The sequence below is a fragment of the Colletotrichum costaricense genome, assembly GCF_030867565.1.
Source record: "Colletotrichum costaricense strain IMI 309622 chromosome Unknown Scaffold_30.1, whole genome shotgun sequence".
NCBI classification, from domain to species: Eukaryota; Fungi; Ascomycota; class Sordariomycetes; order Glomerellales; family Glomerellaceae; genus Colletotrichum; species Colletotrichum costaricense.
In genome coordinates this window covers 1-143,611 of record NW_026848259.1, presented here as the reverse complement: position 1 = coordinate 143,611, position 143,611 = coordinate 1, and the positions used below count along the sequence as shown (strand labels likewise).

Below are 143,611 nucleotides of genomic sequence, written 5' to 3'. Positions count from 1 at the left end.
AATTTAAAACTTAAAAAGAGGTATATTAATATAGCTATTACTTTAATTAATACTCAGTTTATATAATCTAATAACTTTAAAATACTTAATTAATTTTAAAATATTATTAATATTTTAAAAATATGATATAAAAATAAAATAAAAAGAACTAAAAGGGATATTTTAAAATTATTAAATAGGGCGGAAAATAAGGGGTAGTTTTTAACTATTTAGAGAGTAATTAATATATTATAATAGTAGGGTTATTAATAATATCTTAAGTTTAGTTAGTATTAATAATTAATAATAGCTACGGCCGGCTATAGTTAGTTATAAAGTTTTATTAAAATACGTAATAAAAATACTTAATATTAACCTTAATAAACTAGCTTATTTAAAAAGGTAAAGATAGCCCTTAATAAGGCGGACCGGACCCCAAAGGGTTAAGAAGTTTTATATATATTAAAATAAATAAAGCTCGCCTTATAAATAGGTAGTAGAAGGTTAGGAGCTATTTAAGTTAGTAATTAAATATAGAGCGTATTATACTTAGTTTCTTTTAATACGTAATATATAGTACGGCCCCGGCGGATTACTCCGTTAGGGGGATTTATAAGTCTATATAGTTCTTATTTTATTAAATTCTAATTAATTAGTTATAATTAATTATTTTACTTATAAAAAAAAAAAAAAGCTACGTTTTTTAAAAAGAGCTACGGAGTTATAAAAAAAGGCTAAGGGTTATTAATAAGCTTAAATTAAATTAAATAAGTCGTTATTTAAATTAAAACGTCTTTATTTTTAAAAATAAATAATATTTAAAAAGAGTCGAATTATATTGAAAGAGTTTTTTTTAAAGATTTTCAAAATACTTTTTTAGTAACTTAGGAAATATAAATCAATAATATTTTTAAAACTATGAATTAGGACGTTATAATAACTAAGAGTTTAATTTTAATTTTAATTTTAATCTTAATTTTAATCTTAATTTTAATCTTAATTTTAATCTTAATTTTAATCTTAATTTTAATCTTAATTTTAATCTTGATTTTAACACTTTTTAAGAAATTATTAAGAGTTTTAAAAGTTCGTAATAGGTTTTTATATATTTATTTTATATTTATCATTTTTCTATTTAATAAGGAATTCCCCTATTTTATTTTTAACTTTATAATTAATACTTTATTTAATTTCGTATTTTAGTTAGTTTAGTTTAATAATAATATAGCTTTTTATATATAAACTTTTTAACATAAGCTCGAGTAATAAAATAAAAAAAATAGGATATTATAATATTATATTTAATAATTTTAGTTCGTAATCAATTACTAAAACCTTTTTCAATAATCTTAAAAGGTTTAAGCTTTTTATAATTTAATTTATTATTTAGTTATTTTATTTTAGTATTATAATAAAAAAATACTATTGCTCTTTTTTAAAAATAGCTTTTTAATTCTTAATTTATTTACTTTTTTATTTTATATTATTATATAAACTCGAGGTTTATTATTATTAGTTTATAAATTATTTTAACCCCCTGACGGAGCAATTTGCCGGGGCCGTACTATATATTACGTATTAAAGAAAACTAGGTATATTACGCTCTATACCTAATTATTAATTAAAATAGCTCCCAACCTTCCCCTACTTCTAACTATCTAGAGGGCGAGCTATACTTACTCTAACGTATATAAAACTTCTTAATACTAGCTTATATAAGTAGCTAGATCCTATATTATATACTCCTTTTTATTAGAAATTAGGGGGCCCCTTATATATTTTTTTATATTTATAATATAGCCTATATTAAAAGGATTTCTAGCTCTATAAAATATAATTTTTAAATTAATATTAATAAATTAGATTTTAATATTTATATTAACCTAGTTATTTATAATATTAATATTTTTATTTAGCTAAATACCGTATTATTAAAAAGTATTTTACTAATCCTTAGGTATATTTATATTAATTATAATAGTTATAGCGTTAAGCTAGCTAAAGAGGGTACTTAGCCCGAGAGGGGTAGACTTATTAATAAGTATTTTTAGAGAGTTCTAGCTTATTAATTACTAACTATATATTAAAAATAGAGTAAGTTCTTATTAAAGTAATAGTTTATATACTAATAAGTTTATTTAATAAATTTATTTAATAGATTTAGTTAGTTTAAATAGAGAGTAGTTTTAAGTAATATTAAAAGTAATAAGTATAAAAAGAATTTTTATAAGCTTTAAATAATAAATATTAACTTATTTAGCCCTTTTTCTAAAAACCTCTATATTATTATTAAAGTTTAGAACCTTTATAGTTAAGGAAGGCTATTTTTAACTATTATAACTAACTATTATAACTAATTATTATAGCTAACTTTTATTATTCACCTTTCTAACCGGCGCTGCTATAGTAGCTTACTTATCCTAAATTATATAGCGGTTTTTATATTAAAATTATTATATTACGTGAAGTACGTACTTAGGGTATATTATGCGTATTATATAATTAAAAAGTATACTATATTATATAATTTTTTTTAAAAGCGTAATCCTATTAAGGTCGATCTTTTATACTTATAAAGCTAAAAAAAGAACTACTATATAACTAATTATTATAACTAACTTCTATTATTAACTTTTATAGCTAGCGCCGCTATAAAATAGCTTACTTATTTTAAATTATATAGTAGTTTTTATATTAAAATTATTATATTATATTAAGTACGTTCTTAGGGTATATTATACGTATTATATAGTTAAAAAGTATACCGTATTATATAATTTCTTTTAAAAACGTAATCCCGTTAAGGTCGATCTTTTGTACTTATAAAGCTAGAAAAAAAACTACTATATAAAAAGCACTTTTATATTTACTTATATTATAAGTAGGTTTATAATATAGCTTTAATCAGGTCGGGGTCTTTTTTATTTTATAAAACGCAGTAATAGAGGCCGCGGGCTTAAATATTATAAAAGACTACCTAGGTAGGGGTCTTATTAATAAGGTAATTAAGGCGCTATTTTTATTACTTATTATAGACGTTCTTCTATTTAAAATACGACGGTACGTTTATATAGTTACGGATTATTATAGAGATCTTACGAAGTTTAATAATATTATATTTTAATAAGCTATTAATAAGAGTAGTTTAGTTAGAAAAAAGCTAATAATAAGTAAGGTAGACTTATAAGTATAAAAACGGGCCGTAGTTATAATTCCTTATTTTACTTCTAAACGTTAATTTCTTTTTATTTTAAATATAAGTAGTAGCTATACCTTACTAAGGGTAGCTGACTTTTTACGTTTTTAATTAGTAAAGACTAATACTTTTAATTTAACGGACTAAGTCTTAGTTATATTATAAAATATAGTACGTAGCCTAGTTATTAACGTAATTAGAACTATTATAATGAACGATTATAAAGCTATAGTTATAAGTAAAGGCCTAGAGGGTAACTATAAGGGTATTAATTAAATTAGTAAGTGCGCTATTTATAAGAGGGTTTTTAATATATAGAAAAAGAATAGTATTATTATAAGGGCTTATTAAATTAACCTCTAGTATTAAAAATTATAATAAATCTATTATTAATTAATTACGTAATAGTAACGACGTAGTAATAGAAGTTAGAAATAGAAGTAGTTAAGTAAAAATAAAAGTAAGTAAGTAGAAGTATAATTAGAAGTATACGTATTAAGTAGTAGTAGAAGTACGTATTTAAAAAATAAAGATTTTAAGCTTAAGCTCGTAATAAATACGGGAAGTAGATTAGAAAAGGTATACTAAAAATTTCCTAGCCTCTAATTAGCTACACGGGCTATATTAAAGTAGAGTACTGCTTAGTTAGCTAAATAGTACTGCCCGGATAGTAAAACTTATAATTAATATTAAAAACCGCCTAAGTAGCTAGTAAAAGTAAAATATAAAAATAAATAATAATAATAAAGTCTATTAAGATAGTAGGGGTATCTATTAATACTATATATTAATACTATATAATTAATATTAAGAACCGCCCGAGTAGCTAGTAAAGGTAGAATATAAAAATAAATAGTCTTATTAGAAAAACTTTTTAATGAAAATAGCTAAAAGTTATTATAAAGTTTAATATTAAATTAATTATTAAATAAGCTATAAGAAGTTTATCTTAGAGCTTAGCTTAACTTTATATTATATATAACTCTCGTCCCCCCTAATAGAGCAATCTGCCGGGGCCGTATTATATATTACCTATTAAAAAAAACTAGGTATAATACGCTCTATACCTAACTACTAACTAAAATAGCTCCTAACTTTTTACTACTTACCTATAGGATAAGCTTTATTTACTCTAATATATATAAAACTTCTTAATACTAGCTTATATAAGTAGCTAAGTCTAGTATAATCTCTTTATTTATATAAGTATTATTATTACTTAAGGGGTTTTATAAGAGCTATTTAAAGTACTAGTTTATTATTTTAACCTTATATACCTCTAGCCCGTTTATTATAACTATTATAATTAGGTTAGTATTAATATATTAGATTTTAATATTTATATTAACCTGGCTATTTATAATATTTATAATATTACTTAGCTAAGTTCTATATTATTAAAAAGTACTTTACTACTCTTTAGGTATATTTACGTTAGTTATAATAGCTATAGCGTCGAGCTAGCTAAGGGTACTTAGCCTGAGAAGGGTAGAGCTATTAATAAGTATTTTTAGCCTATTAATTACTAACTCAATACTAAGAAAGTAGTAGTTTATATATTAATAAGTTTATCTAGTAAATTTATTAAGTGAATTTATTTAGTAAATTTATTTAGTGAATTTATTTAGTTTAAATAGAGAGTAGCTTTAGGTAATATTAAAAGCGATAAGGATAAAAAGAATTTTTATAAGCTTTAATATAATAAAAGAGTAGTAAATATTAGCTTATTTAGCCCTTTTTTAAAAAACCTTTACGTTATTATTAAAGTTTAGAACCTTTATAGTTAAAAAAGGCCGCTTTTAATTATAACGGCTAATTATTATAGCTAATTATTACGGCCGACCTTTATTATTAACCTTTTTAATTAGCACTACCGTAGAGTAGCTTACTTATTCTAAATTATATAGTAGTTTTTATATTGAAATTATTATATTACGTTAAGTATATACTTAGGGTATATTGTGCGTATTATATAGTTAAAAAGTGTATTATACTATGTGATTTTTTTTAAAAGCATAATCACGTTAAGGTTAATCTTTTGGGCTTATAAAGCTGGAAAAAAAACTACTATATATATTAATATAGTTATTACTTTAATAAGTACTTAGCTTATATAGTACGGGCTCGAAATACTTAATTAACTTTAAAGTATTATTAATATTTTAAAAACGTAGCGTAAGAGTAGGTTAAGAAAGATTAAAAAAGATATTTTAGAGTTATTAAATAAGGTAAAAAGTAGGGGTTAGTTTTTAGTTATTCAAAGGGTAATTAATATATTATAATAATAGGATTATTAGTATTTAGTAACGGTTATAGCCGGCTATAATTAATTACAAAGTTTTATTAAAGTACGTAATAAAAACTTAATATTAACCTTAATAGACTAGCTTGCCCGTGAAGGCGAAGATGGCCCCTAAAAAGGCGGACCGGACCCTAAAGGGAATATTAATATATTAAATCTTAATATCCGTATTAACCCGGCTATTTATAACGTTTATATTATTACTTAACTAAATTTTATATTATTAAAAAGTATTATACTACTCCTTGAGTATATTTATATTAATTATAATAATTTGGGCGTTAACGGGGCTTAAGAATTTATTAAGCCTTAGAGGGGGTAACTTATCAAGGGGTATTTTTAAAATAGGTTCTTAACGAGGTAGTATTTTAACTAGCTAATTTCTTAACTAAGTATTTAACTAATTATCTAAGTAGTAGTTTATATATTAATAAGTTTGTTTAATAAGTTTATTTAGTAAATTTATTTAGTTTAAATAGAGAGTATTTTTAAATAATATTAGAAGTAATAAAGATAAAAAGAATTTTTATAAGCTTTAGTATTTATTTATTTTTGTGTTCTGCCTTTACTAGCTACTCGGGCGATTCTTAGTATCGTTTATATAATATTAATATATAGTATTAGTATATACTCTTACTATCTTAATAAACTATTTTTTAGATTTTCTACCTTTTTAACTTTCCCTCTTATAAAGTTTAAAATTATTAACGGCAATACTAAGCGCCCAACGCTACTACTTTATAAGCCTACTACGCACTTAGCTAAGTTTACTACCTCTCTAAGTAATAATAGCTTATAATAATATAGTATTAGAGATACCCTTATTACCGTAATTATAAATAAAACTAATTTTACTAATATTTACCCTAACGCTTTTAACTTTATTCGTATATATATATATTCGTTACCTCGTTTCCTTTATTAAAATCGAAAAACGCTTCCCTCGCCGTTTATTATTATTACTATCGAACCGTCTACTTTGAATAAATACTATTAAAATACTAAAACGCTAACTCGTTAACCCATAGGGATACCTTAGGGGCTAGTAATTCGATCTTATTAGTATTATACTTAACGATCCTAATTTATAAAAAGATTGTTTAAAAGAGTATAAACTAACTACTATTAACTTAAAGACTTAAAAAGATATATATACCCTTATAAATACTACTATTATTAGCGCCTAGCTTATATAAGAAATTTAAAAAGATTAAAAAGAGAAATTTAGAGTTATTAAAAAAAGTAAAAAGTAAAAAGTAATTTTTAGCTATTTAAAAAGAAATTAATATATTATAACGGGGTAATTAGCGTTTATAATTAGCTATTATTATTTATAAAGTTTATTACGTAATAAAAACTTAGTATTAACGTTAATAAGACTAGCTTATTTATAGGGTAAAAATAGCCCCTAATAAGGCGGGCCGTACCCTAAAGGGTTATTAATATTATATATTAATATTATATAACCGATATTAAAAATTACCCAAGTAATTAGTAAAAGTAAAAATAAAAATATAAATATATCTTCTTAACTTATAAAAAAAACTATTTAAAAGCTTATTTATTTTTCTATTCTACCTTTATTAGCTACTCGGGCGGTTCTTAATATTGATTATATAGTATTAATATATAATATTAGTAAATACTTTTATTATTTTAATTAACTATTTTTTTTTTAAATTTCCTTCTTCCCTTTTAACTTTCCTTCTTATAAAGTTTATAACTACGGATTATTAATAATAATAAATACCTGACGCTACTACTTTATAAGCCCGCGTACTTAGTTAAGTTAACTACCCTTTTAAGTATAATAGCTTATAATAATAATATTAAAAATACCCTCGTTACTATTATTAAATAATATCGACCTCTATAAACATAATATTTATCTTAATATTTTTAATTTTGACTCGTATATATATATATATATATATATTTATTACCTCGTTTCTTTTATTAAAGTTAAAAACGCTACTTCTTTTATTATTACTATTACTATTACTATTTAACTATCTACTTTAAGTATACTTTATCGAAATACTAAGACGTTAATAGCTCGTTAACCCTTAGGGCTTTTTTAATAACTAGAAGTTATTTAATTTTATAAGTATTATACTAAACGACCCCGAGCTATATAAAGACTACTTTAATAAATACTATATCTATAATATTAACTTATAAAAAGTAAATAAATATATTATAATAAGTATTACCTTTATTAGCGCCCTTTTAATATAATAAAAAATATAAATAAGCTTAGATTTAATAATATAATTAGGAACTTAGAAAGAGTATAGGCGAGTATATTAAATAGGAATATTAATAAAGAGAGGTTATTATTAAATAAGATAAAAAAAAGTAAGGGGTAGTATTCGGTTATTGAAAGGGTAATTAATATATTACGGTAGGATCGTTCTACTTAGTAACGGCTACGGCTAGCTATAGTTAGTTATAAAGTTTTATAAAGTATATAATAAAAATACTTAATATTAACCCTAATACACTAGCTTGCTTATAAAGGCGAAGATGGCCCCTAATAAGGCAGACCGGACCCTAAAGGGAATTATAAAATATTATTAAGGTTTTTTATAAAACCTCGTACTTTTTTTTTAAAATATAATTTCTTTTTCCCTTTAGGGTACGGCCCGCTTTATTAGGGGCAATCTTCGCCCTATAAATAAGCTAGTCTTATTAAAATTAATACTAAGTTTTTATTATATAATAAACTTTATAATTAATAATAACTAGCTATAGACTTAAAATGCTAATTACCCCATTATAATATATTAATTTCTTTTTAAATAACTAAAAGCTACTTTCTACTCTTTACCTCTTTTAATAACTCTAAATTTCTCTTTTTAATCTTTCTAAACTTCTTATTTTATTATTATAATACTTAAATATTAATTATATTTTAAAGTTAACTAGGTATTTTAGGGCTATATTAATATTATATAAGTTCGGTATTAATAATAATAATTTTTATAAAAGTATTATTATTTTAGATTTTTAAATTAATAATAACTAGTTTATACTCCTCTAAGTAATTTTTTTATAAACCGGGATCGTTAAGTATAATATTAATAAAATTAAAATACTAGCCTTTAAAGTATCCTTATAGGTTGTTAAGTTATTAACGTCTAAGTATTTTAAGTATTTTTAAAATAGATAGTTTAATAATAATAATAATAATAATAATAATAATAATAATAATGATAATAATAATAATAATAATAATAATAATAATAATAATAATAATAATAATAGTAATAGTAATAGTAATAGTAATAATAATAAATAGCGAGATAAGTAGCGTTTTTAATTTTAATAAAGGAAATGAGGTAACGAATATATATATATATATATATATATATATATACGAAGTAAAGTTAAAAGTACGGTAGTATTATTCTTAATAATAGTAATAAGGGCATTTTTAATACTACCATTATAAGGCTATTACTTAGAAGGGCTGCGAACTTAGCTAAGTACGTAGTAGGCTTATAAAGTAGTAGTATCCTATACTTAATATTATTATTAATCCGTATTTATAAACTTTTTAAGAGGGAAAGTTTAAAAAATAAAAAGAAATTAAAAAAATAGTCTAACGAGATAGTATAAATACTCATTATTACTATATATTAATATTATATAATTAATATTTAGAATCGCCCGAGTAATTAGTAAAGGTAGAATAGTAAAATAAATAATATTCTTTTTAAAAGATTTTTTTAAGGTTTATAAATTACTTCGTATTAGCCGCTATACTTTTAGTATTTATATACGATCTCTGCGTTATTACGTATTATTAATAACTTTAAGTCATTTAATTTTTTTATTAACTAATTAGTACCGAATTTTATATTAATAACGGCGACGAGCTATAGATCGAAATAGGTCGAATTATTAATTACTATATTTATAGTATTATATTTTACCTCTATATATCCTTTTATAATAATAAATCATTATTAATAATTATAAAAAAGAAATCTAGGTCGTTTACTTTTTCTTAAATTTATTAAAGCGATTATACGTTTTATTAACTTATACTTAGTTTTATAATACAAATTCCTCTTTTATAATCGTTATTATTAGAATCTTATATAGTTTTTTATAATTATAATTATATTAATAATACCCCTCGCTTATAAAAAGATTTATTAATTATTTTTATAATTCTTAGGCTTATACTTATAAACTATTTATTTAGTTAGTAATTAAGGTTATTTACGATTTTATAAAATAGGGGCTAGCCTTATAGCCCCTTTTTTTTATAACCCTTAGTTAAATAGATTAATACTACGTTAATTTACTTACCGTTAGGCTAATTTACGATTCTATATATTTATGTCCCCTAATAATCCGGGTTAATATTTATTTACTTATAAAGGATTAGGATTCTATTTAAGATCGGGTTTCTTTTTTTTTTTTACCCTAACTTACTAAGGGTTATACTTTAGCTTATACCCGTATTAATAATTATTAATATATTTAATTTTAATAAAAATATATTTAATTCGCGTACTAACTATAATAAACCCGTATTTTTATTACTTAACGAATTTATTAAGGTTTAAGTAATTCCTACTTCTTTTTATTATCTCGCTACTACTCTTATTTTTATTATTTTTAGCAATTATTATTACTTTTTTAAATTACTAACTATTATACTTACTAAGATCCTCTTTTTTATTTAATAAAAAAGAGTAGGTTTTTAGTGATTCTTTTTTTAATAATAATAATAGACTTTTATATTATTACAAGAAAATAAAGTAATTAGTCTTAGGATTTTTACTAATTACTAATTTTTACTATTTTATATATTCCTAACTTCTTAAGCCTCGTACTCTACGTAATTTTTTAAAACATTTTTTAATTTACTTTTTTTAGGGCGGTATTTTATAAAAATAATTAAAAATAGATATTAAATAGCTTATAAAGGAGCCGAATAAGCTTTTAGGAACTAAATAGGCTAGTAAGTACGGTTAGTAAAGTTAAGCCCGCTTTTTTATAAAATTACGGATTTTAAAAACTTATTAAAAATATTACTCATTACTTATACTTAATAAAGTTAAATACTTTAAAAATCCTTTCTTTTATAGCTTCTTAGTACCCTATTTTATATTTTTTTAAATAATCTTTTTTATAACTTAATTATAGTTAGGTAATTGTTACTTATTAATAATCCCTTTTATTACTTAGTTAATTTTTTAAAATTAATAATCTCGTACTAGGAGTTAGTAATATAAAAAAGAGCTCTTTATTAGCCTTTTTAAGGACTTTTTCTTTTTTCTTTAAAGCTATGTTTTTGAGCCTTTTTTTAAACTAATTTTAACTTTAATAAGAAGTTATAAAACGTCTTTAAAGTAGTTACTTTTTTCTTAAGTTAGTTAATCTCTAATACTCGTAATACCCGTATTTTAATATTATTAAGACCTCTAAATCCCCTCCTCCCTTATTAGACTATCCCCTATACTATATTCCTAAGTAATACCCGGGGAGTAATTAAAGGGGCTATAAAGAGATTATTTAGATTATAGGCTTTAAAATCGTATTTATAAAATCCTTATAATAGTAGGCTTTTTAATATATTATAAATTTCTTAACTTTATAATTCTTATATAGGTTCTTTTTATATTAAATAAGAATATTTATAGTCTATTGGGATAGTAAGAGTATGTACTAATACTATGTATTAATATTATATAAACGATAATGAGAATCGCCCGAGCAGCTAGCAAAGGCAGAATACAAAAATAAAATAAATAAGAATATTTACGTTTAGAGATCCCTTTTTTAGATTACGTAGTACTTTTTTATATTATATTATTAAGCTTATTCGTTATACTAATTAATTAGGTAAGTAGTCGTTACGTAAGTATTTCTTTTTATTAATTTAATTAATTAATTTCTAATTACGGGCCGGTTATAAAAAAGTTATTTAATAAAAAAGCTACCTAAAGCGATAGCGAAATATTAGTTACTTAAGCAGTTCTATTAATTAGTATAGTTTAATATAGTAAACGTTAACCTCTCGTAAGTAATAAAAGTCTAGAATTACTTAATTCTATACGGTATTTAAAAATCGTTTTTTTTTTATTTATTTTTATAAAGTTAATTAATATAAATCTCCTATTTTATACGGTATTAAAAGGTCGTCTTTTTTATATAATAAGATACTTTACTAACTTATAATAGTAAAATTTTATTACTAATTAGTATTAATATCCCTATTATAAGGTAATTAGTTTAAACCCTAGGTTAATAAAAAGATTAATTAAATTATATAAATTTCTACGTAAGTAAAAAAAGGAGGTTCTAACTATAAGCTAAGCTAGCTACGATAATTATAAATAGGGCCCCTTATTAGCCCCTACGCAAACGGCTATATATTACGGTCGAATTAGACTTCTAATCCGATATAAAAAGAGAAAGTAAGGGGTAGTATTTAGCTATTAAAAAGGTAATTAATATATTACGGTAGCGAGGTTATTAGTATTTTAAGTTTAGTTAATATTAATAGCTACTTAGTAACGGCTACGGCCGGCTATAGTTAGTTATAAAGTCTTATTAAAGTACGTAATAAAAACTCGATATTAACCCTAATAACCTAGCTTATTTATAAAAGTAAAAATAGCCCCTAATGAGGCGGACCGGACCCTAAAGGGATTTAAAAGCTTATAAATAATAAAAAGGTTACTTAGCTTTTTAATTAAATTTAAAAAGACGTTTATAATATTATACTAATGAATTTCTAAATTAAATAAAATAGTAATAATTATAATTATTATAAATATCTTAATTATTAACGTCGCTATATACGCCTTTTTTAAGGGGTATTATTTTTAAAAGTCTCCCCTAATATAAATTCTCCTTTATAATAATTAAAGTAATTATCATTATCGAGTTTATAATTAAATACTTATTTGAAAAGTATTAGTTTAAATATAAGTAACGTCTTATTAACTACTTTCTAAGTATACATTTTTTAGTTTTTAAATTTTTGATTATATTATTTCTATAAATTAGCTTTTGAAAGTTTTTATATTTTAAGAATATTATTTTATTTTTCTAAAGAAAATAATCGATTAATTTATATAAATCTAGTTAGATTAAACCGTAATTAATAGAATGTATTCTGTTTTGATAATTATGATATAAACGTAATAATATAACGTTTAATACCCCTAAGTTACCTTATTAACTACTTTTTATTAATTAAATATATATATATATATATATATATATTAAGAAAGAGTCCTAGTCCCTTTTTATTTAAATATAAAAAAATACTATTTAAGTCGCTCTTCTTAACTTAAGTTTTAAATAAATACTTTTGACAATTAGTTTTTTAATTCCTAACCTTACTTAATATATTTCTTATCTTTTAAACTATATATAGTAATGAATCTAGAATTATTAACTAAGTTATTTATTACTCTTATTTTTCAATATAAGCTCGCTTATTAAAGGGGTTCGTTAAGGTTTAATTAAATAAAAATGTCCTTTTTCTAAACATTCTAAAAAGTCTCTATTTTTATTTATATATATATTATATCTTTTATCCTTTATATAAAAAACTTAACTTCTTCTATAGCCTCGCTTACTAGCTTAATTAAGTAAGTAAAATTCGTATTTGATTTTAAGTTTTTAAAATTTAGAAATAAATCAGGGCTAAGTAACTACTTACTTCGTTTATTTAAGAATAAACCAAGCTTTTTTAAAGACTTATTTACTTTTTATAAATTTAAAAATAAGTTATAATCATTACTCTTTATTATTAATTAATATTTATTTTAATATTCTACCTTTGCTAGCTGCTCGGGCGGTTCTTGATATTATTTACACGGTATTAATACATAGTATTAATAAATACTCCCACTATCTCGTTAGACTTTATTAATTAATACAATCTCTTTTTTATTTATAATTCTAAATAATTAAAGCTTAGGTTTAATTATTATAAATAGTTATTAACCCCCCGACGGAGCAATCTACCGGGGCCGTACTATATACTACGTATTAAAAAAAACTAAGTATGTTACGCTCTATACTTAATTACTAATTAAAATAGCTCCTAACCTTCCCCCGTTTCTAACTATTTAAAAGGTAAATTATATTTATTTTAATATATATAAAACCTCTTAATATTAACTTACGTAAATAGCTAGATCTTATATTATATACTCCTTTTTATTAAGGATTAAGGGGCCCCTTAAATATTCTTTTATATTTATAATATAACCTATATTAAAAAGATTTTTAGCTCTATAAAATATAATTCTTAAATTAATATTAATATATTAAATTTTAATATTTATATTAGCCCGGCTATTTATAATATTCGTACTATTACTTAGCTAAATTTTATATTATTAAAAAGTATTTTATTATTTTTTAAATATACTTATATTAACTACGATTAGTCTAATAAGATAGTGGGAGTATCTATTAATACTATATGTTAATACTGTATAAACGATATTGAAAACCGCCCGAGCAGCTAGTAAAAGCAAAATATTAAAATAAATATTAACTACGATAGCTATAGTATTAAGCTAGTTAAAAAGGGCGCCTAGCCTAAGAAGGGTAAACTTATTAACGGGTAATTTTAAGTTCTTATTAAAGTAGTATTTTAACTAATTAACCTCTTAACTAGTTATTTAATTAGCTATTTAAGTAGTAGTTTATATATTAATAGGTTTATTTATTAAATTTATTTAGTAAATTTATTTAGTTTAAATAAAAAGTAGCTTTAAGTAATATTAAAAGCGATAAGGATAAAAAGAATTTTTATAAGCTTTAGTACGAAGAGTAATAAATATTAGCCTATTTAGCCCTTTTTTTTTTTAAAAAGTTTTTATATTATTATTAAAGTTTAGAACCTCTATAGTTAAAAGCCGCTTTTAATTATTATAGCTAACTATTATAGCTAATTATTATAACTAACTATTATAACCGACCTTTATTATTAACCTTTTTAACTAGTACTACTATATAAGGTAGCTTACTTATCCTAAATTATATAGCGGCTTTTATATTAAAATTATTATATTACGTTAAGTATATACTTAGGGCATATTACGTATATTATATAATTAAAAAGTCCCCCCGACGGAGCAATCTACCGGGGCCGTACCGTATATTACGTATTAGGGAAAACTAGGTATAATACGCTCTATACCTAATTACTAACCAAAACAATAGTTAACCGACTCGACTATTGTCTCCCTTTTATTAATAGCTCCTAACCTTCTGCCGCTTCTAGCCGCTTATAGGGCGAGCTTTACCTACTTTAATACGCACAGGACCTCTTAGTACTAGCCCGCGTAAGTAGCTAGGTCTAATATAATCTATTCTTTTATATAGGTATTATTATTACCTAGGGGGTCTTATAAGAGCTATTTAAAGTACTAGCTTATTATCCTAACCTTATATACCTCTAGCCCGTCTATTGTAACTATTATAACTAAACTAATATTAATATATTAGATTTTAATATTTATACCGGCCTAACTATTTATAGTACTTATAATATTACTTAGCTAAATTCCGTATTACTAAAAGGTACTTTACTACTTCTTAAGCATACTTACGTTAGCTACGATAGCTATAGTATTAAGCTAGCTAAGGGCGCCTAGCCCGAGAGGGGTAAACTTATTAATAAATATCTTTAGCTTACTAATTACTAACTATATACTAGGAGTAAAATAGTAGTTTATATATTAATAAGTTTATTTAGTAGATTTATTTAGTAGATTTATTTAGTAAATTTATTTAGTAGATTTATTTAGTTTAAATAGAGAGTAGCTTTAGGTAATATTAGAAGCGATAAGGATAAAAAGAATCTTTATAAGCTTTAAAAAGTAATAAATATTAACCTATTTAGCCCTTTCTCTAGAAACCTCTATATTACTATTAAAGTTTAGAACCTTTATAGTTAAAGAAGGCCGCCTCTAACTATTACGGCCGACTATTATAGCTAACTATTATAGCTAATTATTATAACTAACCTCTACCGTTAACCTTTTTAGTTAGTGCCGCTACGTAATAAAAAGGGTAGCTTATTTATCCCGAATTAAATAGCGGTTTTTATATTAAAATTACTATATTACGTTAAGCGCATACTTAGGATATATTATATATATTATTTATTTTTGTGTTCTGCCTTTGCTGGTTGCTCGGGCGGTTCTCGATATCGATTACACAGTATTAATACACAGTATCAATGGATACTCCCACTATCTCGATAGACTATTATATATATTATATAATTAAAAAGTATACTATATCGTATAATTTCTTTTAAAAGCGTAATCCCGTTAAGGTCGATCTTTTATACCTATAAAGCTAGAAAAAAAACTACTATATATAATTAAAAAGTATACCGTATTATATAATTTTTCTCAAAAATATAATCTTATTAAAGTCAATCTTTTATACTTATAAAACTAAAAAAACACTACTATATAAATAGCTATTAAATTTTATTTATTATAGCCCTTAATTTAAATAAATAAATTATAATTTTGATATTTATTTAAATAGAAAGCTATTATATGAAATATTATATTTTAGGTAATAATAACTTTCAAAAACGAGGGGATCTAGATTTTAAATAAGTTATAAGCGTTCGTTACGTAACTTATAAAATACTTAATATATTCTTTTTATTTTATTTTAAAACGTCTCTTATTATTCTTTTTTTATAATCTCTTTTAAAAGAAATACGCGCTATATTTATATATACGTCTATTTTTAATAAGAATATAAATTACAAATAAGCTTTAGTATATTTATTAATTATTACTACTTAAAATAATACGTAAACTAGATTTTCTTAGTTCAAATTAATAATAACTAATTAATATATTACTTAAAGTTAATATTATATAAATAAATTATAACTAATATAGCTTTTACTTAGAGTTTATTTAATAAGCTAGCTATTAATATTGTACCAATCGCTTTATGAATAATTTCTTAACTAGCTCGTTTCCCGTTTTTATTTTTTTTTTTTATATATTAAAGAGTAGGTTCTAAGTTTATTCTTAGCTCTTATTCATTTTTATATTTCATTTTTATTAGCTACTTAGGTAGTTCTTAATATACTTCATATAATATTAATATATAATATTAATAAATACTCTTACTATTCTAATAAACTACTTTGTTTTTATATTCTACCTTTACTAGCTACTCGGGCGGTCCTTAATATTATGTTTATAATATTAATATATAGTATTAGTAAATACTTATATTATCTTAGTAAACTATTAGTTTTTAAATTTTTTACTCTTCTAACTTTCTTTTTTATAAAGTTTATAATTATAGATTATTAATAATAATATTAAGTACTTTACGCTACTACTTTATAAGCTTATAATATACCTAACTAAGTTCGCTACTTATTTAAATAATAATCCCTCCGACGGAGTAATCCGCCGGGGCCGTATTATATATTACGTATTAAAAAAAACTAAGTATATTACGCTCTATACTTAACTACTAATTAAAACTCCTAACCTTCTACTACGTAACTATTTAAAAAGTAAGCTATACTTATTTTAATATATATAAGACTTTTTAATATTAACTTACGTAAGTAACTAGATCTTATATTATATACTCCTTTTTTTTAAAAGTTAAAAACCCCCTTATATATTCTCTTATTTTTATAATATAGCTCGTATTAAAATATTTTTTAACTTTATAAAGTATAATTTTTAAATTAATATTAATATATTAAATTTTAATATTCGTATTAGCCCGGCTATTTATAATATTTGTACTATTACCTAGTTAAATTCTATTTTATTAAAAAGTACTATACTACTTTTTAAGTATATTTATATTAGTTATAATAACTAGGGCGTCGAGGGGGCCTAATCTATCGAGCTTTAGAGGGGGGGACTTATTAAGGGGTATTTTTAAAAAGTCCTAGCCCGCTAGTTACTAACTATATACTAAAAAAGTAGGTTTTTAACGAAGTAGTAATAGTTTATATATTAATAAGTTCGTTTAATAAGTTTATTTAATAAATTTATTTAGTTTAAATAAAGCTTTAAATAATAATGAAAATAATAAGAATAAAAAGAATTTTTATAAGCTTCAATATAAAGAGTAGTTAAATATTAGCCTTTTTAGCTTTTTTTTTTAAAAACCTCTACGTCGTTATTAAAGTTTAAAACCTCTATAGTTAAGGACTACCTTTAACCTTTATAACTAACCTTTATTATTAACTTTTTTTATTAATACCGCTATAGGGTAACTTACTTATCCCGAATTATATAATAGTTTTTATATTAAAATTACTATATTATATTAAGCGCATACTTAGGGTATATTATACGTATTATATAATTATAAAGTATACTATATTATATAATTTCTTTTGAAAACGTAATTTTATTAAGGTCGATCTTGTATACTTATAAAGCTAGAAAAAAAACTACTATATAAACTTTATAAAAAGGAAAGTTAAAGAAAATTTTAAAAAAATAGTTTATTAAGATAGTAGGATTATTCATTAATACTATATATTAATATTATATAATTAATACTTAGAACCGCCCGAGTAGTTAGTAAAAGTAGAATATATAAATAAATATTATTATAAGCTATTATTATTTAAATAATAGTGAACTTAGCTAAGTATATCGGCTTATAAAGCCCTTTAGGGTCCGGCCCGCCTTATTAGGGGCCAACTTTACCCTTATAAATAAGCTAGTTTACTAAGGTTAATACCGAGTTTTTATTATATAATAAACTTTATAATTAATAATAGCTAGCCGTAGTTATTAATATAGCTTATTCCGTTATTAATAACGTAATATATTAATAGTTTTATAAATAACTAAAGCCTACTTCCTATTTTTTAACTTATTTAATAACTTTAAAATATCCTTTTTAATCTCTTTAAACCTCTTATTTTATTATTATAATACTAAGATATTAATTATATTTTATAGTTAATTAAGTATTTTATTAAGACTATATTATATTAGTTAAGTATTAATAAGAGTAATACCTATATTAATATATATATTTCGGATTTCTAAATTAATAGTATTTAAGCTGTATTTTTTAAAACGATTTTATTATAGTTCGGGGTTTTTTAATATAATATTAATAAGATTAAACTACTAAGTATATTTTTTAAAATATCCTTATAAGTTAACGAGTTATTAACGTCTTAGTATTTTAATAGTATATATTTAAGAATAAATAAATAATTCGATAGTAATAGTAATAATAGTAATAATAATAATATATAGTGGTTTTTTTCTAGCTTTATAAGCACAAAAGATCGACCTTAACGGGATTACGCTTTTAGAAGAAATTATATAATACGGTATACTTTTTAATTATATAATACGTATAATATACCCTAAGTACGCGCTTAACATAATATAATAATTTTAATATAAAAACTATTATATAATTTAAAATAAGTAAGCTACCCTTTACGTAATAGCGCCGGTTAAAAAGGTTAATAATAGAGGTTAGTTATAATAATTAGTTATAATAGTCGGCCGTAATAGTTAGAAATAGCCCTTAACTATAGAGGTTCTAAACTTTAATAGCGACGTAGAGGTTTTTAAAAAAAGGGCTAAATAGGCTAATATCTACTACTCTTTTATTATACTAGAGCTCGTAAAGATTCTTTTTATTCTTATTACTTCTAATATTACTTAAAGCTCTATTTAAACTAAATAAATTTACTAAATAAATCTACTAAATAAACTTATTAATATATAAACTACTACTTTACTCTTAGTATATAGTTAGTAATTAGTAAGCTAGAACTTTTTAAAAATACCCGTTAATAAGTCTACCCCTCTTAAGCTAAGTACCCTCTTTAGCTAGCTTAATACTATAGCTATTATAATTAATATAAGTACGCCCGAGGATTAGTAAAGTACTTTTTAATAATACGGAATTTGGCTAAGTAATAGTATAAATACTGTAAATAGCCGGGCTAATACGGACGTTAAGATTTAGTATATCGACGCTAACTTAAAAATTATATTTTATAAAATTAAAAATCTTTTTAATATAGGCTATATTATAAATATAAGGGAATATATAAGGGGCCCCCTAATTCTTAATAAGAAGGAGTATATAATATAAAATTTAACTACTTACGCGGGCTAATATTAAGAGGTCTTATATATATTAAAATAAGTATAACTCGCCCTCTAAATAGCTAAAACTTAGAAGACTTTACGTAAGGGAAGGTTAGGAGCTATTTTAATTAGTAATTAAGTATAGAGCGTAATATACTTAGTTTTCCTTAATACGTAATATATAGTACGGCCCTAGCGGATTACTCTATCGGGGGGAATAATAATAATATAATAAGAATATATAATAAGAGAAGTAGCGTTTTTTAATTTTAATAAAAGAACGAAATAATAAATATATATATATAAATAAAGTTAAAATAGGGTAAATATAAGGTTAGTACTAGTTATTCTTAATAATAATAAGAATAGTATTTTTAATATTATTATTATAAGTTACTATTACTTAGAGGGCTATAAACTTAGCTAAGTAAACGGCTTATAAAATAATAATATTATACCTAATATCGCTATTAATCTATAATTATAAACTTTATAAAAAGGAAAGTTTAAAAAAGTAAAAGAATATTTTTAAAAAAATAGTCTAACGAGATAATAAGAGTCTTTACTAATACTATATATTAATATTATATAACTAATATTAAGAATCGCCTAAGTAGCTAGTAAAAATAGAAATAAAAAATAAATAATAACGGGGTTATTAATATTTTAAAATTAATTAATATTAATGATTAATAATAACTATAACTAGTTATAACTAGTTATTATTAATTATAAAATCTTATTAAAGTATATAATAAAAATATTTAATATTAACTTTAATCAACTAGCTATTTATAAAAGTAAATATAGCCCTTAATAAGGTAGGTTAGACCCTAAAGGGTATAATACTTTTTATAATAAAATATATAATATATAAGGCTTTTTAACCCCCTAACGGAGCAATCCGCTAGGGCCGTACTATATATTACGTATTAGAGAAAACTAAGTATATTATGCTCTATACCTAACTACTAATTAAAATAATAGTTAACTAACTCGACTATTATTTTTTTTTATTAACTCCCGACCTTTCCCCGCCCGTTTAAAGAGTAAGCTATATTTACTCTAATATATATAAAGCCTTTTAATACTAACCTATATAAGTAGCTAGATTTTATATTATATATATTTTTTTATTAAGAGTTAGGGGGCCCCTTATATATTCCTTTATATTTATAATATAACCCGTATTAAAAGGATTTCTAGCTCTATAAAATATAATTTCTAAGCTAATATTAATATATTAAATCTTAACGTCCGTATTAGCTTAGTTATTTATAATATTTATATTATTACTTAGTTAAAATCCGTATTATTAAAAAATAGTTAATTAATTTTTAGGTATATTTATATTAATTATAATAGCTATAGCGTCGAGCTAGCTAAAGGTACTTAGCTCGAGAGGGGTAGACTTATTAACGGGCATTTTTAGCTTATTAATTACTAATTAAACGCTAAGAATAAAGTAAGTTCTTATCGAAATAGTATTTTAACTAGCTAACTTCTTAATTAGTTATTTAACTAACTATTTAAGTAATAATTTATATATTAATAAGTTTATTTAATAAATTTATTTAATAAATTTATTTAGTTTAAATAAAAAGTAACTTTAAGTAATATTAAAAGCGATAAGAATAAAAAGAATGTTTATAAGCTCTAAATAATAAATATTAGCCTATTTAGCCCTTTTTTTTAAAAACCTTTATATTATTATTAAAGTTTAGAACCTCTATAATTAAGGGCCGCTTTTAACTATTATAACTAATTATTATAGCTAATTATTATAGCTAACCTCTATTATTAACTTTTTTAATTAGCGCCGCTATATAATAAAAAAAGTAGCTTACTTATCTTAAATTATATAGCGGTTTTTATATTAAAATTATTATATTATATTAAGTACGTATTTAACGTATATTATACGTATTATATAATTAAAAAGTATATAGTATTATATAATTTTTTTTAAAAGCGTAATCCCGTTAAGGTCGATCTTTTATACTTATAAAGCTAGAAAAAAACCACTATATATAAGGCTTTTTAACCCCTAACAAAGCAATCCGCCGGGGCCGTACTATATATTACGTATTAAGGAAAACTAGGTATATTAGGCTCTATACCTAACTACTAATTAAAATTAACTAACTTAACTGTTATTTTCTTTTTATTAATAGCTCCTAACCTTCCCTCGCCCGTCTAAAGGGCGAGCTATACTTATTTTAATATATATAAAACCTCTTAGTATTAGCTTATATAAATAACTAGATTCTATATTATATACTCCTTTTTATTAAAGGTTAGGGGGCCCCTTATATATTCCTTTATATTTATTATATAGCCTATATTAAAAAGATTTCTAACTCTATAAAATATAATTTCTAAATTAGTATTAATATATTAAATTTTAATATCTATATTAACCTAGCTATTTATAGCGTTCGTATTATTACTTAGCTAAATTCCGTATTATTAAAAAATACTTTACTAATTCTTAGGTATATTTATATTAGTTATAATAGCTATAATATCGAGCTAGCTAAAGAGGGTGCCTAGTTTAAGAGGGGTAAACTTATTAACGGGTATTTTTAGCTTATTAATTACTAATTATATACTAAGAGTAAAGTAAGTTCTTATCGAAGTAGTATTTTAACTAGCTAACTTCTTAACTAGTTATCTAACTAACTATTTAAATAGTAGTTTATATATTAATAAGTTTATTTAGTAAATTTATTTAGTAAATTTATTTAGTTTAAATAAAAAGTAGTTTTAAGTAATATTAAAAATAATAAGGATAAAAAGAATTTTTATAAGCTTTAAGTAATAAATATTAGTTTATTTAGCCCTTTTTTTTAAAAAACCTTTATATTATTATTAAAGTTTAGAACTTCTATAATTAAGGGCCGTTTTTAATTATTATAGCTAACTATTATAGCTAATTATTATAGCTAACCTCTATTATTAACTTTTCTAACTAGTATTATTACTAAAAAAGGTAGCTTACTTATCCCGAATTATATAGGGGTTTTTATATTAAAATTACTATATTACGTTAAGTACGTACTTAGGGTATATTATATATATTATATAATTAAAAAGTATACCGTATTATATAATTTTTTTTAAAAGCGTAATCCCGTTAAGGTCGATCTTTTATACTTATAAAGCTAAAAAAAAACCACTATATAAGGCTTTTTAAATAGTTTATTAAATAGTAAGAGTATTTATTAATACTATATATTAATACTATATAATTAATATTAAAAACTGCCTAAGTAGTTAATAAATATAAAATATAAAAATAAAAAAATTAAATATAAACTACTACTTTAACAAGAACTTACTCTCTTAGTATATAATTAATAATTAATAAATTAAAAATACTTATTAATAAGTCTACTCTTTTTAGACTAAGTACTCTTTTAGTTAGCTCGACGTTATGATTATTATAATTAATATAAATATATTTAAGAAGTAGCGAAGTTTTTTTTAATAAAACGGAATTTAGCTAAGTAATATTATAAGTATTATAAATAGCCGGGTTAATATAAATATTTAACATTTATATATTTAATAATTAATTATTAATAAATGCTTTATTCTTTAATAAATAAGGTCCTTAGAATATTAATAAAATAAATAACTTATAAAAATAGTTTATTTTAATTATTCTTCTTATTTAGCTGTTTTATTAAGATTAATATTCAAATAAGACTTACTTTATAATAAGCTCGTTACTTTAAATAAAATAGTATTAGGTAATTAATTTTAAACCATTCTAATCTCTTAATATTAATAACTTTTTACTAATAATTAAGTATTATTTTATTAATATTTTATTTATTTTTATAATTTATATTAATTTATATTAATTGTTTTATAAAAATAAAAGTTTTGAAATTATAAAAAGTTAAGTTATAAATACTTAATTAGCGAGATTATAATATAAATATAAATTTATTATATAGTAGTTTTCTTTTAGCTTTATAAGTATAAAAAATCGACCTTAATAGGATTACGTATTTAAAAAAAATTATATAATAAAGTATACTTTTTAATTATATAATTTATATAATATACCCTAAGTACGTGCTTAATATAATATAATAATTTTAATATAAAAACTACTATATAATTTAGAATAAGTAAGTAACCCTATTATTAATTAATAATAAGCTAAGTAATATATTTATATAGCGGCGCTAATTAAAAAAGTTAATTATAAAAGTTAGTTATAAAAGTTAGAAATAGCCCTTAATTATAGAAGTTTTAAACTTTAATAATAATATAGAGGTTTTTTTAAAAAAAAGTTAATAAAGCTAATATTTAACTATTTATATTTAAGCTTATAAAGATTATTTTTATTTTTTTTATTTTTAATATTATTTAAAACTACTCTTTATTTAAACTAAATAAATTTATTAAATAAACTTATTAAACGAACTTATTAATATATAAACTACTACCTTATTAAGAACCTACTTTACTAAAGATACTCCTTAATAGGTCCCCCCCTCTAGGGCTCGATAGATTAGGCCCCCTCGACGCCCTAGCTAATGTAGCTAATAAATTTATTATAAAATAAAACTTTATAAAGTTTTTTATATAAGCTCTATTTTATAAAAAGCTTTTTTAAAATATAATTTATATACTAGTTATTAACCCCCCCGACGGAGCAATCCGCCGGGGCCGTACTATATATTACGTAATAGGGAAAACTAAGTATATTACGCTTTATACCTAATTACTAATTAAAATAGCTCCTAACCTTCCCCCGCCCGTCTAAAGGGCGAGCTATACTTATTTTAATATATATAAGACCTTTTAATACTAGCCCACGTAAGTAGCTAGATTTTATATTATATACTCTTTTTTATTAAGGGTTAGGGGGCCCCTTATATATTCCCTTATGTTTATAATATAGCCCGTATTAAAAAGATTTCTAGTTTTATAAAGTATAATTACTAAGCTAGCGTTAATATACTAAATCTTAATATCTATATTAGCTTAGTTATTTATAGCGTTTATATTATTACTTAGCTAAATTCCGTATTATTAAAAAGTACTTTATTAATCCTTGGGCGTACTTATATTAGTTACGATAGCTATAGTATCGAGCTAGCTAAGGGCGCCTAGCCCGAGAGAGGTAGATTTATCGACGGGTATTTTTAGGTTCTTATTAAGGTAGTATTTTAACTAGCTAACCTCTTAACTAGTTATTTAACTAGCTATTTAAGTAGTAGTTTATATATTAATAGGTTTATTTAGTAGATTTATTTAATAGATTTATTTAATTTAAATAGAAAGTAGCTTTAGGTAATATTAGAAGCGATAAGGATAAAAAAAATCTTTACGAGTTCTAAAAAGTAGTAGATATTAGCCTATTTAGCCCTTTTTTTAAAAACCTCTACGTTATTATTAAAGTTTAGAACCTCTATAGTTAAAGGCTATTTCTAATTATTATAGCTAATTATTATAGCCGACCTTTATTATTAACCTTTTTAACCGGCACTACTATATAAAAGGTAGCTTACTTATTCTAAATTATATAGCGGTTTTTATATTAAAATTATTATATTATATTAAGCGCGTACTTAGGGTATATTGTGCGTATTATATAATTAAAAAGTATATTATATTATATAATTTCTTTTAAAAGCGTAATCTTATTAAGGTTGATTTTTTGCGCTTATAAAGCCGAAAAAAAACTACTATATACTAGTTATTAACTTATTAATAACTTATTATTAAGTATAAGTTAAATTTATTATAAGTAGTAGTTATAAAGCTATTACGGATACGGGCTCTAATAAAAAGAGGTAAAGAGTTTTTAATTATTAGAAATTTAGTAATAGGTTTATTTATTTACTAATAGTAGATATTAAGAAAAATTAGGCGAGAGGGAAGTTGTATTAAGGTATAGATATTACGAAAAGGTTAGACGGAGGCGGTGGTTTTGAGTATATAGATTTAGAGGGAAAATAATTTAATAATTTTAGCCCAAACTTTAAGAACTTTTATATTGTGAATTATTTTTTGTAGAGAGAGAATCTCGTATGTCGTTAGTAGAGTTTGACTTTGTGGGCACTGCGGCAAAAGTTCCCGTGCGCCCGGGCTCTATCCCACCGGATGCGGCTGCATTGCGATCTAGCATTGTTTATCTTATGAACCCCCTGAAACTTTTGCGGCCCGGAGAATTTGCTTGAACTTGAAAGCTACGGGTAAGGCGATCTATTTGTTACTTCAATCCTCTCAACGCCAGAGGATGTGCAACACTGCCGCTTTGTGAATCAGATCCTACTGATGTGGCGCACATTCGGAGAGAGCAAAAGTCGACCAATGGACAATCACGACATGTTCAAAGTAGTCGGCGATACGGATGTTTCAATGGCAACAATCATTCTGGCTTTGCTTTATTTGCATCTTTTTTTCGGAACGCCAAAAGATCTCTTTCAACACGATAGAAAGGTCATTAGTATGGCAACTACATGCATTGGGCCTAAGGATACTTCCAGCACTTCTCCCCTGGCGTAAGACTTTGTCAAGTTACAAGGTAGAGGAGACCAGCCTCTAATTAGGTAGCGGCAGTATCGGGGCGTGCCGCCCAGGTGGCTTCCGACTTCAACGTCGCCCCACAAATCGAGGAGCCGAAATGTCTCCACACCGGCATCAGCGCAGTCGGCTCCTCAATTTAGTGCCAGCACTTTGGCTCGTCGGCTCCTCAAATCATGGGTGAGTGCTTTATAAGACGTAATGATGAATGAGAACTGTCGGAAAGAAGGCGCCTTACTTTTGTATAAAAGTTGTCCAGGAGGAAGCTTGAGACATCGACTACCTTCTCTCAGCAGTCTTTTTAACATCAGATTTCAACACCAAAAATAACCATGTCCTTCGATAATTTTACCCTATGGCAGCCGCGTTTCAATGATTCGGTTTCATCGACTCGAATCGCCTTCGGCGTTCCCGCAGTTGCGCTTTTCCTCGTTCTTTTTACCTACCTTCGAGGGCTTTACCGCGTTTACCTACATCCTCTCAGCGACTTCCCTGGACCAAAAGAAGCGGCCAAATCACGCAACTGGCTCTATCTTCAGACTTTGAAGCCGTATCCCGAAGATGTCTATGATGAACTTCATGATCACTATGGTAAGATCACCCTCTTTGAAACGGCGATGCTGGTTGTGAATGGTAGCTGACGTCGAAAGCGCAGGCGCCAAAGCCATCAGAATTGCACCCAACGAACTTCACATCTCTGATCCGCACCTTTACAAGGTCATTTACAAGCAATCAAACCCGTTCCCAAAGGAGAAAGCTTTCTACGCAGGATTCAATGTGCCGCCTCCCGGACTCTTCTCGGCGACGGATGAGGCTAAACATAGAGAGCTGCGACGCCATATGAATCCCATGTTCTCTCGTTCAGCGGTTCTGAAGCTGGAAGATCTTGTTCGCGGACGGTTGGCAGACTTGGAGAACAAGATCGAAAGGCTTTGCGATAAGCAGGTTATCGACTTTTATGGCGCATTTCGGTATGCCACTTTATGAAACTGTTGATGCTTGCAACGTCTGATTTATTCTCACTGATCCTTGGCCTAACACCTCGGTAGACTACTAACTACGAGCATCATTATGGAATGGTGTCTTGCCGATAGCGGCAATATCCTGGAAGAGCAGCCCGACGGTTTCGGATCGCAATTTCTCACGGCTTTCAGCGTCGGTGCTGCGGCTGCGAAGATCTTCCAACAGTACCCGTTGCTGCCCAAAATTAGCAACGCACTACCCTTTGGGTTGGTGAAGATCTTCTCTCCAGAGATCGGCAGCTTCGCTCAGCTAGCTGACGTAAGTAGTAGCCTCTTCCCCAAATATCTCGCCAAACCTGCAGTCGAATCTCCGTCTCATCTTCCTAACCTTTAATGTTTAGTTTGCGAAGCAGGGCGTGTACCGCTGGCGTGATTCTAATGGATCAAAAGCGGCCGTTGATCATCCCGTTATTATTGAGAATATGGCTCAATTATCGAATGATGCACTGGTCGGCCTAGTCCTTGAAATTTTGGTGGCTGGGTCTGACACCAGTGCCTCGTCAATGACCGTGGCTCTCTTTGAGATTTTACGTAATCCGTCCATCGAGAAGAGACTGGTTCAAGAGCTCGATGCTGCTATTCCAGACAAAAATGATTTGCCTCCAGTTCAGACGTTGGAAAAGATAGATTACTTGGTAAGCAACCTAGGCATTGGATGTTATACAACGTTGTGATTGACTTGAAGTGTTTTTAGACAGCTTGTGTCAAAGAAGGCCTCCGTGTTGCGTCAGCAGTGCCCTCGCGCCTTCCACGAGTGGTACCGCACGACAGCTCGGAACCCTTCATTGTGGACGAGAAGATTGTCCCTCCTGGTGTACGTGGAACCATGTTTGCTTCTGACTCTTGATTCACAGCCTTACTGGCACGACATCGACTGAATACATGCTGACTGTGACAGACCATCGTGTCCATGTCGGCTCATACGATTCATTCCAGTGTTGACATTTGGGGCCCTGATGCTCGATTATTCAACCCTGATCGCTGGTTGGTCCCTGAGGCAAAGGGTTTGGATCAGTATCAGGTTCATTTCAGCAAGGGCGCAAGAATGTGTATTGGGCAAAAGTAAGCTTCAGTCAATTGTGCTCATGCTAGCACTTCATTTGCTGACTATGGTCCGAAACTCTAGTCTCGTTCCTATCGAGATGCTTGTCGCTCTCGCTTCCATCCTTCGAAGGTACAAGATCACCTTTCCTTCGGGGTTCCTGCCTCCAAGACGAGTTGACAACTTCACTATCGAACTGGAAAGGGGTCTCCCTCTCAAAGTGTCCCCTCGAGCATGAATTTGGAAAAAAGCGTACCGGGTTACTTGTACTAAACCAGATGAAAGATTCGAGGATATCGCTTCAAGCGTATGGTGTCATTCGAATTGGGCGGGCCGGGTGTTTTCACAAGAGTTTATACTAGTTCATAGTGTCTTTGTCGAACGATACAATCAGGTCCTTTAAGTTTGTAGAGAATAGCTGCCCAATTCGCCATTCCTTGAACGATTTCAGGATGTTGATGGCTTGATGCACAGCTTTGGAGTGACCTCCGGGCTTGTGAATATCCCCAATGCCAGCAATGTGTGGGCGCGCCCTTTCCCCCGTCTGTATCCATTCCCATGCCTCTTCGCAGTCGTTTTCTTCGTCGAGTCGAAGGATTGGGAATTGGTTCTGCTCATGGTAACAACTCGCCGCATATGCCAGCGACGGAGCCGTCCAGGAGCTATTATACATCCAGAGAGCGAGGCTGGCAATAAGCATGGCGCAAGGCTCTTGGTAACCAGATGACGAACGATCTCGACACTGGCGAAAAATCCTCCCAGCATGAAGGGCTGCAGACCTTGCCCTTTCTCCGTTCTCTGCCACCCATGCCATCAGCCTTTGTCGGGTCTCGCGCTGCTTGGATTGCGTGACTCTCCAGCCTACGAAGTCGTGCAGATCTTTTAAGGGCAATTCTATAACAAGTCCTATGATATGGTGATACTGGACTGAAACCGTTCTCATACGAGTGGGATCCGATCGCTGTGTTGGGTCTAAGAGCTTCCAAGCCTTCGACCAAAGACTCATGCCGGAAGTGATTCGTTCCTCATCAGTATTGAGTACTGCCCTGAAGCCTTGACCCTCGACCTGTTTCAAGAACACATGGTCTCGGAAAAAGCAAAAAAGCAAGAGCAGGAGTGTAAAGCCGCCGGTGTTTTCTGGTAATGGTCTAAGTTTATATAGTGCCTGCATTTCTTGTTTTAATGTGCGCAGATCATCGGATCCTGAGATATTAGCATTTGGAACGAGTAAAAATTCCTTTAAGAAGCAATTCTGAGCCTACCTTCGCATTTATTAGCCCACGATGAGGCAGATGACGTCTCCCAGAGTCGTTCGTGGCAAGGTAGTGGCATTTGCCGGACGGGAGCGTCTGTAGTTACAACTGGTGTCAGATCAAATAGCAGGCAACACTGGCTATCCAGAAGCTACGATAACATTAGATAAAAGAGCACATAAGGGTGCAATGAAATAGCATCTCACCCATAAACCAAACGCAGTGCGTCGCAATACTTCTCGCTCGACCCAGGCTTCCCACTGGACTTGGTAGTCTGATCGATTTGTGTTTCTGGATGTCTTCACTGCGGCAGCTTCTAGCAATGGTCCGAGCTTCACCAAAGTAACGGATAGAATACTTCGTGCCATCTTGCTCCTTTCGCCGTTCTGTATGTCGTTGGAGAATGTCATGGACACCTGAGTGAGAAGCACCGTTTGAGCTAGCCAAACCGGAATGGTGTCGTTTGGTGGTAGACTCCCGACCTATCTTCCGAGTCAGAGACTAGAGATTGACTACAAGGAATTGAGATGACTCTACTGACATAGTATTGCACAGTGTGGTAGACAAACTGTTCCACTTCAGTTCCAAAGCATGTGTCTCCAGTCAACTTTGAGAAACGACGCCCAATGTTGCCAACGGCTAACACCAACAAGTATGGAGCGAAGTTGGGATTGAAGGTTGGCCGATGGATGATAGGCAGTATGTCATGAAACTTCTCGAAGTAGAGCTGTATGAAAGCGTTCAAGGTATTGTGAGGCGAGGCCGAGACAGAATTGAAAGGCCTTGCGACACTTGTCTCCCACGAAGGACTCATCATGCAGGCCCATGCACTCAAAATCTCAAATGTTTCTTGGGTAAGCTCAGGTACATGGCCTAAGTTCTCCAGCCCAGCTTCATCGTTCGTAGAACAACGGATTGTTTGGGCGGACTGGTTACGGGCTGTAGATTGAAGCAAAAGAGTAGCAAGCTGGGGATCAATCGAAAAGGTTTCGTTATGTGCGTCCAAATTAGGCCAGTTGCCAAGCGGAAGATTTGGAACGGCCACAGAACTTGCCCAGTTCAGCATTCCTAACGCGGAAAGGTCAGGAGGAGATTGTCTCTCATTCGAAGTCCCAGTGGGAATTTCGCCCCGTGTAGTGGGAGTGACGTTGAAGGCGACGACTGCCATGTCTGCATTGTCAATAGTGTGATTTTGATCAAACTCTGACAAATGGGATTCATTCAAAGAGCCTGCTGAAAGTAAAGCCATGAAGTCTGTTTCTGTATCATCACATGTAGTGGAGGGCCCTGCGCCGATTGTTGCGTCTCGGCCGACCGGAGACTTCAACCGCGAAGGCTGGGTGCTATTATTAGTAATGAACGCCAGAACGTTGGTTTGGACAAGGGAGAAAGGCTCGATATGAACTCACCTGTCTGGCGCGACGGGGTAAGTACTGACATTGCCTTTCCTTTTGCGCACACCTAGTACAGGCGTGCAGTCCATTGCCGTCACATTTCTGTTTGGAGGTGCGACAAGAAACACACGCTCTAGCCCCCCGCGTCTTGTCGCCCACCTTCGACCGCTGTCTGATTGAAGTTTCGTGAACCAAGGCATGACGCTCAAGGTTGTCTCTGCCGGGGGTCTAGGTTCAGTCTGCGGGAATGTTCTGATAAGTCTGAGGTCGACCACTCACCTTCTTGGGAATCGGCGACTGCATTCTGAACAAACGAAAGGTTTGTAATTCTCATGGAGGAATAAATGCCGCTTGAGATGGTCTTGGCGCTGGAATTCCATGCCACACCTGGGACAGAGGCAGCCGGAAGTCGCCTGGGTCAAGATTGACGCCATGGTTGTGAACTCGCCCGCTGTAAGAATAGGATTAGAGGGAAAAAAACACAACGGACCCATTCGCGGGGGAGATGGGCGAAGCTCAGGGTGAGTGTCGGCCCCCTTTGCATTGCCGATGTCCATCGCCATGGGTGGTGATGTGGGTTAGTGGGTGACAGAATCTAGGATACCCTCGTTTAGGTGAAACTCACCGCATACAGTCATTACTCAGTTAAAATAATAATAATAATAATAATAAATAGTAAAGAACATATTTTATAATTTTAATAAAAAAACAAAGTAATATATATATATATATATATTTATTTATTTTTATATTCTATCTTTACTAATTACTTAGGTAATTCTTAGTATCGTTTATATAGTATTAATATATAGTATTAATACATACTCTCACTATCCCGATAAACTATTTTTTTTAAATTTTCTACCTTTCTAACTTTCCCTCTTATAAAGTTTAAGATTATTAATAGCAATACTAAGCGCTATATATATATATATAAATAAAGTTAAAAATATTAAAATAAATATTATAATAAAAGCGAGATTATAATAGCTTATAAAAGTTAATATTATTTTTAATAATAATAACGAGGGTATTTTTAATATTATTATTATAAACTATTATTATTTAAAAGGGATATAAACTTAGCTAAGTAAGTAGTTTATTAAATAGTAATATTAAGTACTTAATATTATTATTAATAATTTATAATTATAAACTTTATAAAAAAAAAGTTAAGAAAATAATATATTAAAACAGTAAGAGTATTTATTAATATTAAAAACCGCCTGAATAACTAATAAAAATAGAATATAAAAATAAATAATAGAAAATATAATATATAATATAGCTTTTTTTTAAAACTTAATTCTATTTAAATTAATATTTTTTATTTCTTATTAAAAAACCTAATATATATAAATTTATATAATCAAATAAAACTAAATTTTAAAAGAATATAAATAAGAATATTAATTAATAAGCTAGGCTAATTGAGAGTATATTTAGTAGTAGTCGATTTTATTACCTTTATAGCGCTTATAAAGTAGGTGCGCCTTGCTCTAAGAAATACTAAATAAATAGAGTCTCCGGGCTAGTAGTAGCTACTATAGCGGTCCAGTTATATATAGCTAGCTATTTACTTTTACTAATACCTATATGCGTACGGGACATCCTAAAAAGTGCGATAATAGATAATTGTTTTCTTCAAGTCTAATATGCGCTCTGCGCACGGTGCTAAGTATCTCTACTAATTATATGATGATGTATTATGCTGGCGGGTGGGTTGGTGCTATCTTCTCAACCCTTCGCATCGAAAGATTACTGCCTAACGATCCCCCGATTTCGCCCACCGAGGCCGCCCGCCCCCTTCGGTGCTTGAATGATAATCTAGGGGCAGCTCATGAAGGTGCTGTTGATACGGAGAGCAGGTCATACATCGACGATTTGAGCCTCCCTGCTGTTTGGTCGGAAAGGGTGGTCGTTGGTCGACGCCTGTTGTACGATGTCAACGAGCAGGCTTTGGCTGAAGGCCTGCCAACCGTACAACTGGCAACCTCTGCCTTGACATTCGGTAACAGATGCCCCTCCTACCTAGCCACAATCCGCTTTGTCATCTTCCAAAACTGCGACGCGTAGACCAAAGACCGCGCCAGGTGGAGTCGCGACGTGACGCGAAGATGCATCTTGTACCTGCGTACTGTGTCAAGTTACCCAGATGCACCGGTCGAGTAACTTCGCACCCGGCCACCACGAAATTGACAGCTATGCTGCTCTTCATCATTGACCCCTGCAATGCCATCGGCCACAACTTCGACAGCCCCATGTCTCCACGGCCTTGTGGCACTTCCCTCATCAGCGTGCCTTGTCCACCATTCTCGGACTGGCATGCACGTGTTGAGCAACGGATGGCGACCTCGTTTCCCCCTCGTTCGAGAGAGAACCACTAGATACAGCTTCTTTGGATAACCCTCCCTACTCCCGCCATAACACTACGTGTTTGCGCTGCAACACGCACACCACGGTCAATCGACCCGCGTTACTCTCATCCCGTTGCATGGCCTAACATCACCAGAAGCCGTACTTCGGCTGCCCACCAGGGTCCGTCCTGACCGGGCTCAGGTCAATTGGCCACAGATGCTGCGTCTCAGCCTCGCGTTTAACTGTGCTGTTCTCTCCTCGACAGGCGGCTTTGGGCGAAGGGGATATGTACTGTTGTGGACATGAAACATCAGCTCATGGCTGCCTTGCAATACCATTACGCGGCGCCACACCTCCTTCGTAGCCGTGCAATTCTCGACCTTGATTCGGTATTGTGAAGTCTTCATCAACTCGACTTTGGGGACCTTGGGAGACCCAAGAGATGATATCTCATCAAGTGCGGAATGGCGTCAGTACACACGTTCTCCAGTTTTCTCCATTTCTGCTCTTACATGAACCGTTTGATTGAAGGAAATAAGGGAAATAGGGCCGGTCCAAGTACGTACAGTGTACTGACGCCATTCCGCAATTAATGGGACCGGCATAACGTTGTGCATGCCAGCGTCTTCACTCATGCCACATCCATCCACGGCCGTAGATACTGTGAAGGCTGAGGAAACCTTGCATACGATACCATGTTTAGCCGCATGCCTGGCCGAGTATGGTTTGGAGAGGCTCCTCGGTGCCAGACAGTATGAGGTCATTGAGTGACGAAGTACCCCGATGAGACGTTTGCTCGGGTCTCGGACGTTGGCGTCCATGATTGAGTCCTTGCATCGATTGAAGCTGAGGTTGAGGCCTGTCACACCGTCACGAGGATGGCGTGACGTCCTGCCGTCTCGGGGCACCGAATTACTAATAATGCCCACTCAAACGTCAGCGATGTTTCCCACGTTAACCACCTGCCTCTGATATTCATAGTCTCCCTGTCATGAGTTCCACAACTCTGTTGGCTTGTCTAGTAACACTCCATGCTAGAGCCTTGTATGCTCGATGGACCTTGGCCACAGCCATGTGGAGGATGAAGTGTTCTTCGAGGTTGTAATCAAGACATGTCAACGTGCAACACGTCTTTAACTGATATGCGCTGACCACCTCGATGCCGATAGTTGTGACAGGGGGCCAGCGGGATGGCGGCCACTGGGCGGTTTCGTCTGGGCCACTGGCGGATCTCATGCGTCGGGAGCGGGTGATAGTGGTGCCGATCCGGCGGCGTTCGCGCCTCTGCTATTAGTGGGGGGTTGTCTCTGACTCCTATCGGTTGAGGCTCACGGCGACGGATTAGCCTAGGAGAGTCCACTGAGGCGCAAGTCGAAGGCATCCAACGTAATGCTGTCCGGTGCTCCTTTGACTTCACCAGTCTTGAGTCCTGGCCGTTGCTGGAGGGCGCAATCTGTGACGTCTGTCATCTTCGGGATTGTGTTCTGAATGCTGAAACTCGCGTTAGCCAACATCTTGGGAAATGAGGGAATGACTGACTGGCGACTCGAGGCATTTTCGCATGTGAAGAGTACCTTTCTACCCCTACAGAGTCAAAGTGCATGTCCTGAAGATGACCGTGTCTGATCTCAGGCCACTGACCTTTTGCTCGTTCTGCCGCGAATGCCTTGCTTGACTCAAGGCAGCATGCCTCTGAAGCTCATTGCGCTGCATCCTGATTAGAATTCGAAGATGGAACCCCACGAATGCAGAACAGGGGTAACTTATAACGGATTCGTCACCAATAATGCTTTTGCCCGCCCACAACAAGATGAGGAAGATGTCCAGTAGCTCTGCGATTGATCACGAGGATGCTGCCAATCGTCCCTGCGTCAAACCTTCTGCGCTGCTGCATACCTCACTCGTCAGCTCCTCCTTTGATTTTGTCGACGATCCTCGTCCGATGTCCGAAGGTCTCCGCCACGCACACATTGCCGTGAATGAAGATCGTGGTGCATTAGGGGAAGACACCTGCATCGATGACGTCGTGGCAGTCTCCGTTTACCGTGTTCCAAACCACCCTCTGTGACAAGAGGCAGATATGGACAGCTACCTTCGTATGCGGCATTGAGCGAGCCGACGAATTCGTCATGTCGGTTGACAGCACCGTTCCCGGTCGCTCCGAGTTCTGTGCCCCTATGGACATCTGAGCTCGGATGTGTTAGCCCATTGAATCTGAGATTTGATAACTTTGATCACACCAAAGGTTCAGATAGCTTCCAATGCCAGGTTTTGACGGCTGGGTCTCTGGAAGCAGATGCAAGAAAGCTCCCGTCCTTGGAAAATACCATTGAGGTCACACGTCCACAGTGGCCCCTGAACACACGTCTGTTTCGATCAGAGTCAAGTCCAAAAGATGTCCACTGCTGTGAAAATCACTAGCTGCAAGATGGGAGCTGTCGCACGCGACTGCGATGGTGTCCGCTGTCTCGACGAGCTGATCTGCTACTTGACCAGTACAATCACCTACAAGAACAATGCGCGTCCAGCCTTCGGTCCGAGTGATAGATGCAATTTGACGGCCATGATGTGAGACTGCGACTAGCCTGACCGAAAGCTGATTGATGATCTTGATGCAGTCCCCTGTAGCCCCCTGTCAGAGCTCTCGTTCTGAGAGGATGAAAAAGGAAGGCAACCGTATCTCAAGGAAAAACATGGGTAGATGGAGCTGCTATTGTCTTCAGCTTCACGAAGGCAGGAACCGCTCACAGTGTCCTATAGCTCAACAACGCTCGCTGTCGAGAATGACGCCAATGTGCTGCTGTCATATGAAAAAGCAGACGAAAGAGGATTGCCACGAGTACAGACTTTTTGAACGCACCTGCCGGTTCTCGTATCCCGCAGCTCAGCATTACCCTGAAGCTGATGCGAGTGTGGCTCCATCGATGGAGAAAGCCGTGGAGCAGACCGGATCGCCGGTGCTGAGCATTCTTGGACAGGAGTCTGTCGCAATGTCCCACAGCTTTACCATGCAATCAGAGGATGCGGAAGTCAGTACAATCATATCAGAGGAGAGATGCACTGAATTGACGCGGTCCTGATGTTCTTCGAGGGTTCGTAAACGTGGACACCAGGTGTCTGGTGCTATTGATGTCAAGGACCATCTTGGCTCATCAGCCATAGCATGTTGCCTCGCGGGACTGCTGACTACCAATGCCGAGATGTAGGATGACATGGGATCAACCTTGGTGAGGTCCAGGAGTAAGGCATGAATCTGATTGCATCTCGAACTGTTGGACCTTGCGACCCGACGGGCTTTCCGAGGTCTGTGAGCAATTAGTGCAAGCGCGCAGCGACGATGCCTTCTCCACTGACATCAAAGATTTGGAGTATTGATAACATCAAAGGCACCCCTTGATACGTCCTTCACAGCAGGCCCGAGTCTCCAAGCCAATGGAGAAAGTCTCACCTGATCAATGCATGGACTTGTTCGAAATGCAGCTGTCGAAATTATCGCCAGTAACATAATCAACCCAGTGTACAAATATACAACGGATCTGTACTTACGCTTGTTGAAATGGCACATCGTAACTGAAAAGTGCCAGCGGATCAGGATGCGAAACGCGGATATGTTTGGCGGACCCCAGGTCCATCGAGGCGATACTCGGGCCGCAGCGTCCTTGGTATGGTTAGTTCAAGCTTCAACAGAACCAAATTCTTGTAATGCTCGATTCCTGATGGCATAGACTTGTCTTGTCGCCCGAACAAGAACTCCTTCACCGATTGGTGTATGAAGTCACCAGCACCTCCGCTTATGTTCGTGACCCTAGTGACGACGGCGACCTGCTCTTCTATAGATCTGACAAGGGTTTGGGCTAGTATCTAGTCTTGGACCGGGTTCTCATTCGGGTTCGGTGACTCGGGCGCCAGGCTTTGCGGATCGGGGCTGTCTCGGGGCGGCAGTGATAACGTCGCCTTCGCCAAATCCCGCTTTAGCGATTATACGTAGACCGCCGGGGGTTCTCCGGGGAGCGGCGGTCATGGGGAGAGAATTCTTGGGGGAGAGGCGTTGGAGCTCGGAGGGGAGGAGGGAGAGGCATCGTTGGAGGAAGTGTGGTCGGAGGAGGTATGGTCGGCGGAGGTATGGTCGGCGGAATCGGGCTTGATGAGGGGTTTGTTTCGACGCCGAATGAGACATGGGTTCAGGAGGGATATGAAAAAGGGATCGCATGGTCCAAAAGTTATCGCGACTTTCTGGCATAGTCGAAGATGGTCAGCCAGCTCGGCCGAATCAAGCGGGCGAGAGGTAACAAACACGGCCGCCAAAACTGACCTACCATAATCCGCATCCAAACATTCACGGATGTTGGTCAAAATTTCTTCATAATGAGCCCAGAGCGAATTGTGGTTGTGCAGGGACTTTCTGCGTGTGTCTTCTGTGAAAGCGAGTCGGCTGATGACAAACTGAAGCAACCTAGAGGAATGTGTTTTTTGTGTAAGAGGCGAGATGACTGTGACACTGAGCTCAAGGCTGTAGCCTCTCAGGGCCCTTAACTTGTCTTCTTCGTGGTTGATGTAGACGTTTGCAGCCGCCGAATCAACCTCCTGGTTTGGTAGTTCAGAGACAAGACATTTATATCCTCTCTGGCGGCGGTGGCGAAACCTATGTCAATTCTAAACTCAGGACAAATAAGAACAATGACTTTGACGTGAATTCCCAGAACGAGAAGAAAGCTGGTGAGCTGCCCCAGATCTGAGGTTTACTGACCAATGGCTTCGATGAGTAGCATAGTGCTGTACGGGCATTCATGATTGACAGCATATACAAACATCCTGCCTAGAGCATCGCAGCTGCTGACGTGTTGAAAGAACGTCTTCCCAGCCCCTGAGTACTCGTGACTGTTGCGAAGAAGTTGAAGAAAAGATGACTTCTGGTTGAGGATCATGGGAAGAAGGCCACAGAGAACGGAAGTTACGTTATTCAGTCGGTCGTCGGTTGCCTGGTAGAAAGAGTAGAAGATCGAGTCGCTTCGACCTTTGAATCCGTCAGTCGAGCAACATAGCAGAATCGCCTTCCCTCTACCGGAGGCGTCTTTGATCTACAGCAGACACTCTCTGTTGCCAAATGAGGGAAGTCATCAGGGTCGAGTGTCTTGCGCCAGGAGCTTGGGAGTTCGCCGCCCTTGGTACGCTGAATGCGTATCTTGTCGTTACAGTGGGCCGGTGACTCGTAGTTCAGCCAGGAGTCGTAAGTCTTGAGAGGAGCGGCTATGGACGCCTATTCAGTTTGTTAGCAGTCATCCTCGTGAAGTCTGATGAATCCCTACTAAGATTTACATCTTCAGTGACGTGCAAGTCCCCGAAAACTGAGTGTCGAACGCCGGTGCCACAGAACTCTAATGGTTGATCAGCCCGTGCCAAATGTGACTGTCGTATAGAAGTGTTAGTGGGCAGACCGAGAGATCACTGACCGCTCCATCCTTTTCCCCTTCTCACCTTGAGTCGCGGGAGTAAATTTCTGAACCGCGCTGCGTCGTTCACACCCTCGTTGCGCAAACTCATCGCAACATGGCCTTCTCGCTACTCGATCCTACGGCTCAAATGGTAGCAATGAATCAATGAACAGGACAAAAGTCGCATTCGCTCAGTCCTCCCGACCAAGAGGTTCCCCAACAGGATTCTGACGCAGACTCACCGCGAGCTAGCCTGACTGTACGAAGCTCATGGTGAGACCATTGTCATCTACTGGAAGCCCATGATTCCTGCTTTTGGTGTAAAGGTGGAAGGGCCGTTTGCAACTGGATAGACCAGCCGCAAGAGCTGAACGATAGACTTGAGAGCCACCTATGTCAGGCAGCTGTCTCGCAGCCATGGCTTCAGCATCGCCCATTCCGTCTCTGCGAGCGCCATCGTCTTTAATTGTCGGACTCCTATTCTGTGAGGTAGATATGAAAACATACCTCGATAGGGGCTGAGAGCCCCGGTATTCTCCACGTTGACAGGAGCGCGGCGAGCACGCGGCGACCACCTTCCGAATTCCATTTCCTGCCTACTACTGGCAGTGTCAAATTTGTGGACAGAAAAGAGGTGAATCAGGCTTACATCGTGGCTTCGAACGGCCGTCAAATCTCCATCCGTACTGCCAAAGGCCAATTACTATTCCGGTGTGATTGTCGTACTAAGACTCGAAAATCCCATCGACCTCATTATCTCCTAATCCTCCAACTTGTATATTTTTATCGCCCGAACTCCTCGGAAATCGATCGATCTAGCGTAAATGAGAAGGAGCTTTCATTCGGTCTGACTGTGGCCTAATAACGTGCGTTTCTCTCCAAGCCGAAGCCCGAGAGGCGTATCCAATCTACTGCGAGCGAATGTCAGTATATGAGCCTGCAATTGCGATGAGGGGAGGTAGCAGATCACGTACTATTCATCACTTATCCGTCTTGTACCCGTCTTCATCCCGGCCGATGTACCCAATTAAACAGTTTCCGTGTTGCAGAAAATTGGGAGTGTATGTACTGAAGTTGACTCGCAGTCGATGGAATACGTTGGCTGGGCGACTTGTTGCTTGTAGTATGCTGCTGCTTCAACCACGCGTGGGTGGCTTGGCTTCTGCCCGTTGGAGCGGCAGAACGAGGTAAGCTGCCGTCGAACTGGCTGGAGGAAGAGGAAGTGCCGTCGATGTGGCTGGAGGGGAAGGAATTACCGTCGACATGGCTGGAGGAAGAGACTGCCGTCGACGTGGCCGGAGGTAGTGAGAGTGCTGTTGACGTGGTTAGAAGAGAGTGTTGAAGTGAACAGCAGAAAACGTGATCAGGTGATTGCAAACGGCCCTTCCACCTACTTACATTTGACGGAGGAATCGTGGACTCTACCCAATAACTTTCTCCTTTCCTATATAGATATATGTAGCTCAACACGAGAAGCTGAGCTTCGAACCGGCCGAAAGGATTGCCCTGTAACTTCCTCCTTCCATATATATATAGCTCAGTATGAGATACTGAGCTTCGTATCGGCCGAAAGGCTTGCTCTGCTGTCATGTATACCAACAGAGAGAGCTTGCCGTCGAGTTGGCTACAGGAGGTGCCGTTGAAGTGGCTGATGGGGGAGTTGAGTGGAGGAAGTAGGAGTGCCGTCGACGTGGGCTAGAGGAAATGGAAGTGCCGTCGATGTGGCTAGAGAAAGTGGAGCTACTGTTGAATCAGTCAGAGGTGGAATTGAAATAACAGTATCACTAACGTAGCTAGAGGAAGTTGAAGTGCCATTGACTGTGTCGTTGACGTGGTTAGAGGTAGAATTGACATGGCCACCGACGTAGCCGGAGAGAGTGGAAGTGCCTGGAAACAAGCGTTAGCCATCCTGGCGAAAATACTGGCACTTGTCTGCTTGTCGAGGAGCCAGGCAGACGGGGGGACATCGAGGATCTGAGCTGACCGCAAGTACGCGGAAAACGGAAGATGCCCGTAATGGGCAAGAGTCTTTGTTCAATTCGTATAGATGCTCTGGAAGAGATCTTTACCAATGGAAGTTTGAGATTCAGGCGAGTGTTGGATCTGGGAGGTGTAAGGAGGATAAGAACCTTCCGCCACGAGCTCGGGGGAGGAATCGAGGTAAGGTAGGCAACCTGAGACGCCCCGTCCCAGCGGCCAGCGGTCGGGTGGTCGAGAGCTTGTGGAAGGAGCTCTTTCCGTAAAGAGATTTGGAAGCAAGGGGTGGAAGGTTGCGGAAGTGACTCCTCCGCGTGAGGTCAACTTCTGGCGGAAGGAGGTGCACGTGATGAAACGCACTCTCGAAGCTTCCGTCTGGTTTCCGCAGTTAAGAGGAAAGTAGCACAGAGTCGGTCGTGTTCCTGCCAGTGATCTCTCCCCAAATGTTGACGCACCTTCCTCTTCTGTTGAGTCCCCTTCTGCCTGACCTGCGACGGAACCTGCCACTACACGAGGTAGGCGTATTCCAAGCACTGATAAATAAGGTAGGAGGCAGGGCATTCTTGCAGTCGGTACGAAGCCCAATAACCGCATATTGGACTGCGTTTTGGTATGTTTGTGACGTGCGTCCCAACAGTAGGTGTGTGGATGCGAGTTGGGAGGTGCAGATGGTGCTGTCCCTCATGATGAGGCACCCAGTCCGCTCCCATGATCAACGGTTTGCGTCTCTCCATTTATCTCTCAACAGGTCTGGTAGGTCCCAGCCATCGCGTTGCGAGAGGTACCGTTAATCAACATGTGATCATCCCGCAACAAGTTCGACGTGCCTTGCTTCGAGATAGACGGGAGGTGACACATTTGAGCGGATACTGAGACTAGCTCACAGTGGAAACCGTCCAAACGCTGAAAATTTACATTAGCCTAAGAGTCGCAAGGAATAATTTCGATTTCAAAACTCAGGATGCCAGCTTCACACAAATTTGGCAACGATTCGCCTGCAAACTGCGGGAGCCTCAGGTATGACCTCACTGGAGCCTTCTATGACCGAGGGTGTAGTTTAAAACCCTAGCGACTATCACCTGAAGGAGGGAGATGTATGGATCATGGAAGATAAGAGAGGATTCCTATGGCTTTTTGAGGCGTATGAATCATACCACAGGGAGGTTGTCGTCATGTTGGCACTAGTGGTGGTATGTTTCAATGGCTGCAAATGCCAGGAAAAATGGCGCGCCGACCAATATTAAGCTCACACTGGCTACGTAGACTTGTATATGAAGCACCAAGTCTAAAAACTCGACCGAACGGTATTGGAATTCTGACTTTGCGGGACGGGGGGGTGGGGGGTGTGACACGATGGGAACGACTTGATCGATCCAGTCATATTGCTTCCCAAGTGGCTTGCACTTGCGGTAGCGTTGTCTGGTGGCTCCATTCCCGATATGTTTTCCTACATTCTGACTGGACAAGACACCTTCGCCGGCGGCTTTGTACCCCAACAATTCGAGAGAACGAGTGCCAGAAGATATTCTCGTGTAAGATAAGTTGAGTTGAAAACCAGACCATAGCGAAGTGCCCGGGAGGGTCTGGACTCATCCTTATCTATCGGCAAGGACGCCTGTGAGTGTTTTGGGTCTGAGGCAACGTAAGGTAGAAGGTACGTTTTCACAAGCATCTGCGGGAGTCAACGATATCTTACTGAAGATAGCCAGAGCGGAAGGCACATCAGCGTGTGGCCGGAAACACAACGACAAGTACAATAAACGCAAACGTTAGGAATATCAGACAAAGCGACACCGTGCAGATCATGCTCCAATCCTCCCGTGAAGTTGAGACTTTCTCCCAACCTGAGTATTGTACGTACCTGCTGGTCTAGCAGTGGTAAGAAGATTCTTACTATTCGGCGACGAAGATGCCCACTACCAGCATCGCGACAAACGTTGCCAGATACCAGAAAAGGGGGGGAGGGGTGGAGTGGGCATCCGTGGACCACTTCATCAGCCGGCAGTGAACATGCTCGAAGGATCATGCCCTCGAGATGAGAAGAAGATTTTGAGAGACCTGCCCGGCGTGAATCTCTTACATGTCTGTGGGGCCTGTCACCATAAGGTAAGGTAAGGTAGATACGAAGTGAGCAACGCCGGCGACTGTGCGGACCACAAGCAAGGGAAGGCACGAGCAAAGTCTAAGGGCAGGCAACCCCTACCGCAGCTACCCCACCAGTCAGTGCTTACGCATGCCCAGGTCACGCATTCCCATCCCTCCCATTGCCGAGAAAACCGTGCCTGCCACTCCTGTAGAAGGCAAAAACTACCTAACCCAGACATGACGTGATACATACATCACGCGGAACGATGCAGCTGCCTAAGGTAACATGAGGACGGAGCAGATTATTCGTGTTGGGTTGGGTTACCAAGATAAAAGGCAAAAAGGGCGCATTGGGTAGGTGGAGCATGGTGGGTAGGCAGGTGGTTTGAGCCCATGCAGATGGGCCCTTACACCCGCTTACACCTACACAGAAATTGCGGGCTCTGCCCACCAACTTCCTCCTCCCACTGCGCGCAATAGACCAGTACAGAATTATTGAATTCGTCACGATCAAAAATGTTGCCCTGTCGACGGGTATATCAATAGTGTGGCACAGGGCGGATGTGCTCGGGCCCGATCAGCCCAGTATGTGCCAATCGGGCTCCAGCGCAACTCGCCAGACCTCACCCTTACAATCAGCCTCCCGCGCCTTCTCACAGCGATTTTTCCTATCCGGGAAGTAACTCATGTCTCTACCCAATGAGAGCCCGCCGCCACAACCTTAAAGCACTTAAGGTACGCCCCGCTGCGCCTGCCCACAAAAGCAAGTAGTGCCCACGGGCCACCGAGAACACTTACCAGCCGCATCCAGCCGTACCGGGGGAACGTCGGATGAACCTGCCCTGTGCTGGTGACTGGAAGACTGGACGCTGCAAAAATACCCAATGTCTCGGGAGAATTTCCGTGTGAGGCCGAGCGGGCAGTCGCCAGGAACGGTGGATCTGGAAGGCGGCCAGAGCCATACAAACGGGCCCTCCACTTACATACTAATTACCTCCAGAGGAGTCATGGGCTTCGCCCACTTCCATTCCTCCTCCTTCCACCTCCACACGTAGCAATGAACACCACTTCATTGACTCTTCGTCTCAACCGTACTGTTGCCCTACTGACGTGTATTCAACACTTCGCTGCCCGGCCTGGAGAAGCTGTCCAGAGCCGGGTTCTGTGAGATTGGAAGTCCAGTTCAACTACCAGTCAAGGGCAGCACAGAGGCCGATCGACCCTCGACCAAACCCTAATTGCCCCTCCCACCTGCGGTTGGAATCCATATCCCTTTCCCATCGCCACGCAGAATCAATTAATAGACAGCAATTGATCCTTCATCCCACAGAACCGGACGGTTCAAACCAATAGGTTCAAGAGGCGCGGATAATGCCTTGCTGCCCTCGGACGCTATGTAATGCAATACGTAGCTTGCCAGAGCCCGTGCGTGATTGTTATCCTGAGACATGAATGTGGTATGGAGTCATTTTTGTCGGCCCTGGTAGCGGCGTCTCGTGAATATGCCCCTTCATGAAGCTTCAGCATGGCCCGCTAACTGGCAGATATCGTCTCAGAGCGAGCTGTTTGGCCTTCTCTATCTGTGATATGGATATCTGCCCCGGAATGAAGTAAAAGCTTGAATGTCTCCTGACATCCATGCTACGCTACGCGATGGGGTGAGCATCCAATCACGCTGGTATGGAATATCCGTATCTGCGCCGCATTTGAGAAGAGCTTTGACCATGGCTTTAAGTGCAACACCTCATGCTGGGTAGAGGGGTCAGAACAGCCATAGCGAAAGAGGGTATCACGGTCAGTTGGTTGAATAACAACGCTGGCTCCGTTGCCAGCAAGCCACTTGAACTCACTATCTTGGCCCATGAAAGCTGCATGTCAATTCTCGTTGGCATCGCGGCGTTTTAGATCGGCTTCTAGGCCCGCGACATCGCCAGGCTCGTCGTTCGCCGCCGCCACTCCCACAGCACTACCAGCGACTACGAGGCTAGCCACCACGTTATCGGCGCGGACGTCGGAGCGCAGCGTGCCGTCGGGAACGCCTGCCACTGAGAAAGCTTCGACGGCGCTGACGATGTTGTGTCGGGTAGCGCCCAGCTTGACGGTGTCCTCGGTGAGCTTCGTTGGCAGCGACTCGGCCACGCCATTGGGCCGCGAGCTACAACGACTTCTTCAAAATGGCCTACGCCGCGCCGCCGAACAACGGCGTGATGATGCCGCACACGATCATAAAGCCCAGCGAGAAGGATTTAGCCGAGCGCGGCCGGCCGTTGATGATGAGCAGGATCATCCGGGGGAGTGGCCCCGCCTCTTGGTGCTCTCCATCCACCCGGCCGGGGTGCGCACGCCGAATAAGGCAATCGCATTACCGGTTCCGTCCATGCTTGTCCCTTTGCTAAGAGGTAGTCTCATTGCCGCGTCTTGGCGATATTTTGCTGCTTCTTCGAGGACCTCGGCTCTGTTATCGCCTGCGTCAAGTGAAAAGCTTTCTGTTGGTGTACACGTCAGCAGGGCAAACCTTCCAACCGGTCCGAAGATCAATTATCATGATGTCAAACTGCGTATGTGAAAGGAAGATGGAAGTTGGTGAGCAGAGTCCATGATTCCTCCGTAGGGTGTAACTTGGTGGAAGGGCCGTTTGCACCAGCCCGACAACCTTATGAAACCCCTTTCTCTGTCATCAAAACTCCAATACTGGTATAGTGTCTACACTGTGGGCAGAAAAGGCAGCGGATTCGGGTGAACTCGTGGCTTCGCATGGCCATCGAATTCAGAAGTGGGATCCCCTTCCTTGTACCCTATAACTGAAGCTTCCGAATGCCCCTTTTCTATTCTGATAGCATTCTTGGGTCGTTACCGTGCATGAGAAATTTAAAGTCCCCCACTCCTTACTTCCAACATGTATATTGACCCTGGATAAGGAAACGATCTCTTTTTCGGTCAGACTGCGCCCCGAATACGTACGTGTCTCTCTAAGCCGAAGCCCGAGAGGCGTATACGTTCGCTGGGATACTTGCCGCGTGTGCGTGCTGCTATTTCAACCACGCATACTTGCCATTGAGTCGGCCAGAGGAGGTGTCGTCGAAGTGGCTGACGATGGAGTTGACTGGAGGAAGTGGAAGTGCCCGGAAACCCGCGTTCGCCGTACTGATAGAGAACTCTCCCACTTTTTTGTTCATCATGGCACTTGCTGTGCTCGCCGTACTAGTCGTTCTGTCTGACGAGAACTGGAGCCACAAAGACAGAGACAAGTTGATGATCCGGGCTGCCCGCAAGTACGCAGCAAACGGAAGATGCCCGCAGTGGGTAGAACCTTCGTTCAACCCGTAAGATTGCCTAGAAGAGATGGTGCAGTCGAAGGTTCTGCTGTTGGATCTTGGCAGTGGTGTATAAGGGCGAGAGCCTTTCGCTATGAGCTCAGGCGGACAAAATCGAAATAGGCGTTCTGAGACGCCCTGATTCAGCTGCCAGCGACCTGAGCCAGCGATCTGGCGGCGGATGCTTGTCGAGAAAGCTCTTTCCGCGGATAATTGTGGCAGATATAAGCTTGTCGAATTGACTCTTTCACGGCGAGGTCGACGCCCGGCAGAACGAAGTCGGTATGGGCGTGTTGGAATGCCTTCTCTCAGCGGACAGTGGCCTGGCGGACCGGGGGCTTTTTAGAAGGAGCTATTTCCGCAGGGAATAATTCTGACTGGAAAAGAGCTTGTTGTAGTGACTCTCCCTCAGCGGACTTCTTGCGGAAGAAATCGAGCGTAGTTGAGGCTGGAGGAATTGTCAAAGTGATCCTTTCGCAGTAGATCTCTAGCGGAAGGAGGTTGTACGGCGTACTGAGCTGCCGTCTTCTCAGCGGCTAGCGGTCTGACGGGCTGAGAGATTGTTGGAGGAGCTCTTTCCGCAGCAAATAATTTGCGCTTCCACTCTCCGCAAGTTTCTGATGATATGTCTGAGATCATGGCGCGCAGCAATGATAAACATCGTCTACTGAGTCACTAAGCTCTCACCAATGATGAAATTTGCAATACTATTGCTCATCTTTCTGGGCGCTGGGGGTTCAGGGTCTCCAATATGCTGAGGGTTCTGGGTTGAATCTGCTCCCATTGCAAGAAGTCGTCTGATGATCTTTGCTTGGAAGTTTTGGACGGCAAGCAGAAGAGGCGTCGATCAGTGGAATCTTTGATGCTGATATAGTCGAAATTGCTCTTGAAACAGCTAGGTCTGGCCTCTTTTCTGGTTGTTCGATCTCTGTGACGGTCCTGATAACATAAGTCAGGTTTCCGGGGGGAAAGCACAACCTGTTCAATCAATGTTGTCATAAGCGGTTCATGACCGGTGATGTCTGCCGAGTGGATAGGCCAACGAACAAGGTTGTCTCTATCTGGGTCAACGAGGTTCAAGTAGTCTGAAGTTATGAACAGGTTGGCGAGTTTTATGTGGCCATTTTCAATAATTAAATGGATCAAATGGGACATACATAGTGTTTTGTGTGAATCCGAGGCGCCGGAAACGATCATCTCATAGGGGAAAGTCTTCGTGCGGTCTGTTGTCCATAAGCGTACGACGGAGGGTGGAAGCTCCCAGAGGCCAGCTGCCGTTAGAGTCGAAAGGACGATTTACTGAAATCTTCCTCCTCAACGGGACGTGTACTCCCTGATTAATAATGTATCAGGACTGCTGCTTTGTTGCTTGTGCCCTTGAAATCCCTTGCCAGCCTCATTACGGGAGGGCTCTGACATTTCTCAAGGACACATGGTCCAAGACATGCTTCAGCCACTGTCTAGTGTCCTTCAGCCAACGCAGCGGGAAACGGTTGGCCATACTTTTCTTCCCCCTTATGGTCGGAAGCCGTGTTGGCAACGGATAAGGCAGCTAAGAAGGTTTCCATATTTGTTGTCTATAAGAACACACAACAAGGCAATGTCTTCTGGATATTCGCACAAGTGAAATCTCTCAGAGATAAGTACCCAGTTGGTGATTGACAAGTCGTCAACAAGGCACAATGAGAAATCTGCTTTTTTGCCTTATCAGAATGGTGAAGGTCGTATCTGGCTGCATGCTTGATGAGAAGGCACGTCTCCGACATAGCTGAAAACCTGGCGATGCCCCTCCCCTTGATGTCGCGCAGCCTTCTTTAAGGTTTCCGTGGCTCAGAGCCTGAAAATTGCCTCTTTCGTCGGAATGGATAGGTTGAAGACCCATTTTGTCTCTTTTCTTTTGTTTCAAGGCTTGTATCACACATAATCGCGAATGAAATGGACGCAGAGATTCGCGGATTCAGTGAGTTTGGAGAGTCCCTTTGGGAAGCCGCTCACCCGGCGGCCTATGGATTTCATCGTAACTTTCCCTGCACCCTTGAGAATTGAATCTGAAGCGTCTTCTTGTATCGCAGAGAGCAAGGCAAAATGGAATTTCTGTGGGCTGAGAGACCGCTCCACAAAGAGGATATGTTGACAACATAGGAGAAACTCGTCCAAATCTTCACTTCTGTTGCAAAATGTCTGTGAAGCGCTCAATGTCTATGAAGAGCACACTGATATTTGCGGATATTTCTTACAATCTCTGCTCGAGTCTCTCGCCTGCCACGAGCGAACTCTCTGTTCAGAATTTGACTACAAGTATCATCCACATGAAGATGCCACTGACATTCTGGAGGATCTCATTCTGGATTGATTCGACGGCCGTATCGTATTCATTCGGCGCAACAACTGCTTCTGCATTGTAGGATTACGGGCTGTTTCATCTTCGTCTACTGGTAGGTGATCTTTGACGTAGCGCTGAAGACTCTGTCTATGGCCAAGCGGATTTCAGAGCGCAAGCTTCAGCCCGTGCTCGTCACTATTATGAGGATTGTGGCGGATTGAGAGACAAGCCTTGAGACATATCCATTCATACGAACCACTTGATGAAGTGTCCTGAGGTATGTCGCCGGTTTTCGGAATTCTACCTCATCACATATGACAAGTACATCGATACAGCAAGTAAGCTACAGATTACCCAATACCACTGCGACTTCTCGGAAGAGCTCCTGGAGCGTGGTAATAGAGGGTACATATTCTGCTTGAGTGAGATGAGGCTTAGATCGACGAGAACGACTTCTATGTTTAAGAACCGTCCAAGGAGTTAAGAAAAGAACCAATATAAACCAGGTGTATGCTTTTCTAGCTCATCTCCTCAGGAATTAAAGAAGAACGACGTGATAGCAGCATGGTCATTGGAATTTCTCTGCTTGACCTCGCTTTTCTCTTCAGCGGCCAGAGTAGACGTCTTGGACTCCGCTGTTAGGAAACGAGTAATCCGAATCCGAGTTCCTGAAGGGTTATTCGGCCAGACAAGCTTGAATAGATGAGGCGACGGCAGTCAACGGGCTCGCCTCAGTGTACTCCTTCTCTTGCTCAGCCGGGTCGACCCAGTTGTAGTGAAGATATCACGGTAGACGGGCTTGAACCCCAGGTTGCCTGCCAGCTTTCCTCCTTCAACTTGTAAGTGAACGAAATCCATTCCCCAAGTGAGAAACGTGACCAAAGTCCTATGGTGGACAAACGGTGCCCTGATATTGCCATTTGCCACGATTCTCCAGCGTATTCGGCCTGAATGAAGCAACACAGAGTAATCCGCGGGCGACGGCGGCCAGGGTCGCGGTTCTAGTGGTTAACTCGAGAAAATACAAGAAATGATGGTTGAAGTCATCATTGTTTTGTGATATAGAACAAGGCAAAGAGCTCAGCGAGCCCAGACCAGCCCAGAAGAGCTGGCCCGGCTAAGTATAGCGAAATCGGCTCTCTCGACCAGTTGAAGCTCGATAATGGTGAGACCAGTCTTGGCCCTGACGGAGAGCTCGCGGCTCACACCGACGAGGAGTACGCCAGCATTCAGAGTAGCCTCCGAGCCCGATCGCCTGGGGTAGTCAAAACAAACCGGGAGACGAAGTAAAGCTCGAAGTCAAAGAGTGGTTGGGACGCGAGAACATCGTGAGGTTTTGGAATATTGACGGTAAACAAGGAGATTCGGAAGGTAGTCGGGCCGTTACTTGCAACGGCCTTTCCACCTACCTACGTACACCCAACGGAAGAATCGTAGGCTCTGCCCACTAAAATCCCCCTTTGACAACTTCTTGGCCCGCTAGACTGACCGCCAGATCGCTAGCCACTGAGAGGTGGCGTTCCGATACGTCCCTACCAACCCTCTTCCACCAAACGTCAACTGAGAACCTCGCCTCGGAAGGATCATTTCGACAGACCTTCCTCCAGCGTCAATTACGCTTGATTTCTTCCGCCCACTTGCTGCGGAAGAAATCCACCTTCGCCACCTCCTTCCACCAGAAGTCAACCCCGCCGCAGAAGGGTCACTTCAACAAGCTCTTTCTCTACTAGAGTTGTTCCACAAGGAAAGACGCGAGCTCTTTCGGTAGGTCCTTCAGCCGGTTAGACCGCTAGCCGTTAGGAAAGGGCATTCCGACACGCCAACTTCCACTCCCTTCCGCCAAAGCCTTGCAGCTGAAGGATCTTTCTATTGGATTCTCGGCAGTCTGCAGGAAAGATGGATCTGGAAGGCGGCTTGGGCCATACAAACGGCCCTTCCACTTACACCACACCTGCGGAGGAATCACAGATTCTGGCAACTTCCTCCTCCTTCTCCCTTCATACGCAGCCACAAACACCACTTGATTGATCCTTCGTGCCAACTATACGGTTGCCCTGCTGACGTGTATACAAACACTTACCTTCCTACACCACCCCGGAGACCTTGAGGCCGGCGACCTCACCTCTGACTCGGACGACGAGCGTGAGCCCCTTCTTGGCCTCAGCAACAGCGAGATCATGGCCTATGGCGATCAGCAGGGCGTCGCCACTTGTGATTGAAGTTGTACTATTGCCGGCCAGAGCAGCATTCAGAACCGCATGTGGTCCAGATCTCATCTAGAGCACCGTACTAGTTAAGCAAAGTTCCTACCTAGTACGGGCATCTTCCGTTTACTACGTACTTACGGTTAGCCTAGATTATCGATTTTTCCCATCTAGACGGCGGACGCGAGTTGCCGGGCACTGCCACTTGCTTATTTCCTCCAGCCATTTTGACGGCTCTTCAGCACTTCCTCCGGGAAATAACACCCACCCCCAGCCAGTTCGACGGCAAGGGCAAAGGCAAGAGAGTCATTCGCCTGGCTTAAATAGCAGCACACTACAGGCGTAAAGTCGTTCAGCGCATCCTGCATCTTCGCAAGCTTCATATGCTTGTGGCACTGGGCCTACTCTAGCTTCTGCATTTCCATCTCGAAGCGACGCCTCTACTCGCACAGTCTCGCGCTCCCCCGCTCCCAAACGACAATGCAGCAGGTCCAATTTGGCTTCGCGTCGCCGCCAGCACTGCATGCTGTTGTCAGGTCTGATCTCGACCCTGAAAATGCGGCGACCGGACTCTTCGGAAAGGGCGGGCGATGCGCGTTGCCAGTTGTCTGGTACAAAGGGCATTAAAACCAGGAGGACACATTTGTGCTACTGTCCGTACTCAGAGGCATTTCAAAGAGTTCCTCTGGCTCAGGGCGAACAAGCTCATGCCCTTGACATGTGGCGGCAGCGAGAGAAAGTCCGGAAACAAGAGACGAGTAACCACACACGAGCAATAAGCAGCGAGAGGTCACAGAAAGACGTAGTAGGAAGGAAGAAACAAGGATTAACAAACCTTCATCCCATCAATTGCCAGATGGCGATATCTACGGTTTCCAACCCTATTTTCCTCATATCTGTCTACGAATAGGTCAGAAATAAAGAGAAACTTCGAGACAGACTGGGATTGAATGTACTGACGCCTTCTAGCAGTACCGATGCCTCGACGCACAGGATTCCGCCACACCTTTCTCCTCCGTTTTTTTGCCTTCTCTCCTTGCGTTGAAAGTCGTATTCCCCTCCAACAATCTCGGCCGTCCAATTCTTGTGGATGTTCAGCTCCGTGAGCTCGGGCGTCTTCTCGATGACGAGACCCTTCTCGTTTAGGGGACGCAGCAGTTGGTGGGATAGCCACCCCGACCGACAACACCGAATTCCGAAGCCCCCCCCCCCCCAGTCCCTCCCGGAAAACCCACAACAGAAATCACCAAGATGGCTGAACCATCAATCACAAACTTCCTCATCCGCTCCCTCCTACCCCCCGATGCCGCCGACTTTATCCACAAAAACACCCTCTATCCGTCCTCGACCGTTCAATAGCTAGAAAGCCACGCCCTGTCCGCCGCTTCTCGCGGCTTCGACATGCTGTACCCGTACCTCACGCTCGCCGTCGACGCAGAGCCCCAGTCAGAAACGTGGAGGCACAGAGCTGACAAATGTAGTGGGTTTACAAGACCTCGGAAGAGCTCCGGGGGGTGGCACTTCTCAGGGAAGGCAGCGGGGATTGACGAGATTGTGGTAGAACGTGCGGATAAACAAGGACAATGAAGGAAGTCAGTGTGTCCTTCAGGCCATGATGAGTTTACACAATCAGAGCTTCCTAAATGAAATTCAAGTCTCTTGTATCGGCGCAGTTCTCAAAGACGACGTATTCTTAACCGACGCCTCGTGGTCCAGGATGGGCTTGACAGTCTCAGCGCTGGTGCATCCTCACGAGGAATGCGTGCATTCAGCTTAGATTCGCAGATAGACCCCCCCTCCCCCTCAACAACATGCAACGAGTGAAAAGAGAAGTCGCTCAAGTGTTGTTTAAGATAATAGGCATCACCCAAGCAAATTGCATCTTGTATGGGGGCGATGGGCGTGGTGCAGCGCGTCGCGTATCCACACAGAGCAAAGCGTGGCAAAATTTCGGGCAGCTTTCGAGAAGCGGAAGGAAGAAGGGGAAAACCCCCCCATGGCCCTCAACATGGAGCACCGCTGAGTACAGCAGTCACAAGCTTTCGAATCCGCCTGCCTGCCTTTGTGCGTCGTGCACGCCCGCACCAGCGCACGAATTCCTCCTCAGAACACCATTTTTTCCTGCCAAAAATGCACGTTCTCCCCTGGACTTCTCGAATAGAAAAGGTACCATTCCGATTAATAAAACTTTTGCTCAAGTGTCGTATTGCTCAAGAGACTGTTGCAGGCGGAAAAGGTATTCGATAAGGAGGGAGTTGGAAGGGCAGACGCACCTTCCTCCCTTCCTTCTGTTAAGGTACCTTATCAAAGGGTTCCTGTCCTCGTGCCTGCCGCCCAAGCAGAGGCCGCCACAACAGGCCACACTGCCCAGCCACAGCTGATTTCTACTGCTGCAATCCGGTGGCTTCGTGCCAGTGGAGAGCGTTTCAGCGCCTCCCTCCACCGAGGCCCTCGATGTGAAGGTTCCCCTTTCCATAAAGGCGGATGCCTTCGATCAAGAGCTCTTCTCTCGCTCAGGTTCTATCGCTGCTCTCAGAGCCGGTGTCTTCGTCATCTGTTACTGCTGTGACGGGCGAGGCCTGAAGCTTTGGCTAGGTACCTTAAGTAACCAAATCTACCTTCAGGTTCCTAGAAAGTGCAAGGTTTGTCCCCTTCCTAATAGTCAGTTTCCGCTCGCAACGTGTCTGGCTTCGAATATACCTGTTGTGAGGACCAATCATAAAGAGCAGAGCGAAAAGGGAATTCGGGATGAAGGTCATCCCTCTTCGCTCATCTCAATTTAACTTGAATGCTCTCGTATGAGGAGAGACTCAATCGGAGGCGCGTTATCTGCAGACCATTATGTTCCCAGGCAGACTGAGAAGATGGGCACCAACTACCCACCCACAATGTCTAATATTCTACAGTTATAGCAGTACCTAGCACTGTGTGCCAGGCATACTATACATTTAGAGAAACCAAGCATCCATCAGCACCACTTTTTAGGTTCGAAATTCCTCTTAGCAGCCGGCGCCTCGTGACCTGCGCGCGGAGGTGGCTGTGGTGGCTTGGTAGCCCATTAGGTGTCTGCTTGAAGTGCCGTAGTCAAATGGGGTGTCCCTGATCGATATCTGGGTGGCCCGCGTGGTTGTCTTCGAGAAAGTAAAGTGCAACTATTGCGACTCTCAACGTTAACGAGAGCCGCGCAGGACCATCGCTCGATTGAGGCAGATTCATGGACACCACTTTTGGAACTCCATCGATCGTAGCGCAGTTTGTCATATTCGGCTTCTTCCCTGAGATGGGTGCAGTGCAAATGCCGTCATGCGCGGGAGATGTCCGGTACGCCCCACAAGTAGCTGACTGCCCGCTAACCTGACCACGGCGGGGACAGAGAAATTCACCTGTCTTTCGAGCATCGAGCCTGAGCCGTCCAATTCTTTCTGGCCCCCGCGTGTTGACATAAGGTGCCCGACCCCTTGCTGACCTAACGTGTGTGGACATACCCGCTTTCGGGTCTGGCATGACTAAGCATTCCCTTTGGCGTGAAGGTCCACCATACCTACGTGACTGCAGTCGCGGTGTTTGGGGCGACAGTTGACAAGATGATAAATGGGGATTTGGACAATCATGTGACCATGCCTTGATCATACACTCTGGCGTTACCTCAATTGGACATCAAATTTCTCATGAAGTTAATGATGACGCATGTAGAATGTGCACGTAAGAAGCCGTGGCCTGTGCTAAGAAGAGGCTATAAGGAAAGCTTTTGCATTCTGGCATCCATACAACCGTACAGAGCACGTGAAATACTCAAGGCAGTTCGAAAGAGTGTGTGGCCATATTCACATCATCAGGCCTTGTTTCGCATCTCTCCTCATTCTCGGGTCTTTCCTCCAGGTACCTTAAGATACTTTACCGTTCGGCTTATCACTTATCGATATCGAAAGAAAGTTGTGGGAGGTGCCCCGTCCGCACGGTCCGATTGAACACCCACCTCAATCCATTCTTTTCTTATCGATAAACGACCGATAAGACCCAGGGACGATTGCGAACTAAGACGAGCCCGGCTACCTTATTTTGACTGCGTGCCTCTTTGTTGTTCAGGCGCATCTGGATTACCCGACGCCCAGAGACTGCGTGATTGGCACGACTACCCAGGCGAGCAGATTTCAAGGTGCGATAATCCTAGGATAATGCCTATCCTTCTGCGCCTTCCTGGGACTTGGGAGGGAACCAAGAGGGAGCGATGTGCTGATCATAGGATTGGGGGTTGCCGAAATGCTGATAATCAAAGGTTTCAGAATTGATGCCGAACTCAGCTCACAATTCCGAGGATTGGAAGTGAGGAGCGGGGTTCTGGTCTAGCGATCCTAGGATCCAGGACGGGAGCAGTCTTGCCTTCGTAGGATTTCTCATCGCCTGTTGGTATCCCTATCACAGGGTAATTGATTCGTCCGCTTTTGTGGGTGCGCTGCCGTATGTGCGCTGCCCTTGACGCGCAGTCAGATTGGACTTCAAAGCCGACATCGCCTCAACATTGAGCGAGCCGCACCTATACGGAACTGATGACAAGAATGTGCGGCACTCCAGGGCATGCACAACCTACTGCGAATATCAGGGACAACGCAAACGTTCACAGAACTTGCTATAGAGCAACTACTTTGAGTTTACTTGCTGAGGCATGCGATGTACCGCATACACTACTTACTGTGGTGGAACGGAGGACCGTCACGCAGCACTGGGCTGGGCGCTTTCAGGACCCCTTTGAATGTAGCACGATAACAATACAACCCATTATGACTTGGTCCCACCCTCTCCTTGGCCCTCCATATGCCATAACCATCGATAAACACAAAGGAAACCTCGGTTGCTGCCAAAGCGACATACGATTCGCCATATTCGCTCATCAGACGCCACCAGAACCTGGCTATCCCCTTTGAGGTTATCAGCAGGATAGGAGTGAGCAAAGACGATATCTGTTGGTATACACAGCAAGGCAACCGTATAGTTGGCACGGAGGGTCAACAAAGTGGTGTCAGCTGCTGCGTATGGAGGTGGAAGGAGGAGGAATTCTTTCCCGTCGGTCGACTAAACGGAAGTAATCTCTCGCTTGATGGAACGCGCTTTCTAAGTTTCCGTCCAGCTCCTGTAGTCGAGAGTAGGCAGCACAAAGTCGGCAGTGATCCTGCCAGTGAGTCTCGGTCACCTAAAGTAAGTCAATAGGCAGAAGAGCCGGCTGCCCGTTCAAGACTGTCTCCTGTGTGACTTGTTGCCCTTGCTGATCTGAGATAACGGAATTCGACTACCGATCAGTGTTGGTATGTACATGCGCACTTCAATACACGATTATTGAGTTCGTACCGGCCGAAATGCGTGTCTGCCCTGCTAACGTGTATTACCAACACTGATTAGTAGTTGAAGTCCACCACAGATTAGCAAGGGCCCACGGTCTACAGAAGAGACAGTTACGAACGGGCAGCCAGCTCTTTCTCCCATTAACTTAGGTGACTTAGGTCCACTGGCAGGATCACGATCGACTTTGTGCTAAAACCAACTCTCGACTGCGGAAGCTTGATGGAAGCTTCGAGAGGAGCTCCATCACGCAGACCTCCTGCCGCCAGAAAACCACCGCGGAAAGGTTACTTCACTTCTGCAAGCCCTCAGCCTGCTAGAGCGCTAGCCACCATAGAAAAGCTCCCTTCAATAATCCCTCAGGCCGCCAGACCGACCGCCAGACCGCTGGCCGCTGAGCACTGAGAAGACGGCAGTTCATTACGCCGTACGACCTCCCGCCGCCAAAGATTCACCGCGGTAGATTCACTTCGACAAGCCTTCTAGCATCGACTACGCTCGATTCCTTACGCCGGTCGTCGACCTCGCCGCAGAAGAGTCACTTCAACAAGTTCTTTTCCTGCCAAACCTGTTCCCTGCCGCAAGAGCCCCGCCGACAAGTCACCTAGCACACTATACAGCTGATTCAGGCCACTGAACGCTGAGGATTCTTCCCAACCCGCCTACTTCCACCTCCTTCCGCCAGAAGCTCTCTGCGGAATGATCCCGCCTTCCTACACCACCGCCGAGACCCAACAGCCAACAATCGCCCGGATCTCCAGCTTCCAACAGACCAGATCTCTTTAAGGTATCCACGGGTTCAACGAAGGCTCTACTCGTTGTGAGTGTCTTCTGTTTGCTGTGTACTTGCGGTCAGCCCGCATGCTCAATTTCCCCTTCCTTTGTGGCTTCTCTCGACAAACGGAACAAGTACGACAACTGCGGCAAATACCTCGACAAACAAGGAAGTCCCAGAATATCCGTCAGTACGGCAAACGGTCACTTCCACTAGCCCACTTCCCCCCGCCACGTCGACGGCACTTCCACTTCCTCCGGCTAGTTCGACGGTGAGCTCCTCCTTTAGCCAATTCGACGGCACCTCTTCCAGCCAACCCGACGGCAAACACGCGTATTTGGGACAACAGCATACTACAAGCAGCAAGTCGCCCAGCGAACATATACGTCTCTTGGACTTCGGCTTGGAGAGAAACGCACGTGCGCGGGGCATAGTCAGACTGGCAGGAAGTCCTTTCTGACTACGCTGGATTCGACGATTTCTAGCGGGCCTGGACGCGTCTTGTCACGAAGACTTTGGGCATTGGAATCATACGAGTTGATGGATCAGGATACAAATTTGGGGAGGACCAGGACAACAGTGTTTGGAAAACTTGGTATTGTAATTACAGCAGAAGCTATGCTAAATATCTGGTAGTTGACTTTTATCGTTTCTGAACAGAGGCTTCCATCACTGTATTCGACGGCCGTATGGAGCCATGAATCTCTCGCCCGAATCAGCTGCCTTTTCTACCAACAATTTGGACACTGCCTATGTTGGAATATGGCAGGATTTGGAAGGTGATCGGATCGTTACAAGCGGCCTTTCCACACCCCTCACACCCAACGGAGGATTCGTGGGCTCTGCCCAAACTTTCTCCTTCGATATACATGATCAGTTCGGTGTATGCTTATTGAGCTTTGTACTGGCCGAAAGGCCTGCCTATTCTAATGACGTGTATTAAAACCAGTATCAAGAGCGAGTAGAATTCTTCCTTCGTTACCTGCAGCTCCGACGGGCTGGTTTCACGTCAAGTTTTGCCTTGGATCGAAACCGCAAACATCTATCTCGACGTTTAGCTCGCGCCGAAGACCCTGATCCAGAGCCAGAGTTTGACGACAAGATTGGCAGCGACTTAAGCGAAGAGACTATCTATTGTCATGCTGATCTCACTTAGACCGGAATCAATCAAGAAAAGCGAATAGAATGTTGGATGGCTCGGAGTTGCTCCTAAGCTGGAACCGCCGATCACCAGCCGCAATCGTCCTTTAACTTTTGCCGCGAGGACACTCCCAGACAAAAACGCGCTCGATTTCTTACGGTCAATCATCTAAGACGGTGCTCTAGAAGAATCTCCTCTTCAGGCTCTTGATGGTTGTGGGAACACTATTCTTCAGACTGCTGCCATAGCCTCCAAGCCTACTTGTGTGGCGTGGCTCCTCCGACAACCGATGATGGCAGCATCTCAGAGAGCTGATAATTACGCAGGATATACGCCATTGAAAGCGCTACAGGCGCGACTCGAGGTGAGTCGAGCTCAGAAGCTTTGGGGGCTTAGTCGCATGCGACTGATGGAGACGAGTTCAGTGGCTTTGTCAAAGGTTCAATCACATGCCTTTTTCTGCTTCGGCGTATTGAGGCGCCGCCCCAAGAGCAACGCGCGAGGATCGTTTCTGGCTGCACGTGTAATATATGCCTCGATGGTTTCTTGAGCCCGCGCATGGTAATGAAACTCAGTGAACAGACCCGATGCAGCACGTTTTCTTCTGGTCCCGGCCGAAAGGGCTGTTTCAGACGATAAAAGGACTTCCTCACATATTTTTCCGAATCATTATGCTCATAGATAAGAGATTCACAAGGTTCTTCAAACAGCCGTTGTCTTGATCATGAGCGCTGTGGCGGACTGTCTATTCTCGAGCTAGATTAAGGAGGTAAGGTCGATGCTGTTGTCAGTGCCATTTTGACACCGCGAGGCTGTCATTGAGATGGGCGAGAGTATGTTAGACCAGGATCCGGAAGAACACCAAAAGCACCTCTCAAAGTGCTAGCACCACTTGGGCTTCGAGTTTGTGATTCGGAATTGTGTCGAAGAAGTCATTGAAGAAGACACATTCAAACACAGCCTGCCGTGAGTACTGCCTACTCCTTTCAAAACCAACGTCATGCTTAACCAACCGCGTGTTTCACAGGGTGTAAATATGGTGGGCCATAGAGTTCGCCCGTCGTTCAAGGGCAAGATCTTGGGCAAAGCAATGTGGATGGTTAGGTTGCATGAGTGGCTGCTTCAACATGCCCAACTTGTGTAACAGAAATCGGTCCACGTTCTCAAATCCGCGTACAAGAGTAAGGTACTGCTGGAGAAAGGGAAAATGCCCCTCGTCAGGGTCTTTAGCACCAGACGTCGGGAAGTGTATGTCAATTTTGAGACAGAGTCAGATGTCAATGGTGTTAGCTTTATCATTCACAGATTGACATGAATTAAAACAGAGGACACATGCTTTCTAGTTTTGATTCAGTAACCTTTTCCCCGCTTTCTGTGGCGAGTAGTAGGTCGAAAACAGCCATGGTCACCGCACTGCGATTCCACTCTACTTTCTCGCCTCACCTCGAATCCAATCTGTTCTTCTTTCCCATGATACCGTGCAATGTCAACACACAAAAAGTTCATGGGAGTTTCCCACTGACAGGATTGAATATCGACCTTGATTTCGAGTTGCTGTACTAACCATTCAACGGCAGCAAAGTTACCGCCAGACGACTCATCGCAAGGTGTAACACTGTACATCCCGCTCTTCCGAATAGACAATGGGTACTTAGCTGGGAAGTTTCGCTTCTCTGAAGTGCCTTACAGTTGTATGGAATACTTCGGGACTCATGAGTTGCTTCTCGGTTAGTACGCGGGCAGCAAATTGGAGGGCCGCCAAACCGGTATCGTCTTCATGGCAATGTTCGCAAGTAATGGATCATTATTCCCAGAGAGAGGACCAGAATGATGGAGATCTTGGACTCAATGTCTTGAAAGCCGTTGAAGAATGGAGTGAGGTTTTAGAGGAGGGTGTTTCCAGCTCTCCGCTGAGCCAGGTTGGTATTTTGAGTTTCCCAAACTTGCGTCACAACTTGAGAGCGGCCCTGAATTTCAGCAGCTATGAGAAGAAAGTGTAAACACGTTGGAGAAAGCATCATGCTTGACCTCTGAACCACTTGAAGAGCGCGAATAATGAAATACAAACATTCGTTTTTGTTAAGAGTTTTCGAACGGCTGGTACGTTACAGGTGACCTCTGCAACCATATTTTGGCCTGGCACGTTCTTGATCTGGGCTTGAGTCTTCAATCTCGGTAGTCCCACCAGTAACGTCAGGTGGCAGTGTTATTAGACATGCAGGCATTGAGGATTGGGTGAAAGCAGATATTGAACCGGAAGTATTGAATCCACGACGGACTCGGAGAGGAATCTCACGCATGAAGATGTCGCGAGTGGGTACTACAGTCCGTGGAGGATATTCTCACGGATTCGGAGGGCTGGATCACAGTCCATGGCTCGGGCGAATGACTGGTAGCCCTGTATACGAATCCTTTTGCTCTAGATAATGAAGTGTCTGCAAGAGTCCGAGTTGAGGCTGCCAATGATCGTTTTGAGCAGACCAGTTGGATAAACAGTAGCCGTATAGGTAATATGTGAGTCTCCGAACTGGGATCGTCTCCATGAGCTAGCTAGAAGGGCTTGCAACGCGAAGTGATTGCCGGCTGCTACCGCTCAGAGTAGCGACAAACCGCGCACTTGGCCGAATAAGCTTTCAAAAGGTTCTTGTGAATGATCCCTGACTAGCAGATGTCATCAATGTTAATGCCGTGTTGAGGCAAAGTTAATCAAACTCTGGGAATATCACCATCGTGAAAAGCTGCGAGGAAGTGAAGGGAAGTAACTCCATGCGGTGTTGTGAGAGCAGCCTTCGCTCCACGAGCGAGTAAATCGTCTAGTACAGACGTATGTCCCTCTCGAAACGCCATGATCAGATAGGTTTTTCCGAACAAACCTTTACATTCGTAACAATCTAAAGGCAATTATTCTCGAATTTCAAGAGGAAGATCGATAATCCTAGTAAGGGATGACTTGTGAAGCTTGTTGAAGATAGCATCAGTTAGGCTATCTACCGCACCTGGCGAAAATTGACGAGAAGCGCTTGATTGAGCAAAGCGAAGATAGCGCCGTTTTCCTGCCTGCTCTGGAAGCAGGCACAGCCAGTCCATCTCCTCACCCCGGGATACCGCAAGAATTCTTCCAAGGAATTCGCTGGAGATGTCCGACAGAAGCTCGAGCCTCCATGAGTTCATGCCAGACTGCAAATTTCAAGTGTAAATAGCTCTAGAGCACCGCCGAACCGTGTTTCGGCGGGGTCGTTCGCGTCAAAGACGACACCCGCGTACTCGTATACTGCATCCACTCGGCTCGTCACTGACAAACGTCCGTAGCATGTTTCAGTGACTCCTGGTCCAAGGTTTCCTTTAAAGGGTGAGGGAAAGGTTTAAGATGGAGAACAATTCTAAGATGGCTACGTAGAAATTATATACTAGGGGCATATTATGTAACAGTCTCCATCGACCATGTACCTTGAAGAACGTCTTTGGCAAGGATACCATCTTCAAATCCATGAGCTTCCATGTTTCCCTTTCAAAACCACTCAGAGGTGAAACTTTCTTGGAAGTCGCACCAGGCAGAGCAGTGCTTAAGAGTTTTCCACATGTCGCGCCATCCTCATTGTCAAGCCTCCAATATCGCTTGAGGCCACAGGACGACGGATAGGAGATTCTTGCAGAGTATTCTGGCACGGCAAATGTTCTGTGAACAATTTAGTACAAACTCACGGCCGCTGGTTTATTGAGAACGAACTTTACTTCCTTCAGACAACCCCCTGACTGAAGGTAGCAGTGAGGAATGATGGCCGCCTTAAACTCGCTCTCCTGATGGTGGAAGGAATTGTTTGCCCCGTCAACCTTCGTAACTTTGTCTTGCTCATCGTTCTGGGAGAAGCCGTCTAATTCAAAAGTTCTAATAGATTGTCACGTTGGGACAGTGTGTGCGAATGCTGCCGTAGCATAAACCTGAGTTCTGTAGCTCGCGTCTTGAAAGAATCGGGCGGATGACTAGTATTGGCGGCCAACAACTCGTTGAAGATAAAGCAAGCATCAGTAACTGACTTCATGGTCGGCAGAAAAAGAGCTTCCGACCTAATAAGAGTCCATCACCCAAACTTTGCTCTCCGTTTGGACATCGCCACTGGTCGGACGATGATGGTAATGAGCTATGATCCAGGTGGCTACGTTGTTTGCTTCCTCGGGAGCTTGCAGGTTTGACTCGAAAGAGCCTTCAAGCCGTCAACAATGTGATTACTAGCCAGGAGGAATACTAACGTAATACCAACGTAATACCAACAGAGAATAGGTCAGTCCGAACTAAGCTAATTCATCTCATCCCGAGAGGCTGGGCTGCACATTCTGGCCGGCCACTGGAAAATGTCCCAGAGGGTGCGACACATGAAAACTTGCTGCGCTTCGCTGCATCGTGGATCCAAAGTAAGTGAGCTTGGATTTACATCCTTAAACTGATGATATATTGAAGGGAATTCCTCATAAAATCTTCATGAATCATACTGTGGGTATGTAGCGTGCCAAGTCTTGAGGTTATAGCCAAGAAAGGCCTAAGCCGCTCGCTCAACGTCAAGAGCCGCACACAGCAAAAGATCACAAGGCCTCCGAGTTAAGTGTTATCCAGAAACAAAGCAGGTCATGGCTGAATGATAGCGTTTGTCAGATATACCCGAACGCATATGGATGTTGTCATGTCTCGCCAAAGGCTGGGTCTGCAGAATTTGATGCTCCATTGCTGAATACAGGAGAAGCTTGGAGGCTTGAGAGACCGCGATATTCGGCTCGATACGAGATGCTTTGATAGAAAGTGATCGTAGGAAGAGGCGGAGTTCATCTAGATCGGCAGACTTATCCAGATCAGAAACAATCTGGCCAGCCGAGAACCTGCTCGAGACGAGTATGACGGAGAAGAGTGTGACTCCAACGAGCTTTGTGGCCGAAGCATGTTCTACGGACCGAAGTGGATTGAGAGAAACACGAAGACATTCCCTGCCGCGCCTTGTTTGACGTTTCGTTGTCGTACTGCATGGACGAAAGACAATAAGTTAGAGGCATCCGCTCGAGTTGGGGAGACTGCACCTTCGCCTTCCGTTATGTGGCTATAACCGAAACATTCCGAGTCCATTTGCCGAGTGATCATACGCCTGTTAGAGAGAGGATGAGCTGGGCAGATTCAGGCGTAAAAGGAGGAAGACAGCCTCGCAAGGCACTCCACGGTGATAAAGGCGACTTGGGGTAGAAGGTTCGCTTGTAAGGGGAAGGAAGTGACGTTAATAGGCTTCGCAAGGCATTCAACGGTATCTAGTGTGGCTGATTGCAGGCGAAACGATCCCACGAGTCAAAAGATTTGCGGCTACGGGCGGATCAGTGTTGCACTCACTATGTCAAGGTGCAATCAGCTCCCGAACAATCAAAAGACCCAAAATACTGCTTCAAATAAAGGGGGGGCAAGTCAAGATCTTGAAATGGTAATAGGAAAAAGTCAATACCATATTGCTCACATCCTGCATGGTTCAGTTCTCGACAATGTATGCCGCTCAAAAATAAGCTCGACAATCCTTTTCAGCGTCAAACGCGCTGAACGTTCCCACTCTCTCGTCGTGGGAGAATTTTACTTTCACCACCTCTTTCCGATACTCGTTGACCTCGCCACGGAAGGGTCACTTGAAGACAACCTTCTTTCCTGCCATAAGTACCTGCAGGAAAGCTTCCTCCGAAAAGCCCTTCAGCATTCCAGTACACCAGACGACTTCCTTCTGCCCGAAAATGATCTCTGCACAGAAGGTTTATTTCGGCAAGCTCTTTCTTTTGCAGGGATCGATCCATGTGGGAAGAGCTCCTTCGGTGAGTCTCTTGGTCCGTCAGACCGATGGCCGCTGAGATGGCGTTCCAACCACGCCTACTTTCACTTCCTTCCACCAGAAGCTTGCTGCCGAAGGGTCACTTCCACAACCTTCCATTCTTTTCTGCCAGAACCGCCTGCGCAAAGAGCTCTTACCACAAGCCTTCCGTCACCAAGCCGCTAGTCCAGACCGCCGACCGCCGAGAGAGGGCATCCCGTCTCAAAACGCTTGCTTTGATTCCTTCCGCCTAAGCTCGCTGCGGAAGGGTCTCGCCCTTCTACGCTACCGCCGAGATCCAATAGTCGCCGTATCCTCAACTGCCTCGTCTTTTCCAGGGCGATACTCCGGTCTCAACGAAGTCTCTGCCTAACGCGCGTATCTTCTGCTTGCTAAGAAATTATGGGCAGCCTAGACTCCTCGTTTTCCCGTCTTATAGCCCCTCGTCAAACGGCAAGTATGGCGAGTGTTACCGTTTGGCAAGGAACTACACAAACAGAAATGTATTAGCATTTCCCATCTCTTGAACCCACATGCTTCCTCTAGCCCCTTCAGCGGCAAGGTCAGCAGTCACAAGCATTTCCGCCAAATCACTTCCATCTACCGCAGCCACCTCGATGGATCACCAATACTTCCTTCAGTCAAATCTCCAGTCAGAACCACCTCCATCCAGTTCGACGGCAGCTCAGCCTCTCCTTAGCGAATCCGAAGGCACCTCTTCTGGCCAATCCAACGGCAATAACTCCTCCAGCCACCTCGACGGCAAGTCAAGTACAGCATCTAACTCGACGGCAATGGCAATGGTCAGAATCAGGTCACCATATGGGTAGTTGGGATAGCAGCATACTACAGGTGGCAAGTCGCCCAGGGAATGTATTCGCCTCTCGGACTTTGGCTTGGAGAGACAACCCCTCCATATTTTATGATATTTGGGTGGGTGAGTATAGGAAGTATGCGGAGGAGACCAGGGTGCAGAGGAACATGTATTGGCGAGAAGGAACAGGTCTCATGGGGAAGATGTTCCTACGAAGAAACTGCCGCTGCATCAACGACACTAAGAAACTGGGATACATGGTATACAGGTTGGAAATCTTCCTTCAAGCCGATAGAAATGTGGAACTGGAGCAAGCTTTTTGATGTCCTCGGGACAAAGGTTCCCGGCGTGAACACAGCGGGAGAACATAACGAGTAGACACTTCGTTGGGAATCAATCGTTGGGATATACGCCAGGAAAAGGAAGACGCGATTGCTTTGGGAGACGGGGAATACGATTGTACAAGGCATGCTCAATAGGACATGATCTTTTCTATTCATATGCTGGACCGCGCCGATTACTCACACTTCAACTCCCTCGGGGATGTTCTGAGCCGGAAGGTCAAAATGCATGGACACCAACTACTAGGAAAAGGTTTAGTTTACACTCTGGGAACGATCCATCTTGGCTCAGACACTCGCTCACATGCTCATCTATCATACCTCCACCTGGCTGACTGGCTGCTTGAAGCCGTCCGAAGTGAGAAGGCCGCCTTCTTTGTTGATGACGAGAACACATCTGCCCTACCTTTTGGGTTTAGAATCACCACAGCTCGAAGTACTTGGCGAGAAGACGGAAGATGTTGAGGGCAAGCCTGGTCATAGGTTCTACCACCACCCCCAGAAGCCATGGTCGTCCCAGTTTTCGACCAGCCACTGAGACCGCCCGGGCGGTACTCCAAGGTGTATGGGGTTTATTGTTTTTTTTTTTTGGCATGATTATCTTAGATTTTGGGCACTTCACGTCGACGACGTCGATAATTGAGGACCATGGATTATCCAGTGCAGACAACATTGATAGATACCCGTAGTATCTTCGTCGAGAAGGCCATTCCGAACTTGCGATCCATTGTGGACGAGGTTTATGCAGGTGCCATCTGATTTACCTTGATGCTTGATCAGATAGCTTTGCGAAGCTGTCACTCCATCAGGAATTCTCAAGAAATGTTGCGAGCCAATTGGGCGTTGTTTCAATTTGAGAGATTCGGGCACAACGCGACAACTGATGTTAAAGCGTTGCATAGCGGTCCGAAATAGGTAGTGAGGAGGATGCTGATTCAATCATCCCCCAGTGTTAGTTTGAGAACAGTGTCCTGGCGTCTGTTCAGGTGTCAAACCAATGCAGCTCGCCTTGCTCACCTGTAGAACAAACGGGCCAAGCTTCGAGCAGCCATACCAGGGTGAGTTCGCGGGTGAGGCGACAGCACTACAACGACGAAGTGATGCGCCACAAGAACCTACGCAGCCGGGGATTGTTTCTTCGCAACAAGAACGAGTTCGCCCTGGTAGTAATTCATGATCATGAACTTGGTGCACCTATCGTTGAGACCGACTGGCATTAGTAGACTTGATTGAAATCGGCGGTTTCCAGGATGGGGTCCGTATGGACAATGAGAAAACAACTTCATGCAGCCCATGGCAAGATACGTCGAACCAATGTTTCCCACATAGCTAATCTTGACGAGATCATGGGAATCTGGCATGACAGTTGAACCACTCAAACTCAACGTCTGGGCAGGATAGTGGCGACGCGGAAAGCTAAAAAGATTCTCAACTAGCTTTGTAAGAAGATCTAGGTCGTGATGTGCTCCTGAAGAACCTATTCTATACCTTGCGTCGAGAAAGGGGTTGGTGTTCCCGGATTGCCTTAACGTCTAACATCCCCACGTCCTGTCCCAGCGGCCCGTCCCAGCGGCTCAGCGGCCCAACGTCTAACGGTCCAACAGTCTCCATCACGTGGGCCACGAAGGGCGCAAAGACAGTGGGCAATACGAAGCCCATTCGTGGAAATTATGTGTGTGTCTGTCCTACCAAGTGCCCCAGGACGTCAAGGTTACCAAAGGTCGTCTTGCTAAAGGGAGCTTTTCTGAGGCGGTCAGAGGCCTGGTGGTCGGTCTGGCAGCTGAAGACTTGTCGAAATGCCCTTTCCACGGTGGGTTTAAGGCGGAAAGAGGTCGTACGGCGTGCTGCACTGTCGTCTTCTTAGCAGCCAGCGGTCTGGTGGCTGAGGGCTTGTCGACGGAGCTCTTTCCACGGGTAATCCTGACAGGAAAAATCATGGTGCATCGGTCCTTCCGCGGTGGGATTTGGTGGAAGGAGGTCGGCGTGATGAAATGCACTATTCAGTAATGGGTATATGGAAGAAGGAGGTTGGCGGGCAGAGCACACTATTCCTGCTTGCGTACAATGGAAGGCAGAAGGTACAACGGCTCGACCACCTTCCGAGTCCCCTTTTCTAACGTCACTAGGTACCTTTTCAACACGACCTCTGTCTTTGCCTTGAACCGATTGCAACTCACCCGCACTTGAATGTAGTGTGGAGCGAGGTCTCGAAAGCTTTAGTTAGAATACCGTCGGACATTTGTTATTATTAGTATCCCTATTATAGGGTAGTTAGTTCGAACCGTAGGTTAATAAAGAGATTAATTAAATTATATAAATTTCTATATAAGTATAAAAAAAAGGTTCTAATTATAGGTTAGGCTAGTTATAATAATTATAAATAAGGCCCCTAATTAGCCCCTATATAATTAGCTATATACTATAATTAAATTAAATTTTTAATTTAATATTAACTTTCTTTTTTTATTAATTTACTTATTATAATTAAAAATATAATTTAATTTTAAATCTATTTATTAAATCGTCTCTCTTTTTCCCTTTTTTTTACTCTTTTTATATAACTTATCTTTCTATTTATATATTAATTTTTCTATTATTTATAAATTATTTTAATCTCTTATTAAGTACTATTTTATAAAAGCGTTAGTAAGGTTATTATTATTATTAATTTAATAAATGTTAAGGATTTTATACCTTTTATATAATTACTTAAGGGTTATAATATTAATTATAAGCCTCTTTTTTTTTATCGTTCTTAATTTAATAAGGTATTTATATATAGTAGTTTTTTTTTTTAGCTTTATAAGTACAAAAGATCGACCTTAATAGGATTACGCTTTTAAAAGAAATTATACGATATAGTATACTTTTTAACTATATAATACGCATAATATATTCTAAGTACGCGCTTAACGTAATATAATAATTTTAATACGAAAACCGTTATTTAATTTAAAATAGGTAAGCTACCCTCTTTATTACGTAGTAGCGCTAGCTAAAAAAGTTAACGGTAAAAGTCGGCCGTAATAATTAGCTATAATAATCGGCTATAATAATCGGCCGTAATAATTAGCTATAATAGTTAGAAGCGGCCTTTTTTAACTATAGAGGTTTTAAACTTTAATAGCGACGTAAAAGTTTTTAAAAAAAGGGCTAAATAGGCTAATATTTATTACTTATACTAGAGCTCGTAAAGATTCTTTTTATCCTTATTATTTCTAACATTGCCTAAAGCTCTATTTAAACTAAATAAATTTATTAAATAAATTTACTAAATAAATCTACTAAACAAACTTATTAATATATAAACTACTACTTAGATAGTTAGTTAGATAACTAGTTAAGAAGTTAGTTAGTTAAAATACTACCTTAACGAGAACCTACTTTACTCTTAGTATATAGTTAGTAATTAGTAAGCTAAAAATACCTATCGATAAGTCTACCCCTCTTAAGCTAGGCACCCTCTTTAATTAGCTCGATACTATAGTTATCGTAACTAACGTAAGTATACTTAAAAAGTAGTAAAGTACTTTCTAGTAGTACGGAATTTAGCTAGGTAATATTATAAGTATTATAAATAACTAGGCCGATACGGATATTAAGATTTAGTATATTAATACTAACTTAATTATAATAATTATAATAAACGGGCTAGAGGTATATAAGGTTAAGATAATAAGCTAGCGCTTTAAATAATTCTTATAAGACCCCCTAAGTAATAATAATACTTATATAAAAAAATAGATTATATTAAACCTAGCTATTTACACAGGCTAATACTAAGAGGTCCTATACGTATTAAAATAAGTAAAGCTCGCCCTATAAATAGGTAGTAAAAGGTTAGGAGCTATTTTAGTTAGTAGTTAGGTATAGAGCGTATTATACCTAGTTTTCCTTAATACGTAATATACGGTACGGCCCTGGCGGATTGCTCCGTCGGGGGGAAGGTATTTATATAATAAATAAGAATTAGTATAAATAACTATAAAGATTAATAAAAAGTTAAGTTAATTAGTAATCCTTTTTAGTATTATTAAAATTACGTAAGCGAGGTTAATATTATTAATTATATTATAAACTTTTAATATTAATATACTTCTTATTATTTATTTATTTTTAATTAATAAGTAATAGATTATATTATTATATATAATAAATTCGCTCTTACTTATACTTTTATTAACTAAGATAATAATATATTTTAATTACGAAATAAGGTTATTATTATTTATAAATAACTTATTAATAAAAACGTAGAGCTTATTAATAATAAGGTTAATTAGGTAGTAAATAAGGCCTCAATTAAGATTTATTTATTATTACTTAAGCTACTTATTAAGTATTTTAATATCTCGTTCGTTTAGTTTTATAACTTATACCATTTTAATATAATTAAAAATTATTTTAAACTAATATATATTTATAATATATACCCCTCGCGCGAGCTTAGTTTTATATCGCTTTTTAATATTAATTATATTTAAGTTAACGAGGTTAATTTTTTTATCTTACCCCTTTTATTAAAAACTAATAGTTTCTTTTTTAATTATAAAAATCCCGTTATTAAATATTAATAGGTTATTTATTATAAAGACCTTTTTTAATTTTATTATAAAGCCTACTTTTTAAAGCTCTTTATTTTCTTTTTTTATAAATTTAATATTAAATAGGCTTAATATATTATTAATTTATATTCTAACGATTTTAAATTATTTACTTTCGTACTTAGAGATTAATAAGTACGGGTTGTATATAGATATAACTATTAATAATTAATTAATATAAAAATCGTAGTATATAGTTTATTAATAAGTACCCGATTTTATAAGCTTATATAATAGTTTAAGTACTTTAATAATCGTATTTTCTAAGTACTTACTAGGTATTTTTTTTAGTAAATAAGCTAGGATTTTTTTATAAGCCCTATAGCTAATTAAGTATAGGCCTAAGTAATATTACGGCTCTAAATCTCGTATCCCTTTTTCTATAGTAATATTATTAGTACTATTATTAATTATTAACTATAGCGCTATATTATAAATAATTAAGTAAATAGCGTCGCTTTTTTAACGTTACTATACCCCTAAATTATATACTTAGATCTTTTATATAGTTAAGGTATTCTTTTTTTTTTTAATTTTATATATTATTTATAATTTAAAAATGCGGAGATTTTTATATTTTTTAGGGTTATAAAAAATAAATTAATAGACCCCTCGATTACGTAGAGTATTTATTTTAATAAGATCTAATTTTTTATACGGCTTTTTAGTAATTATAATAATACTTTTTTTACGTAGTTTAATTATTAACTTAAAATCGGCTTTTTTTTTATTATATAAAAGGTATTAATTACTTTGTTATTAGTAATAAATTACTATGTTAGGGCTTATTATTATAGTCTTTTATACCGTCTTATTAGTAATATTAATACCTTTTTAATAACTTCTTCTTCCTCGTTATTTATTAATATTATTATAACTATTTTATTAAGGATAATTTCTTATATTTTTATTATAGGTTATATAGTTTCCCCTAGCTCTTCTTTTTTTTATAAGTTAGGAATTACCTTAATAAAATTTATATAATATAGTTTAATTACCGTAATTAATATTTTGAGTAGCTAGTTGCGATTTTTTATAACTATATAAGAACGCTTATTAATAAAAATTAATTTATATAGCCTAGCTTATTACTAAGTAATTTTATACTAAACCTATATATCTAAATTTAGAAATATATTTAAATTAGCCCCTATATTAGGCTTATTATACGTAATAATAGCCTCGTTAACTTATTTTTTTATATTTATTTTATATAGTATTTAGATTATTTTTTTAATTACTTAGGCTCGTTAGTTTATATTTAATAATAATAATAAGGCTAAAGTCGTTTTTAAATATACTCTAAATACTAATAGTATTAATATAAGCTTATTAAGCTTTATAATATTATTATAGTACTTAAGTACTATTTAGAGATATTTATTATTAGTAAAATTAGGATTTTCTTTTTTTAATAATTCTAAATACCCTTTTTAATTACTAATATACCTTTTTTACTTTTTTAATATTATAATACGCTTTTATAAGTACGATTTTTAGTTATATATTATAAGCCGTCGCATTTTCTTTAAATTTTATTAATTTAAAACTTATATTAACATCGGTTTTAATACTATCTAGCGGTTCTTAGTATATATTAATTTAGCTTTTTCGTAGGGCTATTTATACTATTTTTATTTATAAATCCTAAAAAAATTGCCCTATTTAAAATAATATAGCCTCGTTAATTATATATAGGACCGGTTAACTATTTAAATAAAAAATATTAATAACGATTTCTTAATTAAAGTTAAGCTTATTACGTAATTTAAATTTAAATCTGCGTAGGCTCTGTATATTTATTTAGTATTAGTAGTATACTTTTATTAACTACTTTAGTGCCCCTATTTCGATATTATTATTATTTAATTACTTTAAGTAGTTATATAGCCTCGTAATTAATAAGTATTTAAATCTCTAGTATAGTTATTTAAGCTTATTTCTTATTAAATAATTAATCGACTTTATATTATTAATAAGCTTTATAAATATATATTCCTATCGTCGTTTAACTATTTCGAAGTACTTATTACTAAAAATTCTATTCTTTATATTATTAAATATAATACCTAGTTAATTTATATTTTTTAAATATAAGAAAAATAAGGTATTAATAAGTAAAATATAGAAAGTTATTATTCCGAAGTACGTTTCTATTTTTATTATACTTAGGGTAATAATTTCCTTACCTAGGCCGAAGCTAATTTTTATAATACCCGCTATTAACGTATTAAATATTATTAATACGATTTTTTATAACGCTTAGAATTACCCTTTTTTTTTTATTAATTATTATAATACCTTAGTATTTAGGATAATTTTATAGAAATTATCTAGGCCGTATTTTTTATTTATATAAAATACTTATACGAGCTTAGTATTTAAATAATTTAAGTAATATAAAAAGGACCCCTCTAGCTACCCCTAGAATTATTTAGTACTATCTTTTTTTTAATATTAATAAAAATAATATCTTCTTTTTAAGTATTAAAAAAACGGAATTTTATATTATTAAATTCGTTTTTTTATTTATTTCCGTATTTATTATCTAAGGGACCTTCCCTTACTATTTATAGATAAAAGCTTATTTATTAAAGGCTTTTATTATTTTTTATTTATTTAGCTTTGTATATTTTTTAGAGGCTAACGGGGTAAAAAAAAAGTAGTTAATATTATTAATTTTATTATAATCTAATTCGTTAGTATAGGGAGCGAGATTTTTTTATTTTTTAAATTTTTTATAAAAAGTAAATATTTTAAGCCGCTATTTTAGCTATTATTATTAAGTTCTATACCCCTAGATCTATTTTTATATATAATAAGGAATTAACTAAATTAACGAGGGTTAGTTTTACTATTTATTATTTTTAACTTTCTATACTATTTATATAATTTAATACGCTCCTTTTTAAAGTAGTTACTTAACTAATATTTATTTTTTTTATAAATAAAGTATTATTTTTTTTATTATCCTACTTATAAGTTAAATTTTTACTTATTTAACAAATCTAGGCCTCCCTATTAGTAATTATTATACTTAGTCTCTTTTTTTTTTTTTTATATATTTAGTTAACTTAATATTATTAATAAGGGCCGTTATATATTTAAAAATAGGTTTAGTACAGTATTTTTATTTTAATATTAAAACTAAATCTTAGCTTTAAGTAGAGCGTCTCGTAATTTTCGGGTACTTAGTATAAAGTTATTTTTATTTTTAATATATACTAGTTAGATTATAATATAAAAATATTTAACTTTTTTTTTATTAATCCTCTTATTTAGCTAGGTTTTTACTAGCTTATTAATTTAATTAATAAGCTCTTTAAGAATTTCTATTTATAATTTACCCTTTATTATCCTTATTATAAATACAAAAAAAATTGCTTATAGCTTAGATAGGAGCTCTAGATTTTTATTATAAATTTTAAAGTAGCTTCGGATTATATTAATAATACTAAGAAAATCGTTCTAATTAAAATTACGTACTACTTCGTAATAATAATTAGAGGTTTTATTTATAAGTACGATATTAATTAGTAAATAATATTAATATTCCCTAATCCCGACTTTTTTATAATAATTATAAAATATTATTAGGGTTTTTTATAAAACCTCGTACTTCCCCCTAGAATATAATTTCTTTTTTTAAAAAGATTTTTTTAAAATTTATAAATTACTTCGTCCCCCCGACGGAGTAATCCGCCGGGGCCGTACCGTATATTACGTATTAGGGAAAACTAAGTATATTACGCTCCATACCTAATTACTAATTAAAACTCCCGACCTTCCCCCGCCCGTCTAGAGGGCGAGCTACACCCACTCTAACGCACATAAGACCTCTTGGTACTAGCCCGCGTGGGCGGCTAGATCCCGTATCATATACTCTTTCTTATCGAAGGTTAGGGGGCCCCTTATATATTCCCTTACGTTTATAATATAGCCTATATCGGAGGGATTTCTAGCTCTGTAAAGTATAATTTCTAAGCTAGCGTTAATATACTAAATCTTAACGTCCGTATTAGCCCGGCTATTTACGGTATTCGTACTATTACCTAGCTAGATTCTATACTACTAGAAAGTACTTTATTACTTCTTAAGTATGCCTATGTTAGTTACGATAGCTATAGCGTCGAGCTAGCCGAAGAGGGCGCTTAGCCCGAGAGGGGTAGACTTATTAATAGGCATTTTTGGCCTACTAATTGTTAATTATATATTAGGAGTAGACTATTTAGGTAGTAGTTTATATGTTAATAAGTTTATTTAGTAGATTTGTTTAGTAGATTTGTTTAGTAGATTTGTTTGGTTTAAATAGAGAGTAGCTTTAGGCAATATTAGAAGTAATAAGGATAGAAAGAATCTTTGCGAGCTCTAAGTAGTAGATATTAGCCTATTTAGCCCTTTCTCTAGAAACCTCTACGTCATTATTAAAGTTTAAAACCTTTATAATTAAGGAAGGCCGCCTCTAACTATTGCGGCCGACTATTATAGCTAACTATTACGGCCGACCTTTACTATTGACTTTTTTAGCCGGCGCCGCTATAGGGCAGCTTACTTATCCCGAATTATATAGTAGTTTTTATATCAAAATTATTATATTATATTAAGCGCGTACTTAGGGTATATTACGCGTATTATGTAGTTAAAAAGTATACCGTATTATATAATTTCCTTTAAAAGCGTAATCCCGTTAAGGTCGATCTTTTGTACTTATAAAGCTGGAAAAAAAACCACTATATAAATTACTTCGTATTTATTATTATATTTTTAATATTTATATATAATCCCTATATTATTATATATTATTAATAACTTCGGGTCGTTTACTTCTTTTTTTATTAATTAATTAGTACCGAATTTTATATTAATAGCGATAACGAGCTATAAATTAAAATAAGTAGAATTATTAATTATTATATATTTAATATTATATTTTACTTTTATATATCCTTTTATAATAATAAATTACTATTAATAATTATAAAAAAAAATCTAAGTCGTTTACTTTTTTTTTTAAATTCGTTAAAGCGATTATACGCTTTATTAACCTATACTTAGTTTTATAATACGAATTCCTTTTTTATAATCGTTATTACTAAGATTTTATATAGTTTTTATAATTATAATTACGCTAATAATACCCCTCGCTTATAAAAGAATTTATTAACTACTTTTATAATTCTTAAGCTTACGCTTATAAACTATTTATTTAGCTAGTAACTAAGGTCGTTTACGATTTTATAAAATAAGGGTTATTTTTATAGCCCCTCTTTTTTATAAACCTTAGTTAAATAAATTAATATTATATTAATTTACTTATTATTAGGCTAATCTGCGATTTTATATATTTATATCCCTTAATAATTTAAATTAATATTTATTTATTTATAAAGGATTAGGATTTTATTTAAAATCGGGTTTTTTTCTTTTCTTTTTTATTTTAATTTACTAAGGGTCGTACTCTAATTTATACCCGTATTAATAATTATTAATATATTTAATTTTAATAAAAATATATTTAATCCGCGCGCTAGTTATAATAAATTTATACTTTTATTACTTAACGAATTTATTAAAGTTTAGGTAATTCCCGCTTTTTTTTTACTATTTTACTATTATTTTTATTTTTATTATTTTTAATAATTATTATTACTTTTTTAAATCGCTAGTTATTATACTTATTAAGATTCTTTTTTTTATTTAGTATAAAAAAGTAAGTTTTAGTAGTTCTTTTTTTAATAATAGTAGTAAACGTTTATATTATTATAAAAAAACGAAGTAATTAGTTTTAGGATTTTTATTAATTATTAATTTTTATTATTTTATATATTTTTAGTTTCTTAAGCCTCGTATTATCTATAATTTTTAAATTCTTTTTTTTAATTTACCTCTTTTAGGGCGGTATTTTAAAAGAATAGTTAAAAATAAACGCTAAGTAGTTTATAAAAGAGCTAGATAAGTAGTTAAGAACTAAATAAGTTATTAAGTATAATTAGTAAAATTAGGCCCTCTTTTTTATAAAATCGAGGATTTAAAAAACTTATTAAAAATACTTACTTCGTTACTCGTATTAAGTAAGGTTAATTATTTTAAAAATCTCTTTTTTTATAGCTTCTTAATACCCTATTTTATATTTTTTAAGTAATCTTTTTCGTAATTTAATTATTATTAAGCAATTTCTACTTATTAATAATCCCTTTTATTATTTAGTTAATTTTTTAAAATTAATAATCTCGTACTAGGAGCTAGTATAAAAAAAAGCTTTTTAATAACTTTTTAAAAAATTCTTTTTTTTTCTTTTTAAATCCTCGTTTTTTTAGCCTTTTTTTAGGCTAATAATAACTTTATTAAGAAGTCGTAAGACTATTTTAGGGTAGTTACTTTTTTTTTAGATTAATTTCTAAGATCCGTAATACTCTTAGCTTAATATTATTAAGATTTTTAAATCCCCTTTTTTCTTATTAAACCGTCTCCTATATTATATTCTTAAGTAATACTTAGGGGGTAGTTAAAAGAGTTACGAAGAGGTTATTTAAATTACGAGTTTAAAATTATATTTATAAAATCCTTATAATAATAGATCTTTTTATATATTATAAATCTTTTAGTTTTATAACTCTTATAAAATTATTTTTATTACTAAATAAGAATATTTATATTTAAAAATCCTTTTTTTTAATTACGTAGTATTTTTTTATATTATATTATTAAGCTCGTTTATTATATTAATTAGTTAAGTAAGTAATTACTATATAAGTATTTTTTTTTATTAATTTAACTAGTTAATTCTTAATTACGGGCCGGTTATAAGAAAGTTATTTAGTAAAAAAGCTATTTAAAATAATAATAAAAAACTAATTATATAAGTGGTTTTATTAATTAATATAGTTTAATATAATAAACGTCGACTTTTTATTAATAATAAAAGTTTATAATTATTTAATTCTGTACGGTATTTAAAAATTACTTTTTTTTTATTTATTTTTATAAAGTTAATTAGTACAAATTTCTTATTTTATATAGTATTAAAATATCGCCGTCAATAATCCGTGATTATAAACTTTGCAGGAGGGAAAGTTCAAAAAGGTGGAAAATCTAAAAAAAATAGTCTAACGAGACAGTGGGAGTATCCACTAATACTGTGTGTTATTACTGTGTAACCGATATCGAGAATCGCCCGAGCAGCCAGCAAAGGTAGAAATAAAAAACAAATATAGTATTAAAAAGTCGTCTCTTTTATATAATAAGATATTTTACTAATTTATAATAATAAAATTTAATTATTAATTAGTATTAATATCCTTATTATAGAGTAGTTAATTCGAACTATAAGTTAACGAAGAGATTAATTAAATTATATAAATCTTTATATAAGTATAAAAAAGAGGTTTTAATTATAAGTTAAGCTAGTTATAATAATTATAAATAGGGCCCTTAATTAGCCCCTACGTAGTTAGCTATATACTGCGGTCGAATTAGATTTCTAATCCGATAGTTATAACTATCTCCGGACTTTTTAAGACGAATGCGAATTCCCTAGCACTATTGACTTCCAGACTCTGATCACTGAATAGTTCTAGACTGATGACTATACACCCAGGAACATCTATTAAGTTAATAAACGTCACCAATTTGGGCCATTGCCTTCCCGAGGCATTGTTTGAATCTGCGCCGCCCATCTTACCATTCTAAACCAGCATGCACTAACTATCATCCAGGGGAAGTAACATTCGCCATTAGGGTGCTCGTGTACCAACTACGGAATCACCACAAATCACTACCACTGAATACCTCGATTACTGTCGCTTTTTCAATCCAACCCCTAGCTCCTCAAGAGTAGGCATTCTCAAGCGATGCCAAGTCTTTCAAGGTCTGACCTGGGACAACAGATTCGCCCGTCCAGTAGCCGCTTGGCCAGTCTTCAGCATTCACGAGCTCCTCTTCCGCTCAAACCAACCAGATTTCAGAACCCCTAACACTGGTCATATCCCGCTGCAAAGTGAGCGTTGGGTTATAGAAGTCGAATTCTACACTTCTGGCCGCCATCATCCAGGGCCGCCGACAGCTCTCCCCCCATGCGCAGAATATCAACACGGACAGATTGACCTCTCGTCCCTCATCAGCTTCACTGGTACGACCCCAACGGTCCTGTGATAAGAACACCAACACAACCAAATTATCGTGCACCACCTCCTTTCGCTGCACCGTCAAGAGGCTCACGAAGCTGCTTTCCGAGACCCCCCCCCCAAACCCCACCGTCTACACAATAATCGGCTAAGTTGCACCCCGGGAACTCAGAATCGCTAGTGGAGACGGGTCTTTGGGGTCGTGAGAATACTGGCAGCTCTTCATCACCAAACTCTCGCTTCTACGTGGATGTAGACAAAAGAAAGCCACAGTGAGGACACACCGGTGGGTGTTGAAATATTGACGGATTCAAAAGGTAAAACGGCCGTTGTGAACAGCCCTTCCACCAAACTATCTTATGCCCAACGGAGGATTCGTGGGCTCTGCCAACTAAATTCCTTCGTCCACCTCTATACACAGTCCCAGTATATCGATGATTGCACTTCGTGCCAGCCGTACGTTTGCCCTGCTGACGTGTTTACAAACACTGATTAGTGCTTGGAACGATCCTGATTCGCATGTCTAGAATGAATGAGTGGTAGGTTCCGTCATATGTCAGCTAGGGCACGATCAACAGAAGAGACAGTTCCAAAAGAAGAGCCAGCTCTTTTGCCTAGCAATTTAGGTGACTGAGGCCCACTGGTAAGATCACGATCGACTCTGTCCTAATATCAACCTCGACTGCGGCGGCTAGACGGAAGCTTCGGGATTGCGTTTAATCATGCAGACCTCCGCTAGAAATCCACCGCGAAAGGGTCACTTCGCTAAGCTCGCAGCCCGCCAGACCGCTAGCAGCTGAGAGAGGGCGTTCCAATACGCCTACTTTGACTTCCCTCCGCCTGCTCGCTGCGGAAGAATTTCACCCTCCTACACCACCGCCGAGATCCAACAGCAAACAAATGCCCGGATCTCCAGCTTTCACCAAGTCTCTTCAAGGGCAACGGTACGGGTTAAACGAAGGTCTACCCACTACGATCATTCCTCATTTGCAGTTACGTACTTACGGTCACCTCAGATCCTCGACTTTCCCCGCCTTTGTGGCACCTCGAAAAACGGCAAGTGCCTCGCAAAAAGTAGCAGGATTTCCCATCAGTACGACAACCGCAGTTCCCGGGCACTCTCGCTTCCCAGCCACGTCGACGGCACTTCCACTTCCTCCGGCCACTTCGATGGCAAGCACACCCCCCTCCCCCCTTCAAAGCGACCCCGATGGGTATTCCCCCTTCAGGCAACTCGACGGTAAATGCCACAAGCCACTTACACGCGTGATTTAGACAGCAGCATACTGCAGGCAGACAACTGCTCAGCGAACGTATACGCCTCTCGGGCTTCCGCTTGGAGAGAAACGCACGTGTTCAGGGCGCAGTCAGACCGAAAGAAAGCGCCCTTTTAACCAGAGTGATACAATACACGTTGGAGTCGTCTCGTCGATTTCAGAGGGGTTGGGAGAATGGAATTTTATAAGTTGGAGCATTAGGGGATGATTAGGGCAATGGAACTTTCGAACTTTGGTACAACGATTACAGTGGAAGCTATACCGAATTTCTGGTAGTCAGTTTTTGGCATTCTGGATGGAGGGAATAATACCACTGGAATCAACGGCTGTACGAAGCCACGAGCTCGCCTGGACCCGCTGCCTTTCGTCTACAACTTGGACACTGCGAGTGTCCGAATAATGATGGCAGGGAAGGGAATCCGAAAGGTCATCCGGTCGTTGTAAATGGGCCCATCCACATCCACTCACACCCAACGGAGGATTCGTGGGTTCTGCCCAACAACTTCCTCCTTTCATATACATATGCACTTCAAAACCAGATTATTGAGCTTCGTACCGGCTGAAAGACTTGTCCTGCTGACATTGATATCCACAAAGAGCTTTCGAAACATTATGAAGATAGGTGGGAGCGACTCCTTCGAACTTGCACAAAATCTGGACAGCCTTCGACCCCTGTTCTGCCACCGCCAGACGAAAAGCCACATGGTAGAGCCCAACTCGGCCAAGATGAGGGGTTCAGAAAGAAGCGTCGCCAAGACGCGAACTCGAAGTCACCTCTAATGCGCAACTTTATGCTGGGCCCAGCATACATGTGTCAGTTTCATACTCATTTTTAGAAGCCCACGCCCCAAGACTCACTCAGGTGGACGAGACACATTGAGTTGCAGCCTAATCACCGCACATCAGGTGTAGGGAATAGCCTATCCAAACAAACTTCTTGGGCCTCATTTCTTTCTCGGTTCATTTTCTGCAAGGCTGCTATCATGGACCGGATGGAATCCAGCTTCTATCACAAGTGGACGGCATCCCTCCATAGAATCCTGACTCCCATCCATAAGCTGACCTTGAAAACTCCTCAGTACACCGCGGAGGCTAGACAGCTTCACTGGAATGTTTGGCAAGGGATAGGTTGGTTGGGCTGTTGAAAGTTGATAGAGGGGTCACTGGTGGCTTCTACGGTGCCTTTGACTCCCAGTCGAATTAGGCCTTCAATCCGACAGCTTGAGCTGGCTGGACTGGCCCAGATGTTGTCGATATAATCGCTATCGTCTCAGGCGGAGCCGGAGCGGGCTGCCGGATGTTCCACTCTGCTTTCAAGTTGTAGCCTTTGGGGACATGTTTCGAATTTTGGAAATCCATATTAGACTCCCTGTTAACTCCAACTGTCTTCGAGTGCACCTCCTCCCAAAGCTTATGAACGCGCTGTTGGGTAACGCCACTAGAAAATCTAGATCCGTGGTCTCCTCGCTAGGAATGATTGCGAACGCGACGTGAAGGGTCTCTCTCTCTCAAGGAGATCAAATGCCGCTCCGACCTAGCTGAATACTTTTATGGTCATGTCCTTGGCCTGGTGCCTGGACTAATTCAATCGATGAAGAATGGAGATGAGCAATCCACCCCGCCCGTCAAATCTTTGTGTATCCGCTAAAAAGACGTGTCGAATTTTCGGCGTACGTGCAGGGTAATAGAGGAAGGATACAAATAATTGAGTTCAGAGAAAAACGCTATTAGTCTGCCGAGCCGCCAGAGTTACAGTGTATTCAGGGATGCCACGGTTACCAAACTACCCTTCATCAACTAGGCTCCCGAAATCCGAACGCATGAGGCCCAGAATAGCTTGGAAGTTATTCTATGTGATCAGCGTCGAGAACGCCAATGACTCTAGGTAGCTTCGGGGGAATAAGAAGCATTCGGCAGTTGCTATTGCATTGAACAAGATGACCAGCAAAGTCTAGTGATCAGTGCATTCGTCGATTCCGTCAATAAAGATGCACACGGGACGCGCTTGAACTAGCAGGGTCAAGGCGTTAAGAACATCTTAGGACGATGTTTCAAGCTGGAGTGTTGTCTTGTAAAGCGCTCGTTAGTTGTGTGGCAACTGCGCGAAGACAGACTGGCGATTCGCAGCTGTTCATGATATTCAACGTTCGGTTGAAGTGGTAGAAGGCTGTGATTGGCAACTTGACGTTTTCATCGTCACGCAAAGGTGCTCTCTCCTGCAAGCCCTCGATAATAGTAGATAGGTTTTGTCATATCTTGGCTTCGCTCCAAGCGTTCAATCAGCATCCCGGTCCGATCTGTTATTTGTGGAATAAAAGACGCTCCCCTTACCTTTAACTAGGTAGCTGGATGTTCGGCACTTGCTGACTATCTGCCCCCAAACTTCCATCATCAAATAGAGCATCTGACTAGAGTATGGTTCGATCGAGGCTCAAGAACCACTCCTCAGACATTCCTTGTCTCCTTCTTTTTGCGTTATCATAGATGATGCGGAGACCTGATGCGTTCATCCGTTCCTTAAGGCAGAAGACTGCCGCTCTACGATGAGATCATGTTGACACAGAGCCTCTCGCCGTCAGTTAAAAATTTCGGAGTTATTCAACCTTTGGACTTTGCCAGCAACTCATCTGCTGCATGGGCAGATATAGCATCTACGTTCGTAAAGGAATGAGAGCAATACGCCTGGAAGGCGCAAGGATAGTCTCTGGGCCTCGGTCTTACAAGAAGCATCATCTTACCATCATGCAGTGCCATTTCCTGCCATAAAGTTGCCTCGTGCCTTTTCATTTGAATAAGAAGATGATAAGAAAATGTCAAACTCTATCTTCGAAGGGTGAACAAAGCGAGCGATCAACAAATGCCACCCGCTCTTTCCACTAAGCTATGGTGAGCGTCACAGAGAATTTACATCTCATCATCAGTCTCGACCCGGGAGTTGTTCAAATGCTACACCACTTGATGGCCTCGAGAGAATTTTGTGAAACCAATGACAGAAATCATTGGTTTCTGCGCAGGCAAGAGGCAGACTCTTGGCAAGATGCCTGCTTAGGAAATCTCTTGGTCGGCATACCTGTGTTTGTTCATGGTACTGAGATAGGACAGCCGAGATCTGCTGGAACATGTTCGCCTATCTTACAGAGAATCCAGCATAGTTGCACTCCAGCTTCAGGTTATGTTTAGATTGGGATCAAGGATTGTAGGATGAGTGAAGAGCTTGATACCCTGCAGACCAAGAGAACACACCCCCAAAACCACCCAGCCTACCCAAAATTTGCCTGTATAAAAGCTCCCGCAATGTCAGAGTACGATTCGATTGAAGCTTCTCCAGAAAGGCCGCAACTTCCCGCCAGCTTTCTCCAATCTTCCGCTTTTGGCCCCGTATAAATACTTGAAACGCAGTAAGGGGACTCAAGAAAAGTTCCGTCAGCATCAGAGGCATTCAATCTGTCCCTCCTACCCACTTGATCGTGTTGAAATTCTTTTATGCGAAGTCTTGTTTAGCTTCGTGAGCAGGCATGTAACGTGTCCACATTTGGGAAAGACAATCCGCTCATTGGAAAAGTTGTTAGCAGGAGCAGGAGTCCTCCCGTGTGTTGTCATGAGATACCTCGAGAGTGAGGCGACATTTGATAGGCTATGAATTCTTGTTATTAACTGCATATGCGACGAGGCTAGTGCTTCTGTCAGGACAGCAGTCGAGAGGTTGCCTGAATTATTCCTTGAGAAGGGCAGTGACATGATGGAGGGCTACTTCATGCAAGTCGCATCTTCAGACTCCTAAGCATTGTCTTTGTATTCTCCACATTTCTTTTTGGGAGACACGCCTTGTCCACCAACAGCTTGTGCACTGATTTGACTCATCTGCAGAGAAGGCTTAGTTTTCTACCATCTTGCTCATCATATAGCCCACCAAAGTTGCCATTGGTGAGAAAATAAGTGTCGATCTTCTCTGCTGAGTTCGAAACTCATACAGGATGCCTTACACATTCCCATTGGGTATGAGTTGGCGTCCATACACGACAAAAAGTCCAGTCGCGACAGCAGGCACAACACTCCCAGTCAGTGACGGTGAACAAACTGTGGCCACGTCAGACATCCCACATCAATACTGACCACTTGTACCTACCCATGTCCCAAGATTGCTTGATTTCGACCAAATTGGCCTTTGGGAAGCTTCAAACCTCCAACTGTATCAATACCATTGGATAGCAACACATGTTTTGTTACCTACGCCGAGTTTGGGTATTAAGTCAATCGTCTGAAATATTCAACCCGACCTAAAAAGATCTTGTCTACGCAGACGAGCTGGGATATCTTTACGGACCTGTTGGAAACTGTGTATGTATATTTATTTGTCTCTTCCCTCCTTCCATGCCTCTGTGTAATGTTCTGTTAGAGATCTGCTCATTCCTCAAAGGATCTCCTGTAAGCCAGGGAGATCTTATCGAAGCTGAAGCGAGGCGCAGTGATACCTAACAAGTCAAATAACTCCCTCAGAGATGCCCATAGAATCCTTATACTTTTCCCCCCTGTTCACTGGAAACTGCGGTTCATGTTCAAGAAACTTTGTGGCATGGATCTCTAGTTAGGCCCTGGGGACCGAACCCAGCTCTTTACAGCAAGCCTCGTTCCAGGAGCAGTAGTAACAGTGTCTCCCGGGTAAGTTTATTACTGTTGAAAAAGCCATGGAAGATATTACGAGAAGGTGAGCAAGCCCTGAGAGTGTCACAAAACTCTAGAACGTCACGACTATTCCGCCTAGCCGCCTCACTAGAACGCTCACTACGATGCGAGCGAGGAGTAGATTATACATCTGTCACGACGAATAAGGCTATGTATCCTTAATATTGATCGACTAGAATTTATACGTGCAGAGAGGCAGAATGTATCGTTTCTCGACACATCGGAAGCTTTGTGAATTGCGGAAGTGTCTGGCAGAAAATTATTGAATGTATGTAGCTCAAGAGAGTAGGCAACTGCAAACCTTCAACCCCCGCTATCAAGTTATATCAAGCGGTATTCATCCACTTTGGAATTAAGTTAGACATGCTGTTGGAAAGACCTCTTTCCAATTGACTCTTGATATACTGAAAGGTCAGAAGTTTAAGGTTCTGGCGCATACCCGTGTCTGATGATGTACCTCCTTGAGTCCATTATGGTTGCCGACTCCCAGAAGCATCTCAAAGCTGCATTATAGAGTACTTGAACAGCTCGAATCTCTCAATCCGATACTATCAAGATGGGTTCATGGCTAACACGACTAATTGCCTTGGTAAATTCGAAAGGCCTTTCTACGAGAGCGAGCTACTAGACTGATTGCATTGTGGATTGCCAACAATCTATCTCCCTTGCTTCTTACGCCCAGTCTAGAAGAGAAGCCTCTTTACATGCTGTGGAATACTTTCCAATACAGGCCGGACTCTAAACACTTTAAAACATCGACCAGTACTTCACCATCAGCGCGAAAATAACAATATTTCGCCTGTGTTCTTGAATCTTGATCAGGACGCAACAGATAAAGATTTCGAGAGAGATTGAGGAAGCTGGCTGATAACCTTCCATTGCTTCAGCTACATGACTGAGAATTAGATCATCATCGACACAAGTGATTCTGACCCCTTACATAGACCACAAGGACAGCGACCACATCAGATCAGAAAATTCCAGGAACAAAACCCGCGAGATCATCGCTGATATCGGTTTTGCTATGCACATCTAGACAAATACTCTGGATCTCGCACTATGACATAGTCAATCAGAGCCCATGTTGGACTATTGATCGCTCTTCAGCTTGAATCACAGTTTTGTGCTGGGAGATTTCCAAGAACTCTTACCCGGCTCATCGTACTTGCCCTAGAATTGTCTCGACCAATGCTTCAACAGACAAGAATCAGCAATACTTGAGTTAGCAGCTGGTCAAGAGAGTGGCGCTTGAGCATCTACAATTCAAGCTGCTCGGAAGTGAAAGAGCTGTTGAAAAGTGAAGATTCATTACAAGTATTCGTTGGCATGTTTCCCCAGCATTCTTAATCTGTTATAACTGAACTGTTGAACGGCAGCAATGCTGCTCTCAATATGCTGCTATCAAACGGCATTTCTTTTGCTATCAAGTAGTGTATAAGCTGTCTTTGAATACCAACGTCGTTGCTCAGTGTAATTTGCAGATGAAGATTGAGATAATTCCTCTCAAAAGCGTCGACTGCAGGGTCGCGAGGATGCGCTGACTTCCCGGTGGGAATAAGACTGCTTCGATCAAAAGACCGAGGTTGAAGCTATCGTAACCCAGCCAGCGAGCCGTAACGTCATCAGACGTGCATTGAACTCTCCGAAAAAGTCTTCTTGATGCCCTCCAGACTCAAAGTCGCATTGCCGCTCTAATGATAGACTGTTGTGGCCTTTAAGACCTTGGGGGAAGCAACGGAAACAGGCTCAAGAACACTGCATTATGAAAGACCATGGAAACTCGTGTAACGACGCTGGGATATTCACAATCCACATAGTCGTGGAACAAAATGTGGTCTTTTATACCTCGAAAGCTTTTGTTCACTCGGTTCTCAGATTCAATACGGTGGCGAACTTGGCGGATACTTAAGAAAATCTGTATATGATACTGCGGGGTTGGAAGAAAATGTGAGAGTGCCAGGGGGAGACTTTTCAGGCTCCATTCCAAGCAGACTGGCGCCGTAGGTAGCTCATATCAGTCCTCTGGTAGATAGTATGTCGACGGCAAATAGACCACGACATGGCAACGTGAGGTTAAGTATAACATGGAAACTGTTGCTTTGAGACAGAAACTTAGACTCGGCAAAGTTCCAGTCTGTATGGCGACTGGGAGTGAATGTGAATGGTGGATCAGGCTTCAAGCCCGGTGGCTTTTCCACTTACATAGCTGTGAACAGCATTCTGATCTCTTGCTTCATAGAAGGACAGAAGTTTAGAAGCAGCTAGATTAGAGACAACACGCATGTGATCCATGCCTCTGCGTGCTGACATACAGCCAAAGTCCTGCAGCTTATCTCTGCTTTCCCCTCAGAACGTTGTGTTCACGTTGTGCCCCCCCTTGATTTAGGCACGAGAGGAAGAGTGTACATTTTTCATTACACATTGTCTGACCTGTGACTTGCCTTCCATGAAGCAGTGGCTGCACAGCATCATACGCCCAGAAAGTCGCGCTGGTCGATTAGGACTTGGCTGTTCTGGTAGCTGGGTGACAGCCCCTGATGAGATAGAAATCTACCACTACCACCACTACTACCACCATGTTGTGACTCAAGTCTCAAAGCAAAATGTCAAGCGTTCAAGGGCTGCACATGTTGTTCTATTGTTTGACTTGCATAGTGTCTTAATAGCACCCACTGTAAGGCTGACTAGCGGGCGATAACATTTGTATCGCCGTAGTGATCACTTTTGCAGCTTTACCTTAAGGCAGCTGTGCAGTCCAATTGTAGCACTTATGAGATGTAGCTTCAATTGCGGTTCCTCAATTACCGTTTCGCGTGCGAGACTCTCACTTTCTATCTGCAAGTAATTTCAAGGTTTCCATCTGCGCAAATAACTTGAAGGGCGTTGCCAATGTACTGCCTTGCACGTTGATCTCAAGACCGTTGTACAAGAGCACATAAACCACTCTTTTGTCAATTCACTTACACATAGCCTGTAGGGTGCTGTGACTGCGACTGATTATGTATATAACTCTTACTCACGAGTGTTCTGGAGGGGACTACCTCTCTGATTGGGAAGAGCTCCCTTCCTGTAGCCTGACTTGGTTTAAAGAGATATGCAAAGTAGAACCTTCATCCTTGTTATGCGGGCCACCATAATTGGTTGTGCCAGCATCAGGTTGTTCAGCTCATCATAGGGAAAAGTGTTATCGGTTTGTAAAATGCTTACTGCAGTCTGGAAAAAAGTCTCCACGCGCCTCCGCCCGAGACGGAAGCATGCCTCTTTCATTGCGGCATTCCATTGATGACTGCATGGTGAATTAGAATCGTCTCGGTAACGAAAATGACAGACTCCTGACGGCTAAAACCTGATATCAGCTGTGACTATGAGAAGGAATTGCTTGAAAGAAGAACACGAGTTTGACCTCTTTTGATATATCACGATACCAAACCGGGGTGGTGTCGTGGACGTTTTGATTTGCTTTAACCTAGCACGCAACTTTGCTATCACGCAGTACCTAGTACCTGGGAACACGATACGATAGGATGGACCGGAATTCTCAAGGTTTGGCTCGGTTGCCGGGACGGCCCGTGGCTTACCGTAAGTTATGGTGTCGTATAGGTCAGGTCTCGCCAGCAACAGACATTAATGGAACGGCCGGTCTCGGTACTTCTCGACATGGAAATAATCCTGGACGACATCCGAAGCACCAAGGAGAAGCAGAATTAGCAGCTCAAGCTCCTTTTGATATCCTAGCTTCTCGCTAACAAACTGCTTCGACTGTTGGTATGGGCAATATAGGCTTCGAAGGCCAGTTTCAACTACAACGCGCAACGATGGGACAGAGAAGAGGCACAAAAGCAATTGTTATCGCTACTAACAGAATATCAACCGCCTCACCAGCCCCTCCCTCTGTGATGACCATATGAATGGTCCTCACTGCAAGATCCCAAAATGGAATATGCGGTCTCAATAGCCCCGGTTGTGTGCGGAACGAACTCTCATGTTATTACCCGTCGACGCGTACAAGTTCGCCTTGGACGCTGCGTCCCATAACCCGCGTCTCCCTCACAGATTCGTACTCTGGAAACAACCGCCAAAACCCGCATCGCTTCATACAAGAGCTCTGATTGGGCCGATGGAGAGAGAAGAGGGGACGGGCAGATGCCGATCACATTTGCAGCGTTCTTGAGGCCGTTCTAGAAACTACCAGCTGCTCTCCAGAAGCCTGGCGCAGATTTCTCGATCCGAAGCCATTCCAAGTTCAAGACCAACGGCCGCAGGGAGTAGGCAGGTTCGTCGTGAAGACTCTCCAGCTTTGCAAAGACTGGAACATAACTCATTATTCTCAACTTCTGCTGCGATTGCATCAACTTCTTTGAACACAACCAAGAGGCCTTTAATGGACTACGAAATATGAGGCGTAACACGAAATTTGAAGTAATTCGAGCTTTCAACTCTCAAGCACGTTGGAGAATCTGAGCTGAAGCCTTGATATAGGCAGTCGTGGCAACCATCGTCAACCAACTATCACTGGATGTTAACATCCACCTATCCCCGATAGTCTAGTGGTGAGGATATCTGCTTGTCATCGAAATTCGACGATTCGCAGGGGACCGGGGTTCAATTCCCCGTCGAGGAGTATTGCTTTTGGTTTTTGAGCTTGTGGGCAGTTCCTTTTGTTCTCAGGTTGATTTTGTGTACAAAATGTCGGGTGGCCCACTGGTCAGGCCCTTTTGTGGGTCGTTCGGAAATGAATTGCAGCCAGATGCCAGCTTCCCCAACACAGAGCTTTGTCATGCAGTTAGCGCGGCGAGGGATTCAAGAGAAGGAGTTAATCCTTCATTCTTCTAGTCCGAGCATCGGATTTATTGATGAATTTAACCGCCTCACTCTCTGTTCTCTGTGGTCGTCTTTAAGTTGCCTAGAATGTTCACAGTTACGTACAGTAAGCTGGGACACGAGCTTGCAGAACGAGATGCCTTGATCTATTCCAACTTCGCACTCACTCCTTGAGAGCAGATGTCAGACAGCGGGTGGAAACTTGACGGATACGGAAAGGTCTGGTCCCCTGATGGCGTCTTGAATTTTCGCAATGGGTACATGAATGTGACACTCTGCTTGAACTTACAGCGGTCAAGGGATAGCCATACCGTCGATCATCTCGATACCTGTCGGATTGGAAGTCCAATTCGACCGCGGCATACGGCCAACTGCGCAGGGGCCAATTGGGGGCCCTATTTACGATTATCGTAGCCAGCCCAACCTACGGTTGGAACCTCCTTTTTACACCTACGCAGATATTCATATAGTTCAATTGATCTCTTCGTCAACCCACGGTTCGAACCAACTACCCTGTAATAGGGATACCAACAATACCCGCTAGCCCGGCGAAATTGTACTTTTTCATACCAAGGCAGGGAGGATGATCGGGGAAGATTTAATAGACCAATGACTAATGTCGGAACAGCATATGATACACTTCTCTTCAACATAAATTACTTTACCATCCGCTCACGGGTGATAATGTTTCCGTCAACTATGTTTACAGGAACGATGGCACTATCATATTCCGTGGATGTCAGGGTTTCTGAGGTTGCGGTGGCTTTGGTAAGGTCATGCCCGCGACAGCCTAGACCATAGTTGTGTCCTAAAGACATCTGGAAAGGCCATTCATTTAGACTCTTGACCAACGTAGTCATGGCTTATTTTTTGACGATCCCCCTCCCCTCCTCTTTGTGTTGATCTTCAGCATCTCTTGTATGTTTTTAAGAACCTCGAAACCTTGTCGAATTTCTATATATAACAGACTTGAACGCTGGCAAGGGTGATGATGAGAAATACTGTCAATGGCGTTCTGGGATGGCAATTGCGCTTACTTGGATCACTCCAATTCACCTCCATCAAGTCGTACTAACAAACACCACCAGCATTTCTACCTGGCTGCTTGGTGACACTGTTACCAAGGCCGAGAGATTTTGATTCTTGTCTAGTCGATAGATAACGCCATTAATTCTAACAAGAAGATAGGGATGGCTAGCAGTGAAGAAAAAAGGTGCCATACGGTTATGGTCGCTGGTATGATACCAGAAGCTTATAAGGCTTGTAACGAAGATGTGATGTACGCTCGTACTGCTTGTTATGAAGATTCCGTTCGGTTTGCTTCACGATTCATCTGGCTCCTCTAAGTTTCTTCTTAAAGCGTCGTGGAGGCCGTGATTCTTGAGATAGGCGGCTCCTGAATTCCAGCTGGCCGTGTTGTGTCCGTGAATCTGGTGTCTTGAGAGCCTCAGATCTATGTCTTGGATGCATTCATCTCAAGGTCCTGAAAAGAGGCCATGTCGGAAGCGTGATACTAATGATATACACTAGTTGAAGATGATCCTAGCCAATAAACACATCTAGAAGCGAGGTAAATGAGAGAAAGTTGTGGTACACAGTGGCGTGGTTCGCTTAAACAAGAGACTATGAGAAATTGCTCATGAATATAACCTCCGGGGGGTCCCTCGTGCGGCAGTACGCCAGAGTCCACACAAAGCCATGTATGATGCTGCGACAACATAACAGACAATTTATGAGCCGCGATGAGGTGAATCTTCTCATGAGCTCGGGTTCCAACACAAAACCACATCGGAGTTCCATATCATTACTTCGTTGGTTAATCTAGTGTCTTGGATCAAACATATATTTAATTAAGAATGGCGCGGCTCAGACTGGCGTGACTGAAGTTAATGTGATTCCCAGAAAGATGAACAGAGTCATTAACCTATCGGACGACAAATATCATATCATATAGTTGAACCCTTGAACAACCGCCAGGGATGACCGCACTATACCCACATCCATTCGGCCGCGTGTTTGAAAAGAAGTGCAAAGGTCAATCATTGTTGTTCATCGGCGTTTCTTGAAGCCAGGGGTTGGAAACAAGAGGGGAGAGTAGATAGGAGGACCCTGAAGGAAGGGATGTATTGACGCATTCGGCACTCGAAGAAACAGGTCACTGCTGCTAGTACAAGCGTTACTTATCGTGACAATAACGTACTTATCATAGCCATCATTCATTATCCCAAACCGCATATCCTGGAACACAGCCATATTCAAGGCAGGTCAACAAGAGCAAGCCAAAAGGAGCAAGCCAACGCCCTCGGTCTAGAGAAGGACGCAATCCTGAATGAAGCAGAAGTCTCCTCACTTGAGTAAGTGACACGGTATTCCTCCTTCAACATTCAAACCGATGATCCCACACTCTATCACAACTCTTGGCCAGTACATACACGTGCCGCGACACTCTCAACATCAAACCCGCCAAAGTCTTCCCGAATCAGAGAAAGAAGAAAACGGTCCTCGTCAGCACCAAGAAAGTTGAGCCAGAGCATGCCAACAATACCAGAGGGCATTTCCATGTCCTCATGGTCCTTGCCAAACAGCTGGCGGCGCCAGGCATCGTCAAGCTCCCTCTCGAGACAGATGAGATGACGCACGACATGCCAGCGCTCCGCGCGCTCGAACTTAATCTCTTCTGTATCCTCAACCTCTTGCTCATCCGTATCACCATTGTGTGCATCGATCGGCCTTGGGAGCGATGGCGGAGTATCGTATCGAAGTCGGTCAAGTCGAAGCGTGGCCTGGAACAGCTGCCGAGCCCCATCAAAAAGGTCCATTTCGATTTCTTCGACGCTGCGAGCGTGAATGCCACGAGAGCCGCGCTGGTTGACCCCGACTATGGATACTGAGTCGTCGGGACCGAGGACAAACGAGGGATCGATCATGGCCGAGCTCGGCCGAGAAGCAGCAAGCTTGCTAGGGTGGCAGTTGTCGTCGTCGTCGGTGCCCTGCTTCTTCTTCTTCTTCTTCCAGTCCTCGAGTAGCGACTCACCAACCTCCCGAGACATGTTCGCAGCAACGCCAGACCAGTCGGGATGCAAAAAGCCATCGACCCAAGGTGCCCATTCGCCGGTGGGACTCTTTTCGGGAGTAGCGCCCAGGTTGACGAGGATCCGGCGACGGCTTTGCAGAGCGGCTTTGATGCGCGGCAGGGCGACACGGTCAAAGGCGGCGCCCCAGGATGAGCCATCTGGGCGGACGTAGCGCATCTCGAGCATGAGTTCGTCTTGTTTCTTCCACTTTAACTCGCTCATCGTAAGGCGGTTGGCGATGATGTGACGCATCATTGCCTTTTTACATGACGCCCCAAAGCTGAAGTTCGTGGTCTCGGCTTTCGCAAGGTACGTAACAGACTGATCACAGATGTGCTCCTCATCGTTTGTTGGGCACATTGCCGGCGTGAATGGAGGAATGTAAACGAGGAACAACGTCGAGCGAGTGAGTGTAGGTGTGCTTACTCATCATCGATGTGTACAGATGCACGAGTGCGAGGGGTAGGTTGAGAAGATGACGATGAAGGACAGTGAGCAAAAGAGGGAGAAGGAGAGGAAGAGAGAGACTGTGAGACACATGGCCGTTTGCTCAAGGATGGAAAGACGGAAAAGGTCTGATCACTGTGCAAACGAAACTCTCTGGAGGCATCTTCAAAGCTCGCCTGGCTCGTCAACAGGAGGAGCAACACGCCCCTTCGACTACGCGTCACATCACTTCACCAATAAACCACCACAAGGACAACCTAAACTTGACACGGCGTTCATGTCTTGATAGTCCGTCGAGTAAGCTACTATGAACAACGGCCGAGATCCCCCGCTCTCTACCCGCACCAGGTCCGCGGCATCCACTGGGATCATCAGCGACGCGATGGCCGCGGAGATTGAAGAGCAGTTTCGACTGCCCGTTGGTCACCCAAACAGACAGAATGATGAAGCTGTGAGGGCCAACTGGCGAGTTCTCTACCAGGACTGGTTGAACGGAAAGATGAACGATCTTTGCCGCAATCGTCGTGAGTCTCGATCTTCTCCCGTGCCTCTTCTAAGCCACAAAATAGAAGAAGAATGCGAGGAACTGACAAGAGATAAACACATACAGCAGACCAGTGGTCCCGCGCCAACGCCAGCTCCAGCACGAGCACCGCGACTGCCCTCTCGGCTCGTCGTTTCAACGGCTCCATCCTCGATGTGGACGGTTTCTCGAACGTTGACTTGAGCACCGCAGCCTCGGACATGCGTAGACGCATCATTGGCATCATCAACAAAGACCCCGAGCACTTTCGAGCCGAGATCGAGCGACGACGACAAGCACAACAGCAGCAGCAGGACAAGGATAAGGGAAAGGGACCCGAGCAGCAGCAGCCGCCGCAACAGCGCGCTCTGGCACAGCTGCGAAGAGCAGGCGCAGGAGGACCAGGCATCGCTGGATCCGACTTTCACTCGGCCACGCAGATTGATAAGCGCATAGATCAGCTGCTTGCCCAGCAGGAGGCTTCGCTCCTGGAGGCCCTGCGCATTGAGTGCGAGATGAAGGCGCTGTGGTGGCTGAAGCAGCGCGCAACTCAAGAATCAAAATGAATTCACCATCTGCAGAGCCATACTAGGTAGCTCCGGTGCCTTGTCCGTATCTCATCAAGAAACAGATCACAGCGTTCTCAGAGCATGAAAGGCATGCAGAGGAAACTCAGGGACTCGAGATGTGGAGATAACAGACAAGTAAGAGGAGAAGGAGAACTGTGATTCGAAGTTTTGGAAACAACGGAAAATGAAAGACGGAGACAACTTTTGATTTGCAATGTTGGAACAGCTCATGTAACTATCATCAAACGTCATCCATCAACTCAAGGAAACAAATCACAAACTGCCCATCAACATCAGCCTCTTGAACAATTGGTCCGCCTCAATGACGCTGCGCCTCGCATCCAACTGCCAGTCCAGCGCTAGCCGAATGTGGCCTACGAGTGACTCCTCGTAACTGACGACAGGCGTCACAGTCTCGTGGGCAGGCACCGGGATCCGGTCGCTGCTGGAAACAATAGTGCTGTTGCAGTCACCATCGTGTACTCCGGACGTGAGAACAGACCGGGGAGCGCGAGTGTTGCTGTTAATAACTGTGGTGTTGGCAACGACGGTGCTGTTGCAGTTATCGTCGTTACCTTGTCCCGACATGACGACAGGCCGTGGAGCGTAGGTGTGAATGGGAACAACGGTGGTGGCGGAGACGACAGTGCTGTTACAGTCATCTTGTTGTCCAAGCTTCAGGTAGGTGGGATAAGATTGAACAAGGGTATTTTCGGAAACCACTGTACTGTTTGCCGCCACGGTATTGTTGCAGTCATCTTCGTGGCCAAAGGACGCAGCAGGAATAGCAGCAGCAGCAGGAGCAGGAGGAAGAGGCTGAGCATGGCTGCTGTCGCTAGCAATGGTGGCATTGAGAGTGCGCCCTGCCAAAAGGACATTGTTGACGGCCTGCAGGTCCGGAAAGTCAGGACCGGATGTCTGGGCTTCGTTTGGCAAAACGGCAGGACTAACCGCCGAAGCCGAAGTCGGCGAAGCACTGCTCGAGAGGTTTGAAGCGAGAGGATCGAACCGCTGCCACAAGGGGATGATTTCGCTGGCCACGCTGGCCGCGAGAGCCGCGAGGGCCGCGCTTCCCCCGCCGGTGGTTGGCGACGAGGTAGGCCGCTGTAGATATAGGCTGCTCGAGGTTGCCGAGAGTCTTGCGTCGGCGTGTAAGCCGGGGTTGGCGCCAGGGCTGGTGATTGCCGTGTCGAGGTTGACGTTGGGCCAGCGCGGGGCTTGAGCGGGCCTGCGCGGGGTGTGAGCTTACACTGAGAGGATCATGATGGTATGAGCTGTCTGAATGAACACGGGGAGAGAACTGCTGGCTTACGTGGGGTTCGGTGGCAGAGCCGAAGACAGCGAAGAAAGAGACGACAGAGCCGAGGACGAAACTGAAGTCGCAGATGGAATCGTAGCTGGCGTTGCTGGAACGGGAATCGAAGTCAGAGCCTGAGTCAGAGCTGCACCCGGGGCCGGAATCGGCTTGATGATCGAGGGTGGCGTGGTAGCCAAAGGCCAAGGGTCAACAAAGCGGACAGTGGAACCAACGATAGACGTGGCGGCCAAGGAGTTGGGTACTGGGGCGGCGAGAATCGGGGGGAAACGTGCATCGACATCGCGAGTGTTCCGTTTGCCGAGGGTCCGTAGCCAAGCCTGAACGGTGTCGACAGTCTGGAACCAGGTGCCCGTGATTTCGGGGCTCCAAACGTGGATGCCATTACGTAGCTGGACGACGCGGTTATCGAGGACCCATTTGCGTGCTGTGTGGCGGACCTTTTCGCGGAATTGGGTGAGGACGACTTTCTGGAAGCGAATGGTGGCGTCGACGGCGGTGGCCTGAAAGGGTCCCATATGGCAGAGGGGCCGGAGGTATTCGAGAACAAAGTTATCAAAGTCTGGCCTCTGGATGTCGGAGGGGAGAAGATTGTGCTTGAAGAGTTCGTAGAGGATGGTGGCGCGTACCAAGAGGCACCAGCCAATGGCCTTTTTCTTGGACGCTGCGTAAGACTCGACAGGCACGCAGCAGACCTCCTAGAACGCACATTAAAGTTAGTCTTTGCATCATGTACGACGAGCACGATGCAGGCGGAAGAGGGCTGACGGAGAGTGTGCAGGAAAAGGGGCAACAGAAGAGGGGGCCTCAGAAACAGGAAGTACTCACGTAGGCTGTGTTCGAGGTGCACATGGCGGCAAATTGGGCGTGGTTGGGTACAAAGACTTTGATGACGCTGCGTAGGGAAGACTGAAGAGATGGAAATCTAAAAGAGAAGAAGAGCCCGAGAACTAATGGCAGCATCGACGCGATATAATCTCTCGTGAATATCATCAAACACCAGAGTCCCCCAGTGTCAACCTCGTTAGCGTCCTCATTCTCAGCCGCAGGCTCCTCCTCGCCAACCAGCCGCTGCTGTGCTTTCACCGATGGTAAGTTGCTGAGACGTCGCAGGCTGGATGCCAGAGTGCATGAACTGGTTCGACCAGGCTGCAGCAGTTCGCCAGTGGAGTTGTCTGTCCATGGTTCGTCCGCATTGCGTTTGTGGTTCGTCGCTGCATTTGTTCGTTTGTCATCCGCGCGTTAGTCTTCAGCCTGTATTCACGCCAGTCCTCAGCCGAACTCCCGCAAGTCTCGCAGTTGGAACGATGACCATAATCTGCCCGCAGCCATTACCAGCGGTAAGGCACAGGTGTTTGGACGTCGGTTCGGCCGTCATGCATCGTCCCAAGGTGTATGAACCAGGAGGGTGAGTCCATTCGGAAGGGGAACCTGTTCCATGGGGCAGTCAGTCCTAGACTCAAGACAAACACTTCACGATGAATTGAACCACTATCTCAAGTTCTAGCCCACGAGATTTTGACCGCTAGATGTGGGATAGGAGAGACACACAGAGAGAAAGACGCAGAACAGGAGGGGTCGATAGGTGCAGGAGGGAGAATGTGGGGGAGAACAACAGAGACGGCGGTGTGGAGATGTGAATAGAGGGAGTGAAGAGAGAGAGAGAAAGAGAGAAAGACGAACCATAAGTACTTGACGTCCTCTGCCATGCTCTCTCTTACGTCTCTATTGCAAAATTGTGTCGACTTCTCGGCATCATTCCTGCCACGATGGTGTCAATTTCTTGATGCCGTCGTCTACCAGGACCGCATACGCTGATTCCTCAGCGTTGTTCATTACGACAATGATGTCGATTTCTCGATGCTGTCTAACTACGTGATCATGTTGATTCCTCGACGTTGTTCGCGTGTGGCTATGGTGTCGATCTGTCGACGTCGTCCTCTGCCAGGACCACACTGGTTTCTCAGTGCTGGAGCCTCCCCTTCCCTTAAGGTGTCGACTTCTCGTTGCTTATTCAACCTAGCGACCGCGCTGACTTCTCTGCGTTGTTCGCTTCCGTGATAATTATCAATTTCTCGATGCCATCCGTGCGCTAACCGTGTCAACTTCTTGATACGGTGAGCTCTCCGAAACCCCTCTCAGTCACCAACCAGGTGGCCAAGCCTCATTTCTGAGGCTGAGCGGTAGCCGATCTCTCGGCTGCCCTCCTGGTTGTCACCGTTGACGTAACCCACTCTCCATGATGGGCGACGTCGCGGTGGCAGAGACTGACACTACTTCCAGCTTTTGGTTTCCCTGGTTCGTGCTCCCCTCCATCTTCTGCTCCGGCTTGTGCACCCGATCCGTCGCCCATAGGCCAGATGGCGCTTACCCAAGCCCACTGATATTTGGCGGCGCGGTCCAGCTCAAAGAGGCGGCGTCGAAGAGGAGGATCAACGGTAATATGGTGGCGTACATGCTTCGCTCCAGCATCCCGGGCCGCAGCAGCCGATTCCAGCTCCCGCAAACGACGCTGTGCGTGCATGATATGGGCTGTCAAGGCTTCCGATGAGGGAAACTCACAGTACGCCGCTCCATCGCACGGTTTCCCATCATCCGCCTGGACCGCCGTCTTAGCAAGCCAATCTAGTGACGTTCCCATAGTCTCGCGTGCCGACTCGAGAGTCATCAAGGCCTCGTTGACCAGCCCGCGAACAGTATCGCGGCGAGGTGCTAGTTCCTGTGAAAGAAGCTTTACGTAAAACACTATGTCTTCACTCCACCAGGGGCTGCCGCTGCCGCTATCGCCATCCTTCGGGGTTATATGGCCCGGAGAGACGACCTCCTTGTGTGACATGTCTACTAGCATGTGAATGACGGCGCCCTCAAGTAGCTGGGACTTGTGGAGATGGTGCTCCAAGGCTGTTAGTTGGCGCATCCAAGCCTCCACGTTCTTGCGAGAAGATTTGAGGTAGCCAAGAAACGACTGAGCCAGGGCACTAGCACTTGTATTATATCGATCGTATGTGGTGGTGGTGAATCTTGGTGTCGGTTTCGGTGTCGGCATAGAGTCGAGGTCATCGCGCACATTGACGAGCAGAAGGATGAGGTCGGATTCCCACGTCGTGTGATCGGTGCGGGACAGGGCTTGAAGCAGAACGGCTGCATCGCGTGCGTTGTCGGCTAGGCTCTTGAATGCTTCGAGGGACCTGGTCGACGTAACAGATGAAGTTGTTGTAGAACGAACGTGACGGGCGAGATTAGACAACTTGGATGTGACCAGGGAGTATGATAGGAGCTGGTCTGCGGGCCACCAGATGTCACAGGGGGTTCCTTTGAGGTCATGATGGTGGAAGCGAAGAGGGAGGAGGCTGAGAGAAATGGACTCGATGTGAGAGAGCATATGGCGCGTATCGAGCATTCGGGTGCGGGAGCGATAACGAGAGGGCGACGAACCGTAGGCGTCGAAGGAGAAGACAGACTGAGGATGATGAACAGTGCATAGCAAGAAAACCGCCATCAAGAGTGTCATCACCATGACAAGGACCACCCTCAGCATTGGACCGCGCCGCGAGGACAGCTCCTCCTGCGGAATCTGCACCACCTCTGGCTTGGACGACAGCTCGGACGGACTAGAGGTGGTGTAAGCGGGGAGATGTATAGTATCGACCGTGAAGGAGCGACCGCAGCCGTCGGCGTGGTAGGGATTGCCATCTTCGTCGGTGACATCGTCGTCGTCGTCGTTGAGCTCTGAGCATAGGGAGACTTGGTTTTTGCAGTAGAAGTGTACAGTGTGAGAGGTAGTTTCGGATGGGGACGCCGACAGAGACAATGGTGTTAAAAGCCAATCGTCATGGAAGCACAGCGTGACGTGGCGGGTAATGGAATCGGCGACGGATCGGGGGAACGACAAGCTTAGGGATACCCGGTAGAACAGAGGAGAGTCGTCGTGATTCTCCCAAATGCTGTGGCAGCTGTCGATGGCGTCGGAATCGACAATGATGTTCTCCGAGTCTTGGCCTTCTTCATCATGGGGTTGCTGCATGATGGACGGCGGGCAGTGATAGTCCTATCTGGGACATTGGAGATGGAGGGAGAAGCATCGTGGCAGCGGTCAAGGACAAGATATCGGCGGTGCATTCACTGGTGAGAAATCTCAAAGGTGGATTCCGAGTATCTGTGCATTCGCGTCGAGTGCGTGGTGTTGTCGTGTCCGTTTGCTACTGATTGTTGTTTGCCATTGTTGTTGATTGAGTGCTCTCCGCCGAGGGAAAGACCACAATGATGTCAGTGGCAGCTACCTCATGTATGGATACTTGGATATGCAATGCAAGGTATATGGGATTAAAGAGGGAGAAAAGCTTTTGTTTCCAATTTCTTTTCTCGATTGGGGGACAAACGGACAGAAGGTAAAAGGCAGAAGTGGCTGGGTGATATTGGGCTCCTGAGATGTGGCGTCTCACCTGTGGCGCCTATGGCTCGCGAGACAGAACGTCACATGACGTGAGAGGAAAGGATGGGCACGTTTCTAGTCCGTGGTGAGGTGTCGGTGATAGAGTGTCGTGTGAGTTGGACGTGACCGGACAAATCGGCATCCGTCGCCGACACCAAGAACGGAGGCGCTCGAGCCAGCCAAGTGTGACTGGCCAATGGCAACCGGCTCCCAGAGCTGCCGTCTCCAAAAGCTGCGTCTCCAAAAGCTACCACGTGCACGGTTGATTTTGGCCGACTCCAATAGCTGCCGGGCACACGGTTGAATTTGCCACAGCCACCTGCCCGCTTGCACAACACGCAAGGTACCTAGCAACATACCTACCGAGGTGGCTTCTTCCAAAGCCACAAACAGAGAGAGTAGAGGGAGTCCAAGTAGTTCACTCACAACTTGAGAAATCCATCGCTCGGGTGACAAAGATGACCCACGTCGACGGCATCAGGCACTCAAATGAACGCTATTGTTTCCTGCCACTCAAATGCCCAGAGGTAGTGTTGTGCAGATGTCTCTGCTACCGGACCGTTCGACGGCGCCTGGGCGGACTCCAAACGCCCGGAGCCCGACTACTTGCCGCCCTCTGGACCTGTTGCGTCCCTGCCACCAGCTGAGCCGGGGCACGATGGGACTGGACAGGGCAGATGCGATGTACATTCTCTGGTACCTTTTCGACGCCATCACCATGTCCTCGTCTCATGCAAGCACAGCGTCGGGCTCCTCTCCAGCGCAAGTCAGTTGTCCATTCCAATTGTGCAATTGGAAACGGGCAGCCATGAAGCCGATGGACTCATTCTGTTCGTGCTTCCTCGCATGGATGCTATGTTTCGCATTAACAATTTGTTAATTCTGTGCCCGTCCCAGTCTATGGTGCTCCACATCTGTATGCATCCCGATGCTCTCATCTCCGTCCTATTCATCAATAACAAAAAATGAGGAATGACAAAACTTCCCTTGCGTCCAACAATCCCCCTACCCTACCGACAACCTCCCCAGTACTGTCATTGAGACCACGTCTTCTCCCTCGATGGACAACTCGTCTAACGCTGTCGCTGCTGTTAAGTCTGTCGGCAAGCCTGCCGACGCCGTCATGGAAGCCGTGTCTTTCCCCGCGGCTGGTACTTCGTCCAGCATTGTCACCGCCGACAACCGCACAAGATCGATCAGTAACATAAAGTGAAGAAATGACAAACAAAAAAACGGCCACTATGCGCGTCCCGCCCGCTCTCCCACAGCTCACAGCCCCAGTCCCAGCACCAAAGAACCGGGAAAATCTAGCGTTTACGCCGCTCGTGCTTCAAGTACTCCAAACACTCCTTCATCTCGTCCCATGTGAAACCACGCGTACCAGGCGGTGGTTGTTCTTGGTCCTCTTCGATAACAAGGTACTTTGGCTGTTCTCGGTCCCGTGACGAGCTAGCGGTATCGATATTGGCCTCTCTGCTTTCCTCTCCCTCGGGCCATGCTCCCGATACCCGGATACCTAATGGCAAAGAAGTAGACGGAGTAGCGGAAGTAGGGGGTGGTGGAGGAGGAGGAGGGGCAGTAGTAGCGGGACTAGGGGAAAGAAGAGGGGAGTAAGGAAGTATGGACGGAAGAAGAGAGGGGAGCAGAGGGTACTCTGGCTCCTGCGCGATCGTTTGACGGTGACCCTGGACTTGGACCTGGCCCTCAGCCTGGACCTGTGTTCTCGTCGACGTTCTAGACTCGTCGTGCTTTGCTTGGGGTTTGTTCAAGCCACTTCGTTCTGTTGAGGGCTGCATCGGCCGCGTTATGGGCCGCGTTCTGGGCTCCATTGGGGGCTTCGTCGGGGGTCTCATCGGGGGCTGCGTCGTGGACTGCGGCGTAGACTGCGTCTTGGGCTTCGTCGTAGAGTGCGCTTTAGGCTTCGTGGCAATGGTGGCGGCAGCCTTCTTTCCAGACTCTTTGGGATCCTTCAAGGCCTCTTTGGGATCTTTCGAGACCTCTCTAGGCATCGGCACCTCTTCTTCTCCTCCCTCTTCTCCGTCCTGTTTGTTCACAATCTTTGTCAGCGGAACGACTTCTATCAGTATTATCAGGGCCCAAGAGCCAAGGCAGACTGAATGAAGCGGCATACAGCAGCATACTCTGGTAGTGACACCCACTCCCCTCGTGTCAAAAAGGATGGTAGCGATTGTGGCAGCAGTCCCCAGTTCTCAGGCCACATTGGCTCATCCGGATCCATTTCCGTCGGGTCGGGAGCAAGCAGCTTAGCCCGGCGTAGGTGGGCTTTCGTGATGCAATTGGCATACTCATGGGGCGGATCTTGGGCAGCGAAACGCTGGAGCTGACGGGCTCGCCATACCCAGTTGACCGCCATGGCGAGAAAGGCCCAGATCGATGAAAAGAGAGACTGAGTGGTCGATGGAAAGGAAAGAGAGAGGACGTATGTGGCTGTGTGAGTATATATCTTGTGCTAGATCTACCTACTTCTCGACCGTCGTGTCCACGGTCCAAGAGGCCAGTCCAGGATGCCCTCATCCCGAGACCCTGATCATCAGCGTTTGAGGCCACGATCTATCGGCATGTTCGCTTCACGAAAGGAATGCCAGCCAATATGACGCTTCACATGCCGCTTCCCGTGTCTGCCACCACCTCATTTCACTTGTCAAATTCTGTCTGCTTCGCCCAGCCTTCATCCTGGATCCAGGGAGACACCGGCCCACTGGCATCACTGCATCGCCAGCCAGTGCTTCCCGCAGAGACTCCTCAGCACGGGCTCTCGATCTACCGCGCTCGTCAGAGGCAACAGGATCACCTTGTCGTAGTACTTTCGCATCTCCTTTCGCGTCATCAGCACGTCCACGACGGCAAGGAACAAAGATCTCTCCTCGTCCAACTCGTGTATCTTCCTGCCACCCTTTTTCTCTTCCTTTCGCGCCCCAGCCACGTGCCGATCCCACGCCCGCCACAAGTCCAGCTCGACAGCCTCAGCAGTCTTTGACGACGCCGGGTTATCGCTGCCCAGGAACTCGTACAGTGTCTGGACTTCGTTTGACATGGTCTGTGCCTGCACGCGGTGGTGGAGTATGCAGAGCTGCATATCGACGCCTGTTGACAGAAGAGAAAAGGTCAGTTCGTCATCTTCAGGAGTACCCGTACCTACCTACTGTGTTGCTTTGGCGTTTGAATAATCGTCGTCTTGTATGGTGAGTTGGATTTGTACGCATACAGCCCCATCCCGCCATAGAGCATGCATCCCATACCGACAACGCTCATCAACAGGGTCAAGAAGCCAGAATATCGATGAGCTGTTGATACCATGGTGAAATATGTTAAACTGAGATCTCAGACAGCCTCAGAGAGAAAGGACGGAGATGCGGTCCGTGGTATCTTGATATAGTCTGTGAATCCGACTTGGAGGTTGCGAGAACTGACGACGGTCTCTTTGGAAATGGATACTTTCTGCTCGGATGTTCGCCCTGTTTTGCTGGGTGCTTCTCGTTGGATTCATGATGCACTCTCTGCTTGTCCAGAAGTTGCCAGCCTTTGTTGAAGATGTTGTTTCATCCGCCTTGTCTGTCAAGACAAGAATGTGAGGGAACTGGAAAGTTGTTGCCCAACTTTTGTCCCTTTATGTTCTGCGTCATGATATCTCTAGCTTCTTCTGACCCTTTGACTCATCTGCCTGAGACAGGCCGCGAGAAGACGACGGAACTGATCGCCCGTATCAGTTCTTTGTCTCTCGCAACGCAGTGTTTTCCAGCCCCATCTATCACAGTCCAGCTTCATCGTCTTTCGGCTTCCCCAGCTTCCCCTTTCCTGGGTCTCTGATGTGTGATGTCGTGTCATTCCTACGTCAGCGCGGAGATATAAACACAATGACTCGCTGGGAATCCAAGTCGCCTGTATAAACCTCCTGTCAGATGACCCCTTTTACGCAAACGTTCGCTCGAGAAAATGCCACCGAATAGACACCCCACACTCGCCGCGGCCGACGAACAACACGTCACACGCGAAACTCTGTCGTCTGCCAGAAGTTTGTTGAGGGCCTTGAAAGCGAAAAAAGAAGCAGAAGCGTCAGAAACAGCCTCAGCAGCTTCCGTTGCTGCAGGTTCAGTCGCCGCATCGTCGTCGTCCGCCTCCTCTTCCACCTCCTCCCTCGCATCAAATCCAGCGAGAGCTCCAGCCGCTACATCATCACCATCCATCGCTGCAACTGCGGCCCCAACCTCGTCATCATCATCATCATCACCCTCCCGACGCCGAGAGCGACAAAAAGAACGAATTCGCCCATCCCATCCTAGCAATGGCCCGCAACATCAGGTCTTACTGCAAGCTCCGAAAGTCTCGACACCAGGCCCAGCTCAGATGCCACGTCAGGCTCTAGATCAGCGACAGCCTGGCGTAACACGGCGTATCTTCGTCTTCATTGTGTACCGCGTCGTGTTCTTGCACTGGCGAGGCACACTTGTCATCGGTTTGGTCTTGGCTGTAGCGGCAATTGCGACATTTGTATCGGCTCACCCATGTGTCTCCCTCGGCATCATGGCAGGCGTGCTGCCCATCGGTGCCGGTATGGCGTCCACTTCGTACAGCCTTCTTTGCGATGTGGCTGGTCTAAAGGGCAAGAACAAGGCAGGCGCTACCATGAATGCAACACAGTACCAGCAGGCGACGTCGCCTTTCGCTCTCGTCAATACCAACTTTCCAAGCTTCTCGTTGGGCATCAGCAGCACGGCAGATGCCGTGACGAATGTTATTACGAGCGATCCATCGCACGGCGTATTGACAACTGCTTCTGATATGCCAGCCAAGGATGCCCTCGGCAAGGTCGATGCCGCGCTGCAGAAGCATTTCCGGCAACGGTTGCCGCGGGAGCAGCGCTGGTACGCCGACATGGCGTCCAGAATCAGAAAGGCTTCGTCTGCCAAAGCGATGCGCCAGGGGGCTGGATGGATGTGGTGGCGAGGTCCGGCGATACAGGCACGAGCGGTAGCTTCGGCAATGGCAAGGGCGCGCGCGATACTGGAGGTGGTGGAGGAGGCGCTGAGGGCGCGGCATGAAGTAGTCAGAATCTTGACAATCAGCGAGACGTTGAAGGCAGCGGCCCACGCGCTTCGAAACACGTGCGCATGGAAACGATTGCTGGAGCAGAAGCCATACATTGCGGAGCGGTTCGTCAAGGATCACTACTCCATAGACATGGACGGAGATGCAGCCAACTTCGACAGCAGCAACACCGCGGTGATCAAGAAGGAGTTGGAACTTGCACTGGCCGAAGTATCGCGTGCGCGAGTTCTCTGCCGAGGATCTCATATCATGACTGAGGCGTGGGATCAGTTGCAGGAGCGCATCACCAGGCGGGAGATGGAAGACTTATTGACGACCAAGAGCAAGCTCGAAGATCTCTTGGCGACTGGACCGGTAGGTGGGCCTTTGGCTGGGAATGGTGTCGGTGCAGCTGATGAAATAGACGATTGGGAAGGGCGATTGTATGAAGTGACAATCAAACTACTTGACAGCATCCAGCTTGTGTATGGCGATTATTAGGATGGAGGCAAGGTGTATTTTGTCGATAGACTTTCGTAGTTTTGGAAGCAAGGGATGGAGATGGAGTTGGTCGTATTAAGGCGTATGAAGGTATTGTGAGATGTCATTGCCTGGAGTTGTCGTTCACAGCGCACCTTAGGTAGCCCGGCAAAACCGGGGGGGGATGGTGTCAAAGGGTACATGTCACCGGCACTTCTTCATTGAGTTCGAGTTCCGTGAAACTCCCGTCCATCTTATCTCTCTTATCTGTACGTCATCTCTATCTTATCTCAATATTGTTCTTTGTCTTAAGACAGGAGAAATATTGCGGTCAAGTGCATTCCACAGCAGCACGTCAACCATTCAGCAGCACCAGACAGAAGCATTCATGTGCTTAAAAACAGCAGAGTCAACAGCAACATTGCTGCTGTCAAGTGTCCTCTTCAACCCACTGCTGCTGCGCACTGTGACCCTCCAACATGGTATACTTTGAGTCAATATATAGGACACTGGTGTTTGAAACGAATCAAAGTACATACGTGGCTTGAAAATGACTCGGAACTATCATAAGCAGGGACATATAGCTCAAGATTCTGCGCGGCAATGGACCTCAGGGCCCATCCATCCTTTACTGTGATTAATATGCCAATCTGAAAACAAAGCGAATCGCAGCACGGCATTTCCAACACAACAAGAGCGGCCAGACTTGAGACCAAAATCTACCTTGCTAATTGAAGAGAAACACTTATCACAATTTGCTTGACCTCCCTTGTTCTATTCGAGCAACTCCATATCCTTGCTGAATTCAGTTCTTGATCATTGCTCCTAAGCGCATGACTCCTGCCAGTTGCTCGCCCGCTGATTGCACATCTTGTCCACGAGACAACATGGTTCCAAGCGCCTGCAGTTCGTAATTCGTGATTGTGATTCATGATCTCGTGCGAAACACATCCCATGAAGAATTTTCCGTCAATTACTGCGCGTCACATCAGGATTCGTCAAAGCGCGCAGCTCCACGTTGAAGGATCAAGATGCCTGCGATGCACAAGCTGTATGCATCCTGGGCCATCGATCGCGCTTCCTTGCCTTCATCTGCCCCCTCCGCTGAGATGCTTTGATAGGAAGTGCCCTGAGGAAGAATTGACGCTGTCTTGGCTACCGACCGGGGTGATCTCTCAAGTTATTGAACATGTCGGCGTTGACGCCTGGGGGAATGGCGACGTCTCTCTCGCCAGCCTCCATTACTGGACTGGATTGCGTCGCAGCACGAACTTCCTCCAAGCTCCGATAAACGCTTACCCTGATCCGAGCATTAAAGTATTTCTTCTTGGCTCCTCTTGGCTCCTTGAGCCTTTTGACCAGCCTCGTGTGTCAATTACAGAAATGTGTGCTGTGCCCTCACTGCATCTCAGCTCGCCACCCTCGCGCGTCAGGCAAAGTGCCGTACTTTCTCAGCAATCAAGTCGCCAATTGTCAAGGTTCATTACGAGATTGGGGTCGAAGTAGCATCGGTGACTGAATGCCTCGTGGTATGCTGGGCTGTGAAAGCGTGATAGCCGGCTACTTCGCGGGATTACGGTGTCGACTGAGGCTAAGACTGAGGCTCTCTCTCTCTCGCTATCCCGCCCCCTCACAGGGAAGCGCCGAACCCTTTCTGCAAAGCATTGCATGAAAAGTTTCGGGAAAGGAGACGTCGTTCAACGGATTGCAGATATGGCTTTGAGAGAGCGTGGCAGCGGCAGCGATGATCTCAACAGCATAGTCAAGATTGTTCGGCTGTATGGGACTCTGTTGTCATGTTATACGTTAGATGATTCGTAATTATTCAGAGAATGAAAAATAAAGACCCAAAAACCAAGGACCAATACTCAAGGAGACAGACAGGCAAGGACTTACCTTGATGGCAGCGACGGGCTGCACCGTTTTGAGCTTACTCAACCACTGAGGGTAGAACACGACGTGGCCTTTGACGAGGCACGCTGTCAGGTCTTTGTCGAGAAAGTCTAAGAAGTGAGGAGACTGGATCTAAGACTGATATCGGTACAGGACTCAATGCCGATTGTTATCGTTGACTGGAAGAAGAACCGACTTGCGCTTGACTCCACGAAGAGGCCAGTTGGGTGTCTTGTTCCCAGAGGCTCATTCGCAGGCCACCACGAGGATGCCAATGGGACTCGCTTTGTCGCTTCTTATGTGTCCGTAGAGGGGGTTTGTAATCAAGCCGTTGGGGAATTGACCGGGCGCGAGCATGAGGAGACTGGCAATGAGTTTTCTCATCTGGTGAACCGACCGGGGCGCCATGTGGTTGAGTAGTGGCAACACGTACTGCGCAGAGACTTGGCTGTGTTGTATAAATGCTTCGGGATGCTCGGGTATTGTTCTTCAACAACTTTGAAGTCCGACAGACTTTGACGTCCTCGAGGGCTCGAATTCTCGGAGACCTGTGGTTCCTGCCGTAGTGGGTTCTGTGGATGCTTGGGTGTACCCCTTGATTGATTCTGAATATGTTGAGGCTGGAGATGATTTGGCGAACCTGGCTTGATGGATGACTCGTTCGACGTCAGTGAAGGGATACGGCTGGATGGATGAGGCGGGGGCCGGTTCGAGATTGAGACGAGTGTCAGTATTCCTTCAACCGCTAGATGGCGCCAACACGTGGGCACATCTATCCGAGTATTCCCCTCATATGCGCCTATGGATAGTTAGGAACACGTTGAAAGTTGGAGGAATACTGGCGATGGACATACTGACACATCGTCAATGGGAATAAGTATCAGGTGTCTGGGAAATACATTTTCGTTCTGCCCTTGATCTGTGAAGATCTCAATCGCCGCGGATAAGGAAAAGGAAGAAGCCGCCAGGGTCGCGGGTTGAGCGCCTTGTTCGGACGGCGCTGAATCTTCAGAGTCTCCGGAGTCCGGAGAGATTGGCGAGAGGTCAGACTCTAGCGCGGCGAGTGGCTCGGGTGCTATGATTGAAAAGCTCATATTGTCCAGCAATCTGTTGCTAGGTAGGCTGTCATGCACGGCTACCTGCGATCTCTTAAGTTTTTTGTTCTTCTTCTTTTGAGGGAGAAGGGGGCTGTCATCGTACGTTCGTTTGATTGGCGATAGAAGTTTGGGAGAAGGAGCAGAGATGCCTCAGCGGCTAGCTGAACCGCCCTCTGCCCTTGAAGGGCTGCTTCGGAGCCTTTCAAGCCAAGGCTTGGTGCGCATCGGCCGAAGCCGTTTGTTGTCTGCGGCGCAACAGGGTCAGCATGATGCAAGACTTTCTGAAGGGCTTGCGCCGACAAATTATGTGAGTGGAGGGCTCGGGGGCTGAGATGCGATACTTACTTCTGACCCCTCGCCCCCCTCCCGGTTGAAGGGAAGTGCTCCATTCCCCACGTTGAAGGGGAAAGGCTTCGTTTCCCCCGTGTCGCTGGGAAGTGCATAAAAGCAGCGCAGCGATCGAAAGCCCTGTATCTTACAGCCCACAGCGTCGTGACTGCCCAAGCGACCCCATAGGCGATTACGTCTCGGCCGGCGATGACATCTCCGCAAGCATGCAGCGTATACAATAACGTGCAGTATTCCACTTTTATTAGTGGAAACTATGAACAATTAGCAATCTGCAAACCTTCGAGATAAGAGCCTTAGAAAGGTGTTCCAGAGCTTGTAGGTTGGAGAGGCTGCAAAATGTGATGGGCTGGTTGCGGTGGTTCTGTGCTCCGCGAAACAAACGCACCTCAAGGTCTTCCCGGCTCTCCCTAAGCACTTCATTAATCTTCTCAATGGTATTGAGTTCATGCTCACAGCGGTTGGAGGAAGCAAGAGTGCTATTGGGCAGCTGCCTTGTTCTCGAGTTTGAAGCCATCGAGGAACGATTCACCCGTTTGCACCATCATCCAAGTATTTGTGTTGAATAGATGCTCACCTCCAGCGCCTTGTTCTTGGCTATCTCGAAACTGTCCGTGATAAGGATGCAGTCAGTAATAATTCCACGATGCAGTCTTTCCGAGATGCGATCCGCCTGCTTGAGGAGTCCAAGGAAACAGCCGATGTCGTGCCGTCACCGCAGATATCTATTTTGTGCAGTCGTAGCTCTAGCGATTGCCGGCAATCAACCTGCGCAACTTTGTCATGCTCTCTTCGCGCTTCAGCCAATTTTGCTCCGACTCCCTGCTCTCAATGTACATCATCTTTCCCCTAAAAATGTCGTCTAATTCGTGGCGGGTGTTGGTACATGACAGCTCGACCTCGCTTCGCGTTTCGGGGGCTGGAGTAACGGGGCGTTCGCTCGCAATGGAGTCATGACGCTATTGGAGTCATGACACCATTGCGGTTTTGAGTTTGCATTCCGCAGAGCTACGTGATGATCAGTTGGTGTCTGCAGAGGAGAAGTTAAAGTTGAAAGGTCCAGATCCGACGACAAAGAATAAGATGAAGCCTCAAAGAATAGAAGGAAGGCGGAAGGGAAACGGCCCGTCAAAGGGTCGAGGATGATGGGAAAATACCTTGAAGAGGGATGGTATCCCTGTCACAGGGTAGACGGTTCAAATTGTTCGGTTCTTTGGGTGACGAAGGGTCAATTGCTATTTATCGACTGCTTCTGGGTAGCGGTGTAAATGGGGATTCTAACCGTAAATACGAGGTACAATTGGGGGTCTGGTTGAGGGTTGCTCTTGACTCTCGGTCGAACTGGACTTCCAATCCGACAGGATGAATAGAGAGATCGGAAGAAGGGGTAGACGAGAAAGAGGTAAGCCGAAATAGAGGGAAGGTAAGAAAGAGGGAAGGTAAGAAAGAGGGAAGGTAAGAAAGAGGGAAGGTATAAAAAAAGGGAAAGTAAAAAGGAAGAAAGGAAAGGGAGGGAATAAGAAGAAGAAAGAGGGAGGTAAAAAGGAGGGAAAATAAAAAGAAATAAGGTTAAGAGAGGTAAGGTAAAAGGGAAGGTGAGAAAAGGGGAAGATTAATAAGAGGGAAAGTAAGAGGAAGGGAAGGTAGGATGGTGACAAGGAGGGAAGGATGGATGGAGAGGAGGCGACATAGCTGCCATTGGCTGCAAACTGGTGATGTGTCTGAGGGGATTCCCTGGAGCATCAAAGCTGCGGTTGGTACGTACATGCGCTGCTGTCAGATCAACACCAGGAGCGACGCCGTCGCAGGTAGGAAAATTTCAAGGTTTGCCCCATGCAATACCGTTGCTTCCGTCAAGTCTGCCGATACTAAGATTGGAAATGCTCGTGTCAAGGGCTGGCAGCACCATCGCCGAAGGTGGGAAAAGTTGGATTGCTTGCACGACGTAACAGTATCATTGCTGCTATTCAGTCTGCTACTGTCAGGTCCCAGGATGCTGTTGGGAAAAGATGCCAGCAGCACGTACGAGGACCGTGCCATGCCGTCCACCTTTGACGTCTCCTACCAATGATCCAGGGGAAGCACCTGCATCGAAAGTTCATTTGTTGGCTGCACTCACATTCCTCCCTGAAATGTCCCGCCTCGTCCATCCAAGCCATTTTATTTGCTGCGCAACACCTTCCACGAACAGCGTCACCGGTACCGTCTGTGGACTTTGACAGCCCATCCCTATCTTGCTGTGCATCACAAGCATCTATCTAAAAAAATGTGGTTATCGCAATTCTCATGGCCTCGAAGTGAGACTGACTGCCCTGAACCTGTGAGCTAAGCCTTGCTGCATGTCGAGCAGGTAACTTTGTCGTGTCACCACCAGCATCTTTCAAGTCTCCACCCATACCAAAATGTTTACATGCTCGATGATGGAGAGTTCTCAACAAGATGAAGGCTCTCATGTCACTCAAAGCAGTGGAAGTCACCAGTGTGAGTTGGACACTTTTCGCTTGTATAAAAGTCTGGTAGGTGGCTTGATAGTGGCGGCTTTGCCGGAGAATACAAGCCACACGACTCTGTAAGTGGTTCCGGGCCGGCGTGCCCAAAAAACTAGATATTTTTGATTTCATTGAGCGACGGGCACTCAGCCTTCGGCATCTGTGAGGGTACGTACTTTACCCAACACAGGCATTGAAAAGTGAGGGAAGCAAGCGCCGCAGCCACTACCCTGCTGCAGCCTCCACGTCGGGTGCACCTCGGCGCCCACCAGTCCCAGCCCCAGGACCAGGCTCATTTCCCATTCATTTCGTCTCTCGCACCTCCACCTCGCACCCACGCCTCGAGAAATACGAAATGATGGTCATCATGTCTTTGAGCTTGTAGCCTGTGAAAAAACCCCACGAGTCTGCTGACTGCTGCACCCATTCTTCAATTCGGAGGAACATGGTCCCAGCCCAACAGCGGGACAAGCCACATTTTGGCTGCTCCATTGAATCGAACCGAGCAGCGTCTTCCACATGCACGTTTGGGCTGAGGTGACGGAGCGAAATTGTGGTCTTGGTGGACATGGGAATTGATCGTTCAAGGGTCAGGATGGATGGGAGTGATGGATGCAGATGTTGTAATTGGCTGGATCATGATTCAGGTCCGCAACCGCGCGAGAGAGACGAGCGAAATGTACATTCAAGCCTTGCAAAACCTTACACAGCTGCGAAAGAAGACAAGCAGGGCTCAAAAGATTAGAAGACGAGCACGCACACGCTCCCGACTTGTCGCTGTTCTTTTGGGTGGCATATTATGTGCGGGCTGTTTGTTTTTCCCGCCTCATTCAATCGCAATGGTGGCGACCATCTTGCTCTGAGCGAGTGCCATTCGGAGTTCGGAGGGGAGGGAGGTATGGGAGGTCATTTCAAGGTTAAGGTGGCTGAAGCTAGCTGAGCCAGATGCAAGGTTGTGGCCCACTCTCGCACTGCCTTGGGTCGAATCAAAGGTAGGCAGTGACATGACAGATTTGGTTGCTCAAGTTGCTGAGTCATAGGCTGCCCAAGCTCGGGCAGCCAACCCGTGAATCTTATGCCTACTGCGAAGTATACCGACCAAAGCAATATGTATCTATCGGATAGGTATACAATCATGTTGCACACTGCAACATGATTATGCACTTAGACGCAGCACTCAAGTGTCTGTGCGTCGAGTCCCACTACTCGCACTGCAATGCACGAGACGCAAAATGAGAACCAGCTACTGACGCTTGAGATGCTGCCGAGACACACACTTTGCTTGGGTGATCGAAAGACACCACGACTCTTTCAACAGCTTCAACTTCAAACTTCATCGTCTTTTTGCACATGGATGCCATCAATCAGCGCTGCGTCGCAGGCTGGTTGTAGCGCCCGACTCGGCAGCCCTGTCTCGAGCATTCTGGGATTGGTCCTGGGAAAGCTCAACGTTAATGGCAAAGCATCGCAGCCACATAAAATTGGTCTTGGATGATAGTCTTGCGGTTGAGTCATTACAGCCTTTGAGTACTGTCTGAAGCTGACGATCTGTCTGCGATGTCGGCCAATGGATGTACGGAAACATCAAGCAAAGGAGTCATGGTCTCGAGAATGGGTCACACCAACGTCATCTTGTGAAATGTTGTTTGTCCTACGTACCCGTCCAAAATACAGTATCACGATGTTACGGCTTGCCAACCAGAGCTACACGCCTTGCTGTTTGCTTCTTCAGACAACACGGTGCACCAGAACAAATGTATCAAACCCAAATGCGTGTTTCAAAGTATTCCGCCCGTAATCATTCTCGTATCCCGGCTACCGCAACTCTCAGTACTGGTTCCAGAGAAAAGTGATATGAGGGCAGTGTCCTTCTGACACGATGTCAATCACTGGCAGAGAGACCGTCTCCCTTTTCCTCCTCAAGTGCCATGAGCAGCTGCCGAGCCGAGTTGACTGTCATGATAAGGGCAATCTCGACGTTGCTGGCGTTCTTTGGTGATGCCGACATGATCTCGTCAGTCTCGAGTGAGAGAATGTTGCTGCACAGGGTGGCAATCATGGTGGTGGTGTCCGGCGGGGTGTGAGAGCCAGAGTCGGAGCCGGAGTCGCTGGCGTAAGGCTGGTTCGCAGATTCGAAGAGACAGGTCTGGGTATCAGAACTGCAGTTCATCTTGACTGTCTTGGACGGACGGGGATTATGGTTGGTATCATCGGGCGAACGAGTTCTTCTTCGGCAGGATATTGATAACTGAGAAAAATTGTCTGTATATCCTGCAATAACGTTAGCCACGGTGATCCCCGGGACTGCTGGTTGTAGGATCAGAGGAGCGAGCGGGAAAGAAGAATGCAAAGGCAGGGAACGCGTCAAGTGGGCAAGGGATAATAAGAGATACCTACCGTCTTGACCAGTCATGATGCGTGTATCCCTGCGAAGTGCAGTGCTGGCCACGCTACTTGCGATCGGTGGCGGTTGGGTGATGCTGGGCGAAGGTGTGTGATGTTTGTGCTTGTCTCGTTTACGCAGCGGCGGGCAGGCGATGTAAGAGAAAGTGGAGAGAATGGTATTGAATGGCGAGTCTGCGCGACTAACGTTTGGGTGTGCTGTTGAACGAACGAAGTCTTTCAAGTAGGGCATGGACGAGTTGCAATCTGCCCTGGGTTACGTGAAGGGCAAGGGACAGATGGAGAAGGAGAAAAGCTCAGATGGACAGCAGTTCCAGGTAGTTCCACCTCATTGCAGAAGAGGGAGTTGGCATATCTGGTTTCGCGACCTCTTGGAAGTACCTTACGGAAGGAAAACAAATTGGAAAGAAGTAGCGGCAAGGACTTGTCTGAACAAGAATGGTGCCCGGAGAGAAGAAGGAAGTATCATATCATGTAGGAGGTAGGAGTCAAAATACAAAAGGTGACGACATCAATGGAAAGCGCAGGAAAGCATGAGGTGGGGAACGTACCTTACCTCACGTCGGGTACGGGTGATGATGACAGGGAAGAAAATTGAGGCGAGGCGAGGAAGGAGACAGACCCGTGCCCACCTCCTGGACGATGAATTATGCTGCGCCCTGCATGGGACCGCCTCAAGTGATCTTGTCACGCCGTCTGAGGTCAAGTACGCAAATACCTAAGGTACCTGTTAAGGTAAGGTAGCTATCAGTGAAGGAAGGACATATGTTCTACGGAGGAAAGAAGCTGTGAGTTACACGTCCGTGCTTCAGGTCCAATTGGTCCTCGATTCATGTGTGGAAGCCTCCACATATTCAACCTTCCATGAATAATGGAAAAGCCAGTACTCGGAGCTACGTATTCCAGAAACGCATGGAAGATCAGGTCTCGTGTTCTGGTACTGGACTTGCCTCGAAATCCAAGCCTGTCATTCCATCCCGGAGCCTGCCAAGAATCTGCTCAGCCGCAATTTTAATCCCCTTGCCATTTTCCAGTCACTTCCCGAGTCCAGATCCTGACTGCCATTCTCCCCTGTTGTACCAAACTTGTAGAGGCTGGTACTTTCTCGGGATGCTTCTGCTTACAACATCATTATCCTTTCATTTCAGTTCAACTTGGCAGGATAAGTGAATGCCAGGTAGTTTCCACGACTTGCTCCGAGGTGGACTGGGAGACAGCTCCCTCGCCTTATCTTCCTGTCCAAGCAGCTTCCTCTAGTCATGTCTGGCAGTCTTGAGACGCCTGTCCAAGCACCTAACACCGGGGGCCATGGATTCCTGTCATCAATTGCGCAATTTGTCAGTCTGTTTCCATCTCAGTTCCCGCCTTTCCAATAAGGAGAGACCACATGCCAGAGAGTATATCTGCAAAGGACCTTCATTCTGCCTCAAGACATACCCATCATGTCCTGAGATGCCATGCCTGATATGTCTCTTTCTGTCCGTCTGGTTTGACCTCCCGTCTTGATGTGAATCTGGGCTGTCCGAAGATAAGACATCTTTCCAATCTGCATCTGTCCCAAGACAGAAAGTTTTTCCCACCTACATCTGTCCGAAGACAAGACGTCCTTCCCTTCTAGATCTGTCTGAAGACAAAATGTTCTTGCCATCGGCATCTATCTACCTGGGATAAGACGTCCTTGCCATCTACATCTGTCTGGAGACAGAACGTTCTTCCCACCCGCGTCGATGTGCCTTTCTCTCTGTCTGATAAGCTCCTTCCCGTCCGTTTCAAGACATACCTGTCTGACGTATGACTGAATCCCGTTCTGTCTTAGTCCAGATGTCTTCCCCTTTTTGGTCCCAACTGTGCTTCCCGATTTGATGTATGTTACTGATCGTCAAGTACCTCTTGTAAGATCTGGCAAGTCCTCGCGTCTCTTCCTCCCATTCGAGTTGAGCATTGTAGACGCCACGTAGATCTGTATAAGAAGTCTGCCTTTCTCTAATGCCCCTGAAGAATTCTCTTCTTTTCTTCTCTCGGCCGTCAGAAACACACGCACACGCACACGCACCATTTGCCTCTTTGCGTCCCTCTCTATCTCTCTCTCTTAGTTTTGCGTTGCTGTGTTAGAAGCCGTTCTTTTCTCTACTTCTCTCACTCTCACTCTCACTGAGACAATGTCCGCCGCCATTCTTCTCGCAGAGTTTCGTGTCCTCTGCGTTCTTCATCAAGCCGAACCCGGACGCGCCCAGATCCCCGAGAAATGGGATACCCTGTGCCGACAGTGGTGGTCCGAGACCCGCGATGCGGACGAGACCGAGACCGAGGAGGCCGACTGGTCTCGCTTGATTCAAGAAACCATCCCCCCTGACCAACTGGACCAGGCCCTGGGCCTCATATATGAACTGGACATCGACGAAGTGACCGGTGACGCCTTGATCCGTCTGAACCGGGCGTGTTTGTCTCTGGGGCTCACCAAACCCGTTTTCTTTCTGCTCTTCGGGGCCAACATTGCCAAGTCGACGCAGAGTCTCAAGTACCTTTCCGGGTTATGCAATCCGAGATCTGCCCCGGGCTCCGGCCACTCCCCCAACGCCGTCATCGCCGCCGTGCGCCTGGCCATGAGGCTCCGTCACAAGTCTGCCCGCGCGTTCCCTGTCCCAGTCGTTAGGGACGTCACCACCGCTCGCAAGAGTAAGTTGACTTCTTTCACAAAGCTTCTTCAGTCACAATCCCCTCTCGCTTTGATTCTGACATGAGATGTACTACAGACCTCCAAGCTGCTGCAGCAGCAATTCCCGCCGCCACCATAACTCCCCTCGCAGAGGAGAATGTGGAGGAGCCACGCGCTGTCCCTTCTGAGGAAGCCCGCGACAACATCAGCGCCCAGGCCCTGGAGCCCTTCCCCGACCCCAACCCCTTTGACGCCTCCCCCGTCCCCTCCCCCCGCATCCGCTCCCCACACATCCACTCCCTCCGATTTAACTGGCCGGAGAATGACCTGTTTTCCGAGCTCGCGGAGGACACCGCCGCTCTGAATCTCGGCGCGTCAGAGAACGAGGATGAGGAGATGGAGGACGGCGCAACGGGGCTTCCCGAGACTGAAGAGGAGGAAGAGGAAGAAGACCTGACCGATCATTGGATCAGACTATGTCGGGAGCTATCCGACCTCCCCATCCCCGATTGGGCAAAGGGTAGCACGAACATGACGTTTCAGGGCTGTCGCGTCTTGGCAACTGCCGTCGTCACCCGCGTTCTCGAGATAGAGGCCACTGGCAAGGACATGTCGCCGGAGGAGAGGGCTTCCCCCCAGCAGCAGCATCAACAACAACAGCATCAGCATCAGCACCACCGCCAGTAACATCATCATCGCCACCATCTTCACCAGCAACTTTCTTGGGCCGCAGGGGCGGCATTAATTCAAAACATTCTGTTTCCCGCTCTGCATTCGTGTCTGTTTTCCATCGTGAATATTGTATGATCGTGCCGATTACTGGTTGTTCTGATCCTTTGTTCATGACATGTTCCACTCGTCTCATGATGTATATCTCTGAGGAGAGGATGAAGAAGATGCGTGATCTTCATGATAGAAATCATTTTCTCTCCATGATTGAGAGGGATTATATTCAATGATTGTCTGCAAATGCAACACGTAACATGATCAAATGATTCCTCTGGCTGAAGCAGCTGACAACGCAGGGCTTTTGTCATGCCATTCTTCCCCTCAAATACTGGCTATAATACGATTCCATCGTAAAAGTAAGTAGGTGAGCAGTTAGACTCAGTAAGACTTGTAGGCTTTGGTGCTCAAAACACAACTTTTCATCAAAACATAAGGTAAATCTCATCATTTCCTTCTATTTCTCTCTTTTCCTTGAAGTTTTGATACTTGTTGGGTGATGTTTCACAGCGAGGCTACGGGCAAGCCATGGATGAAAGGCCTCCTCTTGATTCCGAGTAGCAGATTCATCAGTATTAAACCTAATATATTGAGAGATTCCCCCTGAACTCCTCTCTCTGAAACTCATGTACCTGCAAACGCATATTAAAACCCAAGTCTGCACTTAAATCTTCATGTTCAGGATCCTATGTTTTCCTTGATTCCGCCCCTAGAAACGGTAAACGGCGTCTTTGAACGGAACCCACCTCCTCATATTCTCGGCGCCTAAGGAGACCACCTTCAGCGGCTGAAGTCTTAATATGACATCAAGAGGGGCAACCAAGAAGATTTTTACAGAGCTAGGAAAGAAGTGCATCTGACGAAAGTTTGCCAAACGTGAGGGAATAATAATCTCCCCCACAGGGCAGATAAATCAATCATTATCGAGACATTTCTGCTCTTTTATAAGTGATATCCTGAAAGGGATTCCAAAAACCCAGAGTTTCTCACTGAAGACGAGTTTGTAGACGTTACCCGTATCCCCCAAGTACTAGAATGGTAGCTGAGACACACACGGAACATGGCCAACTACCAAACTCTTACCCCTTTTCACCTGGGCGGCATGCAAGGCCTTCCTGAGCGAGGCCTTCCTGCTCAAAGCTCCTATTCATGCAGCTGTGGTCTCGTTGTATGCAAAGAAGAGGTAAGCCCTTGTTGACAGCTCTTTGATGTGCCTGAAGCGCATTCGGCACTAGAGATGCTCACGTCATGTAGGTAGTGACCACAAGATGGGAAACGCAGCAACACGCCGATCACCACTTGGTTGTTCATTTCTATCGTAGAGAGCTCGAGGGTCTTCTCTGGCTTCTAATAACCATAGTGGGTGAAGTAAATCTTCGCGGCTATGTTATCAAAGAATCTTTGATTGCCTTCATGATGAGATACCATGAGAGGAAGAGTTGGATGTATGATTGGTGGCGGGGCGTCCAGGATACTGACTGAATGAGAACTCATAAACAAGGATATTGGAATGCAAGTTTCTCCAGCCCAATGACAGCCTCGATCGAAAAGATGAAATAGTTCCCGTAGCCACAGACAAACTTGGTCCCATCTGATGCAAGGAATGAACTCGAGTGCTGCAACAAATCCCCTGGTCGACGTAAGAGCGGGATATAAAAAGAAATCTTTGATCCGATACGGATAATGTAATACATTTTCGTTCCTCTAGGTCCTCGTTGAAATCAAGACTGTGTTTACATACTCCTTATGATGGCAATACGCTCCTATTTGACATGGTCAAGGTAGGCTGGAGGAAAGAAAGATCTCGAGGTACCATTGCTCAAATCCTGAACTGTTGTGAGAAGAATGCGCTGAGTAGAGAACAGAAGTAGAGTGCCGACCGGTCTCGAATTGAGCAGAAGTAGGTAGCTAAAGGCAGCGGGCTGGTGATTCAGGGCTTCGGGTTTGGCACTTATAGCCATCTGACTTATCATTGGGATTAGATTCAATCTTTCCCAACAATACGGAGAAATTGGAGTCTCACATACTCTAACCTCATTTCTTTGCAGTATTTTCCTCTCGATGTGAAACTTCTAGCTCACTTGAGATCGGTGTTGAATGTGTTCCGGCCAGAAATCAAGTTTCTCATTTCAGAGTCCACCTTCAATTAGTTTGATGCTGGGTCAAGAATGTCTCGTATAGCTCTGAACGGTATGACATTCAAGTCTAGGGGCTTTGAGTTCTTTCATCACGCATTGATGATTCTTATAGATCCTCTTGCTGCCCTTTTGGTCAAGAAAGTCTGACGTCTTTGGTTCTCGCAGGGCGCTGAAACATGACATTTTCCCAGTAAGACGTGACATGGTCTTATGATCACTCTTATTAACCCTCTCGTCATAAACGCTGTTGTGTTTTCCTGGATCGCCAATGATAGGTCCCCATTTGCCACCTACTAAAGTGATGACAGAAAGTCACAGCGCCGATACGAAGAATGCGTCCTTATCGGCCTTTAGCTACATTCGATGACCGTAGTCAAGCTTTCAACAGTGAAGTAAGAGCATGGCCAAGATCTCACAGATTCAACGCTAGATAGATAGAGGAAAATGGCATCATTTCTAATGGGCCGTATCGGCAGGGTTTTCCTTCCCACCCAAGTACTACATGTTCTGTGTTTATTGTTTCGTCAACTTATTAAAGTCATTTATTCAATCAAAAGGCCTTGATCGGTCATCAACAATGGTCTTATATAACTGGATGTCGTGATCCCCAGGCTTTGGCTTCCGCGTTCAAGGTGTCTTGAGGCCACAAAAAACAAAGCTTCGGTTCATTCCGACTTACATTCCGTGCTTGGAACCAAGCTTAAGAAAGGCCCAAGTACTGCCCAAGAACTCTGTGAATCTCGCTGTTTGTCACGCTCGTCATACTCAGCTGCAAAAGGTGACTTCTGGCGGCCAGGAAGGCCTTCTAGCCTCAATCAAGCACTCGTCATTAGTCATGTATCCTACATTGAGCAAGCTGGATATCCCTTTTACCTTCCTCGTTGAGCACCGCTATTCGGTTTAGATTAGATCAATAGCTCTAGCGTAGGTTCTTGGACAGATCAGCTTTGGCCATGTTGATGCCGTCATCAGATCTTTTGCAGTTGTGCAAGCTCTTCTGGATCAGATATGCTCACTTGAATTGGCCCGCGGTCTGGATGCGGAGCCCGAGTTCAGCCATTACCTATTTCCTAGGATAGGTGATCTGTTATAGGATTTCGTCCTTCATGTCTCCAGGATAGGGGTTAGCATAGGGGATTTAGGAAGGTTCCAAGCAACAAAGGAGCATCTCAGGTAGTGTACAGCGCAGGAAGTACACGATTAGCGAGGGGAAGACCCCAGTGATCAACCTTAATGACACTAGCAGAAGTTGGCCTCTGTGAGCTTCCTTCCTGTGTCGTGCGCCTTTAACGGTATGACTGAATGTTCGTTCACTCGACCTGGCCGAAGCTAATTTGGGACCAAATCAGTCTCTGCAGAGGATTGCCATGAGGTGCACGACCGCGCCCCTTCCGAAATCTATTGACATCGAAGGACTCCGTGCTTTCTATGTCGCATCTTGCTGTTGGACTATTGACGGCAGAAGAAGAGGATTCGAAAGTTGGAACGGCCCTTCTGCCAACCTATACCTGACAGAGGAACAGTGGACTCTGCCCACCTGCTTACCCCTTCCATATACATACGCGGTTCAACATACGATCATTGAGCTTCATACTGGCCAAGAGATTGGCCCTGCTTACGCGTATACCAACATGAAGAGACGTTCTAGAAATGACAGAGAAACTAGCATTCGTTGTCGGACGTAACAGCATTGTCAGCAGAGCCTGTATCTGTTCCTAAGTAATTCCAATAGGAGTACTTGGCCGTCGATATCGAAAGAACCTTCACGCGAGTATTTCCATCAACAGGGAAGGTCGTGGAGTATATGTGGCCGAACGTACCAACTTAATGACTGATTATTTCAACCAGATGCTTCAGTGTCCCACATCAGCGCAGCGCATTGAATTTGCGCATCTGGAACCTTGTTCTTAACATCTCTTTTCTCTCGAACCCACTTCTTACACCCGATATACGATCATCATCTGCAGGCGCAGCGCCTGTAATCAGACTTACGATAGACCGACCTAGTACAGCTGAAGGGATAGGACGAGCTCTCAGTCGACCGCAGTGGAAGTCTCTTTCCCTCATTCAACCTCCTGCAACGACCGCGAGCCCAGCTGCCGCAAGATCCGCGACTTCATTTGTGCTACCTTTTACGACCCAGAGGAGACAAGAAGGCGGCAGTTCAGGACAGTACGACCTCCTTCCGCCAGAAATTGACTGCACAAGATTCACCTCGACAAGCCCTTTGACGTTCTCTATAGGCTTCCTTCCACTGAAAGTCGGCCTCGCCACACAAAGGTCACGTCAACAAGGTTCGTTCTGCCAGGACTAGCCGTGGTAAGAGCTCCGCCGACAAGACTCCCAGCCCACCAGATCGCTGGTTCAGACCACTGATCGCTGAAAGGGCTTTTCAACACGCCTGCTTCGACCCCCTTCCGCCCGCTCACTGCGGAATGATCTCACCCTCCTACACCGCCGGGATGCAACGGCTAACAACCGCCCGGATTTCCACGCCCGCCGTACTAAACACCAGATCTCTTCCAGGGCAATGATATGGGTTGAACAAAGGTTCTAGCCACTGCGGGCATCTTCCGTTTTCTACGTATTTGCGTTCAGCCCAAATCCTCGATCCTCCACGCCTTCGTGGCTCCTCTACGAACAAAATGGTGCCAGCATCTCCGTCAATGCGGCAGACGCAGGTTGCATGGCACTTCCACTACTTCCAGCCAGTTCGACGGCAAGCACCTCGTTCAGTCACCTCGACAGTAAGTTACCTATAATAGCCAACTAAACTCCAGGAACAAGGACAAGAGCAAGGGCCAGAGAGCTACCCAAACGCGTGGTTGAGATAGCAGCATACTACAGACGGTAAGTCGCCCAGCGAGCACATATGCCTCTCAGGTCTTAGCTTGGAGAAAAACACACGTATTCCGGGCGCAGTCAGACCGAGAGAAAGCTCTTTTCCAATCACGGTGCTATACGAGTTGAACCGGAGGACTATACGGCTTTGGGACTTTCAATTTTCAATGCACCACAATTACTACCAAATGCTGCCAAAATGGGAAATTGGCGCTCGGGAGGGTCAAATATTGGGTACGGACGAGGGAGCCTCACCACTGCATTCCGCAGCCGCACGAAGCCGTAATGTCGCCCGAATCCGCTACTTTTTCTGCCTCCAAATCAGACACTGCCGATGCTGGAATATGGACGGCAGATTGGGGATATATCCGGGCCGCCGCAAACGGTCTTTCCACCTACTTACATCCAACGGAGCAATCGTGGGCTTTGAGAAGGATGTGTATCAACACTGATCCATCTCGCACTGGCAAGATTGCGAAAAGAATAGATGGTGACTTGATTCAGAGGTCAAGCCGCAGATAGCGCGATCCTTGTTGGATTACGAGGCAGAAAAGGGACCCTATTAGGTAGTTAGGTAGGGGTGGTAGGTAGGCAGTCTGGGCCCGTGCAGACGGACCCTTCTACCTACTTACACCCACAGAGGGATCGCGGGCCCTGCCCACGATCTTCCCCTCTTATATATACGTAATAGACCTATATTAACCTATTAACCTCGTCGTAATTAAAAGGTCTAACTTACTTATATATATACTAATACTAATTAGTAATTAAATTATATATATATTTTTATTATAAATTAGTAAGGATATAATTATAAAAAAGATAGTTTTAACTTATTTTATTAACTATTTTAACTTATTAACTTAGTTCTATCTATTTAATTAATAATAAGTATCTTAGTTTATATTACTTTAACTCTCTTTTATTATTACTAACTAATAACTAATTAACTAGTTATAAATTAATAAAAGCGCGCTTTATTATATATAATCTCTTTTATTAAAGCTACTACTATAAAAAAAATAATTATTTTATTATTATTATTAACTTTATTTTTATTATTAATATTATTTTTATTAATTTTATTATAATTATTAACTTCTCTCTAATTAAGCTACTTATAAAAAAATCTATTTTAAATATATTATAACTAAGTACTACTTTAAACTAATAATAAATAAAAGGAGATTAATTATTAAAAAATTAATCTAATAATCGCTAGCGTACTAGTGCTTAATAATAATAAGACTTTTGAAATTATAAATACGTTAATAATAATATTCTTTTATAAATAGCGAAGTATTTTAAAATACTAAGAAAAAAAAAGATCTTAATAGTAATAATAATAGGGATCTATTTTATATTATTAATAAATCTACTTCTTTTTAACTTAATAAAAGCTCTGAGATTAAATAAATAAAAATAAATACGAAAAATATAAAAAGAAATTACTAATTAGTAGCTAACGGAATCCTCTATTTATTATTAAAAGTACGGTTATAAAAGGCCTTTTTTTTTTTTTTTACGACCTTTTACTAACTTTAGTAACTTTTTATTTATATACCTCGTTAAAAAAATAGAATTTTCTAAACTAATAATAGTAGCCCGCTTATTACTATTAAAATAATCGTTACGATTAACTTATTACTTATTTAAACTTACTTAACGTTATATTATAATTAAAATATAATAATTACTTCTTACGATTATTTTTTATTATATACCTTATTTTACTAAATATATTATAATAACTACCGGCCTTAGTAATAAGTAAAAAGGGACTAATAACTAGTTAATATTACTTTAAACCTATTTATATTTTTAAATTATAGAACTATACTTAATTCTAACTCGTTAATAAGATTATATTAACTTAACTTAATAAGGCTTATTTAATATTATACTTACTTTTATAAACGATAAAAAGCTTAATACTTTTATTTTTTATATAATAAGATCTTATTATTAAGACGGCTTAATAAGTAAAGAGCTATAAAAGGATTTTAAAACTAATTTTTAAAGCTAAGAAATAGGGGACTTTTTAAAAATAAAAAGTACGATTCTTAAAAAGCTAAAAAACTTCTTTATAAATAATAATATTAACTTAATAATTAGGGATCGTAATTAAATAGTAAATAAGATTATTAGTACCCTTAATACTTAGTACTTCCCTACTTAGACCTTTAAAAAAATCGTAACTTATTATAATTATAATAAATACTTTAATATATTATATTATAATCTTTATTTCTTTTATTTATTACTTTTATAATTAATAAATACTAACGATTTTATTTAATAAGCTAGAGAGATAATAAGGGAGTTTACGTAAACTTAGCTAGTTTAATTAAAATAATTAAAACTACGACTTTAGCCTTATTATTAACTAACTAACTTATTACTTTTTTAAAAAAAAGAAGAGGAGAAACTAAAAACTAAAGTTATTATTATTTAATAATAAAATCTATCTTATTAAATACTATATTTTAATATAAAAATTAAAGACGATATTATATTTAATACTTACTAATTAATTAACTTTACTAAGCTTTATAATAATAAAAATAAGTATAATAATAAGAAGTATAATATTTTTAATAAAAAGCTTCGGATTTTTAAAATATTATATTAACGGGTAGGAATTAGTAAACGTTACTATTTTAGTATTTTTTTAAATATACTTAAAAAAAGGGTATTAACTTTTTATTTTAACTAGCTTAGTAATATCTCTAACCCGCTTAGTTTTAACGTAATATACTAAAGGACTTAGGAGTACTTCGAACTATTTATAAGTTATTAAAACTATTTTATAAAGCTCTATAACCTCTATTAGTATTTTATAGTTTATAAAAATCTAGGTAAGTTAAATTAATAAATCTTATAAACGCTTATTAACCGCATTATAATTCTTTACGAAGTACTAGTTATATAGGGATTTATTTTTAATATAAGTAACTAGCTCTTTTATTATATAAGTAATATATTAAAATATAAACTTATTATACTTAACTTAGTACTTATGTTTATTAATATTTACTATTAGCTTAGTACTTTAATTAATATTATAAAAAAAGAGTACGATTATAATAAGTAATAATAGTATTTTTAAAATAGTATTTATAATATAAAGGTCCCCGCTACTTACTAAACCGATCGTATTTATAATAGCTTTAATAAAAAGACTAGATTTAATAAATAGAATTGACGTAGCCGTAGTATTATTAATAAAAAGTATTTTATTTATTATAAAATTAGTTATTAATTAACTAAGTATTTAGAAAAAGAGCGATATTAAGTATATTAGAAATATAAAAATAATAAAAAAAGAAATAAGAGATTTATACTAAGCTTATACTTATAATTCTTTACTTTTTATAAAAGAACTGCCCTTATTAATAACGACGACAATAATAATATTATAATTTAATATTTTAATAACCTCGACTTTAATTATAAGGATAATTATAAAGACGAAGTTTAGATCTTAATAATATACTTTATAACTATTATTAATAATAAAACTTTTATAAATATCCTCGCTACTTAGGTAATAGAGTATAGCTTTATTAATACTACTTTTATTAATAAGTTAACTAAGCTTACAGAACTAGTAACCTTTTTTTTATTAAATAAGAGGTATTTATTAAGGGATTTTTAAAGTATTATACTTAATATTAATACTATAGAATTCTTAACTACGGGCTACCCTTAACTCCTTATATTATAGCAATAACGACCCGAAGTAATTTTTAATATTTTTAAAACTAGTAAAGTAAGTATTTAATTTAGTAATAGCGAACTTATAAAGTTATTAGGATTTATAATTATTAGTACCCTATTTAATAATATTACTTTTTATATTTTATTAACTAATATTTCTTTTTTATACTACTTAAAGGATATAAATAAGCTAAGAATATACTTTAATAATATTAATAACTTACTAATTAAGGGAGATATTATAGTACTTATTATTTATAAATAGGGATATTCTTAGTTTTTACTTTTTAATAACGAGAAAATTATTATTAATTACTTAATAAAGGGCGAACTGCGCTACTTATATTAGTATTTTAGTTATTTTTTAGTTTTTTATTTTCTAAAACTACTTTAGTAATTAAGTAATAATATAAAAATCGTAGCCCTTAAAAAGCTTATAAAGATTTATTAATAATATTAACTTAATATTATTATCCCTAGTTAATTTAAATTTATCCTATAAAATAATTACGATTTTAATTACGAGATTATAATTAACGTAATATATTTAATAAATTATAAGGGTACTAACTAACTAGTACTTTACGTCGTTAATATTACTACTTCTTTTTAAATAATAAAGTTCTTTATAAATATAATTACGAAATATATATAAAAAGCTCTTTAGCTATATTAAATTAACGTCTATTTTAGTTTATTAAATTAGATTATTATAAATATTAGTAAGAACTTTAGCGCTATAAAATTTAAATTTTTTATTAAATTTATATTTATTAAAGTTAAGGAAGTACTTATCGAAGCCTATAATAGTATTAATAAGGTTAAGAAATATTATGTAATACTTAAAAAGGTATATAATATTATTTAAAATAAATACTTATTAATAAGCGTAAAGGCTATACTTTAGGCTATAATTAAAATAGTTAATAATATAGTTAGTTTAAATAGCCTCGTTCTTATACTCCTTATTTTTAGAGCTTTTTTATATATTTTTAACGAATTTCTATTATTACTAAATATTACTTAATATATAAAAATGATTAAAAAAGTAATAAGGGAAGTCCGTAAACTTTATATTAATAAATAAGTAAATAAGGTATTAATTACTTAAAATAAATTAAATATCTCCTATAGTATTAATTTATTATTATAATTAAATATTAAAGTTTAGTAAGAAAGTAAGGGATAAAAGGGCTTATTTAAGCTCGTTTTAATAAGTAGTACTATTTATATAATAAACTTATTTTACGGCTTAATAAGCTTCTAAACCATTATAATTAAACCTTAATATTTAAAAAAGGTTAACCCTAAGTTATTAACTATAATAATAGAGTACGTTAACTACTTACTAATCCTTATAATTAACTAGCTAACTAATAGTAGCGCTATTATTAATAAAGTCCTTAATAAGATTATTATAATAGTTAATAACGACTTTTTATTATAGAGGAGGAGGACTAAAAGAACGTTAATATAGTACGGCTGTGGTAATATTTTTATAATTATTATTTATTTTATATTTAAAAAAGAAATAAATCTTAAGCTAGTTATTAAACTTTATAATAAGGGTATTATTATTATATTAAAAGTACTTTTTATAACATTTAGTAATAAGGAGCTTTTAAAACTAATTAAAAGAGGTATAATTAAATTTATCTAACTTAGCCCTAAATATAGGAATATAAGAATATTTAAGTTTTAATTTATTAATAAAATTAAGAACCTAAGACTTAACTTTATTAAAAAGTCTTACCTAGTTATATAAAAGTATAATAACGAGGGAAAAAAAGAGATCCTTATATAATTATTAATAATTTAAAAAACTAGTTAATATTTAATACTTACCCTAGCCCCGACCCTAATTTAAAAAGGTTATATTATCTAGTTATAAAATATTATTTAAGTATATATATAATCGAGCTAACCTCTTTATTATAAGGTTTTTACTTAATTACTAGCTCGGATCTATTACTTATACTCTAAAAGTACTATTTTATATATTATATAGTTATTATATAGTTTTATAAAATCTAGTACTTATTAATAAGTAATATATAGTAAATATTATTTAAAAATACTTTAAATAATAATATTTACGTTTAACTTATACTTACTAATTTTAATAAGAAAAAGCGGATTATTTAGTATTATTAAAATATAAACTAATAATATAATTAGACTATTAAGTAAGACTTTTAGTTAAAAAAAAAGACTGAGCTTAAGCGTGCTAAGTTACTAACTAAACTAAAATAGTAATTATTAACTAATAAGCTACTTATTTTTAATAACGGAATTATTTTATTAAAAAGTATTAATATAGTATTTAAATAGAAGAACTAGGAGAAAAAGCTTAAGTAAATTAACCCCTTAGTATTAAATACTAAATAATAATTTATTAAATAGCGAGCTCAAGGTACTTATATTATATTAATTTACTAACTAAAAATAATTTTTAATACGTCGTGTATTACTTAATATTAAGTAGATCCGTTATTTATTAATTATATTATATTAAATTATTATATTAAATAATAAATAGATTACTTAAACTAAGGGCTTATATTCTTATTATTAGATCTAATTATAATAAAATTCTTTATTTTTATAAATAGGTTATTTATAAATAACGCTAATTATATTTTATAATTAGGTTATTTTATTATTCTTATAAATAAAAAATAAATTAATAAGAGCTTTATAATTAATAATAATATTATTTACTATAGCTCTACGAAAAATAAAAAGATTATTTAAAGCGTATTAATATTAAAAGTTTACGGAATAATTATAAATATTAACGTTACTTATACTATTTTAACTACCCTAAACCTTATTATTAAATAACTTAACGTTCTAAAAATCCCTATTATAGTCTATATAGATTTATATTTATTATATAAATACCTTATTAAGCTAAGTACTACGAAAAAAAAGCGCCTTATAATAAATATTATAATATTTTAATAATTATATAAATACCGTAAGTTTTATAAAATCCGTTAAATTAGTAGCGATAATAACCTAACTAACGGATTTATAAAAAGTATACTAAATAAGTCCTTTAAGTAATTCGTTAATAAAAGAATTATTATAATTAAAATAAAAGGGTAAGTAATACGTAGTTAAAATAGTAATATATTATAAGTAATAAGTTATTTAGTAAACGTATATACTTCTTAAGCTTTAGCTTAAAAAAAAATATACGTATTTAGGACGTAATTAAATTAATAAAAAGCTCTTTTTTTTTAATTATATTAAATTTAATAATTTTTAAAAAATTTAGATCTATAAATTATATATATTAAAAAATTAAAAAATAATTAAAAAAAAGGGATAATAAAATTTTTATATAAATAATTATAATAGAAATTATATTAAAATTTTAGTATATAGCTTTAAGTATTTTTAAATAGGGGATTAATAATAAATTCTATTATTAGTTCTCGCTAGCGGGGGACCTAGCTCTTATTTTACCCTTTTTTATTATAAAAATAAAAAATTATTAATATTAAATTATAAAATAAAAAAAGGACCTTATTAAGTAGTTAAGTAAGGGTAATAAGTAAGTAGTCTAGGCTTATATAGATAGACCTTTTTATTTATTTATATTTATAAAGGGATCGCGGGCCCTGCTTACGATCTTCCCCTCTTATATATATATAATAGACCTATATTAACCTATTGACCTCGTTATAACCGAAAGGTCTGACCTGCTTATGTGTATACCAATAATCCTTAAAGCCAACAAGAAGACCGTAGTATGGCTGGAAGAAGCAGTGATAAGCCGCTTCTCGGCTGTAATTCCTACACAGGTATGATTCGAAGAATAAAGAAGGCCAATCAAGACGTAACTCCAGAAGGGACTATCCACAATTGTTCTGGGACCAGGAGGAGAAGGAGGTGGTGGAGGTTTCGTGCATTCGTATGATCGCGTCAAGATTCCAACTGTGATCTCGCAGCACCACGATTTGAGATGCAGTCTGCTCCATAATTCTATGGCATGTTAGAGCTTTCAATCAGCATAGCATGCATACAAGGAATGGCATCTGCAGACGTCAACGCGCGCAGTTGGAGATCTAAATTGTGGCAGGAAGCCACCTTTGTCGACGACTCCAACGAAACCGGATCGGAGATGGGCACATTCCCGAAATGTGAGAATCAAGAGCTAACCACAAGCTCTTCAGGGAAAAATACGTTGTGGGTAGCAAAGTACCATCTACTCCCACTACGTTGACGAGCAAGCTGCATCGTTCATTCGTTTCCCGATCCCAATTCCTTTGCGTGTGTGTCACGATCTGCGTTAGAATGCAAACATATGCCTTCAGAACTTCATGCTGGCAATTGCTTTCCCTTAAAAGTGACCCTTATCTCCCTTATCGTCCGCCGCGACATCACCATTAACATGAATACAATTGCTCAACATCTCGGTAGCCTCCACAGAGCTCTTATGAGCCTCGACCTGCCTTTTCCTTAACCAATGTCCCTTATTGTATGGCATGCCACAGTTCACGACCTGAAATCGGTCGGTATTCATCTCAGTTACTGGTAGTCTCGACCGAGCTTGTGAGGATGTCGGGTTCGTCTCTGGTCACCTATGGCTGTTTCAGCAATCTACTGCAAAGGTCAACATAGGGAAGGCCGGTAACAACGCCAGAAAGACCTTGACTTACCTTTTGGCTAGTCTCATTATCCTGAACTTCGATGCTTGGAGCCTGGAAGCAGCGGTCATTCTTTTCAAGCTCCCCGGATTTTTGAATGATATCGGCATCAGCCGAAACAATGAAGGAGGGAGACGACCCTGCATTCTCGTGGGTTGGACTGATTGAGGATGACTGGAACCCACGTCGGGAAACCTGAGCATCCAAGCCGTGGTTGGAGAAGCCATTGTCAAGTCGGACAACGGCGGAGTCTCGTGCCGGGCGGGTGAGGGTGCGGCCAACAACTGCCCAACACTCGCGACCCTCTCTCAACGCCTGAAGAAAAGCAACGGCACTGGATTCGTTGGGGATGCGTGGTCGGGCGATGCTCGGATCCGACTCTTGGCTCATGGGAATAATGATGATCATTATGGTTGTGACGGTCGACGAATTGTGATAGTGCAGACTGAAGAGGCAACTCGGAGATGGGAAGTCGCTTGCTGCGCTGAGGAGGGATGAGTATTTGGGCCAGAAGATAATCGAGGGGAAATTCTTATCTGTTTGGTTTGTCCATTTGCTTTCCCTCTCTGCCGTAAATTTGCTGTCTGTTCTTCGCCGAAGCACATCCTGACATTGAAGAGGAAAGAGAAAAGTCATTAGTGGTAGTGTTGATATTTGACTGCCATGGCACGACACGTCAGCAGGGTAATCGTTCGGTTGGCACGAAGACCAATGAACGGTGGTCTGTTGCTGCATACGGAGGTGGAAGGAGGAGGAAGTTGTTCGACAGAGCCTACGATTCCTCAGAAGTGGTGATATGTAAGTGGAAGGGTCATTCTTATGGCCCCGGTCGCCTTCCAGATCCACCTTTCCTGCCGACTGCCCAGAATCTAACATTCACCTTGGGCAGGCAAGACCCAGGGCAACGGACATGACAAAGCACCTGAAAGGTGTTTTCTTGAACACCTGATTCCGTTAAGGTCGATCCTTTGCGCCAGCCAGCAAAAAACAATCACATCCACCACCACATGCATGACATAACCGAGCACACTGTCCGAAGGCAAAGACTGGGAGGAGCATCAGTATTTGTCTAGTGCTTTGTCTCGAAACCGGCCACCTGCCACAGTCTGCTTAGAATCCAAATACCTTAATCTCTGACTCAAGCAGTGTCGTGATTGCTTCAATGGTCCGCAGGTTCACCGCTCGTCACATCAGCCTGACTACACAATCACCAAACTCTCCACAAAAAGCAGGATCACGAAATTGACCCAAGGGACCAAAAGCAAAACATACAACACCAGGTATTCGCTGGTCGTCACCGACCCAACTACTAATCCGGCCCTCATTGGCTTATCTATGGGAGAGCGGACGGGATCCCGAGTTTTCCAATGGGTATGGTCGTATGTGACAGTCTGAGAGTGCAAAGTTGATCATATTCCCCTCCAGACCATGGCACTGAGCCACAGCTGGAGACCGGCGTCCATGGTGGAAGCAAGACATATGCGTTGCAGTATTAGCTGCGTATGCGTCGAATTGATAGTGGATCATTGCTGAGGTCACGACTCTTTAGAGATAGACGGCTCAAGGTGGATTCTCATCATTACATCGCAGGAGCCGTGACCATGTCAGCGTTGGCGCGAAGATTCTCGTTGGTTGCCCCGGTGCGGCACCAGAATCTTTCACACGGCCTATCTCCATCATGGTAGATTTCAATCACGCCGATTCATACTCCGTGTCATGTCCGGCGAAGTGAGAACTAGAAATGTGGAGCATCTCTCACGGTCGAGAATGCGGGTCGCGGGCCCCCCGGATTCACGCTGGTTCGTCCGGGTCTGGTGATGGTAAGATGGTAACGTCTCCACGCATCCATTCCTTCCATCACCTATCGTCTGAGAAGCAGGGAATAAAGTAACTTAGGGTTCTCAAATTGCCATGAATCTTAAATTGCATTCCCGCACTCGAGCTGCACCAAACCTCTGTTTTCGCCTCGCAGATTCTCGATTATCAGTCTCTTAGTCATAGAAATGAATCAAGTTACCTGACATGGTCGGGATATGAATAACACTGTATATGCTATCGGATTGCCTCCCATCGCTGGATCTCATGATCCACCGGTTAACTTAGTGTCACTGCGCTCGCGCATCTAACCACTCAAGCCCAGTGCATCCCCGGCCTCACGCGTCAATCGTCACAAAGTACATATCGTTGTATCTTTGTATCTTTGTCATCTTGATCGCGTATGCCTCTCTGAAGACAAAGCGATTAACACAATTCTAGGCGCATATTCAGACATGCCAGAGACCATCGCATGTCTTATTTTCACGATTCTATCAACGCCTTCTATCTGCTCATGGGATTTGCTCACTGAGAAGCCTCCTGCATGGTAGATATAGATCAGGGATTTTCAAGGGATCTGAAATGTTAGGCGCCATTTTTGCTTGGTCCACGCGTAGCATAGAGTGACCAGGTCTCGGGATGAGAAGAAATGCGCGGGAGTAGGATGAACAAGGCCGATCCTCGGAGCGGATCACACGCATTCTGGAATTCGGGACAACAAACGATGCCAAACAGATACGGCCATAACACCGTGGATCGGAATGCCCAATTCTTGACTGTGGATGAGGTAAGCCGACAATACTTCATGCCTGTCACTTAATGGCCTTTCTGAACATCAAAATCTTCACCGGCAACCTCAAGCAACATTCAGAATCGTGTCACAAGCACCTGATTTGCCAGGATTCGGCGGAAGGCTTTTCTCCTAGTCATTACGCGTGGGTGACTCGATCCTTGCCCGGAAGTGGCAGAGCGAGGTGATTTACCGTCGAATTGGCTGGAGGATGTGGTCGCCCTTGGGTTGGCAGAAGAGGAATTGCTTGAAGAAGTGCCGAGTCGTGCTGTTGTCAATTCAAGTATTGAAACTTCTGGCACTCTGTTGTTTGTCCAACTACTTGCGGTCAGGATGGCTAAGAAAGGAGACTTACAATCGGGCTGGCACAAGGGGACACTCACGTCAAATGAGTTAAGCTGGAAGTGACTGAAGGAAGTGCTGAGAGTGCTGGCCTTTGCCGTCGAAGTGGCTACGGTAGGTGGAAGCGTCTGGAAGTGTTCGGCAACTTTCCGTCGACTGAGAGAAACATCTAGCACTTTTTCCTGTTCATCAAGCCCTCTTCCGGTTGTTGAAGAGCCAGAAACGCGGGAATAACAACAAATCTAGGCTTGCGGCTGTGTTAGTAGCAAACAAAGAACATGGACGGTAGGTAGAGGCTTTGTCAAGATCCAAGGGATGCCTTAGAAGGGAAAACATGAGGGCTGGAGTCTCGGGCAGCTGTTGGATCTCGGTTCTGGTGTTGGAGGGCGCGCAGCGAGTATCTGGTTGAAGGACTTGAAACTAGGCGTGTCGGAACGCCCTGTGTCCGCAGCCAGCGGTTTGAACCAGCAACCTGGTGCCGGAAAGTCTTTGGACGGACCACTTTAGTCAGGGGATTCTGGAAGAACGAGGGTGGTTGAAGGGACCCTTCCGCAGCGAGTCAACTTTTCTCGGTGGGGAATGGTGAAAGTTGGATTCTTCCACGGAGGTCTGGCGAAAGGAAGCCTTTTCGCGACGGCCGGCGATCTGGCGATTGAAAGGTTTTCGGTGAAGCTCTTTCGACGGGTAAGTCTGGCAGATGAAAGCTTACTGGGGTGACTTTTCCGCGGCCAAATCTTTTTCTGGCGGAAGGATGTCGTCTGGCGTGCTGGAGACCCGAAGAGCTGATTGAAAGCAGCTCGTTCTGCAGAGCATACTGACAGGGTAATAGCTTATCGAAGTGAGAATTCTGGGGCGACGTCGACTTACGGAAGAAGGAAGTGCTGAAAGTGGAAATTCTCCACAGCGAGCGGTCGGAAGAAATCCAGCGCAGCGCAATTGACGCTAGAGAGGGTCTTGTCGAAGTGACATCTTCCGTGGAAACTAGCGGTCTAGCCAATTGAGGACTTGTCAAAAGGAGCTCCTCCCACAGGTAATTTGTGGCAGAAAGGAGCTTGTTAGAGTGACATTACGGTATCGAGGTCAGCTTCCGGCGGAAGGAGACCATCTTCTTAGCGGCCAACATTCTAGCGATCGGCCTGGCGATTGGTATGGCGGCTGGGGGTTTGGAGGAGTAACTTTTACATGGTGGAACTCAGGCGGGAGGAGGTCTGTCTGTGTGGTGGAAGGCTGTCTCGATGGCTTCAGACTAGACAACCTGTTGGCCAGCGTCGACGGAGGAGAGATTGAGGTAGCGCAGAATGGAACGAGTATTGCCAATCATGACGGCCTAAATAAGGTAAACAGGAGAAAGGGCTCGTGAGATGGCTCGGAACCGCTTCTTTTGTCGGTCATGCCCCAGCTGACCTGTGGTGGAAGAGGGCGCTTACTTCAGCCACTGCTGAGTGCCCATGTTGGTCTTAACTTCCGTGCGTCCCAGCCGGTACAAGATCCAATGATTGTAACTTGACTCCTCTGCGTATTGGAGATGTGGACGGAGGAAGTTAGTGGGCAGAGCCTGCAATTCCTCCGCTTGGCGTAAGTACGGCACGACTACCTTCCGACGTCCCTTTTATGCCGGTAATAGTACCTTCTTCCAACGTTTCCTTTTTCCCCGGGGTACATTCGGCCGTTCGATTCCCAACAATGGATAGAACGAATCCTTTCCTGGCTGTTTAATCTAAGGTTTTCTGCTCCTCTCACCCTCTGTCGCGATCTTTCACCGGTACTTGTTGCCCTGTATCTTCGTTTCCTCCTCGTACCGCTCGTACTCGTTTCTATCATTGGTGGCGACCGCAAAGCCGATGACCTTCCTAACCTAACTCATTCACCCTACAACAACAGCTTCCCTGGCCGTCTCTAATGTGCCGACGAGTATTCTGCTATCAATAGGCATACGAAGCAGGGGAGAAGCTCACAGAGGCCATACCTTAGTTACCCCTTCGTACCTCCTGTACTATCTCACCCAAACATCCTTGGCAGCAGCCGCAGACCCGGCGAACTTCCAGTCTCGCCCACCAGAACAGCACCCGCCTCAAAGACGCTGACGGGTGATCCGCCCCTATACGAAGGCCATCCCGCCAGAGACGTTTCTTCCCTAAGTAGACAAATCACTCTTCATGTCGTCGTTTTGACTTTCCAAATCAGTCAACACAAGCAGGAAGGCAGAAGGGCAGTGGAGGGAAGTTGGCTCTTAAGAAGGTAGGCGCTCCAGACAGGAAGGAGGTGGTTCGACGCGCCTTCCTCCGGAAAGTGTCGGAGAAATAGAGCTCCGGGCCAGAAGTGGTTGTTGCGGCGGTGCAGTCACGTGTAGCCCGACATTTGCTTGAACGAACCTTGCATGGGCGCGAGATACCCTTGAATTCCAACCCTTAGTCTACCAGTAGCATTGGGGGCGAGTCAATTGATGCTTGAATCTCCTTCTTGCAGAACTCCGTGAATACTAACGCGAACAGCAACGTCGTCAGCGGCTCGATCTGCAAGTCGGTACCTGCTAATGGCCTTGTCTGGGTACGTCAACAGGAATATGGCCTGAGATGTTGCAATGAAGTCCCCGATGATTTCCTCACTGAAATTCTGCCAAATTAGAATTGACAGCCCGACCATCATGGTGAATGAGGTCAAAATCATGAAGATGTGCACATCACTGTCAACCGTGCCATATGCGATGAACAACAGGGAATTCACTGATGTGAAGAATGGGACGACGAGGTTCATACCCAGTTCAGCCCACAGAACCGAGAAGAATGACGTCTCAAGCTCGGTCTCAGGGGCGTGAGAGCACTTGTGCGCGATGCAGTACGGAAGAGACGCACTGAGTGCCGCCGAAAACCTGGCCTCGAAACTCAAGAAGCATCCGAAGGCGGTCGACTACCCGAACTCCCAATACCTCCCACCCTTCGCCAGAGTTCTGTTCCTTAGCATGAAGAACGCCGTCGCCGGTAAGGGCATCGAGCTGGTGAACGCACCGTTGACGTATGGCTCGTGATGCGATATTTCGGAGGACCTAGCCCTCGACGGATATGTCAAGATCAGATCCAGCAGCAAGGCTCCCAGCACCGTGATTGCCACGGAGTGCATGAGAATGAGGGACACTGACAAGATCGAAAACAAGAAAATGCACAGACTGAGCGCGCACATGGTCTCGACCGACGCCTACTTGTCCGCCGACATTGGACCCTCGATCAGTATCCCGGTGTAGGCCTCCGAGACATGCAACCCTCTTCGGGCCTGTCTCAACCACACGCAAGAAGAAGTTTATGAACATGCGAAACTCCTCATGCATCTACGAGAATGTCGTCATGAACATGTCCGCTTCTAGCTTGTCAACGGAGTCTGGGTGCTCGGTGTCGTGGAGAAAAATCTTCTCCCCTATCAGCCTGGTGAGGCCCATTTCCACGTAGTAGCTTATGCACTTTCTCGCGCCCAGGACCCAATGAAACGCCGTGGAATCAACGACGACCTTGCTGCTATCCATGATGGAACCCGCGTGGACGACACTGATGCCGGTCGACCCGACCCACGAAATGGCTTTGTGATTCACGCAGTACTCGTCAGACGCCGACTACCAGATGAACAGGTACGTCCTTTTGTTGTCTGGCGGGTCGGGGTTCATCGACTGACGCTTATCGTTGACGAGAATATCGATCATTCCGTACGCGTCTAAGATCTCGGATGGCCCCGATGCAGTCAAGGATCTCACGGTCTTTCCAACGGACGCAGCGTTGTTTAACTACACGAGAACCTTAGTCCACCACATCGTCAATATGCTCTTGGAGTTGCCGAGGATCCTTCTTCATCACGCTGGCATCATGATGCACAGTCGAGTACTAGATCGACCTCTCGTACCCTCAAGACATTCATGATGATGCGAGTGTATTGGAACTCGTGCTCGTCGGAGACTCTGTGCTCGTCTTCTACATCATGCAGAGGCCCATCGTCTGGCTTCAGCTCGTGATGTCGTTCGTCTCCACTCGAAGAGACCAGCCAAGGGGCCTCCCAACTTCTTGCACAGCCAGTAGTCGTGCCATACTTCCTCGACATTCGTCTTGCTCGCCATGCTGTTGAAACAGTTGACGGTTGACTTGTTCGAGACGCTTTCCATGTCCATTATGACCCCTCTCTGGTGAAGTAGCAGTTCTCGACCATCTTTCAACATAAGGCGCACAACACAGCCGTTCAGCCGAAGCAACTCTCTGAGACAATATATCCTGAGATATTGTTCCGGACTAGACACGTTGAGGTCATGCAAACGGCTAAACTTCATCACCCATTCTCCTCGCTTAAGGAGTTTACTGAGAGAATGTAGAATCAAGTCCGTCTTGAGACTCCGTCTGTCTTAGGACTCCGCCTGTCTTAGGACTACGTCTGTCTTGGGATCTGTTTTGGGACTCCGCCCGTCTCAGATCCTTATCTGTCTCAAGTCTTTATCTGTCTCAGGACTCCGTCTGTCTTAGGACTTCGTCTGTCTTAGGACTGCGTCTGTCTTAGGGCTTCGTCTCAGGACTTGTCTGTCTTAGGGCTTCGTCTATCTTAGGACTGCGTCTGTATTAGGGCTCTGTCTTAGGACTTCGTCTGTCTTAAGACCTCGTCCGTCTTAAGAGTTTATTCGTCTGAGGCTTCGTCCGTCCTAGGTCCTAGACTTCGTACGTATCAGGGCTTCGTCCTACTTAAGAATCTATCTATCTGAATAATCCGCCCGTCTTAAGGGGTCATCCGTCTCTGGAAGTCCTTAGTCTCAAGAATCTATCTATCACGAAAACTTTTCCGTCTTGAGAACTCATCTATCTTATAATCCGTCCGTCTTAAGACTACGTCCGTCTTGAGACTATGTTCGTCTTCAGACTACGTGTATCTTACGTATACGTTTCTCCTTTTTCCTAAAATATCGTCTTAAGACTAGAGTTGTCTTAAGACTCTGCCTGTCTTACGTATATGTCTTTCCTAAGACGTCTAATTTTAGTTTGATATCCGTTTCATGCCCACGTCTGTCTCATGATCACGTCTGTCTTGAGACGTTTTACTAGCATTAAGCTACGAATTATATGCTGCCCTTAATTTCTTGGCCTCCTTCCCCGCCGACGACAGTGCCTCCCTGGAACACAACATTCCGGCACAAATCATGCAGATCAAAGCTCTATGGGCTAGACATCTCAACGAGGCAGCGGAGAGAGTGTCAGTGGTGCTGGAGTCATCTTCATAACTCCTGAGCAAGATATTATCCCACATACTTTTAGTTGTACTATCTTTGCATTAAAGAGGTAAACGAAGCACCTATCGTCGGGTTCGCTTTAGCCCTTGGCATGGATATTAGAGGTGATGAGGTTTTTGGGGCTGCTCAGTTGACAACAAAACAAGTGGCTGGCAGTTTTGCGGTCCAGCAACCTCACTTTTCCCCCTGATTGTGCAAGGATTCGAAACTTGTACGACGATCTGACAATTTCCCGACTCCTCATAGTCCTCGAGCATCAATCTTTCTTCCTTTCTCAGAAGGAATGTTGATGGGATTGGCACGAAGATCATGCAATGACTGACGTCTAGATTTCGTCAACTGCATGCTTGATTAGAATTTCTTTTCTTATTACAGGGAAGCTGCCAATTTGTGTGCTTCTATATCTGAGTGGGCTCTGTCCTTGATATGGTAGTTATCTCAACCCCCTGCCTTTGCCCAGTCTTTGCATGTGCAAAAGGTCGGACCAACTAGACTGGCAACGGGTGGATCAGGAAAGGTTAGAAGCCGAGGCCTTGATCTGAAACCAGGTTTTCGAATTTCCACTTGCTCACCTAATGGTCCAGCCTCGGGCTCGAATCGTGGCTCCTTTGTCTCCCTCCTGCTGTTGCTCTACGGTTGTGGTCTCATTCTTTGCAAATATGTCTTGAATTCCTAACCCAGCAATTGTATGTAGGTGTTGTCCGGGGGCAGAAAGCCATTATGAAAGCTGAACCGAACTTTTTAGAAAAGGGTTTCCAAAGGAAGTGATGTCTCCTAGGCAAGACCGCTTTCTTGCACAGATCGACTCCCAAGGAATTGGGGAGATATTGGAATTTGGAACTTGAACTCGAGGCCGGCTAGCCCACATTCCTCAACTCCTCCATCAGGTTATTGAAGTATGGGTTGATCAAGGTGACTAACAGAGCAGGCTCTTTCCTAGCGGGCCTTGCCCGCCTGAGTATTCACGCTGAAGAGCCCAATTCTCTCAGAACCAGTCATTCCCTTCAATACTTTGACAAAACCTAGAGCATGATCCTGAAAGCTTTTCTGCAATCGATTTGCGTTCTTCCAGAACGCGATTAGAGAACAAAATTTCTACCTCAGAGGACTTGATTAATTGAGGTACTGGCCTGTCATGATCGTCTGGTGAATATCGGCTTGTATTGACCAGCCAGATTCCCGCATTTCACTCCTGAAAGCTGCGTTGGAGGTGTGGCTTCTCTCCAGCAGCACTGAAGGAGTGCCCTGCTCATCCATTCAGCACTGCCAAGGTTTCTTAGGGACTCTTTACCATACATGGCTTACAATATGGGTCCCTTCACTTATTGGCTATCGTTTCCGCTTCTAGACTTCTGGGAGATGGAGATAAATGTCCGCTTGAGGTCTTGAGCCACTCCCTAGCAAGAACAGCACCTCTTTCTTCGTTTCATGACACTCCTTCTTCATATTACTAGACGTTAAGCCCTTCGTTCTATTAAATTCTATCTGGAGGAGCTTACCAACCTGCCTTCTTTCTGTTCTCGGCCTGGTAAGATTTGAGAAACCAGACCTTTGCGGATTCGCCTCTTGCTTTCCTCACTTCCGACACATCACATAGCTGTTCTCTATAAGTCCGAACCCTCATACTCTAAGACGGTTCTCGTTTTTGCATACTTCAATTTGTATGCAATTTCACTTCACTTCCGTTTTCTTGCCGTTCTGAGCCGAGCATTTCTTTCGTTACGCAGCGAGAAAATGGCTATACTCACGTGTGAAGGTTTTGGCGCTAGCACCGAGTCCGTTGTTTTTTCTGACCAAACGCTTCGCCTTCAACTGCCAGTCAGGTCTGTTTCTTACTGATTCAGGTATCTTCCGCAGTGTTTTGCAGCCCCAGGATATAGGATTCGTGGCGTAGAATCCCCCTCCCCCCTAATCGTAATTTCCTTTTGATTTTGCTTATTTTCTTTTCGTTCCCCCGCACGCAAACATCAGTCTGTCATACTTTCATTCTCCCCTGTTCTCCAAGGAGCAGAACGTCCAAGCGAAGATTGCCTCTCATTTCTGAGACCAAAACCAGCGTTAGGCGACACAAGCAGAAGGAGGTACCCCGTTGTCAGCTGAAGGGCTCCTGGGCCAGACTAAACCAGACCGAGCCCAACTCGACTGAGCTGAGAATAGGCCGAGAAGAGCGTTATACAAAGCTATGAAGGTTCATAGAGTTTCGAAGAACACGGAGCGGACCGCTTGAACTGTGTTGTCAACGTGGATGTCGGTGGTAGGACTGGGACAATAGCCAATATGGTTAATGCCTCGACAGCCTAGAGCATTGTACTACCAACGGCCTACACTCAACACATCGTCAACACGCTACTTGGCTAACTTGTGATTGGACTTGGACGTCGGCACTAAAACAAGGAAACGAGTTGCCTAATCTCTAAGATTGGATTTCATTCCCACTCTCAGTGCGCCGCCAAGAGCTTGCGCGCCGGTACCATCCCAATTTAGCGTACATCGCGGCCGGTTGACAGCCTCCGCTTCTTGACCCCGGCTTTGTTAAGCGAATTCTGGAATAAGCCACTGGATGTGAGATTAAAAGAGAAGACGATTGTTTCAGAAACACGGATGTTCATGAAATATTCTTATCGTGAAATTATTTTCCAGTCAACTTTGTGGACTTCATCGACTTTGAAGTTGGTATGATTTACCACCACCCCTAATAATCCGCCCTTGTCCTGCAAAACTCGATCTTCGATCGCCGCCTCGTTCTACACAAAGCGTTTTAACGAGTAGACAAACAAATTGGTTCTCAAAATGGGCAAATGGTGCTCCTGTCATTGGCGAGGTCTGCGAAAGCTTAAGATACCTTAGTCCACAGTCCACCCGAGCTTGGTGGTCTCCCCGGAGTCGCGGTCCTCAGACAGGAATGATCGTTTGTCGCGAGTGCAGCAGACCTTGCTGAACACTTTACTCTTGACAATGAGCTGCGGATGAGCATAGTAGAGACTGAGGTTGAAACATATGAGATGCTGGAGGTATTGCAATTCTTCTGAAACCGGGCATCCATATAGTACTAGCCAGCATTCTCGCTCGGTGACTTTTCAAATCGCTGCTTTATTCAATGACCCCATCTTCTAGGATTTTAGACACCGGTAGTGGTATTCTAACAACCCCAAGGAGCGTGGTAAAATGATTGTTTGAATCATATCAGTATGCACAATGCGAGTACTGATCTTCGGCGGTCTTATTGGTAATCACAAGCTTCACCAGCATTCGCAACACTCGCGACCCTACTTTCTCTGAGATGTTGCGCCCTTCTCTGCAGATTGTACACTGTACAACGCTTGAACGATGGCACTCACATTCCTTGTGCCCTATCCTTCTCTGCTCATGGTGACGGCGACCAATGGTAGGACGAATGACGCCGACTTTACGAGACCATTGCTAAGTCAGAAGCTGGAGTCGACATCTCAAAGGACAGTAATAACATAGCTGGCGATAACGTCGGACGGTGGTTGGAACCTGTGAGACCCTCTTAAGCGGTTGAGAACATCGTCTTCGCTGACAGTGACGGAGGTTTCTACGAAATCTCGTGGGATCGCGAGATGCATTCGCAATTCCTTCCTCTCCCTTTGTGACGCCATCTTATTCTCATCATGTTTTAATTTTACGGCCTCACCTCCTGAATCGCTCATCGCTCCCAGCATTTGCTCTGGTTGCGCAATGCCAGTGTCGGACTCACGGTGACGCGCACCGAGCGTTCGACGTAATGTTACTCGGTGACTACCTTCACCGACTCCCTGAATAGAGACGTATGAAGCTGGACGGCTTGCCACTTGCGGTAAGATCCGTGCTCGAAGCGACTGCTTAACTTGTTTCTCTTCTATATACCTACCTTAGCAGGCAGCTAATGCAGTACAGAGTCCAGGTCTTTTGCCCAATACCGCCCGCATCTGACAAGCACTTGCTAAAGTGCACACTTCAGCAATGATCATCGGGCTTACCTACGACACCAAAGGAGCGCAGCCGCTTTCCCCATTCATCCAGTCTCTCGACTGGCAGACACAGATTCCAACCGGCCTCGATGCCACTTCATGATGCTTGGGCTTGATGAGATACCGCACAGTAGCATGGAGACGACGAAGGTCGTCTTATCATAAGTCAATTCACAAGATTTCCGAAGATCGAGTGTCATTAGATTCTTTGAAAAGAGGCAGTGGCATTATACGTCTCCTGACTAGCCTGTGCTTGCCAAAGTAGGCTGTTCAAGACGGACACCTCTAGGAGGTCCAAATGGAAAGTAGCGTGCGGCGCAAAGCAATCTTGCCATCGTGAACAGTCGACTGTGGGACCTCGAGCTCAAATTTTACTTAATTACCGAGTGAATGAGCATAAGGATTCAGTTCTCATCGATACCCATAGATGTATGGGTTGGCCATGAAAGATCTCTCATTCAGAAGGCAAGATACTTCGAATCAAGATGCCTTTTTTTAGTATAAGCTGGAAGGATTTCACATATTGGGATTATTTGGAGGTTTCCCTACCAGTTGACCATAGATTGAACGTGCGAGGACAATGTGAATGGTACTTAATTTGGTCCAGTCTCCACGCGCTATCTCCCACGAGTGCCCGGAACTTTGGAGCTTGCGTAGCGATTGCGTCTGTAAATGCATAAACTCTCAACTCTCCACGCCATATCAAGTCCAGTCTTTGCACTGCTCTACCTTAGACACCACTGGACTCACCGCTTGCGAGCCCGGTGATTGACGCGCAGCTAACTTCAAAGATACAATATCCAATAGGCGCTTCTCAAAGTAGCACAAATGACTGATTGTAGTAAACACATCGGGGAATCTCGCTCGGTCCCGCGTTCCAACCATTCAAGACAACATATGAGGATTACTCCGACTTACGTGCCATGTGCAGAGGTAGCGTAATCGCCATTCGACCTTGCTGGGGTCTCGGACAGACGAGTGAGATAATTTGACGGCAGCACTGAACTCGAAGATATTGTGAAATACGACAAACCTCAAAAAGCATGCCTCAGAGAATATGTCGCTACATCAGATGCTAGATCTTGATATCCCCAACCATACTCCCAATGTTGAGCCCTTGGTAATGTAAGCGTGCCCTCCAAATCTGTTGCTGCTCAGGTAAACTGAATCAACATGCACAGCCCTTACTCAAGATCCCGCTGAAGGATCGCCCTCCCAACAAGGGTCAGCACCTTACTGCTCCCGACGATTTTCGCAGATCAGGCGAGAAGCTCCTGAAAATGTACAAGAGTTGTGACAAGACTGTGCCTGGGAAAATATCGAACGAAGCAGGCCATGTACTCATTCACTTTCTTCATACGAGCGTAGAGCAAGGAAAGTCAACAATACGGTGATACGGAATGCAGAGTCTACCCGACTTAACATTTTCCTACATGCTCATACCACCGCATAAATCTATTGATCACTGGGTCCAGGAGACCCTCCTTAGGCGAAAATCTAACATTGCGTCGAATGACTACCAAACTTGAAGGCTCTTGCAACGTCACCCTTAGGATCTTTCTGCACCATCAAGCTTGCGTCTTGATCCCGCGGACTCTTATTTTGGCAGTTCAGACCAGAACTATTAATCCTCCTCTATCCCGGCCTCATTTTGGCCTTCAACCGGCCTGATCCGGGCGTCAACCATCTCACCCAGGCGTCACCCCACTCATCCTAATCTCACTCATCTTACTCAGACTTCACTAGTCTCACTATATCACTAGTCTGGCTCTTCCAGGCAAACCCCTGATCGCTCACAACGCTCTGGATGTGGTTGAAACCTACTCAAGCGCCCAGGACTGGAGATTTGATGAAAGAAGGGGCTAAGATACTGGCCAAAGACTTTGAGGCTCCGATAACAGCTCCTACATTTTTCAAAGTGAAGTTACCGAGCAATCTAGAGCGCTCAAAGGACCTCCCGGTTTTCTCAGTCCATGGTATCTTTCCGTTTCCCAGGGTACTCCCTCCCCATGAACATGACGCGCAGTCTGAGCATATGCTTCTGTCGCTCGTAATATTTCAACGAAAAAGGATAATGACATTTGCTACTCCCGGCGTGGTATGAAGACCGACACTCTGGTGCGTCTATTGGGGCATATGTTCAGGCGCAATGGAGCTTCTGAAGAGTTTTGCTATCCGGGCAGTACTGTTTGGCTATCCGGGCAGTAATCCACTTTTTGGACCAATCAGAGCCTGCCGTCTAAACTCTAAACTTTTTTGCCCCGCTACACCTACCCACGGGCCACCCAGC

General features: G+C 41.9%; 20 protein-coding genes across 20 annotated transcripts; 6 read left to right on the top strand and 14 right to left on the bottom strand.

The window, feature by feature from the left end:
* Positions 1-26,490: 26,490 nt before the first annotated feature.
* CCOS01_16420 (uncharacterized protein) lies at positions 26,491-28,460 on the top strand (the record flags this gene model as incomplete). The annotated part of the gene is made up of 7 exons (XM_060464556.1): positions 26,491-26,749; positions 26,814-27,129; positions 27,208-27,439; positions 27,522-27,815; positions 27,875-27,994; positions 28,079-28,242; positions 28,307-28,460. The coding sequence occupies 7 exons, from the start codon at positions 26,491-26,493 to the stop codon at positions 28,458-28,460; spliced, it is 1,539 nt and encodes a 512-aa protein (XP_060304872.1).
* Positions 28,461-33,374: 4,914 nt separating this feature from the next.
* On the bottom strand, positions 33,375-34,940 carry CCOS01_16419 (uncharacterized protein; the record flags this gene model as incomplete). Its single annotated transcript, XM_060464555.1, has 5 exons — positions 33,375-33,518; positions 33,581-33,676; positions 33,794-34,086; positions 34,380-34,680; positions 34,869-34,940. 5 exons carry the CDS (start codon positions 34,938-34,940, stop codon positions 33,375-33,377), a joined length of 906 nt encoding a protein of 301 aa, XP_060304871.1.
* A 2,167-nt stretch (positions 34,941-37,107) lies between these two features.
* CCOS01_16418 (uncharacterized protein) lies at positions 37,108-38,768 on the bottom strand (the record flags this gene model as incomplete). Its single annotated transcript, XM_060464554.1, has 6 exons — positions 37,108-37,460; positions 37,544-37,811; positions 38,033-38,241; positions 38,310-38,484; positions 38,544-38,633; positions 38,703-38,768. The coding sequence occupies 6 exons, from the start codon at positions 38,766-38,768 to the stop codon at positions 37,108-37,110; spliced, it is 1,161 nt and encodes a 386-aa protein (XP_060304870.1).
* A 5,828-nt stretch (positions 38,769-44,596) lies between these two features.
* CCOS01_16417 (uncharacterized protein) lies at positions 44,597-45,008 on the bottom strand (the record flags this gene model as incomplete). The annotated part of the gene is made up of 2 exons (XM_060464553.1): positions 44,597-44,876; positions 44,941-45,008. The coding sequence occupies 2 exons, from the start codon at positions 45,006-45,008 to the stop codon at positions 44,597-44,599; spliced, it is 348 nt and encodes a 115-aa protein (XP_060304869.1).
* A 4,430-nt stretch (positions 45,009-49,438) lies between these two features.
* On the bottom strand, positions 49,439-50,945 carry CCOS01_16416 (uncharacterized protein; the record flags this gene model as incomplete). The annotated part of the gene is made up of 3 exons (XM_060464552.1): positions 49,439-49,613; positions 50,447-50,540; positions 50,831-50,945. The coding sequence occupies 3 exons, from the start codon at positions 50,943-50,945 to the stop codon at positions 49,439-49,441; spliced, it is 384 nt and encodes a 127-aa protein (XP_060304868.1).
* Positions 50,946-51,462: 517 nt separating this feature from the next.
* Positions 51,463-51,723, bottom strand: CCOS01_16415 (barren protein; the record flags this gene model as incomplete). The annotated part of the gene is made up of 1 exon (XM_060464551.1): positions 51,463-51,723. A coding segment is annotated over one exon (261 nt), but the record flags the coding sequence as incomplete, so codon positions are not given.
* Positions 51,724-90,708: 38,985 nt separating this feature from the next.
* On the bottom strand, positions 90,709-91,626 carry CCOS01_16414 (uncharacterized protein; the record flags this gene model as incomplete). Its single annotated transcript, XM_060464550.1, has 1 exon — positions 90,709-91,626. The coding sequence occupies one exon, from the start codon at positions 91,624-91,626 to the stop codon at positions 90,709-90,711; it is 918 nt and encodes a 305-aa protein (XP_060304866.1).
* Positions 91,627-92,128: 502 nt separating this feature from the next.
* Positions 92,129-92,910, top strand: CCOS01_16413 (uncharacterized protein; the record flags this gene model as incomplete). The annotated part of the gene is made up of 2 exons (XM_060464549.1): positions 92,129-92,345; positions 92,435-92,910. 2 exons carry the CDS (start codon positions 92,129-92,131, stop codon positions 92,908-92,910), a joined length of 693 nt encoding a protein of 230 aa, XP_060304865.1.
* Positions 92,911-93,186: 276 nt separating this feature from the next.
* On the bottom strand, positions 93,187-95,606 carry CCOS01_16412 (uncharacterized protein; the record flags this gene model as incomplete). Its single annotated transcript, XM_060464548.1, has 4 exons — positions 93,187-94,141; positions 94,226-94,926; positions 95,057-95,442; positions 95,564-95,606. 4 exons carry the CDS (start codon positions 95,604-95,606, stop codon positions 93,187-93,189), a joined length of 2,085 nt encoding a protein of 694 aa, XP_060304864.1.
* Positions 95,607-96,392: 786 nt separating this feature from the next.
* Positions 96,393-98,252, bottom strand: CCOS01_16411 (uncharacterized protein; the record flags this gene model as incomplete). The annotated part of the gene is made up of 1 exon (XM_060464547.1): positions 96,393-98,252. The coding sequence occupies one exon, from the start codon at positions 98,250-98,252 to the stop codon at positions 96,393-96,395; it is 1,860 nt and encodes a 619-aa protein (XP_060304863.1).
* A 1,715-nt stretch (positions 98,253-99,967) lies between these two features.
* On the bottom strand, positions 99,968-101,034 carry CCOS01_16410 (uncharacterized protein; the record flags this gene model as incomplete). The annotated part of the gene is made up of 2 exons (XM_060464546.1): positions 99,968-100,702; positions 100,792-101,034. 2 exons carry the CDS (start codon positions 101,032-101,034, stop codon positions 99,968-99,970), a joined length of 978 nt encoding a protein of 325 aa, XP_060304862.1.
* Positions 101,035-101,385: 351 nt separating this feature from the next.
* CCOS01_16409 (uncharacterized protein) lies at positions 101,386-102,865 on the bottom strand (the record flags this gene model as incomplete). Its single annotated transcript, XM_060464545.1, has 3 exons — positions 101,386-101,765; positions 101,921-101,965; positions 102,658-102,865. 3 exons carry the CDS (start codon positions 102,863-102,865, stop codon positions 101,386-101,388), a joined length of 633 nt encoding a protein of 210 aa, XP_060304861.1.
* A 160-nt stretch (positions 102,866-103,025) lies between these two features.
* On the top strand, positions 103,026-104,207 carry CCOS01_16408 (uncharacterized protein; the record flags this gene model as incomplete). Its single annotated transcript, XM_060464544.1, has 1 exon — positions 103,026-104,207. The coding sequence occupies one exon, from the start codon at positions 103,026-103,028 to the stop codon at positions 104,205-104,207; it is 1,182 nt and encodes a 393-aa protein (XP_060304860.1).
* A 1,596-nt stretch (positions 104,208-105,803) lies between these two features.
* On the bottom strand, positions 105,804-108,366 carry CCOS01_16407 (uncharacterized protein; the record flags this gene model as incomplete). The annotated part of the gene is made up of 9 exons (XM_060464543.1): positions 105,804-105,962; positions 106,083-106,189; positions 106,513-106,627; positions 106,934-107,154; positions 107,280-107,421; positions 107,522-107,644; positions 107,913-107,975; positions 108,102-108,132; positions 108,293-108,366. 9 exons carry the CDS (start codon positions 108,364-108,366, stop codon positions 105,804-105,806), a joined length of 1,035 nt encoding a protein of 344 aa, XP_060304859.1.
* A 3,529-nt stretch (positions 108,367-111,895) lies between these two features.
* Positions 111,896-112,183, bottom strand: CCOS01_16406 (uncharacterized protein; the record flags this gene model as incomplete). The annotated part of the gene is made up of 1 exon (XM_060464542.1): positions 111,896-112,183. The coding sequence occupies one exon, from the start codon at positions 112,181-112,183 to the stop codon at positions 111,896-111,898; it is 288 nt and encodes a 95-aa protein (XP_060304858.1).
* Positions 112,184-114,575: 2,392 nt separating this feature from the next.
* Positions 114,576-116,359, top strand: CCOS01_16405 (uncharacterized protein; the record flags this gene model as incomplete). Its single annotated transcript, XM_060464541.1, has 3 exons — positions 114,576-115,092; positions 115,170-115,642; positions 116,309-116,359. The coding sequence occupies 3 exons, from the start codon at positions 114,576-114,578 to the stop codon at positions 116,357-116,359; spliced, it is 1,041 nt and encodes a 346-aa protein (XP_060304857.1).
* An 8,202-nt stretch (positions 116,360-124,561) lies between these two features.
* CCOS01_16404 (uncharacterized protein) lies at positions 124,562-124,762 on the top strand (the record flags this gene model as incomplete). The annotated part of the gene is made up of 1 exon (XM_060464540.1): positions 124,562-124,762. A coding segment is annotated over one exon (201 nt), but the record flags the coding sequence as incomplete, so codon positions are not given.
* A 4,270-nt stretch (positions 124,763-129,032) lies between these two features.
* CCOS01_16403 (uncharacterized protein) lies at positions 129,033-129,563 on the bottom strand (the record flags this gene model as incomplete). Its single annotated transcript, XM_060464539.1, has 2 exons — positions 129,033-129,089; positions 129,168-129,563. 2 exons carry the CDS (start codon positions 129,561-129,563, stop codon positions 129,033-129,035), a joined length of 453 nt encoding a protein of 150 aa, XP_060304855.1.
* Positions 129,564-134,932: 5,369 nt separating this feature from the next.
* CCOS01_16402 (uncharacterized protein) lies at positions 134,933-135,340 on the top strand (the record flags this gene model as incomplete). The annotated part of the gene is made up of 2 exons (XM_060464538.1): positions 134,933-135,080; positions 135,150-135,340. 2 exons carry the CDS (start codon positions 134,933-134,935, stop codon positions 135,338-135,340), a joined length of 339 nt encoding a protein of 112 aa, XP_060304854.1.
* An 84-nt stretch (positions 135,341-135,424) lies between these two features.
* Positions 135,425-136,182, bottom strand: CCOS01_16401 (uncharacterized protein; the record flags this gene model as incomplete). The annotated part of the gene is made up of 3 exons (XM_060464537.1): positions 135,425-135,669; positions 135,763-135,871; positions 135,988-136,182. The coding sequence occupies 3 exons, from the start codon at positions 136,180-136,182 to the stop codon at positions 135,425-135,427; spliced, it is 549 nt and encodes a 182-aa protein (XP_060304853.1).
* Positions 136,183-143,611: the final 7,429 nt, after the last annotated feature.